The sequence below is a fragment of the Ceratosolen solmsi genome, unplaced genomic scaffold, assembly GCF_000503995.2.
Source record: "Ceratosolen solmsi marchali unplaced genomic scaffold, CerSol_1.0 scaffold27, whole genome shotgun sequence".
Taxonomy (NCBI): Eukaryota; Metazoa; Arthropoda; class Insecta; order Hymenoptera; family Agaonidae; genus Ceratosolen; species Ceratosolen solmsi.
In genome coordinates this window covers 1,062,218-1,205,820 of record NW_011948426.1, presented here as the reverse complement: position 1 = coordinate 1,205,820, position 143,603 = coordinate 1,062,218, and the positions used below count along the sequence as shown (strand labels likewise).

At 26.7% G+C, this 143,603-nt stretch overlaps 7 protein-coding genes across 16 annotated transcripts; 3 read left to right on the top strand and 4 right to left on the bottom strand.

Annotated features, from left to right (window-relative positions):
- Window positions 1-28,048: 28,048 nt before the first annotated feature.
- Window positions 28,049-31,945, bottom strand: Pisd (phosphatidylserine decarboxylase). Its single transcript, XM_011500674.1, has 5 exons — window positions 31,704-31,945; window positions 31,037-31,310; window positions 30,463-30,696; window positions 30,084-30,378; window positions 28,049-28,801 (listed from the first exon to the last, which is right to left on the bottom strand). Exons 1-5 carry the CDS (start codon window positions 31,745-31,747, stop codon window positions 28,404-28,406), a joined length of 1,245 nt encoding a protein of 414 aa, XP_011498976.1. The 5' UTR covers window positions 31,748-31,945; the 3' UTR covers window positions 28,049-28,403.
- A 541-nt stretch (window positions 31,946-32,486) lies between these two features.
- On the top strand, window positions 32,487-34,482 carry scu (hydroxysteroid 17-beta dehydrogenase 10; the record flags this gene model as incomplete). The annotated part of the gene is made up of 3 exons (XM_011500966.1): window positions 32,487-32,687; window positions 33,456-33,831; window positions 33,932-34,482. Coding segments are annotated over 3 exons (795 nt in total), but the record flags the coding sequence as incomplete, so codon positions are not given.
- Window positions 34,483-35,164: 682 nt separating this feature from the next.
- On the bottom strand, window positions 35,165-36,074 carry LOC105363297 (uncharacterized; the record flags this gene model as incomplete). The annotated part of the gene is made up of 1 exon (XM_011500964.1): window positions 35,165-36,074. A coding segment is annotated over one exon (531 nt), but the record flags the coding sequence as incomplete, so codon positions are not given.
- Window positions 36,075-37,625: 1,551 nt separating this feature from the next.
- Window positions 37,626-66,665, bottom strand: LOC105363081 (FCH and double SH3 domains protein 2). Its single transcript, XM_011500673.1, has 22 exons — window positions 66,504-66,665; window positions 53,505-53,602; window positions 52,540-52,585; window positions 52,366-52,451; window positions 52,080-52,224; window positions 51,642-51,778; window positions 50,805-50,868; window positions 50,455-50,583; window positions 49,633-49,755; window positions 48,291-48,394; window positions 47,636-47,780; window positions 47,018-47,095; window positions 46,891-46,942; window positions 46,035-46,138; window positions 45,200-45,374; window positions 44,491-44,675; window positions 43,343-43,588; window positions 42,181-42,459; window positions 39,640-39,739; window positions 38,143-38,271; window positions 38,025-38,059; window positions 37,626-37,640 (listed from the first exon to the last, which is right to left on the bottom strand). The coding sequence occupies exons 1-22, from the start codon at window positions 66,522-66,524 to the stop codon at window positions 37,635-37,637; spliced, it is 2,487 nt and encodes an 828-aa protein (XP_011498975.1). The 5' UTR covers window positions 66,525-66,665; the 3' UTR covers window positions 37,626-37,634.
- Window positions 66,666-70,111: 3,446 nt separating this feature from the next.
- LOC105363080 (BTB/POZ domain-containing protein 10) lies at window positions 70,112-76,427 on the bottom strand. Of its 9 annotated transcripts, none has more exons than XM_011500670.1 (9): window positions 76,360-76,427; window positions 75,673-75,757; window positions 74,917-75,042; window positions 73,973-74,089; window positions 73,611-73,754; window positions 72,577-72,848; window positions 72,007-72,204; window positions 70,906-71,304; window positions 70,112-70,409 (listed from the first exon to the last, which is right to left on the bottom strand). In XM_011500670.1, exons 3-9 carry the CDS (start codon window positions 75,030-75,032, stop codon window positions 70,327-70,329), a joined length of 1,329 nt encoding a protein of 442 aa, XP_011498972.1. In that variant the 5' UTR covers window positions 75,033-75,042; window positions 75,673-75,757; window positions 76,360-76,427; the 3' UTR covers window positions 70,112-70,326. The 9 variants fall into 9 exon arrangements, with proteins under 9 accessions (XP_011498972.1, XP_011498967.1, XP_011498966.1 ...); XM_011500665.1 differs by having other exon boundaries at window positions 75,875-76,421; XM_011500664.1 differs by having other exon boundaries at window positions 75,887-76,421.
- A 1,098-nt stretch (window positions 76,428-77,525) lies between these two features.
- On the top strand, window positions 77,526-80,033 carry LOC105363079 (ataxin-3). 2 transcript variants are annotated; one of them, XM_011500661.1, is made up of 5 exons: window positions 77,526-77,830; window positions 78,029-78,193; window positions 78,591-78,727; window positions 78,863-79,017; window positions 79,189-80,033. In XM_011500661.1, exons 1-5 carry the CDS (start codon window positions 77,807-77,809, stop codon window positions 79,809-79,811), a joined length of 1,104 nt encoding a protein of 367 aa, XP_011498963.1. In that variant the 5' UTR covers window positions 77,526-77,806; the 3' UTR covers window positions 79,812-80,033. The 2 variants fall into 2 exon arrangements, with proteins under 2 accessions (XP_011498963.1, XP_011498964.1); XM_011500662.1 differs by lacking the exon at window positions 77,526-77,830 and having other exon boundaries at window positions 78,117-78,193; window positions 78,576-78,727.
- Window positions 80,034-83,528: 3,495 nt separating this feature from the next.
- RpS7 (ribosomal protein S7) lies at window positions 83,529-85,645 on the top strand. The gene is made up of 5 exons (XM_011500660.1): window positions 83,529-83,608; window positions 84,197-84,367; window positions 84,903-85,084; window positions 85,241-85,391; window positions 85,532-85,645. Exons 2-5 carry the CDS (start codon window positions 84,197-84,199, stop codon window positions 85,607-85,609), a joined length of 582 nt encoding a protein of 193 aa, XP_011498962.1. The 5' UTR covers window positions 83,529-83,608; the 3' UTR covers window positions 85,610-85,645.
- The last annotated feature ends 57,958 nt before the right edge of the window (window positions 85,646-143,603 follow it).

Genomic DNA, 143,603 nt, shown 5'->3' with positions numbered 1-143,603 from the left:
TGAAAAGTGCCACTAGCGGTTTGTCAATTGGGATCTGGAGAGACTCGCGGAAAGAAAGTACATGTGACACAGTTTACCTGCATTAAGAAAGTATAAAGTGGCCAATGAAATATTGATCGACAGTCGATTTAAATATAGAAATTTGAAATTGAACAAAATTGGAACAAAGATGGATTTGCTCGTTGGTGACAAATGCAGATTAAACAATATATGTTGTTTTCCTGTTGAGGAATTTTTGTGATGCAGGTGCCACGCAAACTTTTAAATATTATTTTTACTTTCATTTTGGATGAATGATAGTTCGTATCGACAATCATATTAAACACATAAAATAATCCAGCTTTACGTTTTTCCTTATTATTAACGATATTGTTCGAGCATATATATATATATATATATATATAGCCATTGTTTAAATAATGTTTAGTTTGACAAAAGATTACTTTTACGATAGAAAATTTATCGATCGTATGCTTTATGCGCATTACTGGATTACAATTATTGAGCCGAGTTTTGAAAATTTTATCATTTTATAAGTATTTAGGTTTTGCGCGATAAAAAAATTCCATACATTTATCGATTTTTTCCCACGTTGAGTCGAAGTTCACTAACATTTTCAACATGCCAATTCTATAATTTACATCTTTAATTCTTTTTCACGATAGCGCGAACTTTAAAAATAACGAATCACATTTGAATTCTTGTGTAGGCTAAATTAATGATAATGATCACTATTTAAATAATATCTCTTCAATCTAAAAGAATAATATAAATAGAAAAATTAATATATATTTCTTATATATAGGAATAATTTTAATTTAATCTTTATGTTGAGTTTAGCTTTCGCGTATAAACTGTTAATCTTATATGTAACGGCAAAATATATAATCGTATCGTTGAGATTGTGATTTCTTGTTTGTATTATCTTTACATTATTGGATTTTCAAAATAATATAAATGATGTAAACATTTTGGTATTTTTCTTTTACGTAGGTTTATTTGTTTTCATTCAGAATTAGCTTCTTGTAGTTTTTACATATGATATTAAAAACATTTTTTTTTTAAACATTTCTTTCAAGTGTAGTACACAAAAGAAGGTAAAAACTATTTTAATTGATTAATTATTATTAGAATATCTTCTTTTTTTTTTTTTTACTAATAATTTTTTATTTTGTCAATTACATTCTTATTTTCTAAAACATTATTATTAGTTTTAGTGTTTTTTTTTTATTTTCATAGACTACGAAGAAAATTGATTTAAATAATGTAGCTATTTAAACAATTTTCTCTAAATATACAAAGAGAAAAATCAGAACTAATTAAAAGATCTCGTTATTTGAATTATTCATTCAATATGTTATTCAAATAATCTGATAAAATTATTTTTTATTCAATTAAAAGTAATAGTATTAAATTACCTAAAATACAGAAAATAATCGATATTTTATATGTCAAACCACACATTATTTATTTATATATTATCTATATTTATTTTTATATATTTATTTTCTAACCATGTTTATTGCGAAACTTTACCGTATTTATCAAATAAGTAATTTAAAGAATTGCTTATTAAGCCCCAATTGTTCATAATTTACAAATAAAAAGCATTTGATTCATCCATAAAAAATCGATTTTATTTAATATAAAGCGCACTCAGCGCGTGTAAGGCAGATTCGAGGAAATTATTGATTTATATTCTTCAACATCTTGCCTTTCACATAATATTATTCAGCTGAATAATGATATTAAATTGATGTTTTAGTCATATCGTGAGCGCATTCAATATTCAATTTTAGCCAATTTTGCTCATCTGCCGAATAGATAAGACGTATTGAGAAAGTCTTAAATCAGAGATGATGTACAAAATGTTTCATCCCGCGGCTGAATTATATTATAATAGACATAGGCGATTGAAATGTAAAGGGAAAAGACAAAAAAGCCAAATTCATGGGTGTCTGTAGTTGCACCCGAGTCATATAATGTTTTTGCAACCTTAAAATAACAATGTGCGTTGATGAATTGACGAATTGACGAATTGACTGAAGCGATTTAATAATGCGTATCGTTATCATGACAACAGTTCGCCTGTATGTTATTTGGGCAAAAAGTTGCTGACTAGCAGAGTTTACTTCCTCGAATGAATATTTTTGCAATTTATCTATGCTATGACGAAAATTGATGTTTCCTCTAAGGAAAATCGATGTTTTTTTTTATTATCTGCTTTTGGCGATGAATGAAATATTCTATTATTCAACGAAATTGTTACATTTTTATACTATACAATTATATGAACACCAATGTCGTGACTTTATTACTTCACGATAACGTTATTTTATATAATTAACAGTACTCTATTCAGCAGCTCTTGAATGCGCTAGAAAGATACAATAATTATGTTTTTTTTTTTTTTTTTTTTAAGAGTATATTTAAATTACAATCCGCTACTTGAATTATATATTTAGATAATTTATATTTAGAGATGACTATAATTTAGTTATTAAATGCAAAAATTTACGTTTGCTAATAAAATAAGTAAATACAACATTCACCAATAATTATCTTGGAAATACGAGTATAAACGGCACGGTTAATTTAAATTTTGATACTCTCCTGTAGCCGTTACACCGCGTTTCAAATAATTTGCTTTCATATACTTAATATTCTAATGTTTAAACGCTTATTATAAAAATATAATTTTCCATTAATTAGCCATTTGGTTAAACAAATCTGTAAAAATTAGATAAATTATGAGTTTATCGATGTAATATTGATTACATTTAAGATTTATATGTTAAAAATTTTGAACGAGTTATATGAAAATGAAAATTATAAAAGTACATTGTTAATGTACATACACAATGATAATTAAGCATTCATTATTGCGACTCCTTACGACGATAATAATTATATATTATCACTATTATAGATGTGACAAAATTCACTCTCAATGTCATCACTACTATTGCGCGAGTGCAAAAGAAAAAATATTTTCTAATAGTGATTTATGGTATTTGATCTATAAGATGTGTCAAGTTGACGGACATCAATTGTGCTTCTACTCTTGTACAATTGCTTTCACTTGTCCACGCGGACAATGATTTGTTTAATCTAATCTTCGATTTTGATTTTCTCTATGCGATAGTTTTACTTCTGGAGTGGCTTACGAAGCTTCCTTAATTTTCACAAAGTAATTTCTTATTTACGAGAGTTAAAAATCAAGTAGCTTATTCTTGTTTATTTTATATACATAATATTTAGAAATGTAGATGGAATCAATGTAGATGGAAAAGAATTGCATTGACAATCAGAATCACGATTTATCTTCATACGTACTTTTTTTGAATTTATGAAAAAATATAATTTATTTTCAAGATATAATCAACGATGCGTTTATAATTGTATAAATAATGATAATCAGTCAACGATTCCTCCTTCGATGTTCCTCTTTTCTAGCAAAACTTTCTAAATTGACGTTATTTGCATTTATCGTAATCTTTTTGATTACTTACGATCGAAATTTGTATTGTTTATACAAATACTTTTAAGTTTTGAAATAACTAAATATTGTATAATACAAATTAGCATGCGCAATTGATTGCGTATAATATTATTTTCATTGTTGCATTTCCATACAAATTTTTTTTTTTTTTTTTTTTTTTTTGTATCATAACAATGTTCAACATTATTTACGGATTTTTTAAAAATATTTTTTTCGAAACCAAAGTGTCGTTTATTCAGAAAACATAAATATGTAAATACGTTTGTGGACTGACACATGAGGACTAGAATAATGTTGTTTACTGTGAAAATGATCGATATTTATTTTATAGATATTCTATTATTATTCTTATATCTATAAATTACTTACTTATATTACAGAAACTGAAATTTATGTATTTTTTATGATAGTGTTCTAACTAAAATCACGCGAACATGTACTTTGATCTTGAATACTACAACATTATACAAAAAAAAAAAAAAAAAAAAAAAACCAGGAGTCGGTATCACTTTTGTATGGATGTTTAGAATTAATTACATAGTTTTTGGGTCGTGAAAAGTAAAAATGAGTGAAAGGATAAGCGACGTCTTGATTCATATTAAAGTTCTATTATGAAAGATGTAATTGAATTTTAATATCTTTATGCATAATTTTAATTAAGTCTTTGTTAGAAAACTTTATGAAGCCACAAATAATTTCATGCTCTTAGATTATATACACAATTGTAAATAAAAAATATTTTTATATATTTAAAAAGTACGGTATTTTATGTATCACCTAAAATCCGTAAAATATAGTATTATTACTTTAACGAGTAAATTCAAACAAATTTTACGATTTGATTATGTATAAATATTTATGCCCAAGAATAATAAAATTAACACATATTCAAAAATGTAACTACATATTACTTTATTATTACGATTGTCGATAGTCTAAATAAAATTTAGATGATTTATTATCTACAAAAATGTGTATATATTATAATTAAATATTTTTTTTTTTTTTTTTTTTTTTTTTTTTTTTTTTTTTTTTAGGACTACTATATAGATTTAAGATAATTTTATTATTAAATAATTAGCAGTTTTTCATTAGCATTAAGCAGTTTATCACGACAAATGCTGATATTGCATTACGAATGGATCAATAATTTTTTTTTGTCATATTATTTGTAATTCAATAGATTATATTATGGCTGTAATCATATAGTAAAAGATTTATTGAAGCATTAAACGTAGTAATAATCGTAAATCCTAATGTAAATTTAATGCAAATTTGAGCGAACTTAATTATAATTTATAAATCCAGAGCTTTACTATAAATATTAATCGTTATTAAATTGGTGATATAAAATATTGAAATAAATTATCATTGGTGCAAGCAATCCGAAGTTATCGATCCCAATTATATTATTGAGTAAGTGAATTAACGATTAACAGAGGCTTCGGCTCAGGTACGATTGGTATCATTCTTTCATACTTTTCTTCGAACTCTTGGCTACTCTAAGATCTACTTAAATATTAAAAATTCATGCTCGTTTGGAAATAAATTTTATGCTCACGAGATTAATTCAAAGCTTATGCCTTATTTATTTATTTTAATTTCATTTAATTATTTTTAATGATATTTTCATTGCTGCAAGGCTATATATATATATATATATATATATATATATATATATATCAATCTGATTAAAGAAAAACTCTTTTCATTGGAATATTTAAACTTAGTTGATTGTAAAAATACTGCTTATACAAAAAAATAAAAAAAAAAAATAAACATAAGTTTGGCATTTGCAATTTATATTTTGATCTAAATATATAAAGTAAAGAGATTTTATATTTGTTTCGTCAGTGATATATTTATTTATTAAAAGTTTTGGCATACTCAATTAATTTGCTATGATTACTAATCTATTTGGTTATTTATTCACATGAGCAAAAGAAAATTCTTTAAAATTAATTATAGAAATGATTGATATTAGTTTTAATAAGAGCACTAGGATTTTTTTGGCATAGTAACAGCACCCTTCCGTAGAGTTCATATAAACTGAATTCATAGAATACTTTATGAGTTTCTTAATAGAGAGAAAGAAGCTTTTACGTTGTAAGCATTTTTCAATGAATAAATTTTAAAGTAATTCATTCTATTATTACAAATATGAAATATCATATTATTCATAATTTATCACGTTTGATTTTTATAAATTAAGAATTTTCAATTTAACTCTTCATTTCAATGCTTTATAAGGTTTTATTTTCAGTTTATAATATGACAAATTAATTTCTAATGTAATGTTTCGGTATTTTTATGCATTAGGAATATAATTTCAGGTTTAGAATTTGTTTTTTTAGTAAATTGGAAATAAATTGAATACGTAATGTCGAACTATTGAAAGTGACAATTACAAGTTATTTTATAATTTCTTTTTGGTCAATGGGTCTTAATAATTTATAAATTTAACTATGAAGTAGTATTCCAAAATTCTCTAATATAATTGATAATATTAGATAACTCTAATCAAGTTTCTTAAAGTACATATCTATAATATAATTTAAGATCTATTCTAGTATTAGACCATTTTTTATATTTTCTATAAAAGAAAATATAAAAGAATTCATGTTAAAATATCGTATGAATTACTTTGGATTTGCTTCGGATTGTAGTGTTAAAATATTAATATCTTTTAAGAAAAGTATTTTTTTCATTAATAATGAGTATATCATTTATATATGGTCAATAACCAACAATTTATTTAATGCTGTTTAGGTGTTTTTATTTATACCTGTTAGTTTTAAATACGAAGATTAAGAACTGTTCAAGATTACAAGAACTTCTCCCAAGTCATTAGACATCTGGTGGAAAGGTCCAACCATTGTCGGACCTTTATTTAAAAATACCCAAAATTTAAAAGCGTGTGACTACAGGGTGCGTCACGACCTCTAATTGAAGAAGCTGAAGAGAGAAGTGCTTTTGCCAATGTGCTTACTCGGTCGTGCCGTCGGAATCGGCGCTTTCTGATTGGGGAAGCACAAGACATCGGCGTGCCCTGATTGGAGAAGCCTGAGGCAACGGAGTGCTCTGATAGCCTGAGGCAACGGAGATTTGAGTAGCCTGAGGCAACGGAGTGCTCTGATTTGAGTAGCCTGAGGCAACGGAGTGCTCTGATTGGAGAAGCCAGAGACAACGGCTTGCTTTAATTGGAAAAGCCTGAGACATCGGCGAACTCTAATTGGAGAAGCCCGAGGCAAAGGCATGCTCTGATTGGAGTAGCCTGAGGCAACGGCGTGCTTTGATTGGGGAAGCCTAAGACGTTGGCGAGTTCTGATGGTGAAACCTAATACAGAGGCATTCTCTAACCGGGGACATGCGGTCAGATGCTTTATTATTATTGTGAGAAGGACACAGCATAGGCGCAGTCTGAGTGGTGACGCCAAGGAGATGGAGAATCTTATTCAATGATGAATGCATAGTGATAAAAGCATATTGACGCCAAGATAGAACAAGACGCGTCAACCACCTGTGCTGCAAAAAGGGTTCAATGCTATTTCTTTTTTATAAAACGAGCCGTCCACACGGAGCATTCGGGATAATGAAATAATTCTACATCCATACGGTGATTCGGGATAGCAAAACATTAATCACAAACCATGTCAAGACTACTGTATCTCTGTGAGTAAACCAAGTTTAAGAAATAAATCATTACCAATCCTTATAAGATTGACATAAACAAGAATGACATTCCGCCCGCCATACCAATTTTATTGATGACTATTCCTCTTTGTCGGGGATCGGTAATATTGCCAGTTGGTGGTACCACTTGGAAATTGATCGCTGCCGTTGTAAGTAGTGAGCTTGATGAATATGAGTCAGAGTGCTGTCGTTCGCAACAATTTTTTGAGTGTTGAGTGGATCTGTGGATCATGTCCCATTGATATTGCGTTTTGGATACTGTGGCTAGTAGTGCGGCGCTGGAACGTGCTTCCAGTTCACATTGTTTGCTCAAATCGATCAATGTTGGCTGGATTGGCCAAGACTCAGGTGACTTCATTCGCGGTGGTACGGTCCACCATAGTGGGTTTTGATTTATGTTGGGATGTATTTGTGCCTTGTGAGGCGCAATCCGCAGGGTTCGATGTGCCACGAACATATCTCAATCGGTCCTGAATGTTTGAAACCCTGTTTCTCACAAATTCCTTCCATCTTGATGGATGGGATTTTATCCATGTGTGTGTCACCCTTGAGCCTGTCCACAAATATGGTTGCCTTTACGTCCATCTTCAATTTGGTTAAGACTTAATGCATTAGGTATTGTGTTACTCTAAATTACACCTTTAATGTTGTACGTTTAGAAAAAAAAAAATCACTTGAACTTAACGTTTAGAAAATAATTTACAGGAAGAATTAAGTGCGCTCATTCAATTGTATTAGAATAAAGTATAAATATGTTTCTCGATGTGACATGCCCATTGTTATTACATAGCTTGAATATAATTACATCTATTGATTATTAATTTAAGTTTCCAGCTTATTAATTCCACAAATTTGATTCTAATTATATATATTATGAATATTTTAAATTAAAGAGAGATAGACAGATATTTATACGCACATGCGCATCCATTAATATTTTCCTCCCTATAACCTGAATTATCTAATGAATTACTTTATGAAAATTTTAAAATAATTGCAATATAATAATTATTGTCATTAAATATTAATTTTCATGGTTATATTTTAAGTCTCGATAAAAAAAAAAAAAAAAGGTATCGTCTACATTTATTTGTCAAAAAAGGTTTATATTATATAATTAAAAAAATGGTGTAAGGTTTGTAAATAAGATGTATAAATGTAATTAAAAGGCGATGATAAACGTAGAAAAGATTTCATTCGTTTATAATTTAATTACATACACATAATTGATTAGCTCATTCTAATGAATTGATAATGTTATTTTTACTATTAAAATTGTTTTTACATATTATTTGCCTACATATTTACATGTTTAGATAATTATAATAAAAATATCTTTTTTAAGTATATTACATCTGATTGATTGAAAATTAGTCTTTATTAAATGATTTTAATGTTTTTAATCATTATATTGGATTAGGTGTAATAAAGTTCTGACTTTACCGCGACAAAATTATTTTGTCTAACTAAACAGAGAAATGCATGATTGAATATATGTATTATAATTGTAAATATGAGGACAATGAAGAGTTTGTTGTAGATGTTTAATTTAATTTAATTTAATTTAATGATTAAGAAAGTGAGCATTTTAAAATAGAATAAAAATTTGAACGGAAACACAATTTATATAATTTGTAAAGTGTTGATTATTCTAGAGAGTTTGTATTGAGAAAAATAGGCTTAATGTTATTAAGCTTTTACTTCAATCATCTTCAATTGATTTTATAAAAGCTCGATTTAGTTTGTCGTAATCATGATAATTTAAGATGTAAGATTAAATTAACGTTATATAAAAGAAAATTGTATGCATTTATCAGTTTATTGAACGTATACCATATTCAACATATTCAATGTATATGAATCGATAAGAATTACTCGTTTTTTCTTCTTCTTTTTTACTCAGGACTTTAGTGGGCTTATCTTTATTTTGTATTTTCTATAATTTATAAGAATTAGAATAAATCAAAATACAGAATTCATTTCAAGACACGTTAGACTAGTTTGATATTTCAATTTAAGTTAATCTCACGGTATAATTTATTATTCATAAATTCTTTAATTTTCCAATCGAGAAACGAATGTACTTTTTCAAATTTACAATCTATTCGCAGTCATGTTTGATTAGAATAATAATATATTATTCGGTTTTTTTTTATGCCGAATAATAGTGGTCAAGTGTGATATATAATTAATCATCAAATTTCTTATGATTTTGAAGATAAGTTCGATAATAATATAATAGACTCTACGGTTTATTTTATAATTAAATTATTGGATTAAATAATTTACCCTTCATGAATAGTGCACGTTACTTAATAGCAGAATAATTGAGGTTGATATGAGTTACTTGTAGTATTTTAATAATTATCGTGACAAGTATCCTACGTAAATTCATCATTAAATTAATTGGAGAGTTTAATTATGCAAGTCAACGATTGTTCTAATATCTTGCCGTTTACAAAGATTAGACGAGCAAATATAATTGAAAGAAACTGAAAGATTATTCGAAATAATAACAAATCATAAAATATTAGTAATATTAATCTATATTATTTAATCCTATTTAAATTGTTTTTTAAATTAAATCCTATTTTAATCTTTTATATTATACAAGAGGATTTTTATCGAGCGATTATGAATGAATAGGAATCTCCGTGGTTTTAATCAAATTTGAACTGCAAAAGAAGAATAATTTTCAATAGTTGTCTAGTTTTAATTTATTAATTACATGTCTAGGATATAAAGAGTTTCTGCTGATTAAATTTAAGGTCGCCTTACTGTACCCGAAGCACATAGTTCATCTATTCTTCAATAATTATGAATTTTAAATTATTGAAATTAAATTATGAAATTAATAAAATTTATCGGCTTGTTTTATTTGCAGAATATATAACAGAAGAAATGTGCAATTGAATGTCTGCTCGAGGAGAAAAGCCACGACATTTTGCGAATGATCAGCTGTTGATTTATTTATAATTAACAACAAATGTATTTTAATGATGCAAAAGCTTTTTTATGGATGTTATTTGATTGCACTGAGTTATTGACTGAAGTATCGTCGCCGAATGAAATATAACCGTAAAAGCTTTTCAGTTCGTAATACTTTTTTCAAACAAAGATATCGATAAAATTTTTTGGATAAAAAAGTTTTTGTCCAGGTAAAATATAAGATAATGATGTGATTTATAAGTAATATTAATATAACACAGAAAAAAAATTTAATTATATATAAAATCTTGTCATTTTGCTTGAAAAAATGTATTTAATTAATTTTTTATTTTATTACAAATTATTTATAAAGAAACTATAACCACTGCGAGGGAATCAATAATTTCCATTCTATTATTCCTACCAATTTTAATTATAAACTTATATATGAACGAAGTTAGCACTGAACTCCCTCTAGTGTAATCCATAGTCTTTCTAGTGTATTATCTTACGCAAATAAGAAGTAATGAATAGGTCTTTCTTCTTCTTTTTGTATTAATAATTATATCTTTCTATATTATGGAATCTTTGAGAATCATAAATAGAATCGAAAATTTGTATTTATAAAAGTGTAACCAAAATTATAAATTTTTAGAGCACTGCAAATGTCGATATGTGCATTAATTTTTTAATGATATTTTGTAATAGAATTATCTTTTTCCATTATAGGTTTAACATTATTTTTCTTCTTTTCCACCTATCTTTTTTTTTTTTTTTAAATACATTAATAACTTTATATACATAAGAATCAATACTTTTATATTTATTTTATTTGTATCGTGTCATTATTATGTTCATTGTGATAATTATTGGCTTGATTAATCAATCATAGGACTTCTTAATGGATAAGCATATAGAACATTTCCGATTTGTTGTGAAAAATAACAAAATCAAATGAAATAAGACATATGATAAGTGTATTTAATCAGTTGGGATTTCAATACTCGATTGTTCTTTTATTAATTCACTCAGCCTATCTTCAAAAAATATTACATTAAACCATATTAATAATAAATAATCGAATCAGTTATTATATCCGATATTTTCAAATACTGATAATTAATTTTAAAAATAATTTTTCTTCTTTTTCTTTTTATATTGTTATATGTTTGGTATTTTTTATTTTTTTTAATATTATTATTTTTGTAATAGCTACTAATGTTTAAAAGAAAACAATAATATTTTGCATTTTTAAGTTAAATATATAAAAGTGACACATACTCCTAATAAATAGCTTTTCGAATAGCGAAAAATCATGTAAAAATAATATTTCATTGATTCTAATCATAGTGGAATTATGAAAATATAAATAAAATAAAAGCTTAAATGTGTCCGACAATTGGCATATAACAAATGTTAACGATAATACAGTAATTTCTCAACTTAGTAAATGTCAATGTTTTTATTATGAATATAAGATCAAACAAAAATATTTATTTTATTTTATTTGTTTTTTGAACTTTAATGCATATACATTATACGCTATAACATGTATAAATGTTTTTAAAAGTAATAGTTTTTTTTTTTGTTTATTGTAACCCTTATAAGTATATTAGATCTTTCTAAAATGATTTTTTTTTTAATGATTACGAAATGATAACGAAAACAAATGTAATGAATATTAATGAAAGACTTAATAGTTATTTATACATTCATAGAGAAATTTCAAACTAATGAAACTATCAACGTAATATATGATTGGATTTATATATTTTCAATCAGTTACACATAATTATGTGTAAGTATGCAACGTTTCTTATTCATACTATTAAGCTTTTATATTAGTATCGTAAGCGATTGATAAGAGATCGCGCGATATATTTGTGTCGCGTGCCTTCTATTTGGATTAAATACACACAAAACAGCACCAGATCGTGAACATTCAGCTTTAGATGGAATTGAAAAGTGTACGTAATAAAGCTCTGACAGATGGGAAGAAACAATTGCAGATACAATGTGAGTAAATAATATACGATCCGGCTTTGAACGAGACAGCTCCGTAAAAAAGAAATCGAGAACATGGCGCCTTCTTTGTTATTATTGGCTCATTTATAATGAAGTTCATTTAGATTGTTTTATACTTTTGCGATACGATATTGCTCGGTTTTCTTATGTATTTATTAGGAGTGGTCAATACGATTTTCTCTGGTTATAGCGATTTATTGAATTCGCAACATCAGCGATACGTATTAAATATTCAATTTCTAATAATGTTTATAACGAATATTTGTATCTCGTTTAATATAAAAATTTAATTTATAAAAATGCATGCTAATCACATTTTATCATCTTATTAATTTTAGTCAATTCAAAAACTATTGCAGTAACATATGGATTTTTAAGGTATTTAATGTTTTAGTTAGAGGAAAACCTTTTTAACTTTATATATTCTTTTAGAATCCAATATTAAATAAAAGTTGCATAGCATTCTTTTTCGTCTTCTTTTTAAATTCAGTTGCAAGATATTTTAGAATATTTTAGATTTCCTATGAAATTTTGCTCATCAATAATATAAAAATAGTCGCGATTTATTAAATTATTTCCTTTTAATTTACATTACATTGTTACAAAATTTTAATTACTATCATGTCATAATTGATAAAGCAAATAATGATAGAATTTTTCAAATAAAAATTATCAAATCATTTTTTGTTTTTAGCCCGTAGTTATAATAAAATCGTACAAGATAAAAACTTATATTAGATTTAAAAAATCCATAAAATATTTTCTTTTCAGTTATTTATATATAAATAAAAAAAAAAAAAAAAAAAAAAATAAGCAAATAAATAAGAAATTATAAATTAAAAAAAATCAAGAGTAATGATTTCGTAAAAGTATTTAATAAAATTAAATAACCATATCTTGTTTATCTAATTTTTACATTCAATAATTTTTAGTACCAATGATTTTTAGATAGAATTAGGGGTTCCATATCAGAGTTTCGGTAAAAATTTCATTAATTTGTAAATGTAAATACATAATATTTGCATACAAATATATCAATTCTACTACATTCTATAAGTAAGTTATATTAACGAGACTAAGCAATGGTTTATAAATATATAAGTAAAATTTTTTGCTTAATTATATGTATTATATCCTTTTTTAATTTACACGGGATTAAATCAATGTTTTTTTATAAAATTTTTACAGTTGTGAAAAATAATAAACGAATTTAGATTGTTAGTTGAAAATATTTTTTTTTTCACATATAAAGAGATAATTCTTTTATAGATTTTAATCTAAATTTGTATTATTTGAATCATTTTGGAGGAAATATGCCTGGTCTATATATTTACTGATTTTCGTAGATGTGCTTGGTCGAATGAATGGATTGATGAATTTTTATGAAATTTGATGAAACGGAAATGTTTCACTATAAAAACTGTAACAATTCCATTGGTATTTGGAATTCAGTTAAATATTATGTGGTTCAAAAAAATAATGCTTATAATTGTATTTATATTTGTAATTTAATTGAAGCATTAATTACAACTTAAGCACCTTACGCAATGAAGATTATTTTATAAGTGATATGCTGTATTAATGTCTATGTAAAAACGTGCGAAATTATTTCATCATTTCCAATTTACTGTAAATTAAGCCAAATGTCGAGGTGCAGTGCGCAATGGCAGTAACAGTATAATACGAATATTTGAATAAACTATAGATTTTTTTAAAACTATTGAGCATCTTAAAGTATTATTACGTAATAAAGATTAAAAAAATATAGGAAACTGTAGGTATTTAATTATTTGATTACAATCCTTCTTACGCACGTTATAAGCCAGTTTGTTTTAACAAGTCAAGTATATTGTACTCTTGGCTCAGATTCGAAAGATTTTTCTTTATTTATGTAAGGAATGAACGCGAACTTGATTAAAATATCAAAAAATAAAAATGAAGTGATAGTGAGAACGACAATATTCAATACCTTTCTTACAGCCTCTGTCAGCAGCAAAAGTTTTTCTACTAGTTTTCTTTTTTTTACTCCCCAATTCCTCATAAATATTCAATTATATATATATATATATATATATCGCAACTCCAACTTTTCCATAGAGAGAATAAATACAGTTATCGAGAGTGCAATACCTGAATGAATTTACACTCAAATGAAGCTCGTAAAATCACAGCCCCCCCCCCCGCTTTCTTACAAATCTAGGCGATTGACAAAGGAAGCAGGATCCGTTTAAACCTCTCCCCTGCAGAACATACATTTACACAGTGCAGTACTTGGGGCGGCTTGAAGTTAATGTCGAGCCTGTAGATGACCTCGGCGCTCAACTTGACCGTCTTCAACTGGCGGAATCTCGTCGAGGTTTTCATGTTGCAGAAGACCGGGGCAGCGTTCGGCCCACCATTGCTGTCCATCGGTCTACATATCTCAGGAACACTTACAGCTCGTTCGACTTTGCGCGTTGGCGTCGCGACGTCGACTGATGCGGCCAAACTCTCGGCTATCCGAGCTCTTCATTCCTTTCCAATCGAGCCCGGGCGCCTGCGCTACGTGACGAAGTTGCGCCGTTGGTGAAGTCTGCCCTTCTCGCCTCTTCGTAATCAGGACTCCCTCCGCACTTCCTTCGGCTGATGGACTCCCCATATCACTCAATTCTCGCCTATTCTGGCGCTTATATCGTCGTATCCTTGGGCCAGAGGATTTTGCGTGATTTGCGTTACCGTATCGAACGAGTGACAAGGACACGAGCTAACCGTCATCTTATAGCGTGCATTCGGGCTAATCTTTTTCTCAATGTATTTTATAACGGATTTTTTATTCGATACTTTGATCGTTGGCTTTTATATCTGAGCGATTTATCGTTATATTGTACGTGTAAGCCCGTGTAAGCCTATATGTTACTTAAAAATGACTCAAAGTCTGTGTCGCTGACACGTTGGAAAGTGAAATTGGTCCGTCGGGTATATTTGGTTATTATTCGAACAACATCGCTCGATTTCTAGCCAAATAAATGCTTAGAGTATTTATGCAAGTAAGTAAGAATTTTCTCGGTTAAGGATTTAAAATTTCATGTAGCTCAGCCATAGAACTTAATAACATGAAAACAATTGAATATTTTCAAAAGCTCTATGACATTACCTTATTTTCTCATTGTTTCGTTGTAGATTGGAGCGGGTTTCGGATTTTGCAATTTCTAACTGCTGTGGCGATAGAAGCCCGATGGATAATGCAAAGCGAGTGGGTTCATTTTTAAAATTTAAGATCGCATGTTAATTTTTTACTTGTTTTTTCATTGGATTTTTGTAGTTCATGGCAATACAATCAAGCGTTGTTACGTTTAGTTGACCATTTAGTAAACTTAAAAATCATATTAAATGACTTTTGTTTTTATGCTTTGGTTGACAATATTGTCATATGAAAATAATGATACTCTAATAATGATAACTAATTTTTATTATATGTTACTTCTTACGTGGATATATAATTTTAGATTTTAACTAAATCTTTAAAAGAAAGATGAATAGTTAATTTATCTGTAGTTATGAATAATTTATTTTACATGCTTACCTAATGTAGGCAACGAATGGTTATTTATAAGTTTCCAGATCAGTCTCGGTTTATAAAAAACATTAATGATAATATTGCTATAATAACTTTGAAACATTTTTCAGAATATTAGTTTTTATGAATTCGCAAGGGAGGTGAAGGGTATCGCAGGATAAATAAGAAATTCGAAGGAGAGAAGGAATAAATTTAAAATTTTTGCTTTAAAGCAAAATATTGAAATATAAATTAAATCTCCATCGAAATATATTATTTATGTTATATCTTGAGAAATAGTGGAAAAGAGATAACTTATACACATGAATTAGTACTTTTGCGCAAGTTTATTGGACGTAGATGGACTTAAAATATTTAAATATGGATTTTGCATCTGCGATCGTGTTGAGGTTTTAAAAATTAATATATTATAATAGCATAAGACATTTAGACTTTATATGTAATTCGATAAATTGTTAAATCTCACGCTAAGCTATTTATAATATACATCTATTAAGTATAAATTTACATAAGTTAATTAATGTAATAATAACGATTAAAGTAATATTAAATTGAGGTGAAAAATAATTGATATTCAGAAATTTTATCAAACGGTTAAGAGTAAATGATATCTTTTATAATAGTCAATAACTCATAATAATAATTTTCCTGTCACACAACTTGAAATAAATTTGGACAAAACATAATATTAAACATAATATTACAAGTGGATTAAAATTTTCAGCAATTTAAAAGTTACATTGAAATTTAAAAGTCTAGATGATTTAGCTTACATTGTAATATTCTATTTATTAATAATCTCCTATTTCTTATACATTTATAACGAGAAAATTAGTTAACTTCTGCCAGAAAATAATATTAAACATATGATTTATACCTATACTACGCCACCTACTTCCATTAAGTTTCTTGCCTTAATATTTCAAATATTATTTAAACTTAATATTTAAAATAATTAAGAAAAATACAGTTAATTCTTTTTCGACAATTTTATTATTTTTCATTATTATTGTTTTATTATATTTGCACCTTTTGAATTTTATATAATTTCTTCATTTTATTTTCATGGGTAAGTTTAGGATAATCCATGATTCAATTCATGGATTCTTAATCGGTAAGAAAATTTCTTAAATGTGATTTTCTAAATGTGATTTTCTAAATGTGATTTTTTCTAAATATCTTGATACGAACAAGTTAAACACGCGATCTTCATGCAAGTTACTTTTTCATTTATATTTGAACATTTTTTTATCAAACTGATCGATGATAATTTATACAGATATATATTTTTTATATACATTCAAAATTTTTATTCAGTAACATATACAATTTATGCACTTCGTATCTAGGTTTTCTGCAATTAAATTTTTTTAATAAAAAATATTGATTCAATTAATTTATAGCTTATAAAAAAAAAAAAAAAATGCTAGAAAACAGTGTTTAAAAAAGTGTCATAAATGACTGTGGATCATGTATGACATTTATAAATTATTTAAATAACTTAATTTTTATAATGCTCTACTATAAAATACTAATGTACCAGATTCTTAAGTAAGTTCGTGAAAAAATGTTTATCCTAATAAAGAAGGAAGTCTAAAATAAAGTATAAAGTTTATTATTTAACAAATTAATATCGATATTTTTTCTGTTATCTTATGAGGCTTCATATTACTCTCTCTCTCTCTCTCTCTCTCTCTCTCTCTATATATATATATATATATATATTTGGACATATAATATTAATGATAAATACAGAGAGAGAAAGAGAGCAATATAACTAGTAAAGAAGAAATACATTATACTTAAAACAATATTTTTAATACAATTGATTTTTGTAATATTAATGTTAAAGAAATTTATTTTAATGACCGTAAGGATTGTTTGATTAAACCCAATTTTTTATTGATAGTGAGAATTAACAGGCAAATTAAATAATAAAGTAGATATACAAACATTTTATTAATTTATAAATCATTTCTAATTGATACATGGTTTCTGAAAAAATTATTATATTTTAAGGAATTTGAAATGAATCAAATGGAAAGCATTTAATTATTTGAATATAAAATTGAACACACGATGACGCTGATCCTCTTGTATATTAAATGACTGTTCCTATTGACAGTTCCAAATATTTTCTTATATCTATTGTCATTGTATTGTTCTTGCTAGGAAGGTAAAGACATCGATTTTATCGGCAAGTGTCAATATTAGAAAGAAGCAAGCCGTTGTATTATTTGGGAGTAGATAAATTGCGTTTAATTAAAGATGGTGAACTGAATAATTGAATGTATCTGCATTTCATTAAGGCTTTACGGTTGATATGATGGGTGTTGGACGGGGGGAGGGGTGGTGGTGATGGTGGTATAATTAAAAAGAGAAAAGTGCCCAGTGGTACAATGCACTATAGAGATATTTTAATAATCTATGTATCCATCCATAATGCTTCCATTATATCCTTAATCCATGCAGAGAAATCTGCAGGCGTTTTTAGCTAATATGACCGTTATTCGGAAGCTGTTATGTTTATTGCTTTTTAGTATGTCGTTTTTGAGAAGTTTGGTCTTTTTCATTTATCAAAAATATCAAACCTACTATTGATTATGTGCAATAGGAAATCAAGAGGTTGCGATTATTTTTAAAGGACTAGAACATATATGCATATTTACAAATTTAGTTATTTTTTTTATGATTTATTAGTAATTTCAATTACAAATGTAAAACATTATTTAAACATAGTTCTTTAATTAAAGTATGACTTTATGAATAAAATGAAATATTTTATCCGAGAATATAAATTTTAAAAATAAAATATTTTATTACATAATTTATTATATTAATTAAATCATCTATATTATTGTATTCGTTACTTTTGATTTATTATTTATTAAAATAATCAGTCATTTTATATAAATAAAGATCTCAGAAAATAAAGATGTGCATAATTTTTATTCACACAAGGCAAACATATAAAGGAGGAATATAAAAATATTAAAAATATATAAAAAACGAGGTGTAATTGAATGAAAAATGTATAGAAAAGTATTATTAAATAATAGAAAGAAAATATGTCAATTCTAATGAAAATTACGTGTCGTATGTCCAGTGCATTAAAAAGTAAAAAAAAGTTCTACATTAAAAAGTAGTGCACATTCATCTGTATATTTATTATTTCATGTATGCTACTCTCTTAATATTTTTCTTAACAATATTTTGTTACTATTTTGTTAATTACATAATAACAATATTTTGTTAACCAAATATCACAATTTATTAGAATTATATTTTTACAATTTCTTTTAATTTCATGGTTTTATATTGATGGATTTGTAAATGAATATTAATTATTATTCACGATTTATTAAAATTATTAATTTATAAATATATATATATATATATATATATATATACACATACATAAACTTACAGTTTATTTAGAAAAATTTTATTAAAAACAATCATATAATTAGTATTAAAATTTTGTTATATATGTGCCTCGAATGTGAAAAATTATGTCTTTATAAAGGAGAAGCCCTAGATAACGTTAGAATATATTTTTTATTTAAGTAAGTGAATTATTTTAAAATAATTGTACCATTTATATAAAAGATAAACTTTTATGGCTTTAAGCTTTTATGGCTGGAAGCCGAAATTCGTGTCATAAAAAGAATTTGGCAAGAAATATTGAGAACACTAATGTGCCTTACCTTTTAGTTAAAAATTTCATAAATAGACATTTTTTTGTAATAGTCAATATTGATAAAAAAAATTATTTAAAAGTACAAAAATATCGTATAAAATGTTATAAAAATACATTCACAAAAAATTCGTATTGTAAATAGACATAACAGAAATACCAATACTTTTAATATAATAATGTTAAAATATTTATGAAATAAAACAATACTCTCCTCATTAATCCTATATTTAATGCGTATCCGTTCTCGAAAGTTTCTTCTATATTTCAAAATTTTTGTTTTATCATTAGATCATACTGCGACAATTCAACACGCATTCTCATATTTACTTTACAAGATATATATTTACAATATATATATATATATATATATATATATATACATTATTTATGAAGAGGCTTTTAATTTTGTATATATTTTTATTTGCATTTTGTACTGCATAGTAATTGAATCACGTAATAGTAATGTTAGTATAATAAACTTTAACGTCACTAACATTATTGCAATTTTGTTCTATGCGAAATAATATTATATCGAAATTTTTAGTACTTTTAAAAAACGTTCGTTAAATATTATTTCTTGAATAAATGTTTTTTTTTTATTAAGAAAAGAGTCTCGAGGTAAAGTAATGATACAACTTATTTAATTATATAATAATAATATTGTTTTGTAAAGAATCACGATACTTTAGTATTATATATATATTAAATATATATATATTAAAATATTAAAAATATATATATTAAAATCAATTTCAAGTGGAATAAATATAATTAATGATAATTCGTTTATTACCTATAAAAAAGCATATTGTCATTAATGTATTATTTCGTTTCTATCGATTGATTAAATATATTTTCATTATTACGAAATAAGGAATCTGCACCAAGTAAAAATAGTAGTATTCATTTAATTTTTAATACAATTTGCATTCATATTATCTTTCTTGGGGTTTTTCTCTATTTAACCAAATTACAATAATTAATGTTTATATTAATTTATAAAATATTATTTTATAGAACAAACATATTTATTATACGATTATAACTTTTAATTTTATTAAAAACTTAGAACTATAGTCGACACTCGTAAATTTTATTGTTTTTAATTTAAGTGCAGGTTTATGTTTTGTATTATTCTTGAAAATTCTTGACTGTTGTGTAGGATTGCTATTACTTTAATAAATATTAACCGAAACTTTTAATACTTTTCTTTCTCAACGAATGCAATATTATTTAAATTACAAAACCGTGATTAAAATTATGTATTCTAGCCATAACTTATTTTAAATTTCCTATTAATCACAAATATAATTGAAATTATAAGAAAGTATATCATCCAAATTAGTATAATTATATATCGGTAAAATGATAATAAATAGTATGTTTCCCCTATATTTATAGTTAATAAAATAATACGTTTATTAGTAATTAACGAATTTAAATATTATGATTAAAATTATATGAATAACAGCAAAAGCTAATAATATTTACTATTTTATATTTTAACTATACTCTTATATTTGGTACGTGTTGACTTTTCAAAAATAAATTAAAAAAAATTTTAGTTTCACACAAATGATTATATTTCACGATTATTTACTCAATCTGAATAATTTAAAAATATCTTTCAAATATAGAAGTCAAATAGCGACAGATTCATTGCATTAATTAAGAGATACTTTTACTATACTATATGTATAGTTTTATATTAATTTTTTTTTTAATAAATTTAACGTCGAATTACAAAACCATCTAAATAAGATTCGCATCTTTCAATGTTAATAAATATAGAAATGGTAAAGCGATGTTATAAAAACTATTTTAGATAGCAAATTGAATGATTGACGTCATCCATTATCAAGCACAGCGGAACGAATGATACTTGTCTTATACGCATATCGCGAGGGGCGCGGGAGGAAAAGGAGGAAATTGTCTAACTCTTTAAAGTAAGTTCGGTATGTGCAATTTTTTTAATCTCACGCCTCATCCCCGCTCACCACAAAAATGAATGCAACAAACATTTATCTATTGTTCGTATGTGGCTGAGTTCGATTGACACAAGATTTTCTCTCAAATCGTCATGACTCAGCAAGTGATGTGTGACTTGTAACATTGAACACTCGACACTTGCGATCCAGGGTTGAAAGCCAAGGATTTTGCGAATGAAAAGCTATGGTGGGATTTGTCTGGATTTTGTTGGAGTTATGAAGGAAATCTCAAAGTCGTTCGTTCTTATATTCTTTCATGGATCTTGATATTTAAACATTTAACGGATTCAACGTTCAACGGATCAAATTGTCTTTTTTCGTTTGAAATTATTTTAGTTTTTTATATTGCTAAATGCATTAAGAATTTAATATTTTTATTTCATGTAATTCATTTCAAATCATCTATTAACGTTCATGTATTTCGTCAAAATTATCGCAGACTTTGTAAGTAATAAAATCAATCAATTCGTATTAACATAATTATAAATTTATATATATATATATATATATATATATATATTATAAAAAATATATAATACAGTATACAATAAACATAAATTACATACTCATAAATATACGGGTATTGAAAGTCTGTGTAATATTTTGTCTTTCACTTATAATTTACACGAATAATTCAAAATGTAGACGTAGTTTTAGCAAAAAAAGCTATTTGTATATAAAAAATGATTTTGAATATTGTATTATCAATATAATATGAAGAATACTTATCGGAAGAAATGTCCGTTTGGCAGTCGAACGATCAACTTTTATATCTTGTACAAATAATAAGAAATTATATATTGTGTATTATCACAACTGTAGTGATAAGTCAGATTAGAAAAATATAAAGCACGCCTAAAAGTCCTTTTGCTCAATTAAGTTCGGCGCGAGTAAGTTTTAAGTAATATTATAAAACCATAATGCGTGGATCCGTTTATTTACAAATATTACAAATAATACAGATGACATGTACTTAGCTTTAGTCATAATGTTTTGGGAAAAGGGTAAATTCGTAAAATTTATTATAATTCGAATAATGGTCTGTACATTTCTAGTCAATAATATAAATATTTAATGCTAATAAAGTTATTTTTTTTATAAAAAACTTATTCGTATGATTTTTTAAAAATTGCAAGGAATTTTTTTACCCTTTCACCTACAGTTGCCTTCGTTTGTTATTTTTTTTTTTACTTATTATAATGAATTATATTCTAATAGTTTTTCGATTTAAACATTTGAATTTTTCATTTAGAAATTAACTTCTTGCTATTGTTAATTAAATAACTGACATTAAATATTTACATTAAATTACAGTAAATAATTATGTAATGTAAAGTAACAATAATTACTAACGGGTTGTCAATAATTTAGAGTCGGATTGAATTTTCGATTTTCAAATATTTTATTAAATTATTAAAATATTTATTAAAAGGGTTTTTAAACCGTTAATATTCTTTGAACTCTAAATATATGAAAATATTTTTGTACGCTTAGAATAAATAAACGTGAGAAGAAAAACAAATGTGTATAACAATATAGCATTTATCTGTATTATGTAGTATTAGTTCATACGACTTTAATGACTATTCATAAACATTTTGATTTAATTATAAAAGATAGTAGGATTTTGTAAAATTGATCTTTTAACACTTATTGAAGATATCAAATGATAATTATCAATGATTAATTTTTACATCTTGAATTGAAAACGTTCTCATTCACTTCCCTTGTGTAGGTTTATTATATAAAAATATTCGAAAACAGTGCTATAAATAATGCAAATAAATATTTATTATTCTCTACACTCTTATGTTTCATCGCAACAACAAGAACATTCACATTTGATAGAATTTTTATTTTTATTAACCACAGAGTATAAAATAGTAGTCAAAATTTATGAAACCAGATCTCATGAGAAACAGTATTTTTATTAAAAATAAATAAAAGTAGTGGTTTCATAGTGTTGTGCCATGTTAAAATTGAATAATCTTTAATTTACTGCTATTTATTTTTTGTTATTTATTATGCTATATATATATATATATATATATACAAATTTTCTATTTAAACTTCATTATAATAATTTATATTAATAATTGATCATTATAAAAGTTTCGTGTAACAAAATCTTAAACGACATATGCAGCGTACAACCTTTATACAAATCTTTTTTTAATTAAAGTTGAATAATTTGATTATTTTTATGATATAACTTCAATATAACTGATTGTCATTCTCAAATGTTAATTTATTCTGTTTCTTTAACAAAACGTTATATTTGTGTAATGCTTTCTTCTTCTCACTCTGCGAAATATCAAGATTAATCATCAATTAATTTTTTTATTTCTCATAATGTTGATGGTAATTATATTAGAAAGAGATTTTAAAAACTAGCAAATAAAATATCCGAAGTACTTATTATTTAAAAATAATCCCTTGTAAACAACAATTTTGCAATATTTAATAGAATATAAATTTTGATTATAATACGAAAAAACTATTATCACACATCTTTATTACAAATCATTACATTATTTGAAGTATGTGTAACTTATAAGTAATACTGAAAAATACATAATATGGTTAAAAAGTCAAAACGTAATAGGCAGGAAAAGTCAGTTTTATCATGACTTTTCTTAAAATTAGCAGGCATAACGAAGAAAATCTAAAATCTCATTAAAGTTACCCCGATTTAATGCTATCGATTAGCCGTAATGAGAAACAAAGCCTGTAAGAGATTCATAGTAATTAGACGAATCTCAAGAATTTTCAAAATGAGTGGCCCATTCAAGCTAAGTTTATTCAAATTCGAAAAATTGAATGGAAACAGTTGCTAACGGTCAAAGTCGAACTTGCAAAAGGCAAGTATAGATTGACTCACTCCTGGAAAAATGAATCAATACAAAATATATTAATAACAATTATGTTAATATAAATTATATTTTTAATCGATATTTAATCGAAAACTTATCTATTTCATAAAGCTTGACCGAACTTATTTAATAAAATTAGTACAAGTAAATATTTGTATATACAATATTTTTAAATTTAATTACAGGTATATCATATTATTTGAAATTAAATTATTTTATGAAAAATTATGTTTACATTTTTATTTAAAGGAAAATATAACAAATTTTATTCATAAAATCAGAATGTATGAGATATAATTCCAAGATAAATTATTGTTATCAATAGTCTTTGTATAACTAACAACGTCAATATCAACTTTTACTATAAGTATTTATATGTTTGCTTCCTCGTGTAATTTTAAAATATCACAGCATTTATCATATTAATAAACATTCTTAAACTACAAATAAATGAATAAAGCAAATAAAAATGATAATTATTTTGATAGTAATGAAAATGGATATATGGCGGAGAATAGAGGGAAGTTGTATTTTAATTATTTTTTAAATTATCATAAGACACACATACGTACATACACGTACACACAATATTTTATACATAAAATTTTTCAGATTTAATTTGTTTCATTAGACGATATCATTCTTTAATCTTTGGTATTCGCAAAAATAAATGAATAAAAGTCTTAATAATAATTTAGTTGAGAGTTACAATGAAAATCGGATTGTTAAGATTAAAAATAGACCGAACTTGTTCTATTTTTTAATTGGTAATAATCGAATTACGATACTTTAGATCTTAAAATGTATTACATTTTATGATGAATAATGAAAACATGATTATTCTCATAATAAAATAATTGTAAATGTAGATATTACTGTTGGTTTGTCCACTTTTGTATTAAAACGTCACTGTTATTAAATATGACATATCTTTATTTATATTTTAATTGAACGATTGAATTAATTTAAAGTAACTATTTATATTCCAAAACATTAGAATATAAAATGTGATGTAATTCAGTATTTCATTTTTCGTAATGTGAAAAGCTTAATTTCAGAATAAAAAATCATTATCTATATAATAATATTATAAAGAAATTGGCAATAATAATTTTTTTCTTTAATCCGAATATAGACTAAACAATAAATGTAATAATTTTTATAATTGATAGAAAGGTCAAATTTCTGCAATATAAACAAAATGATTTTAAATCTTAGATTAATAAAACTGTTTTCTTCATAAAATTGGTTGTTTTTAAATATTGAATATTGTACTGAAACAATTTGAAATCATTACATAATTCACAAAAATTTCAAACTTTTTGAATGATAATAAATTTATAATCTAGACAAAATACAATTATAATAATCAGTGAATTCAATATGAGCTTGAGACTATTTTTACTAATTATAATGTAGGAGAAATTTTTTAAATAATTATTCATTTTTCCAATTTTACCAAGAAACTATGATATTCTCTTACATTTAAATAAAATATATTTTTAATAGATGATTATTAAACATTTTAAAAATACAAAATGTATAATGTATATATATATATATATATATATATTGAATAATGTATGATTTCGATAATATTAATCGATCGAAGCAGTTATTAAAAATGTGATATTTGAGAATATAATATTCATACATTATTGGTGTATGTTTATTTTTCGTAAAATTAGAAAGTACAAATAAATCTTAAGTGCTTTAACTTAAAAAATAATATAAATTACTAAATAATGGAGATATTGATAATAGAAGAAATTTACTTTGTGGTAAGTTCTAGTGTAATATTCTAATGTGTAATAGTTGTATTTAAAATTTTTGTTATTAAATTAAGTTAACCAATTTTACTTTTGAATAATAAATATTGAATTATAAAATTGTGTGTCTTTCAACAAAAATAATATCTATTAGATTCCATTCTTCCTTACACTTAAAAGTATTATGTCGATAATTGTATGTTCGTCACTGTTAAATTCACCTTTCACTCGTTATTACATTGACTCTTTCGTTTTGATCAAGAACCTTGTGCGACAAATCGATTGGATATTATTTGACATACTTTTTTTCTCTTCGTATTTTAGTGTTAAGTTTGGGTACTTGGGGAAAGAGGATTGGGTTTTTATTTTTTTGTTTGTAGTGAAAAAAATTTTAGGACTTTAATTCACCATAAAATTTCTCGTATAAAAGCATATAACATTCGATATTTAACAAATAATTATTTGTGAAACATCGGTATTTTTATGGGTTTTTCATATTATGCCCCATTACAATTATATTGTACTATGAAATTCAGTACGAAAATTTTTATTCAGTTCGATTATTTATTATTTTGTTCAGTACGAAAGAATTACATGGTAACAATAATTAAAATCTTGGTTATATATTTATTTACAAAATTTAAATGTATATAATAAAATATAAATTCAGTTTAGCGAAATTAAAAATACAGAAAATATATTATATCTTATAGATTCTACTTAAAAATATTTCAAAAAAAAAAAAAAAAAAAAAAAAAAAAAAAAAAAAAAAAGGGAACAAGTAATAAGTGGGAAATGATATAATTGATTGCATTGTTAGTTTAGCTACAAGTATCATAAATTTCATATTAATAACAAGTGATATTAACTATTGCTACGACTAAAAAAAAAACTAAGCACAAAATATTTAAATATTAAATGAAATTGAAAATGACGTATGATTATGCATTATAAAAAATTTCATAAAATAACGGAAAGATAAACGTTTATTTTATAATATTTCATCTCAAAGGATACGTTAGAATAATAAATTTGTCGTATAATGAGTTAGGAATAACTTTAGTAACATTTTCTAATGTGGTATATATTATTAAACTCGGTGGAACATTAATTCTACCTAAATTTACGCGTTGTTTACATATAAAAATATCGAAAACGTTTTAATACAGAATTATTAAGACTAGCTGATTGCATAAGACAGATGCCAACATTAGAAATGATCAAGAATCTTAGCAATATGTGAAGATATAAGGAAAAATATCAAATAAAATAAATTTAAATGGCAATAATGGTTTTAGTATTTAACGTCAACTTACGTAACAGCTAGAAAATGATCTTTTGTAAACAGATTCAATGAACTTTTCGTAATGAGGCAAAAGCTAGCGTAATAATTAAAAGTTCAATAGTTAAATACTTATTTTGTATTTGAATTGTGCAGATAATGGTAATAGTAAAAGCGAAACAATATATTATGAAATAATAGAGTACTTTGCTTTTCAATATTAATAGTCATAATAATAATAATAATAATAATAATAATAATAATAATAATAACAACAATAATAATAACAATAATAAATACAATAATAAATACAATAATAATGACAGAAACGACAACAACAACAACAACAATAACAACGACGACGACGACGACGACGACGACGACGACGACGATAATAATAGTAACGATAATGATGATAATGATAATAATAATGATGATGTAAATAATAATATAATAATAATAATTGTGGAAGATCATATTTTTCGATATTCAATCATAAAATAACTCGCTTCGATACAAATCTAGAATCATAATTATAACGAATAACTATGTAAATAAACTATGTAAGTAAGTAAATATTGAATAAGAAAGTCATAGAAAAGGTGAAATTTAAAAAGAAAAAAAAAATGTCCATACTAATATAATCGGATCTCGAGCGAGAGCCACTTCTGCAAATAAGAAAACGCAAGCGACATAAAGTGTTGGAAAGCATCATCATTTATTTATATTTATTTAAAAAATATTATATAATAAGTTCTTCTTACAGTAATAACAGTTTTCATAAAACTATCTATCGTCCAAGTCTTCATCGCGTATAAAATGTCAATCGAATAAATCTCCATATACACATAATATTTAAAGCAAAGTTTAAAGCCACTCATCCGATCGAGAAATTTTGATTTTCAAAATGATCATGTAAAGACGATTTTGAATTCCTTGAGCGAGTGATTCGTCACACAATTACTCACAATTACATGGGAGTGTAGTAGACGCGACGCGGCGACATAGAAGTCCGCGTCGCTTCATCTCGAGCTCGGTCGCGTTGCTCCGGGCGACAAACGCGGCCCGGTCGCGTCCTCGAGCCACGTCAGTTCCTAAAGCTGCGCTTCTTGAGCTTGGAGTCGGTCAGGCTTTGGCCAACCTTGATCTTCTGCCCGAGCTCCGCGGAGAAGTTGAATTCTCGTGGGGCCTCGAACAGCAGCACGATCGTCGAGCCCATTCTGAATTCACCGAAGAGCTCGCCCTTCTTTACCTCGAGATTGCGGAAGCGCGCGTCCTTGGAGCTCTTGCCGTCGGGCCACTTGTACGTGTTCGTCACGAGCTCCTTGTCCTTGTAGACGCGGATGGAGCCGACGTTGGTTGCCCCGACGGCCGTGTACGCCATGAAGCCGCCCGCCCACTCGCCAATGTAGACGACCCGCTCGTTCAAGGAGAAGAGGTCCGGTAGCCAGCTTGCCACCCTCGGGTTCACGCTCAGTAGCTTGCCTAAGAACAATGGGAGGGGGTTTCTTTTACAAGCGCCATGGGAGTCGCCGATGTTCGAGTGCGAATGTCTGTTTTAACGGTCCATGCCAATTCTGCCGGGAGGAACGTTATTTGCACTCGTGACGTAGCCCGGCAGAGTTAGCAAGCGCTTTAAGGAAGCGCTACTTTAATAAGCGATAAGCCACAAGCATTCTGTCGCGGTCACGGCCATGTACCGAGTAGTGCGATGTAAATGTCAAGGGACTTGACATTTAGTTGCACATAACATTATTCGCTTTCGTCTATATAAATGCGTGTTTAATGAATTCGTCACACAGAATGCTTTAAGCATTGAGTCAATAAAAATTCTTCCCCTCACGATAAAGTGAATTTTCAACGATAAAACGATGGGGCTCCGTTGATTAATGCAATTTGCCGTCAAATTATATGTAAATAATTCGAGCGAATCATTATTCGTGATGTTGCTGCAAATCGGAGTTGAAAATTAAAAAAATAATTTAAATACTGAACTAAGTCGCGCAGGTCACAATTCTGCGTACACAACACATTTAACTCGTATATGTTTTTTTTATTATTTATGAGTATTGCTTGTTTGGCTGAAAGTTGTTCACATTTTATCCGTATCGATTATTCCATTATAAAAATCATTAAATTTTATATTGCTGCCTAAGTATTTATCATTGAATATATGTTGCAAAATATGAAGCATTTTTTCAATTATTTTTAAATCGTACATAGCTATATGTTTTTTGTTATCAGTAAGCTTAAATAAAAATATTTAGCGTATGCCGAACGTTACTTCCTTAAAATATTTTATGTTTAATTTACAAGTAATGATATTTATATAAGTCTTTTTATTTCTTTTTTTTTCAGATGAAATGATCAACCGTCGTTCGTACAAATAAATAAAAATTGCTTTTTAAATAATAGCGAATTTTACGAAGAGACTTAAAGCTTTAACGGCTAAAATCTATTCATTTACAAATGTTTAATAATATCGCTATTAATGTTAGATGAAATTCGCTCATGCATTGCTCATATAAGGAAATAGGAAATTTGTTCAAATCTAACGAATAATTAAAAAGGGACAAAAAATTAGCTGCAGTTTGTGTTTACGATACTCTTACGTTTGCAAAAGGCTTCTTATAGTCATAGATAAAACCTTGATTCGTATAATTCACTGAATCTTAATAATGATAATTATAATGAGAAAGTATAAAATCTTGATTCGTATAATTCACTGAATCTTAATAATGATAATTATAATGAGAAAGTATAAAACCTTGAAAGTGTCTTCGTAGTTTTATCGTCCAATCTACCGCACTGTGGAATCTATGGTAATCCCCTGGCGCCAAATAAATTGTCAGCTGATACAATATATTTTCGGGATTCTTTAATAAGCTGCTAACGTAATCATCGTCTACACTTGTCTTCAGCTCCATACTGTTATTGTCTACTTGTGGCCAATTTGGTTCACCTAAGAAATGCTGTAAATTATATGTCATTCCTTTGACTTGTTCCACTTTGCACGATGTAACTGGCCCAAAATGCAAGATCTTGCCATCCGAAGGCGATACCTGGGATTTAAATATTTCGCCTTTATAATTTCATTGTATAAGGATTATCTGCAAATGTTTATCGATCGGAGATGCTCTTCTTACCATACTTGTGTTTTGAGCAATAATCCGAGCATTTGGCTTAAGTGGTCTGACAAAAAAATCTGAAAGGCTGGGAAATTCCGTTAAAGATACATCGACTTCGTCTAAATTTGCTTTGAAAAGTTTTGCATAAAAGCTATAAATTGTTGATCGTAGAGAAACTGGCAGCTCCAAACTTGCAAAGCCACCCCAGACTCTGCTTGTGATTCGTAGAGGTAATAAACAATAACATTCAACCTACAATATCACGATAACATTGTAATGTAACACTGAAATGTCAATATTGTAATAATAATATTGTAATAATAAAATTTACTTTGTAAATTGATAGCTGTTATAAGTCAATCGCTAATATATTTCACAATGCTTAAAAATTTCAGTGGAAAAATTGGAGTTTAAAATTATTGAAGATACCTTATTATTAACAAAATATTCAAAATTGAATGGAATTCGATTTAAATGAACTAATTTTATATAAAAACGACAGTGCAATAATCGAGCATATAATGTACAGGTTTTTTTTTTTTTTTTTTTTTTTTTTTTTTTTTTTCTTTCTTAAGGATCGTGACTAGATTACCATTAATCCCTCTATGGGTCCTTTATTGACTTCATTTCTTCTTCTAAAATATCTCCATTGTAATACGGCTAATAAAGAAATGCTGAGCCCAAGTTGGACTTTCCACTGCCACCTGCGTACATATGCTATCCATGAACTTTCGCTCGTTTGAAATTTACTTGTATTCCCAGTGGTCGAGTGATTTCTTACTCCTTGTCTTGATATAGATGTAACAATATTTTTTGCAGAACGAATTACTGCATAGGAACATTTATATGTAATTCGAGCTTCATAGCTAAAACATATCAATGTTTTAAGAACATTTATCGCATGCGAATTTGTACGATTGAAGGTAACAAAAAATCTTCAACTTTATATTTATGATATTTTATTATCTAAGTCATGATTTATGTATACATATTCAGTTGAGATAGACAGTCTTTTTGAATTGCAAAGTGTAAACAAATGAATTTCAGAGACTACAGTCTTATCATTGATGAGTCATCTTACTCGAATAAGCCATTCAAACAATGTAAATATAATATAATTATTGTTCTGCGATTTAGTTATTTTCAATAATAAAAATGTAATATGTACGTAGGTTGAACCGTGTAGAAGAAAGCTTTAACTAATTACACTTTACAAATTACTTTAATCAACGAAAAGATAATAAATTTCACCAACTTACCTTGCTATTTCAATTGCAAACTTCAAAATTCTACTTATCGACATATTCTTTAATCTTATAAAAATACAAACGTTTCATTTACTAAAAACCTTTGTTGAAATCACTTGGCGTCATTCGGAGTCATATTAAATATTTTTTTAATAGTCAGCTGTCATGCAGGTTATGTTGCGTTGTTTTGGTACGCGCGTGATAAATATCTAGAGATTTTTTTGACCTTGATACGATAGAAATAACTATGAGATTACTAGGGAAATTCAGAAGTTAAGTTCAACTTCTAGAATCGATCACGTGACGACATTTTTCCTCCTCGCCGCAACCCTGCAATACATATATAAACGCCTTCTTACGCTTCAACAGAGAATACAATTTAACAGAGAAACAAGCAAGGCGTTTAGTTGTTTTAATAATTGTTATATTTTTTCATTATAAAATTATCTTAAAATGCTGAAGGTATTGGATATTTCTTTTAGGCATACCATTGACAGTGGTCTTTATTTGCAGAACTTTACATTTTCGGTTAAACACGTGTACAATACATGAAATATACTGTCAATTAATTGCAAATTGTATTTATAAGATTCATTTGATTAACGATTCTGGATTATGATCAAATTTACATTGTCGCACCTACAATTAATATTCTTTTTAGCAATTTTTGAATATTAATTATCTTTTTTAAAAATAATATTAATAAACAAATCGGCGCTTATAACTTCTGTCTGTAACTAAAGATTTAGGGTGACTCGATACAATTTTATCGAGCATTACTGTGTGTCGAAATGAATTTTAACATTAATTTTCATTAACATATTATTACAGGGACTCGTAACTTTAGTAACTGGTGGAGCTTCTGGACTTGGCAGAGCAACTGTGGAAAGATTTGTCAAACAAGGTGCAAAGGTTATTATCGGAGATCTCCCAACATCCAAGGGAAATGAACTTGCGACAGAACTTGGAAGCTCGGCTATTTTTGCACCTTTAAATGTATGTTTATTTAATATGTTTTTCTCTCTTAAACCATAATACAACAAATAATGATAAAAATAGATACATTTACTTAGAATACCCTTGAATTTATCAACTACGATATACAAGAATTTTTATTTTATCAACTTCCCATCGTCCTTTGAAATATTTTTAAAAATATTATATTTTTCTAAGCATAATTTATTAAAATAATTATCTAAAAGTGTTCGAATAATGTTATAAAATTATTTTGAATATAAGAAGATGGTTGCTTATTATGTTACCTAGAAATACAAAACGTTTAATTATGTTTTTCAACATTTGTTTATAGAAATAAAATGAGTACATTTCATTTAATGTTTTATAAATAAATTTACAATTATAAGTCAATTGTATTATTAATGTAACGTCGTATTTATTGCAATACTGATTATGATATCTTGATAGATAGAATGAAATGTAAATATTATAATTTATATTAAATTCATAGCCATAATTCACACAAAATTTACAATAAAAACATTTTAATTTCCTAAATTTATGTAAATCATCAGTTTTCCTACATAAACAATTCTTCGAATTTAATATTGCCGATCCAACCAAATCATCTAATTATTGCTTAGTCATTGGTGAGTCATGTTGAGTGAGCAATATATCCGTTGAAATCGAATACAAAGATAAATTATACTTTCAGAGTAAATTTAATACTTATAAATTATAATTAATTGATAAAATTCTTAAATTACAATATACAATTCTTTTAAAAAGAATAAAAATGTCGTTTAGGTGACGTCGGAGGCTGATATTCAAAATGCACTAGATCTTGGAATAAAAGAATTTGGAAAGCTCGATGTTCTTGTTAATGCTGCGGGTGTCGCAGTGGCTTATAAAACTTATAATTCACAAAAGAAAGCACCGCATTTGTTGGAAGACTTTGAAAGAATTATAAAAATAAATACAATTGGTACTTTTAATGTGATTAGACTGGCGGTCGGTCATATGGTGAATAATGAGGCAAACGTGGATGGACAGCGTGGAGTAATTATAAATACTGCCAGTGTAGCAGCTTACGATGGTCAGATTGGACAAGCAGCTTACGCAGCCAGTAAAGGTGCAGTTGTCTCAATGACGTTACCGATTGCCCGCGATTTAAGTCGCGATGGTAAGGAATTTCATTCAACGATATATAAGAAATATTGCATTAGAGTGACGAATATTAGTTTGGTCATCGAATATATTGCCTATATGTTTTAACATTGTAGGAATTCGAGTTGTAACGATTGCTCCTGGACTCTTTGACACGCCTCTTTTGGCTTTATTGCCGGAGAAAGTGCGCATCTTCCTTGCCAAAAGTATTCCGTTTCCTCAGAGATTGGGAAAACCAGAGGAGTTTGCACAATTAACACAAGCCATAGTAGAAAATCCATTATTGAATGGCGAGACAATAAGATTAGATGGAGCTCTTCGTATGCAACCTTAAACTTGTGCATTCATTCGTTCTACTTTGTAATGGCATACTTTCGACATCTCTTAATTTCGAAAATAATTATATATATATATATGTTACCACGAAATTATTACCGTTGAATTACTACCGTTTCAAGAAATTTTAATAATATTTATGTTATTTGTATGTGATAACTTTCACGTGATGTATTTAGAGTGATTATTTTAAATAATTTTTTAAGATGTTATTTTTTAAAAACTTATAATCTTTTGAATTTTAATACGGTTAAACAATAATGTTGCCTTTGAATAAAGAGGATATTATGTTTCGTGTAATGGTATTAAATAAATTAATAAACAAATAAATTTTTACACGCAACATAATTGTAATTCTTCTATATATAATTTACACGAGCAATTAGCTCGGGGGGTCTGCTATAACAGATAACGGTCGCTGATTTATACGCTTTTTTTTTTTTTAATTATTTTTCTTCCTTTGTTTTTTTTGTATTTTTTTTTTCCTCGTTAGTAGTTGCGATTCTTTGTACATTATTACTCGCTTATTTTTAATCAATTGCGTTTTTAATTTTTTGTAAATTACGTTGCAAAAGTCGCAACTCGTCGTTTCGAGCTTTTTATTATATTGAGTCACTAATAACCGTGAGAGAGCAGAGATATACAGGTTGATAGACATGTACACACACCTAACAAAATTGCATACGCATCGCTATTTACTATTCTCTTTCTCTGAGCTTTCTCTCTCTCTCTCTCTCTCTCTCTCTCTCTCTCTCTCTCTCCTCCCTTTCTCTTATTATATGCATATGCTATACTTTTAAAAATTAATATTAAGTTATTGTTTTCGTCGCGTTGTTACATGAAAATATGCATGAGTTGCCTACGCCATACCATACTCCTCTTTATGTATGCGCGCTTTTATTTATGCTTATTTGTAAAGAACATGATGTGTGTATACATGTGAGGTGTCTTTAACGAGAAGATGAGTGCACATAATGTCCTGGCTTTTCATCCATTATATTTATATATATATATATATATATATATGGATTTATATGGATAAGTGTGCCTGGAACGAGGGGAATCGGAGATATGGAGAAGGTGTCGGAAGGCTTTCGCGCGCGTGTGTCTGCGTATGTATATACATATGTACATATAATTATGCATGTACCATTAGATGTATGAGCATACACGCACGGGCGCGTGAAGCCTGCGTTGCTTTATATTTAGTCCTCGTGTTTACCCGATTACCTCGGGGATAATCGTAGATGTCAAGCTGCTAGTGTCGGGGTAACGTACGTCGATGACTTATAACGGAAGAGCCAATTTTATTAATTTTGCATTATTAAGGCAGGACAGCGTCGCGACGACGCCTCCGTCTTTGGGTTAGGTAGCGCCGAGACTCAGTCAATCCTAGGCGTTTGACTCCTTCAGGTTCTGGAGCTTTTGTAGTTGGTCCGGTTGGAGCTCATCGGGTATACTGGCTCGACCACCGAGAAGCATCTTCCCAGTGGGCACGACTTCGTCCGTGGACGTGGAGTCGGCGTCGCTCCCGGACGAGCTGCTGATAGGAAAGGGAGCCGAGTCCGTCGGCTGGTCGTCCATTATCGACTTATCCTCGGATTCGCCCATCTTGAGCTTTGCCCTTGCCGACGGCGGCGCCTCCACCTCGGGCTTATTCGCGTTCGGCCGATGCTGCTCCTGAGCTGGCTTCGACTCTTGCTTCTGTTGCTCTTGCGGATTTTCTTCATTCTGCAGCTCGTCCTCTTCTTGGACTTCCTCGATGCCAGGGAAGGGACGGTCGACTTCCTCCATAGGCGTCGCTGCCGTTATGACTATTTGTGCAACACCGAGACCGACGCTATCATTCTCGTTCGCGGGGTTTTTTTTCTTCACTTCTCGGGAAATTTTTACCACCTCTCGTTCCACGTTTTCATCCTGGAATAAGGTTTATTATTTTTTTTGTTTGTTAGTTTTTATCACATAAAGGGCCTTATTTGCTTGTTTTTTTTGTCTCTTTTTTTTTCTAAAGTTTTTCATGAAAAAAGCAGATGGAAAAGTCGCACAACTTTATGGACGATTTACTCTTTACAAGACATTCTAAGTAGATAATATCTGTATCAAATTAAATAATTCATCATTTTAATTTAACGTATTGCGTTACATGTTTTTTTACGTCGACTTATTATTCGTATAATAAAATTCATCATTAAATTTAGGAGCAAGTTGATTTTAGAATTTTTTCATTTTTTTTCTTTTTTCTTCTTTTTTGAATTTAGACATTTTTCCATTTGGATTTTCATGCTGCATTCTACTACAGGCGAGTATATACAAAATATCCGTAATTTGCTCTACATAGTACTTTTTTTTTTTTAATGAAAAATAAGTTAATTTATGATATACCATACAGTATTTTTCCATTTATATCAAATAGTTTTTAATATTTTTTGCACACATGTGAATTTATGTTTTTAAAATTATACATGCAAAATGTATAATAGTGAATATTTTACGATGAAAATTTACACTGAAAATGCTTTAATACTAGCTATTATGTAATGAAAATTATTCTCCTGTTAATGAGATTAATTATACATTTATATGTAGTATAGTGATACTATTTCATAAAAACCAAATAATGTGCAGAATAGAAATTATTAAAAATGACGTATTCCAATATTTCTTTCACCCTCTAGAAAATAAGTATTATTTTATTATATTTTATTTAATTTATTTATACTTAATATACTTTCAATATGGGTCAAAAGCTGTTTTGGTTATGTGAAAATTTTTGAATTATATAAATCGTAGCATAAATATCAGACATTCATAATTATTTTTACGAATATATATACATATTATTAAGTATTTATTTTATTAATAATAAGCATTGATATTACAAAAACTTCAGCGTTAATTGAAAAAACTCTTATAAATACGAATAAATTGTTATAACAAATGCATCTAATTTAAATTGAGAAAAACATTCATGCAACTTACTATTGCAAATCTTTATGTAGGATTAAAATTTGTTAATGTTAATTATAATTTAAAGAAAATATATGTATGAAAAAATACTGTGATATTGTCTGTATGCAAAATAATGTTTTAAATGTCTAGTAAATGGTGAATGTAGCAGTAAAATATAAATCTAAAAAATTTATTTAATAACTATAAAATTATATTAAAATTGTACTGTTAATAACAACAAAAATGTTTTTAAACAATAATTAAATTTATTATTAAATTATATATGTTTAAAAAAATACATCCAAGTTCTCTACTTTTGTTCTATACGAGCGAAATTTTAATGTTTGAAAATAATTAAAATAATAACAATATTTTTGCTATTATTTCCGTAAATGTACATATTTTTGTTTCTTTTTTTCTTTTTTTCTTTTTTTTTTTTAATCAATACATGATTTTAATTTGTGTCATTTGATTGTTTTGTAGTTAAATTCATGCAATAATTTTTAATACGTATGTCGTACATACCTACATTAATTATTCCTGAGAAGGATCAAAAGCAAGTAAAAACATTTTTATTGACCTATACTTTATAAATATGAAGTTATTTTTTGGTATTTGATAATGATTTGATATCTATTTAAATTACGGTTTCAAGTGAATACACAATCAGATCAATCGATTGTTGTTAATGTATCTTGTAATTAAATTAAACAAATCAATGCATAATAATTTAAGTCATTTATTGAAGTAAAAAGTTTTAATAAGTGAAGAATGTTTTAATCTATAGAAATAGAATACGAGATTTAAATCAAAATCAAAACCAGTTTTTCATTATGATTATTGAGGTAAATAACTAAAACATATTTATGATATTTGGAATTCATAAAATTTATCTGAACAATAAATAATAGAATAATGACATACCTCCTCATTATTGCTTTCATCGGGAGCTTCCACCACTACATTATAAGCACATGAAAATCGTATATGATAAGTAATTGAAAATATTTGTATATAAGCGATAATTTATAAAGGAACTTGCCTACTATTCCTGGTGCTTCTGTGTTCTCGTTATCAAACTGTAGGCCATATTGTTCCTTCTGATCCCTTGTTAAATTCATGTTAAAGTTATCCGTTTGATCGCCGTTGACAAATCCTCGCTCTCTCATTTCTGTATTAAAGAAGAAGTTAAATAATTTTTACTTGTATTCTGTGTAGATATTGATTTAAGGTACTTCGGTTAGAGAAAAAAAAGAGTCAATTTGTTATAATTTCTTCTCAAATTAGTTGCCTTTCAATAATAAGGATTTTTACACATTTTTGTCATGTTTCTTTAGCGCATAATACAACATTTATATAATAATAATATCATATAAGCTGTGAAGAAGAGGCCTTTATCTTTTAATTAAAAAATTTTACATAAACGCGAAAAATTTCGCGTTGCCTCGTTTAATAATAAATTATAATGAAAACGTTAAGTTAATTATAGCAACGTTGTTTCATTCTAAATACAGCTAATATTTATTTTAAATCAATATAGCTATAAGTGAAAATGCATAAGATCTCCAATATAAGACAATTTAGCACAGCGTGCCATTTAAAAATAATAAGAAAAACAATTTTTTATTAGGTTCTACTGGAAGTAGAATTTCGCCGTAAAATTATAATGTTGAATTATGTAATAATGAAATGAAAATGAAGATTCATGAATGTAAAGTTTATGCAAAATTAGAACTATAGAATGACATTGTGAAAAAATCATTACAATAACAGTGTTAATTTATTCGGATGATTTCGATTTAAATTTTATTATTTTTATCATTGCACAAGTATTAAATTAAATTAATGTATTCCTCTAACATTATACAAAAGTTTTATATTTTCTACGTTAATATTGCATTCACAATTATAACGATAAATGGATAATGTTAATTTGAGAAATGTATAAGTTATTTCATAATCATTCTTTCATAATACTTATGCAATTTTTATCTTTATATTAATTAGTTTTCTCTCTATCATCTTCACGCTTATCTAAAAAATTATTTTTCACTGCCTAAATATCTTCTTACGAACGATTACATTAATATCACATTTGTAACGTATGCAAACTAATTATTAATTTATAATAGTTATAAATTAGCCATCATTGCTAAATCAATGCAAATGAAAAGATTCTAAACGATTGACCTTATTTGAATAATTGTAACAGAAATGAGTAAAATACATATTACATTGCATTATTTAAGCACGATTTTAATTTGTTAATGCAATATTATAAACAATCCTGTGGCCATATACACGAGCATGGAATAAATTAGTAGGTAAACATTTAAAATTTAGAAGATGGAATATTCCATTAAAAGAATTTTTTTATTTGATCCGAAACGTCTTTTAACATTTGATTTTTTTTTTTCTTCAAATTTGACACGTAAAAATGACTGATCACTAAAAGTTCGATCGCAAAAGATATATGCAAAGACCAGGGGCAAAAACAAGAGAATTTTTATATAAATAATTGCTAATATGCTGTACTTACCGTTCATGAGCGACTGGGCGAGTTCCTCGTTCAGCACGAACTCCGGTATTTCCGGAGGGGTGAAAACAGGGGGTGCAGAGCTCGGCGGCGTTACATCCTCCTGCCAAATGCAATTACGCTTTATGTTATGCGTATAGATAGGCATCGTGTTTGCTGACGCTAAATAGATTTATTTGGCTTCGTATTATCGAAAGCGCTGACTTTCTAAGCCGTATACTTTAATTTTTCCAACCGATCTCTACTCGCATCAGACCTTTAGTTTTGTTATTGCTTTTATCTTTCGTATTTCAATGGTTATTATTATTAAGCTTTTTGTCATCCGTAATTGGAATAATGTATTTATAGAGGTAATTGATATTAGATTGTAAGACTTTGTTTATCGTACATTTATATTGTCAGCCGCGAGATTTTAGTATAAAGTATTTGAATTGAATTTACGGCCTTTAATTTTAGAAACAACGATTTGTTCAAATATACTTTCTTAAATTGTTCATTCAAGGTCAAAGTCCATTTATATTCGAACGTATAGTTATTGAAATATAAAAAAATATTTATTCCCTTCGTAGATGATGAATTCAAGGCAAAGTGTATATATATTTACAAAATACATTGCAATCTGTATTTAAAGTTAAATATAAAGAATTTTGTTTAAAATGTTTCTTATTTCGTGTGCATTATTCACGAGCTTCACTAACGTTCAAAATTAGATGGGAAATATTTCTTGTTTAAACAATGCGTTGCTGTCTTTGAATGTTGGGTCAATTAGTTTCCTAGTTGATAAAGTTAAAGATAGTTGAATTTCAATTGATCGTTGAGCACCGCTAAGTATACTTACACCGCTGTATTCTCTAGATAACAAGAGCTTGCTGACCTTGCAAATTACAGATTCTGATATTGTAGAGGACGTTAGTTGTCCCTTATGAAATAAATAATGCTATTATAGATCATTATAATAGTGAAAACGAGATTATCCGCAGATATATGATGATTTGTTCAACATTTCAAATTCAATACCTTATTCTAGTTTACATTTGGAGTTTTTAAATAAATTTTCCAAATTCTGAAATTCTGTACGCGACTAGGATCAAATACTGAATTTTGTTCGATTATGCCAATGGAAAAACTCCAATTACATAAAGGCAAATGCAACTTAATAACTAATATATTGTTCATTTGACCATGATTTTGGACTCGTTACGAAAATCCTATTTCATTTTCACGTAATTGCGCTCAATAAGTACAGAGGCAATTAATCGTTGTTCGGAACTTGAAATTATTATCAGTCGCAAAAAATAGCATTGAAAATTCATTTATTCCCTAAATTGACGTTACGCGGGGAATTAAGTACTCGTCTGCGCTTGCAATGTAATCATTATACGTTCGAATAAACGGTCAAAACCGTTTTGTGTATTTCGATGAAAAAAAAAAAAAAAAAAAAAAAAAAAAAAAACAACTCGTGATACCATTGCCCAAATGACCTCGAAGATATCGACGGAGATATTACATAATTATAGTGTATTAAGTTGGGAACGAATAGAAGAGTAGATCAATGTAAAAATCAAACTAAGAGTTTACTAATGTCAGTGTTATATTCTCTGCTATATACTTAGAATGTAGAGTATTGACTGAAAAAAGTAAATTTAAAGCATAAAAGTCTTTATATTTATATTTAGGCAAAAATATTGTCCTTCTTAAGACTGCACTTTATTCAATAGACTCCGTTAAAATCTTTTATGAACTGACTTTTAACGCTGTCTTTCATTAAAATTATCCACCCTTTTAAATTTAAAGATTTTTGCTTGAGAATTCATGTTTTTATATTTTTTCATGCTATAAACTATTTTCTTTTGAGTGACTTTTTATTTAAAACAAGCTTCCTATAATTTTTTTATCTCCATTAATTATACCTAGATTTAGGAAAAATTGTTTTATTCTATTTGGAGATTAAACGAAACAAATCACGAAGATATGCAGTTATAATTATTTTTGTCGAGAAAATTTCTTTTGCATTTTAATATGTACACTCAACACTGGCGATGTATTAATTTTAATAGTATAACTTGTTCACGCACGAGCAAATTCATCGAATACTTGCTTCATTTTTATACTTTCACTACCGTACAAGCAAACCTTCAAGAACAGTTTACAAATCCTTTAAATTGCCATTCTAATATCTCTAAATGGTTTAAAAGCTCGATTTTTACCGGCGTTTCTCTCTTACCGACCGAGCGCCTACTTATATTCTTTACCCAACACACGTCACACTACTTTATTAGGTTTGCTGCTTGTCCTTAATAATCAAGTGTCCGCGTGACGACGAGATGTCGCGATAGCTTAAATCATTGCCAGTCCTCTCGCGATCTCGCAATACTCCCTACGCACTCTCGACCATTCGTCAAGTATTTAAAAATGTTGAGCCCCGCGGTATATAGGCGCTCCCATGCAAATCCAACGCGAGTTGGTAGCAACGTATACTCAAAGTTTGGCAGCGACAACCCGATTCAAGTCAACCTGGACAGTATCTTATATTCAGGGACGCACCTCGGGTGTAAGGGGTGAGCCGTCGGGTGCGCAGGGCTCGACGACCAGCGAGGGGAAGAGTCCTTGCTGTCCATTGATTTCGCCCTCCCACCAGCCGTCGTCGATGTCGTGGGGCATCTTCTTCAACACTATTATAATGTCGCCCTCCATGAAGGTCAATTCCTCGTAGCTGGTCGCGTCGTAGTCGTACAGGGCGATGCAGTACTCCCGTCCGTCGTCCACGTGGTTCTGCGCAGGCGCGGTTATGGACGCCGGTACCACAGTTTCGTCCACCACCTGTCGTTCAGCAATTGCACGTGCTTTTTGAGCTAACGTTTGTCTCGGCGTTGCCTTCGATATTTAATTATAAATCGATTAACCGCTATGAATAGATATCGTTTGGTAATCCGCTCGTGGATCTTCCAGTATCGAGCCGAAAAAAATTATTGGATTATTTTACCGATCGTTCGTTGGAATGGCTTACGTATTCCAGTAATCTTTGATAATAGTGATAGAAAAAGTAATCTTTGAGATTGCATTGAGCGAACGCGCGCTTATGATGCTGAGCTACTTTTAAGAATTTTGAAAATACCAGCCTAAATAGATAGTATGGTTGTAAATATTATAATTATGTAATGGGCGCTATCGCATTAGTAATAAGGTGAAGAAATTTAGTGTCCATGGTCATATCAATGTCAAATTTATTGCGAATGGTGTTTATTAAAATATTTTTACTCTCCTTAATGACCATTAAACGAACAAGTTTAGTCAAATTGACTAATTATTGTTTTGTTCCCGAGATACCGTTAAACACTCGCTCAGCTACATTATTTTATAATCCAAGTCGAAAGACCGATTAAATAAATTTCTGTTTAATATAAATCACAAATTTCGATTAGTTGATGTAAAATCCAATTGGCTCAAAGGAAGTGAAATATCGTATAATCAAAGAGGCGAAGTAAGTTAATCAAGGGATGATTTATGTCAATTTAATTCGTTAAAGGTCTGGTGCAATTCCTTTGTCGACAATCGGATTTCTTACCATCTGTTGCTGCTGTTGCTGCTCTTCTTCCTCTTGTTGTTGCAGCAGCAGTTGTTGTTGTTGTTGTTGTTGTTGTTGTTGTTGTTGTTGTTGTTGCTGCTGCTGCTGCTGCTGCTGGAAATGGGCATCAGGGTCGATGGCGTCGTGGTCGTCGATGGTGTAGTCGACCGAGGAGAAGGATATCTGTTGCATGAGCCCGGGGGTCTGGGAGGTGAGGCCGCTTTGTTGACCGGCCTCGGGCTCGTGCTCCACGTCCAAGTAATTTTGCGGCACGTAGCCCTCCTCGCCCCGATAGTTGCGCGCCCTCAGCCATCCGTCGCCGTCTCCCTCGCCGACGACCTCCAACTGCTCGCTCTCCACGATCGATAGTTCGTCCGGATTTTGCGCCTACGTAAGTCATAGATGATCATTCGAAGCTACCCTTACGAGATTTTATTCCGTGACTTTGCTGGGACGATCGGGAAGCCGAAGAGGACGACTATTCATGATCTGTTTTGGCGAGCTTCGCAACCTAACGCGGATATCCCGTATTATCTTATGTCCGGGCGTCGAAGTTGGCATATGGGATTTCAATGGACGACATCTGGATGACAAACTTCGTACATATTTGTCCGCGAATTCGTTGCTCTTTATTCAAGACATTGACTTGATTATTCGTGGTTGAGCCGAACAATAAAATCGGCAGTTGGCCCCGTTTGGCAGTTGATTCGCGATTTTAAATGATTTATCCTTTGATCACTAGATGTTTTATTCAACATTCAAAAGAACTATTCAAATGCGCGATTATATTTATTATTTATTAAATGATGTTGTTTAATGGAATTCGATCGATGGAATGGAATCGGCGCAAGTGTCATTTGTAGATGATTAGTACAGCATTTATTCCCCATTAATTAATTATTCATCGACAACGTTAAGCTTTCGTAGGATGATATCTTTAACGACTGAGGTGTAATCGTTGGTGAAGTAATGAAAATTCCTCAGTGTATGCTTGAATTGGCCAAAAAATGTCGATATAAGAATTATTGAGAAATTTGAAAAAAACAAAATAAATGGATTGTGCGAGTGCGTATTATTATTTTTGACTTTAGTAGCGCATTTCACTACACGAATGTGTGTCATTAAATGACCCTTTGCATTTTCAATGATGACATGGATGAAAATTCATTGTATTCACGAGATTTCGTAAATCCATTGAAATTACAAAACCAGTCTCTTTCCTAATCTAATTATTTCATCGCCGTGACGATGAAAAAAGAGATTAAAAGAAATATACGAAAAATCCATACCGTGTAGGAGTAAAGTGCGGTGCATTTATAGATGTTCTGACCCAAAATGGTGTCGGACGTCGCGTGAACATCGGCGATATTTCCGCGATCGTTGCTGTTCTCTTCGTTGCCCCAGTCGGCCGAAGTCGGATCGTCCCAACCTGCCGTTATCTCATCTATTCTCTGTTTCTCTTGCTCCAATAGAGCTGCAATTCACATTATCTTATTCAAGGATTTCTATGGTTTACAAGGACTTTTTAAGAAAAACGCGACGTTTTTACATCTCAAGCGTCTAGACATACAGTTGCTCGCGTATGCCCAATTATTTTAGCGTAGAAGCACTTACTTGGCGAATACTCGATTAAATGTAATAATCGTTGTTCAAATTCTATCTATTACTTAATGTATTATTATCTAGCCTTTGTATTACTTTTAGAAAAAAAAAAAAAAAATATATATATATATATATATATATATATATATATATATATGTATATAACGTGATAACTACCTGAGTTATTAGTGGGGCTCAAACCTTAAATTGAAATGATAATTCGGTAAGATAATCATTGATTACATGTTGACGTATCATAATCACTCCCATCCCAATTCCCTTTAGTGCCATTTTAATTTTATTTATCAGCAAGTATCCGTTCACCCTTATGAACGCTTTTCAGCAATTTTCCCCGCAAAATACACATAGTCCAACGGCAATGAAGATGTGTCTTACCATCGACCTCGGCGCTATCGTGTCTTTGGCGCTCGTCGGCACCCGAGTCCTCGTCATCCTGCAGTTGCTGCTGGTGATGGCCCGCTGAGGAGCCGCGTCCTGGCCTTTCGACGGTCGTCAAATCGCTTCCGGCGTCGTTATCGCTGTCGTAAAACGAATCCGACGATGGCTGCTCCTGCGCACGTAATTCAATTTTATTGCCCCAACGTAAATCGAATAACCGTATCATCGTCGTAAGCTCGTGGCAAGCCTTATGCGTGTCCCGACAGGACTTTATGATGGGATCTCTCTTGCCCGTAGTTTATGAATGTACAGAAGTGCGGAACTATCGCGCGGAGTAAGGGATCTCTATGATTAGTTATAATGCCAATAACGGTCCACCTATTATTATTCAATACGTATACGAATTTTTATAACCTACTTAACTTGACTTTTGACCTACTACTTGCAAAAAATTTGTTATTAAAATAGTGAATAGGTTGGGAGCATCGATTACAAGGACGACGATATAAGCGACACATTAGATATTATCAACGCCAGAGATTTAGCCTTGGAGCTCTGTGCAAGACAGCCCCGACTTCTGCACCGTTAACGAACAATTAGCGCGATCCCTTGCATTTTTCATATTTATTGGTATCGGAGGGTAGTGAGGAGAAGGTAGTGAGGGGATGATTGGACGTTCACTAATTATGCACTAATTCTTCGAGCAAGCATCGAGAAAGAGTTACGTCGAGACGCGCACAAAGGCCGGGATATTCTGTAATGTTGGAGTCTGGGTAAAAGAGGTCCAGACTACAGCGCGGAAAGACAGAAGAAAGAGAGGAAATTTAATTACCGCATTGCCGGAAGCATCGGTTCTGATGGACAGCGAGCTAGCCGAGCGCGGTATGTCCTGCACACTCAGCGTTTCCACTTCTTGTAGCCACTCGTCCACGTTGACTATTTTTGTTATTTATTTCCGTAGTGGGTAGAGGAACGGCCATGCGTAAAAAAAAGAAGTAAAACAAACAATAGAAAGAAAGAAATGATGAGATTGCAATTAAACGACAATAAAACATTGAAACAGAGCTGTAATTTGGTTTCTGGGATTGGATGGATTTTTCTTTTGTAAATGGTTCGTCGTCATTGTCGTCGTCCTTATTATTATTATTATTATTATTATTATTATTATTATTATTATTATTATTATTATTATTATTGATGCAATTAAAACGTATGTTGCGACAATTGTATGAAAGTTTTGAATTTAATATTATCGAAATAATTTATCATTTCAATAGATTCCAAGATATTTATGGATTGATATATTAAATAAGTTGGTAGTTTATAGATTTTCTTAATATTTCGGAGTAACAAAAAATATAGGTAACTCACAACTATCGAGCTCATTATTCAATTTGTAAAATCAAATAATACATAGAATAAATGGGATAATTCAAATTTCTCTATGATTAAATTAAAGATTTAGCCGGAATTTGGACGGAATAGATTAATCGTACGAAATTATCCGTTTCATGTTATCATCGTTGTCAACCGTTGACAATCGTTATTTTCAAAAAAAAAAAAAAAAAAAAAAAAAAAAAATAATTTTATTATTGAAAATATTGCGCAGAGGCTCCAAAGTCACAAGATTAAAATTTTAAGTACAATTTTTTTCGTTAGTAAGATATTTATTTATATGCAATACGAACCTCCGCCTTTTCGCAGACATTCTATACGTGCTTCCGCCTTCATTTTTGCGGTCTGAAAAAGGACGTCAATCGTTAAAATTTATTGCCTCGCGAGCGTACGAGAATTTACATGTGCATGACTCTCTACCTCTGCTTTCCGCATCGTTGATCGCAATTCGTCAATTTTCGTTTCCAGGTCCGGCCCATTTGGATCATTAGGATCAGTCTGAAGTGAAACAATTCATTCCAAATTTTATGCAGATATTGCATGCGCTTTAATTACATTAAAACAAAAAGTCGATATTGAATATTTCGTTTCATGACATGTGTAATAACGCGATTTTGTTGTTGTTGTTGTTGTTGTTGTAATTCCGTTGTATTACGACACGGAGTCGGATTTTTACTGGATATTGTATTAATTGATTTGTGAATTATTGTTCAATTACAAGAGGTACAATGGAAAGAAAACATCGATTTTGATTACGATATTATTATGTGCATGTTCGTGAAAAGAATTGCAGTTAGAGATTATCCGTAATGCCATGAAAGCTGATATAATCGATGATCAATTATTTAATAAGCGATAGGGCATTTATGGGATTGTAATAATGAAATTGTTAGAGCTCCTTGAATACTTATTACGCTTTTAAATATACAATTATTGGGGCCCGTTAATGTGAATTAAATAATTGTACACATTAGTATGGATCTTATGGATCATTATAAATCCATGTTTAAATAGATATAACAAACTGTCAATACAAACCTTTTGACCAGACTCGCGCAGTTGCTGATGTGCTATTAGTTTTCTATTGCTTTCTCTATAAGTGTTTATTTCCCGAGCAATTTTCGTAGCCCAACGACGCGCTTCTTTGCTGAGAGTTTGCGCCGCCGCATTATCAGCTGTTATCCTGAATAATTATTAATTGAAACATTGATAATGTATTACATGATCGACGAATCATTATTTTTCTTTTTTACTTCATGTCTCAGGAGCTTAGAGCAAGTAATGATTTGGTACTTTGAATTATTTGTAACTTTGTATTGATTAATTGTTAAAAACAAAAACAAAAAAATGATTTACTTTTATATTCAATTCCATAATGGTAACTTAATCAATGACAATTTGAAGCAATCCTACAATACGGAATCTACTATTAACCGGATTTAATCGTATTCTCTGAAAATTCTTTTGACGAGAGAAGCCAAAGTTTGAACCAATTATTCATTAAAATGCCTAACGAACGGGCAAAATACAACGAAATACCGAACTCTTTAACCATTATACTTGAAATACAATAGCAAAGGAAAGTGCAAGCTTATCTATAGTCATAAGCGAGAAAAGCAAATGAAAATTTATACGATAAACCATATTTCGGAATAGAAATTAATTATATAGTCCGTTTTCGTTATTCGCCTACCTATCAACTTGATCGTTATCGCATGGCTCGTATTCATACTGTATATGCTGCTTTAAAACAGGATAATACAGGCAACAGCACTGTATATTATATTCCCTAGTAAGCTGTAACAGACAGAAAGAAATTCATCTAAGGTTAAAAATGTAAGGTGTAGAAAATTTTAGCTTTTCTGCTCATAATATGAGATATATGCATGTGATTTAGATTATAATCTTGGCAATGGAAATTAAATCAATTCTGCAGTTTACGATAATATAATGCATTTATATTTCGTAAATAAATCGTTCGTCAAATTTTCGTTAAAAATCTGTAGTTATTTATTTGATTTTTATCCATGAATTTTACGAAAAAGCACTAAACGCATTATTTAAATAACTAGTGTTTCCATTTTTATATTGTAAATTGGCTCGTTCATTTATAAGTCGTATTTTTCATTTCAATTTTGTTGATATATTTGAAAATATATTGGGAATTTGAAAGCTTATCATAATAATCAGTGAAACTAATTGATTTTATTTTTTACTTACTTTATGTAAAAATTGAAACAATGAAAATTATTACTCGACTGATTTAAAAGCGTAAATTTTTTTCATTTAGTTTAAGAGTAGTAGTTTTTTTTATCGCTATTATGATTGTTATTTTGTTGTTGTTGTTGTTATTGAAAATAATCACGTAGGATTGACATTAAGCAAAAAAAACAAAAAAAAAAAAAAAAGACTGCCAGTTGTTTTCAATATCTTATTTTCAAATCTTATTTTATTTATATATTATACATATATATTTATTTACACTTATATATATTTAAAATTTCTATCTAAATTTTCTTAAAAAATAGCTCTTTAATGGCAAAATTCAAACCATTAAAATGTTTATAATATCAAGTATCTTAGATACGCTTAGTTCGATACGTTAGTTTTTCGATTCAATTATTCTATATGAAATTACTAAATTAAATAAATTGATTCGATTTTTATAAGAAAATAAGAAGATTGGATAAGATAAGATAATAATTACACTATCGATTTACTCGATTTCAATTAATATACCTTTGATTCCTTTTATTTATTATAATTTAAAGTAAATATAATTACAACACGTGTGTAATATCAAAATAGTATTTCCAATTTGTCGTATAGAACTATGAATATTGATATTATGAATTTTTCAAGTACCGCAATCATTTTGTCTCCAAAATATAATTCAATAAAATGCAATTACAAGTACTTTCAAATAACATCAAAGAAGTTTTACAAAGATCTCATAGGATAAATATTGAGAAGAAGGCGTTGAGTATTTACTTGAACTTGATGCGGGTAGTTAAAAATTAAAAGCCAATACTCACCTGCTGCGCTTGATCGCGAATTTTACCAAAACTGTTTTGCATTGCCATGCAGGTTAGTAATTCCGTGCGACCCATGAGCGATAAATATTCAGCCACTTTGTCGTAAACCCCTTGCTCGAGATACTGAAAATGAAAAAGAAAAAAATAAATTGAAGAAGAAAATCATCATAGATTCGCTCGTTAAAAACCTTTACAACGTTCTTCTATGGTCTATAAACTAAATTAGCGCGCCTATGAGAGAAGTGACGAAGATTCGTACGCGAGGAGAGAGGCCCAAATGATGTAATTGCTTCAAAAGGAAATTCAAAATTGGTTTCTATTACAATCAGTCAATAAGGACGTGTTTCAATTAAAAAATTATGTTCAACGAATTTCAATAAATACGCGTGCGCCCTTTATTAAGTTTCCTTATACAAACTTATGTATTCCATTAAAATTTCATGGAATGAAAATAAAATTGAATTAAACTGAAATGGTATATTTGTCATACAAATAAAATGATATTTTATGTAAATACAGTGCAAGTTTTTTCATAATTTCTATAAGGACCATTTTTTTTTTTAAATATAATTTCTCTTTACTCTCCTTTCGTTAAAAAAAATTCTATTTCCTCCATGTTAATTATTACAAATTATTATTTTAAAGTAAGTTGATTATCCTAGTGTAAGACGACTGAATTTGTCCAGAGTATAAAGTAAGATTATAAAAAATTTGTTTTTGGCCACTTTCTCACCCTTTTCCCTTCCTTATTCATAAAGTTGAAGTGAAAAGAATATATGCATCATTCGCATAAATATGAAAGGTAATTAAAATTGCACTCACTTGCATTGTACTCTGTAAGTCGATTACAAAGTATCGGTTTTGATGAGCATTGGCTGCGGCAAGTGCAAGTAAGTAGTCGTTACGCGCTCCCGTTGACTTTTCCTCCAATGCGTCTCTCTTCGAACTCACCTTTTGACAATTAAAATATTTTTCATGTTTTATGGAAATTTTTCTACATAACAAAGTGTTTTTTTATCATAGGCACAGACTATGCTGTTGGAATTAATTGCTTTGTATTAAGACATTTGTTAATATCTTTATAATGTCAAGATTGTTATACGCAAGTGTTGGAAAGTAGGATTGAAAGATCCTTAAATTAAAATGCAAATTTAAGTTCAAATGGAGCATACCTTTGCGCTGTTCTTCTGTAAAGATGTTATCGATTGAAAGAAGGAACCTTTTTTTTTCTTAAGCCTGTAATTGAAAAGGAGAAAAATATTGCAACGCACAATATAATTGCGATATATCATTCATTATCATTTACATTTAATTTATTAGGTCATTGATTGGTAAAAGTTAGTGGCAGTGGCAAAACAAGTTCTATTATAATTTTTCTCAGCATATTATTACTTTTGCAATGGAATATTGTTGGCACAGTATTGTGCGTCATATTATTATTAATTTATAAGTATATTCGCAGACTATATAATACATTTGTTTAAAATTTTCACGTTGATAGTGACCACTGATTGAACAGTATAGATTATTATTTCGATATAATAATTTTTTCAAGTAATTATAAAAGAAATTTTTTTTTTTTTTTTTTTTAATTAGTACAAAGTTACAAATTTAAAAGAATTTTTAAATTAGCTGTTTTATATATTTATCAATACTGTTACATATATAAAAATTATTTTGTTTGTGTCGATATTAAGTACCGTTTATTTTATTTTATTTTTTTGTTTCTTCTGAAACTTTCGTACTATACTTCGTGCAAATTATTAGGAAGAATAAATATTTACTATCGATTAAACAAATAAAATAATTTAATTTTTAAACGAAATAATATAAGATAATATACTCTATCTTCATCAAATTTTCATTAATCAAATACTAAAATATCTGTATTAAAAATATATGTCCTGTAGTTTGAAGGATCACTATGATATTCGGGCTGACGTGAACTAAGAAGTGGAAAAGTCTACGGGAAAGGACACGACAATATTTAACATAATAAGGGCACCTACTTTTCTTCAATATCCTTTGCCTTGTCGCGCACATCATGGGCGCTGTGCTCCTCATCGAAGTACAATTTCTTCGTTTTATCGACGTCCTGTACACAGGTCTGGAGTTCTTTTTGTACTATCATCAATTGGTCGATCGCCTGCAATGTTTTTCGAGCTATTTTTTATTCTTCCCATTCGCACATATCGTTCTTTTTATTCTCATATATATATATATATATATATATATTGAAAGAAGAAAACAAAATAAAAACAAAAACAAAAACAAAAACAAAAAAAAACATAAAAATCCGTTGCCCTGCGATTAACTAGACTTTTCCCACTGATTATTTCCACTATATTATCCCAAATTAAATTCAATCGTATCGAGTAACAAACATTTCGATAAGCGCGAAAAGTATGAACAATACAATCGCCCCTAATTTTATGAAACATACGGACCTTCTTAGTGATTTGGACTTTGTGCATCTTCAAGCCCTTCGCTTCGTCGGCTATTTGTGATTGAAAAACTTCTACGGCCGCCAGTCGCGCTCGGGCCAGTTTCTCGTTCTCCTCCAGAACCGTTCTCCAGACATTCCACATGTTCCTACATATTAATAATAATTTTTTTCTTTTTTCATCAATACGTAACAGGCCTTTAGCTAACTCCCGATTTCGGATAATAAGTCTCACGACGTTACCAATACTTTTATAAATAACCGTCTAATGTGCAAAATAGCGAGCTCACCATCGTTCGTCGGCGTTGTCAACCTTCAAGTCGGGAATGTTTGGGATCTTTTTGTTCAAATACGCCGATGATATCTTTAGCAGTGCCTATAAATATAATAATCATTCGAAATACCACGTTTCCATCTGGCACTGATTATATATTATCTATGAATAAGAAATTGATTGTACATACGTCTGCATAGGATTTTTCGATGGCCGACTTTTTGATAACAAAGTTACTGAAAAAAAGTTAAAAAAAAACGATATTCATATAAATTGAATTATCGTTATTTTTTTTTTATATTGCTAATGATTAGATGCTTTTGTAAATGAAGATCGATTCGAATTTTGAATTATTTTGCGTTATAGTGTATTAGAAGCGTTTATTCAAATCTTAATACTCTCTCGAGCTCTCATTCATTTTCATATATTAACCATAAGAAATATGTACGAGCTATAAACAAATGTCTTTTGTCATTTACCAATGCTCCAATGATAAGATAAATAATATAAATGTGGCTTTGAAATATTCTACGATTATAATAATGATACTCGTAACTTTACTTTATATATTTTTCAACTTTACTTATAGGCAGTGTTATACAGAATTTACCGTTCCATACACAATCAATCAATGATGATACCAGCGATATTCCTTTTTCAAACTTTTAATTTCTACTAAACATTATAGCTAACAATGTAGTTTCTATGAATCGGACGAGTTGAATTACATATTCAATAGATACGATAGAAAAGATTTTCGCAAATACTTTTGGCCACGGCCAGTCTAATGTCAATAAATACCCGAGTCAAAAGATAAAAAATACAATAGATATTTTCAACGGCTCTAAATACTTGTGGGTTCGATTCGTAAGGTCAACTTCAATAAAAACGTTGCCGTTTACCGCGTTGCTAAACGTTACGTTTTATTTTATAATTAGTGCATACATTGTTCAATTAAATTTATCGTCTTCGTGGCAAACGCGAGTAAGTGATAAAACGCTCGTACATCACTTCGCACACATTGTCCCTTACACAATGCTGCACAATCAATGGACACGGCGATTACACCAGTGTGCATCGAATATTCACGAAAGTAAAATAATCGATTGTATATGCGTGCGCTGATAATGTAGGCGAAAGGTGCCAGAGACTCACCGAATGTCTTCAAGAAGGTCGCATTCGTGCTGATTCTTCGCCTGTAATTTTGCGGCTTGCTCCGAGTGCACATGCTTGAGGAATTTCGCGTTGTTCCCCTATTTTGAAAAACAAATTATTATTGAAAAAGAATTATTGGATACGTTCTTTATAGTTAGGTTATTTAGATTTTCCGAGTAATTAAATGCCATTTGAAATACTAGGCAGACACATTAACAGCACACCGGAAAGGCTTTTCCAATTCAGCTGTTGCAAAGATTAGACAATTAAAAAGTAACGAAAGTCTGTTTATTATAATGTCGTTGTATATATTAAGATTGTATTATTAAGTATTTGTTTTAAAAAAAATTTATTAATATTAAGTATTATTATTAAATATATTAAATATATTAATGTATGTATTAAAGGAGAGCACGTTTATTTAAAACTTTCGAAATTCCGTAACAGTCATTTATTATTTTTCGCTCTCTTAAATTCGTCCTGAACTCAAATGCTTTTGTAAATGTTATATCTTTCGTACTTAATACGAATAAGTTTTTATTAAACTCATTTAGTTTAATTCATATTTAGTTTACCGTGCAATTCTTTTTGTTCTATTTTGTGTACTAATTAATTTTTACATTCATTTATATAAATTTAAAGTCAATTTAATTAAATTATGCCAACTCTAATTGTTTTTTGCGCGACAGGAGGATCTAAATATAATGGATTTATGTAGAATATAAATTTACTTGGTTTTTTTTTCTTTTTAAAAGTATAATATATTTGCAATTACATTTATTTTTATTAAATGCGGAATCTTCCAATCACAGATTTTAGAGTACACGTTAATAGAACAAAATTCTTATAATTATTGAATAAATGATGAAAGAAGTTGAAAAAGTTTTGTGAAACGAAAAGTTTTAAGTAATAGAGTTTAAAGTAATAGACTCATGAATATATCTTGTGTCTGTAATTATGAGAAATCAATAATTTATATAATTAACGTTAATTAACATAAATAAATTAATTACATTAATATGATTATTAAAATAATTTTTCATTTTATAATTTCCCAATATTGATTATACCTTTATCTAGAATATATTGAGTATACATTCTAGCATAATATATATTTTTATAAAATAATAATTTTTATAAAAATGTTAATATTTAAATAGTTTTTATTTGTGATTTTATTAAGTGATATAAATACGACATTCATTGACCTTAGAGTAAACATTCGTTATGCATTATTCTGGTAAAAAAATAATTAAGATTTAATTTATCATTACATTTATTGTATTAATTTTTCATGATAATTTATCTCATTGATTACTGCAATTACTCGAATATATAATTTTTGCTTGGAATATCTTTTCAATATTTCCGTGTATATATATCATTTTTCTGATCAAAATTATCATGTCTATTTTAAAATTAAAGAAATCAGTACAATACGTACACGAACTTATCCTTATCCTTAATTTTTTTCATTCTTTGAATGATATTTTGTTAATAAAATTATAATACACTATTACAAATAAATTCTATAAAATTAATTCGGCTGGATGAAACTTTAGTGAAGTATCGATTTTAACATATGCATAGAATATAAGTAGCAGATTATTCTAAAAATAAGCTCTACGGATTAGTCTGCAGTCAATTTTATTAATGCAATCACCAACGAAACTATTATATAAATGAAAAATTCTCATAATCTGTTATAATTAAGTTTATAACTATTTTGAGTCACTCTTAAATTATATACCCAATGAAGGTAATAGAACGATTTTTATTACTAAAAATTTAATTATGCAAAAAAATTTTCTATTTATTCTTCAAGTTATAGAATATTAAAATTGATTTGACATTGTCACGCTCTATTTAAAAATATATATTTTCTGAAATAAATACAAATTCAATTGCTGTAACCGTAACTGTCGGTCATCGGAACTTTTTTAATTGCGAGTGAGCTTTTGCGTTACGCTCAATCGAAGCGAAGTCAAATAATTAATTAGCGATTCTCGATTATATGCATATTTCAAACCGAGTATCGGCTAACAATAATCTACGGCTAAGTAAATATCGAACAGTTGGTAAGATGGTCGAGACGATGCTTGCATTTATAAATCGGTTATAATCCAGATTGACTAAATTTCATTCTCATGCAATATGGAATTAATATGGAATTTTTTACTTTAATCAGCGATCCATCGACTCAACGACGAGGACCGACAACTATTGACGGACCAGACTGGCGGAGCTTTGAGAAGCCCAACGAGAGGTACGATGGCTGAGTATAGATAAGAGATGCTTCTTGATATCTCCACAATGTTTCTTACTAATATTAAATAAATAAGTATTTTATTCTAAGTTTGCTAAATTAATTATTCGTGCTATCTTTTTTTTTATGGCAATAGAATTTTCTGTACTACATTAGCACGTTATTAATGTACTAATTTCTCATAATAGTATTCTATTCGATTGAAAATAATGGACTTATTTTCATTAAATGTATGTCCGTTTGGCGATTATCGAGCTTAATTTGTAATCTATTTGTGCGATATATTGGCGATTGCTTTTCGATGGAAATAATTTGGAACTTTACTACCAGAGTACGCCGAATTTTATTTTAGATTTCCATTTTATAGAATAAGTATCGTTATTCTTGCAATATTTTACGAATTTATTAGAGTAGATTTATTCGGAAATCAATATAACGAAGTAGAATGAAGTAAAATATTCCCCGTGAAGTAACAAAATTTCATTGTTTTTGGCATTTCATGGTGAATAATATCTTTAAATCGTAAATATTAAATAGACTTAGTTTTGGTTACATTTCACGCGAAATAATTTTACATGAATAGCTACAAATTTTCAAACAATAACTATTTGCTATTTTCATTGTCCAATAATGGATTTGCATTCTTTATTATTACAAGCCATTGTATAGGTTAAAATAGATTGAATGATTGAACGTCATTTTTCTAAAAATAGTGTGTAAATGAGAGTTACTTTCAATATTCGCTCGATGTGCTTGTCTTGATCTCAATCTAATTTCAAGGCTCAGAGCAACTTTTAACTTGTCAGCAGATACGCATGTATCTACCAAGAAGCTCGAACTTTCGAACAAGATGTATATATATATATATATATATGTGTGTGTGTGTGGTGTCGTAATATTATCACGGTGTTACGCATCGTAATATAGCACGTGTCTCAAGCGACAATTTCACGTTACTAATACCAGCGCAGTGGGAGTCTGTACTGGCCTGATTATGAGCAAATATAGATCACGCGGAGTAATGTGCGTGTGTGCCTGCGTGCGTGAGAGTGAGAGAGAGAGAGAGAGAGAGAGAGAGAGAGAGAGAGAGAGAGAGAGAGAGAGAGGATGGTAGGGAAGGAACGAGCCTAGAAATCGATCGTTACTGACCGTTGTTGCCATCGCCTTGCAGATAATGCAATACATTCACTACCTGCACGAATATTAGCCAACTACGTTGAATGTATAATTTTTCGTATTTTTAGAGTCATATTATACTTACCACTTATTCTACTATGTATGGTTAATGTGGAATTTTACATAAACAATTTTACAAAATATTTTAATACTTAGTTTGTAAGTGATGCATTTATTTTAATTATTCAATTTTTTTTTAAGTGCATTTATATTTGAGTCAATTCACTTAATTCTATGAAATTTTCGTGTCCTTATTAAATTGGTTTATTATAAAGATATATTTTTACATTTGAAATGTATTGCACGTAATATATAGAATTGAATAGATAAGAAAGATTCAGATAAAATTTCAGACAGTTTTTTAATGAAAAAAAATTATAAATTATTTTTAACGAACTCGATTCATTTGATTCTAAATTTCAACAATTAATATTTTAGTTTCTCTATATATTTATAAATGAATGAGTGTATCAATTTAAATAAATAATATTATCGGACTAAGTTTTTTTTTTATTATTGATGCTATAATTGTAAGTGTCAATGACGACGAGCGTACGGAATTAGTGATACAATGCATTTGATTGTATATTGATTTACGATAATTATAAAAATTAAATAGATATATTTTTAAGATTTTCAAATTTTTCCAATCAAGAACAATATTTTTTTTTTGAAAAATTCATAATTATATATATAAAAAAATTTATCAAATAAAAAAAGAGGCGCTAATGTTGGAGTTAGTAGTTTATACTTAATTATAGTCAGCCGTACCATATTTATGAATGTCAATTTTTAATAAATAATACGAGTTTTGAATACTTAAATCGAAGCAAATATATAAGAGAATTATTTGACATATCAATTTATATATTTATTGTATTATTCATTCAGTCTATAATTGCATTTATTGAATATCATTGCTTTGTGTCAGTTGAGTTTAAAATCGTATTCAAGAAATTTTAATTTAACTTTATCTGTAAATAATGAATCTATAATTTTATGAAATAAATATCTACAAAAATATTTTAAAGATCTTTATACTTTATTTACAATCGTAACAATCATCAAAAGTAATAATAAAGTTCTAAGCAAACCTCTCTATTAATGCGCATTTTAATTTTTTTCTTCATTGATATTATTCATCTTTCATTTTAAGGTTTAAAAGAAATTCGTAAAAAATTTAATTTCTAATAATATCACTTTATTAAGTTGAGTTATCACATATTTTCATCTACTTAATTCTATTTGATTCCTATTTTTTCATCTTTATAGAAAGCAATAGCTAAGATAAAATCTAGGATACTTGTTGTTAGGATGTTTTTTATAGTAAAACTTTGGCCGTACGATTTGTAATTTAAACTTTTTAAAAATATATTATTTTTTATATATAGTATAAGGTAAGATGAGAAAAGATATAAATACCGAAAAATTTTCGAGTAAAGTTCTTCTTGTCAATCGTATTAATATGCTTCTTACAATAATAGATGTAATAGTTGTAAATATAAGCATTTTTTTATCTATTCACTAGAGCAACAGATTAATAAATTTATCGAAATTTCATTATTTTAATTTAACAGCTTAATACAATATTTGTTTGTTCAAATACCTAAATTTAATTTTTATTTTTGATATATCTTCACTTTGTTAAAATAAGTATAATCGGCTTTAATATTTTCAGACTATTCAGTAATTATTAATCTGTTAATAATGTAAAGTGTCTATAAAATTATAAAAAATTAGAGACAATAACGCAACAAGTACATATAAATTGCGAAAGGTTATTTTCTAATTTGAAATATATATGTATATATAAAAAAATGTAGAAACAAATATTCTTTGAAATGTAAAATAAGGGCATGTGATGACCTTCATCCTTTGAACTGCTACATTAATCGAAGGCTTAATGTTAATTATTATTTCGATTCACGTAAGAGTTGAGCTTTGATTTATTTAATTTGGTCATTATCATGATATTTCTACGAATAGTTAAGTGGTTTGAAGTGTTTTAATCGTCATTTTATAAAAATTACAATTGTAAATATAATTATTATATATTTTGTACACATATATTTGATAGTTCAATTCATGATATAGCCAACTTATGGGATAATTATTATTTATCTTTATCCTCAAATACACAATTATGTATTTCACGAAATAAGTGCATTTGCTTTGTCTATAAATAACATGAAATGCTAATGAAAAATCATTAATCAATATTGAATTTGTATGTTAATTGAGAAAATGAAAAAAAATAAGCATAATTTTCCATATGATGCATTATAGGATAATTTCATCTGATTGAAGCAATTAAATATCCTGATAATATAGATGGTAATTATATTTATCTGGTTTATACAAACGCGGACACACACATACGTAGGTGTAAAGAACAATGATATAACGAAAAAGACAATGATATCTTTATTTGAATTTAAAAATGTAATTATAATAATTCATTTATGCAATTAATAATAGCTTTTATTCGAAAATACTATTCCTCGTAACCGCATATCCTTTTAGAGTCCTTTTGGTTTATTATGGGTGAAATCTCCACTTGCATTCTTAACGAAGAGAAAATGAGCAGATGATCTAAGCAAAAGAATACTATTGTTCATAGTTTTGGTACTAATTCCTGGATAAAAGTAATTTCCTCATCGTCCATTTTAATTATCTTAGCAGGATTTTTAGAGCAATTATTTAAATTTTCATGGCAAATGTATTTGATATTTGATTTGGTATGAAGCTGAAAAATCTAAACAAATCGTACGATTGCGTATTTGTATTTTTAATATCCAATTCAATATAATCAAAAACAAAAACATTGTTGAATTTTTCGATAATATTACATTGAAAGTTTTTTTACCCCTATGTCTATTCAATTTGAAAATTAGCAAAATTTTAATTAATGCCAACTTATTCACAGTAAACAAAGAATTATTTAAATTTTGAGAAAAGGATAATTATTAGTTTAGTGAATTGTGAATTTTCGGGCATAAAAACGTCGAGTGTAAGCTGTTTGAGAACAATTGAAGGATTCTTGAAAAATATGTATATTTTGTGTTTCGCTAAGGGTGAATTCGCTAGGAGTTCCTACTGATTTGAATACTACTGACCTTCTAATAAAACATCCAGACTAAATCAGTTCGCAATAAGGCTATCGACAAGTGGCAAGACACTTGAGAATGGGACACCGAATGCTTCAACTACTAACTACTCAAGGTTACAATGTAGCATTTGCGTTACTATATTTAATGTGAATTGGTATTCACTAATGATTTATTACGTAATACTTAGTCATATGAAAATGTTGCTAACAAATATTGTCAGTTCGTTTATAATATATTAATGCTATTGAATTTATTAATTAAATGCTAATGTATTCAAGATGACATAAAGAATTATTGGACGGGCGTTCGCCGGGTGGGTATTACCTATCTTTAGGAATGTTACAAGCATTTTCATTTGTAACGTAAAATTAAAAAAAAAAAAATAATAAAAAATAATTGTCCGTATAATCGATACAAATTAGCCGCTGCGTGAGAAGTTCTTTTGAAATGTGACTGTCATTCTGTCCGAAAGCAAGTATTTACTATAATTTGTTTCGAATAAGAATACATAAATCGACTTTTGCGATAAACGACGGGGGTTGAAGATTTACAGATTGATTATATATGATAAAATGTAAAATAAAATGTTCTAATTTGGTACACAATAAACGTATTATACGATTGCAATTTTACCGTATTGTTGCATAAACGTATCTTATATTTTTTAATTAGAATTATTACATCAGTATTTATCTCAAAGTATTGCATAAAAATTCGTATGGAAATACTATATTTGTTCCATTTTATTTATTACATTGCCATTAACTGTATAACAATTAATTAATACAGTAAATTTATCACGTTCATTTTTCATTAATTTTATCTAGTTTAGAAATATTAATCATCTGTGTCGATAAAAATTTCTCATACTGGCCTTGTATAATTTCATATGAAATAATTACAAGTTTTATATGCAAATCTTATCGTTACAAATTTTGATACATCGTTAAACAACTATTCGTAATTTTTGAAATATTATATAATTATATAAATAAAATATTCTGAAATATTATATAATAAATATTTTGCAATGTAATGATTAAACAATTTAACTATATTTTGATGATCCTGTATAACTAGCGGCGTCACGTGTATGCACAGTTATGTCGCCTCGGTAACGACTCTGCAATAATATACAGAGAAATGAAAAATGATTTTTTTTTTTCATGAAATAAACGAACATCTCAATAATATAATTCAATTTATTTTCACTCACTTTGATTTTCCTTTTATAAAAAGTTTTGACCCAGTTTTCACATTATGCGATAGGAAGCTCATTAATATTACTAAGGAATTATTGTTTTATATTATAATGGATTAATACTTAAGAATATAATATCCAACTCTATTACATATAATCCATATAATATAATCCCGTAATTAGTGCAGATTAAGATCTTATGTTAAAATCTTATAAAATTTATATAAAAAAGAAAATGACACATGTTATTATTTCTTTGGAACTCTCAATAAAATGTAATAATTATGAATATTCATCATGTTTGTATTGACAACTCATAATATACATAGATTTTATAAATTTATATGTTCAATTCCTTCAATTCCTGAAATAGATTTATATTGAAATATATTATCTATGTTATCTTTGCTAGTTATAGGTTATCCATATTAAACAATCTTATCATTCATGTAACAAGTTATGAAATATTTTTTATAAAATTAGATTATTTATTGTTTATTTATTTGGAGTAAATAGTGAAATATTATTCATATGATTAAGAAAAAATATTGCTCTTGCCTACATAGTTATTTATAACTATATGTTTTTTTACTATAATTATGTTATCCGAAAATTACAAAATATATTAATACATGTAAGTCGAAATTTTATTTTCTCTTGAAAAGCGATGATAATTTATCAAATGCAATAAAAACTGTTCTCATATATTTTTTAAATACAAATAATAATGCTTATTATTAATAAGTAAAATTTAACTTTAGTGAAATGGAAAAATGTTTTTGAAATTGAGCAACACTGTCTGTACAATTTATTAAAGTGACTAAATACCAGTCTTATGTCTTCAGTAAAATTAATTTGAATAATTAACACATTTAATATGGTGATATGTTTTTATTAATATTTAATCATGGAAATTGTATGAACGTTTATCAAGTGGCAATTTAGTGATTGTTAATAATAATAGCAACATTCAGCAACAAGTCTATTTTAATATTGAATTTATAAACTTCAATTATTTAATTGATTTTATTTATTGAATTAATATATATAATATTAAAAAATGCATTTATAATTAATTAGATATTAAATTGAAATTATTTACTTTCGTAAATAATACGTCAATCTATCATGTGTAGATTGTTAAATATCATGTGTTTATTTCAAAACGTTAATTTTGCCATTATAATTATTTTTATTTCATTAATCAAAATATATTTAATATTGTTTTTTAATTCTGACATTATCCTTATTTTGGGAAATGTAATATTAATGAAAAAGTTTTTAACGAAAAATTACTATCATAGCTACACAAGTTAATTCAAATCAATATATTAACATTATAAAATAAGTAATGTAATTAAAAAAAAATTTTAATTTAATTTATAAAGAAAAGAGAAGTAGAATATATAAATTAATAAGAAAAATTACTAAATTATTTGATTATAAGAAAAGATTTTCCATTTTTTGTTATTATTTTACGGAATTCTGCAGTAAAAATGCAGATTGTAATAAATATGATATTATATTACATTTAATTTTCTACAATTGCTAAAATAATAAAACTATGTATTATCTATAGCTTTTCTGATAAAATATTGATAAATATCTTGGGATTCAAAACTTCATTTAAGTTTCTTCTTCCCTTTTCTTTACGTCGAATTTTAATTTTAATACTCGGGGATTCTATTGTCTCATGAGAATTCTCCGCGTATCATCTATACGGCTTATTTAAATAAATCATAATTCTTTAGTATATAATTGTATTTACCCATTTTTTATGATAAACGATTGTTCTATGAACTCATTTACTCAATGTTCTTTTTATGCCATCATATATGCCATCCAATTCCCCTTCGAATTTTAGATTTTATCATCACTTATCGGCATTGATTTACATATTTTTTGTTTAAAAAATGTAGTATTTAAATCACAGTATTTACTCACAGTATTAATGATTCTTGATTAATTATTATTTAATAATTTTATGATAAAGAAACTATGATAAAGAATCTAATTATTAAAAGTTATTTAAATATTCAGTAATAATAGTAATTATTATGTTTACTGATACTTGAGAAGCTGTTCAACGTATTAATACATAATTTTATTAAAATTTATAATTAACAATATGGATAAAATAGTGAACAAATTTTACTAGATTTGATCAAGTTATAAAAATAATATACTTCACTATTTATTTCGAAGCCAATATTAATGTTATATAATGTTATAATACGAATAAATGAGTAATTTTTATGTAATAACTAATCTCGAACTTTTATTTTATGCCGTATGAATTATATTTACATTTCAAGCATGATTTCAAAATTTAAAATAAAAATTTATTATATTATGTTTTATTCTTTTAATATTAAATATAAATTTATAATTAATCTCCTTAAAGTTGAAATAAAAAAAATTAATTATTTAACGATATTTTTACACATCAAAATTATATATTAAATAAAATAATTAGAATTGAAAATTATTTGATAACAAATGACAATATTTTTCATAAATAAATGCTGGCTGCATTAAGAGTTTCAAGATTATAGGATATAACTAAAACTCTTACTTTTTAATATAAAACTAACCGGTTTCAAGACAAAATTTGATAACAATACAATACAAAGCATCTGTAAAAAATTTTATTTAAAAATTATCTTTAAAGAGATTTGTAAAATTTTCTAGTACATTAATGAAAATTAAAATCTGATAATTTTATTGCTATATATATATATATATATATATTTTCAGTATTTTCTACATGTTTTTTTCATTTTATTATTATTAAAAAACAACCTCTAGTGTACAAAGTAAGTTTTTGTATAGATTGTAAATTTAATAATTTTCTTATCTCAAGTTAAAATTTCTATTTGACACTTATTAATAGCTAAGAATTGAAAAAAATAAAAATTATTTTAATATAATATAATATTAGATTTATCATTTGGATTATTTATACGATTAAATAAGAGTTTTTATTATTGTTTCCTCTAATTTCTGCAAAATATGCTCATATTCAATTATTTTTATTGCTTGTTTTAAAGCATAATTTGCGCATTAATTTTTTTATATGTTTTTTATTTATCCATGTTGACATATAGGATACTGATATTTTAAATTAAATTTTTAAGCCTGAATACGTGCTAAGGAAATATTATTTCAGTCATTGAATTTATGATTTAATGTGTAAATAAAGAGCATATGTTATTCATATATTATTGAATGATTAAATTATTCTATAATGATTATTTTGTCAGTAATTAAAATTTTATTCTACTTACATTAGATAATTACGAAATAAACGCGATTAACATTCAAATATTTATTGCAAAAGTTTTGAAATATAGGCTAATTATATTTTAATTTTAATTATAATTATAATATAGGCTTTTGAAAAATAGGCTACATACGAATATAATATCTTTCTGGTAATAATTAAATATCTGTTTTAAATAATTATTTGCAATGAGATTTTATTATACACGATGTTACAAACGATGTTAAGAAAAATTTTACTTGTTTTTGTTTAATAATATTAAATCAATCCGAATAATTTGGTTTATTTTAAATTATTAATTTCTAATTATAATTATAATGCTGAATATTATATCTATTAAATTATAATAAATATATATATTCTTCTCAATATCTGTTTGGTTTTGTTAAAAATATTTACCTAAGTAAAAATGAAATGAAAATCTTTTATAAGTCAATACTCAAATCATTTTATTAATATATAATATTTTTTCAATATAATACTTAAATTACGTTATTAAGAAAAATAGAAAAAAAAAATAAGATATTTTTCTGTTCAATTATAATTTTAACTTAAAATTGAAATACTTGGATACGTTTAAAAATGAATATTTTCATTGTTTTTATGACAATTCATAAGAGAATATTACATGGAATATTATAATAATTTTAATTATTATTTTGAAGCTGTCAAATAATGCTATGCATTAATTTTGTTGCAATGTTAAAGTAATCATCCATTAGCTTTTATTTTTATTATTTGAATTTCAGTAAGTTTATAATTACAATAAATATAATTGTACTAATAAGTTGCTTTTATTTATAAATAATATTTCTTTATATGTATTTATTGATTTAATTAAATTTATTTATACAATCAGTATAATAATGATATAATATATTATACGTATATTAATATTAATATTAAAAAGCATTACAGGTATTAAAATAAAATTTATAGAATATGATTAATTTATCGACTCTAATTTAACTGATTTTATAATTAATGGCTTCTATATAACATGTTTTGTTAAAACACCTGCATGAAAGAAAATAACTAATTTTAATTTAACGAATGTAATGTAAGTATTTATCACTGAAAATAATGTAAAATACAATGTTGTATAATTTGTTGATTTACAATATCGAATCAAACAAAATCACCCTGGTTTTCTCCATTAAAAAATTAATAAATTTATGAAATGAAAATAAGCTTTGAAAATACATGGCTTATGGTTTGGTTTTAAAAGTATTCAGTTATTTGAAATAATAATTTTCAAAGGAAGATGCATTAAATAAGAATAATAAAAATTTAACGATAAGCTTAAGAGAGTTGAAGATTGTTTACAATGGAAGAGCATTAAAAATATGTACGAAAATACATATTGAACACCATTATAGTATTCTATAATAAGTAATATAATAATGGTCAGTAAATTAGGGAAGCTTAACGATCAATTTTGAAATCTTAAGATTATTTAAATTATTTAGTTTGCTCGAATCGGTTAACGACCCGGAAAGCGAGCGTAACCATTCGTCAGTGTAAAACGAGGTTCACTAAAGATTAAACTTCCCTTTCATTTGTAATAATAGCTCGAGTAGTTAAGTATAAAAATGCCGACAAGCAGAACAGCGAGACAGAGAAGACGGAGATGGGAAAATAAGCGACGGGAAAGTTTTTTCGTTCAGCGACAATGGTTACGGGATAGATGCAATCATTGCTCAATCGTCCAAGGAAGCTACACAGTTGGCTAATAGCGAGGAAGCAAGAGCAGAAGCACAGAGGAGCTGGATACAAAGGTGTGCCTTATAAGAAAGAGAGAGAGAGAGAGAGAGAGAGAGAGAGAGAGAGAGAGAGCGTGGATTCCACGAGCACAAGGCGTCTGAATCGATAAAAAGTGTGGCGAGCCTCTTGCCCAGTAGAGCAAGCCCAAGTCTGGTCGGGCGCGTCGGTGGTGGCTGCTATTGCCGCCTCAAAGACTTACTTTTCTCGGGGGCGGTTGCATGGCTGTGGGCGCGGGATGGGCGTCCGGGGGCGGCCGGCGTTCCTCGTGAAGGGTCTGAAACCTGCGCCAGCACTCGTGACACTCGCCCCGGAAAGGCCACCCGCGACACTGCCGCGCGCCCTCGACAGCAGCGAACCCGACACCCCGACATCCACTTTATTGATCGGGCTGGTGCGCCGTCGCGGCTCAGGCGATACCGGCGCGCGTCTCCTTTGCGAGGGAGCCTCGATCGCGATTTACTCCAGTGCTGCGTGATCGCGGCTTAACTGGGAAGCGGTGCGCGGGCCTTCGCTATTTTCCACATTTACTTTGGTATTATTATAATGCCAGCCTCTGGGTAACCGAATTCAACATACCATGTGTATGGATGCGATGTACTTGACAAAATTTTCGATGAGATATTTAATTTATATGGCACCTCCTTTACCAGAGATCATTGTTATTAAAAAAGAGTAAGATAAAATATATTGAAATGAAAGGATTGGTACAAACTTGCATTACATTTTTCATTCAAACTCATTTAGCGATAATTGAAGTATTTTTATATCAGTTATAATACGTTTAATGAATTTTTAATATATTTTATTGAAAATTCGTGCGAAATACACATCTGATTATGAATATAAAATATTGTTGGAACTTACTTAAATGTTATACAAATATGTAGAGCAGTAATTTTTAATATATACAATCATTGTGGAAACATTAATGACGTTATAAATTTAAATTAATAATAGTTGTAATAAATAGCACAGATTTCATATAAATACAATGTATTGTAATGTGAAATGTAATATAAGTTACAGATAAATTTTGTTGTCAGTAGAATATAAGGTGAATGTAATATCAAAGAATAATAAGAAAGAAACAATACAAACTGTACAGAATTACACTTATTTAAACTTTTTATTCAGTATATTCGTAGAGATTGCATTGATTTCTTTTATTAAAAATTCAATTTTCAATTACTTTTATTACAGATACTTTGATTCGTTGAATTTTCGTCGTAAAACTTACAGTGTAATTTCATTAAAAAATTGTCGATATTATTTTTAGAAACATTCATACGTATATGCAATAAGGATACAAATAGTGTGCAATAGGTGATTTTGGGTATAAATTAGCCACTATATCATTATGAAAATTGAAATTAATTATATACAAGCACTTAAGTAGACGAAATTCATTCAATACTTTCGATCAAGCACCTTTTGCTTAATGCACCTTAAAGTATTCCTTTTTTTTTGTATAAATTCCATTGTTTATGTTTAGATCGTAAGCTTTTAATTTTCAAAATTAAATAGCGTAGCATCAACGTCTACACTTTCCATTACTATGTTAATTTACTGCTAAGTCCTATCGATTGGTATAACTCGTTTTATTTACGACCATAACCCAATGGACTGAAATTTAAATGTTGGTTGCGATTAGTTTGATTATTATTATTTGAAAAGTAGGAAAAAATCGAAGAATATGATTTTGAATGAATAATTAAATTATTATTGAGAAATAGGCAATCTCGTCTTTTTGAAGTACTGTAAAATAATTATTTAATCGGTTTATTAAAACGCTTCGGGTGAATTTTTTCCTTCGAGGATTGTAATGGTAATTTTTTCTATCCAAACAATTTTGTACTCTCAATTTTTCGTTAAATAAACATATACAAAATTCAGAATATCAACACGAAATGAAATTAATATTCTAACCTATTCATAAATTGCTCATTATTGTTCTCTATTAATCATATGATTACCAATATAATTCATAATTCTTAATAATCGTTAAAATTAATTAAATCTCTAAGTATTAAAATAATTTTTATCTTATGTACAAATATTCTTTACGTATTTTATTTACTAATTACAGTTGAAAAATGCAGTATGTCACACATTTCTATTAAAAAAAAAAAAAAAAAAAAAAAAAAAAAAAAAAAAAAAAAAAAAAAAAAAAAAAATTAATAATTCTTGTCTGATAGATTAAAAAGCAACAAGATAATAAATCAGTCTGTACTAGCGTCATTTAGAATATTTCACATTATAATTATATTTTGTTCTTGTCTCTGCTTACACTTTATATTCGAAAATCATGTTGCTTACAACTTAGCGAAGTTTATTATATTTTACAACATTATTGAACACTTTAAGTTACAATTAACGATTATTTTTTGGAATTATATTTTAATTAAATTAACTTATACATATAAAATATTTTCACTTTAAGACGATTGCAGGATTGACCGATTGACTTCTACAATATTTTTTTATTTAGTAGAATAAACTATATAATTAATTATCCTTTTTTAATCACAAAGTCTACGTTTTACAATACATGAATTACAATACGAAATTTCAGCTTTTCTCGAAGATTAAAATTCGATGGCTTTTATGTAATGAAAAAACGTTATGTACATCTTCTAGAAGGGAAAATATGATTTTAATTAATTATATCACGAATTACTGTACACCTTTTAAATGCTAATGAGCAATAATTACTTTTTTTAAATTTTAGTTAAAAATTGATTATTTAGAATTGCACAATGCACAGAAAGAAAAGTATTATTTCGAAAAAAAAATATTCTATTTAACTATTCAGTTCTTTATTGTTAGAATTGTATTCTATTTATTTCTTTTTTACTTTTGTGTCTTAATTTATAACCTTTTCGTATTAAAATTTCCAAAACTGTTTATCGTCTAAAAGCACTTAAGAACATTATACATATATTGTCTTATATGCATATTGTACATACATTGTACGAAATTTAATTTCAATTTAAAATAAAAATTGAGTACGTATCTGAAAAGGTAATTGCGTATTGATTTAAACAGTCTATTCTTATAATAATAATAATAATACAAATGTGTTAACTGTATTAAGAGTATCACTATATTCTTGTAGAACACTAATATTTACTATACTGTAAACATTCATTTATGTTCATCTATCTCAAAAATTTTTCTCCGTAAATCGAGTGACTTAAAACAATAAGTATATTTTATAATAATCATTAGCAAATTTAGTAATAGATATGTTTAAACGATAGTTTTCTTTAATTTTAAATATAAAATAAACGTAATTTAAAACTTTATCTTCAAGATTAATGGTTTTAAATTTAGGCAGTAAGTTATTTCTTATGATAATTTTTAATCGTTATTATAGAATACAAAGAAAATTTTTACTGTTTTTTTAGGCACTGATCTCGAACTTCAATGTTTAATTAAAAGTGCTATCGTTCGATGGTTTTTTGTGTTTAAATGTTTTGAACAATCCTTAAGTGGAGCATGAAATTTAATTTAAGTTTGGTCGTTACATTTTAATTGAACTGATGACGGAAGCTTTGTTTAACCTTTGTCTAAAATTTTCCACATATTTACATTACAATTTTATTGACTTCGCCGTGTTTTTTTTTTTTTAAATTTTAAATAGAGAGATAAATAATATGATTTTCAATAATTCTTCTTTAATATTAACTTATAGCTTCTCTTTCTTATTTTTAATTCAATTCAATAATAAAAATATTTCGATCATCTTTACCATACGATTAAAATTATTTATCCAATAAATATAGTAATAAAAAAAAATTAGAGATAACATATACGGGGGCACAAAGCGAGCGATTTATGTTTGTAGTCATGAAAAATTTTCGTATAATATTCGCGGCCGTTTAACGCAGGGTTTTAGTCTTTTTCTTGCAGGGAGGTTTCTTCTTGACGAGGGTTCCATTGTTGAAGACGCCACGGCGCTGTTCAGTCCTACCGTTCGACTGCTGTCGCTTCGATTGCTTCGCCAACAACTCAGGCGCTACTCAAAGCTGTTGCTGCGGTTCGTCGGTACCTGCGAATTCTTGTTCCGCTGCCGCCAAACTCAAGGCTGCCGCACCTTCCATGTCTGCAATCCAGCCATTGCTTGCATAAAAATGATGATAATGCCATCGTTCTTGGCAAATAATAAAAGCGAACCTTTAAAGTTTATTTAATCGGGCCGTAATTAGTATCGGGATAAGAGATTCAGTTATGAAACCGATGAGAGTATCGTTTTTAATCCTAATTTACCTCATATAAATATCTATAGTCATTGATTTTCACGTTAAACGCTCTACTGTATTATCAATACAACTTAATTATAGAATCGATTTAGCTCCATTTTACTTAAAGATCATTTTGTTTTATAATAATTTTTTATTTATAATTACTCCATATATACATATTTAATCAAGTTTTTAATGTAATATATTTGCAATCCTTTCATTGCGTTCGATAATTTCAATGTTATAAATGAGATAGTAAGAATTTCGTCATGCATAGTGAACGAGACACAGTCATTTTGTTAACGTCGCTGCCATTGCAATGTACTCAATCAGACTGTGGGGCTCATGCGATTTTACCTTGGTCGACTCCCACAGCTAGGGTCACGTCCGGCTGTATAGGCTCGGAAGATTGCAGTAATGCTATGGCGTTGATGGGATTGCCTGCGGAGTCGAGTACGGGATCGGCGGTCGCCTCGGCGAGATTCGTTACCGACTTTGATTTAACGCACTGAAAGTCGACGTGGCGGCTCTTGGCTTCTTCCTTCTCCCAGGACATGTGGATGAATGGCCGTTGAACGTAATTGTAAATAACCTCGGCGCGTCCACCCGCCCGTTTTTTCACTTTCTCTTTGTATGTAGGATATCCTTCCACGCCTAGTCGGATCTTCTTGAGGCCGCGTTCTTTCATCACTTGTTTTGCTACGTCGCGATTCTCAATGTATTTGAAGAAACGGTACATTACGGTGCTATTAACGGCTGCATAAAAAAAAATAAAAACATGGAATATACGTTATTCAATAGCCACTGCTTCAATAGCTTATCGTTAATATTATTAATTAGCGAAAGATGATCACTTTGTGTAAGAATTTTTACGATTACTCGGAATAAGTGGATCAATAAAAAATAATTACTTATTAATTGGTGAAATTTTAATTTTCCTTTTAAATATATTCCCAATTCAATATGTGTGCAATATGCACATTGAACAATACATGCAATGATTGCAGCGAAGGCAATAATTGAATTTTATTCACTAAATAATATTCTATTAATATCTAAATTTATTTATGGAATTATTTTAAAAATGTACTTCATACTTTCTTTAATTATCCGAATAAAGTTTCACTAAACAAATTTAGCGATCGAATATCAGCCATGAAATAAAAATTACTTTTTTATATCTTACTTGCAGGACAAATAAATCCGTTTACATAAAAATCAATTATTTTTCATTATATTCGATTAATTCAGAAATCTGAAAATCTATTTTTTTTTAATTTTAAATCATTGCTTCTATTTTATTCTAAACGACATTTTACGAATACTTTGTAAATTATCTCTCATATAATTATCTATATTTACATAAAAAAAACAACAACAAAAAAACAAAAACAAAAACAAAAACAATACAAAATAACAACAATAACAACGACGAATCGCAAAATTATTCAAACTTACTTTGGGAATATTCCTCACCCATTTGAGGAGGATACTCTTCGTCCCAATCGACTACATCGTCATCTAAAAGCACGACAATATGACACTCGCGGTCACCTCGTTGTGCGCTGTTCACCATTAAAGGTAGTATAAGATCTTCCAAAAATACTTCAAATTGACATCGAGCTCCTTCGTTGGATAATTCGTGTAGCAGACCTCCTAAATAATATATAAAAAATTGTATTAGTGAGAAATATTGAAAAAAAATATACTTGGAATATTTCACAATAAGATAATTATTGGGATGTTAAATATTTAACGGTATAACGAGCTTAATACGACATTAAAGTGCAGCAAACACGGCCATGTCAACGACAAGAATACAGTCTTTTGCGTAGACTAAGAGAAAGATGCTAATACATTATGATATAATTGAACTCGCATCGAATAATCTGGATTATCCAAAGCAAAAAGAATTTTGTGGCTAACACACTATCGCCGGTGAATTTATCGGTAGAGTAATGAACAAAAATTGGCTGTCAATCGTGCAAAAGGCGTGTACAAGGTCGTAGTGGCCAAGCCTCAACTCACTGAGATTCTGGCATTTGACGGTGCTCGCGTCGAAGGGCACAAGGAGGTAGTCGCAGGCTTCGCGCAGCTCCTCCACCGTAACCGTAAGTGGACAGCGTATGACGCCGCCCTTGTAGTACTCGAGGATGGCCCGAAAGACCATGGCGGAGATACCCTCGGCGACCTCGTACTCGCCCCGCTCGTTCGCCTGGGCGAACTCGATGCCCGAGCTGAACATCCGGCCGAGCATCGTGTTCGGGTGAGCGGTGAACAGTGCCGGGTCAACCACGAATCTGTAACGGCGGCTCTGCTCATTAATACGGTCCAAATTAATCGGCAAGTGGCTTGACGATGGTTGTTAATCGTATCTTTTCATTATCATATGAATTTCAGTTGAAATTCTGATGGTGAGCTATTGCAAGTACTTGGGCAATTCCAAGGATGCAATTCAATTTATAATTAGTACAGAGTACGTGTGTTAAATACGACATTGGACAATGTTTATCATGTCAATTATTAATTTTAATAAGAATAAATTAAAATTATTATTAAAAATGCATCTCGATGGAAAATCATCTTTTACTTAGTATTTATTGTACGTGATAATACATCATGCGACAATTGTTACAATCAAACATTAATAGCGGAAACTTCTTAAAGTAATAAATAAGAAATTTATTATATTTATGAAAAAAAAAAAATTATCGTTTATTCTTTATATCATCGAGGAAGTTGTAAAAGTATAAAAGGGAGCTTTTGCTTTTGCTTTTGCTTTTGCTTCATTTTGCGACGGTCGTGCGTCGTATCTCTCTCACCGTTACTTGTCATCCCGATATTATAATAAAGACGCATTTGATTAATCAAATTATATTATTATCAATGTATCTTTATTAATATTCAGTATTTCTCTATTGACTTCGGTATCACGCGATTGGGTGCCAAGTTGAACCATACATAATATTAATTTTCGACATTTCACATGACTATCCGTACGTTAGAATATAAAAATATCTTAAATCGATTAATACGACTAATTATTTTTATTATTTTCTTACCGAATATTATCAACAATTAAGGTAATTCGTTCATCACTACTTTGTTGATGTAGGGTAGTTCCAGATGAGGAGTTCATCCCTGATGCTACATTTTCACGATTTTGAGTTTGCTGATTCTTTGTCAGTCCCATTCCTGAACGAATTCTAAAAAATAAAAATTATTTTGATTCTTACCAGCCTTCTGCAGGTTTTAGATAATTATTAAGTAAGTAAGGTATTTATTTAGTTTATATATCACTTTAACTCTAATAAGTCAGAATTCTATTTACAAGTTCAACTTATGCAAATGAATGATGATGAGTTTATTGAATGAAATTTAATGAAAAATAATCTGAGAAACAAAAATTCGAAATGAAATTTACCTGTTATTTTCTGCTAAATTTGTATCTTGCCTGCTTGTTTCGTATGAACGACTATGATGTTTGTTGTTTCCATTCCGATGTGTCAAACATGACTTTGGTTTGGTTGAGCCACCACAACTACATGCAAAACAATCACATTTCCTTACTAACTTCCTATATTATTATTGTTGAAGCTGGTTTTATTTGGGATCTCGAACATTTCCAGGGCTTGTTGAAAATCGAAGTCAGAAATGAAAATGTATTGCTAATGATGTATGAAATTCAACTGTGTAAATAAATTTCTAGATTTTGGCTCAAAAATCTCAATAGAATACAGTTTTTCGTGTTACTACTATTTACTTTTAATTATCATATGATCATAGTATCAGAGTTCAAGATAAATATATTAGTTTAACTATTTAGTAATTAAGAATTTCAATTAAAGAATTATAATTTAATAAATGTGACCTTATTTCATTTGCGAAGATATTTTTATGAAAAAGTTAGCATAATAAATTAGTATATAATAAATTAGAAAAATCAATAATTGAAATGTTTATTAATAGAAGTAATTTCAACGCTTAATTTTATTATGATGTAATATGAATTTTATATATTGCACAGATACATTTATTTCATAAGATGTATGTCTACATATAATGAAATATTATTTTTTCTTTCTTTGTATCATTTAGCCATGCTAAATATGGCTCTCCTTTAGGTAAATAACTTGTTTTCTTTTTTCTTATTTATTGTATGTACCGCTATTGTATTTTAAGTATTCTTAGTTTATTTATAGTTTTGTGCAGTTCAAATTATCTTTCGTGCCAAAATCAATGATAATTACCAATGATCAGCCGAGCCTGGAAGTAGGACGTCAAAATCCTCCTTGTTCAGAACCGATGCCTCTACTTACCAAAAATAGCATCGCCAAATAAAAATTTTAACAAAGAAGAATTTCTTACCTTAATTGATTTTTGTATGCTTGTCGTCTTTCACGTTCATCCGTCTCCTTATAATCTGTTTCTGTATCACTACTACTGTCCTGAAGGTAATTCAAACGTTCTGCAGGATTTGACATTTCGCGTCTCCTTAATATAATATAGAAGAATAAGCAATTAGTTATAACAATTTAGAAATTAGAGGCGTATGATATTTTAGAAAAGTTTTCTCTTTAGTAGTTTTATACTTCATAGGAAAATGGATGAGCAAAAAATGATAACTTAAAAATATGATAGTAATGGACTGTTTGATAAAATAAAAAACAAGCTGAAACATAAGATCTTTCGCTACTTTAAACGAGTAATATTTTTTGTAGTTTATAATATTTTATCGAAAATATTTATAGGAATGAGTAATGTTACATAAGATGTATAGACGACAAAAGTAAAAATATTCTTTATTCACAATAATAGTTTGGATAAATGAATTAAGCTTAATTTATTTATTATAGATCGATTAGTGTAATTTAATTGATTTACTATTAGATATAATAGATTTAATAATGATACTTAACATTTTTTTAAAAACACTTTAATTGAAATTTATATTATAAAGTTAACTGTACTCTATATATACAAAGGGAAGTACTTGATTTTATCCATTCTATTCGTAGCCAAAAGTTACTCATACCACTAACTCGTGTCTTCCCATGAAGTATTGCAACAATATTATAATACATGGATAAAACTTTATTAAAGTCTGCGCATAATTTCTCTTACAGACGCAGGTTCTTGTCCTTGTGCACTTCATGGATGTTCTATTTTGTTTGATGTTGTAGTTTGACAATACAATTTCTAATCGAGTCTAGCCAAGCAAGTAGCAAAATGGAAGAATTTTAAAAGTATAAAAACAGAAAAATGATTAAAAGAAGTCGAAAAGGGGATAAAAATATGAAAAACAAAACAAAAAAATGATATGTACAAAATGATTTACAATGTAAGATTTATAAAATTGAATTATTAATTGATTTCTACTTTCACTGATATTGCAATTTGCTTTATTACATTCACTGTAATAAATAATTGATAGTCTAATTTATTATTCACACCGAACTCTCTGCACTTGCGCACGTTTACAAAAATGTCTATACATTAGCAACGTTCAATTGGCATAACACTTATAGAATGTTAAATTTAAATTTCCAATGGGGAGTCCTACTTAAGCAATCAATAATAATACTCCGACAAGGCTAGTTCACGGAATTCCCAAATTAATTTCAAAATTTTCGACATCACATCGTTCAACGAACGCGGTACAATATTCATGAAAGACAAAAGCCAATTGAAGATGAAACGAATGTGATAAGATACGACGAATGGTGACGCAAAATTGCGCTGTTGCTGTGTGCGAGCAGGTATTCACTCATATGGGGAGTACGCCGACAAAGAGGTACTCGAGCAATGTACCAATTCTGCCATCCAGACTGTGGAAAATAAATCCTAATCTCCTCGTATTCGGAAGTGTTGGTAAATGAGTAAAATAAAAGAAAGAAAGAAAGAGAGAAAGAGAGAAAGAAAGAAAGAAAGAAAAAAAACAACAAAAACAACGTTTCTAATAGAACAGGGTACGAAACGCGATTTTATATCTTCCCTCGGGCTTCAATTTATCGTATCGTGAATCAGCTGCTGCTTCCAAGAACAATTGCGATCGTCGTTCCCCTTCCTATTTATCAAAATTTAATCCTATAGTTTAAATTTCGATATGCGCATGTTGGCGCTCCGTTCGAATGTTTACGGTTAAATTCATACAATTTATTGGCCGATCGCCTAGTATTTATAAATAATCGCATTCTGATAAAATTTTGCGAATCAAGTTTCATTTTTCATTGCAATATTGAATTCTAGTCGGAGGATTTATTTATAGGCAGTCGACTATTTCTATCGCCTATTAACGCCAAATCAACGTGTTCTGTCATTAAAGTGGTATACCACATTTAGCTATAACATCATTAATTCAACAATAAAACAAATGTACACAAATTATGATAAGAAAGAGCAATATATTTTTAGCCTATTCTTTTATCATACGTAGTTTTTCCATTCAAAATAATATAACATCTATCGTAAAAGCATTTATAAACTATAAGCTTATGAGTTTGAATTTCATTATTTGTCGAGCAATTGTTTCTTCTTACGCAAATGAATTATAATGTTTCGTATTTCGATTAAATATTTTTTCTTACCGTTTATATACAAAATCAATGCGCGCGCATCTGTGTCACATTTGTCTAAAACCTCGTTAAAGTTTTATACAATTGTTTTGCGTAATATTAATAATTGTAGAAATGCCATTATTTTATCATTATGTTACCTTAGCCATATACAATCATGCGATTTTTATTTTATTTTTCCCGGAAATTTCCTTGCACGATGTGCACTGCCCTCTTTAGGCTGAATTATAAACAGAAAATGAGATAATAGCGATATCATGTAAAGTTGATTATTCTTAGTCTACGTTTTCTTGGTTTCTGTTAGTTTAGAATTTCGGTTATCGTAAAAAAAAAAAAAAAAAAAAAAAAAAATAAAATAAATAAAAAGAACACAACAAAAACAAACAAAAGTAAAAAAAAAAAAAAATACGATTTGGTGGTGTTGAAGGGTTCCGTGTGTTATGTTCAATTCAGAATTTTTAAATTGTCAATATTTTTGATTGGCTAGTGAATAGTGCAAGTACCAAAGTCTCCGTAACGGAGCACGACAAAAATAATTAGAACGTCATCGACGTAAAAGGATATTTTTGTCGTCTTGTGAAGTGGTGACTTTTTTTTTTTTTTACATAGAGCGTAAACGCATTGAAACAATTAACGTTTCTGCTGGCTTTTTAAATAAAAAAACTTGTAATTGTCAGTAGACCATGGAATCCATATTTCACGAAAAGGTAAATATAATTCTTTTTGTTTTTATTCTGCCTTGAATAAGTCTTGAAAAAGATAAAAAGAAAAAAAAGTCTGTATGTATACCTATTTGTATTTTAGATAGATTTAGTATATTTTTCACATAATTTCGCATTTACTATCATCGATCTTTCTTTCTATGGTCAAATTCTATGTTATTTCTATCTTGTATTCTGTTATAGCAAGAGGGTTACCTTTGCGCACAACATTGTCTTAATGCTTTACTGCAAGGACAATACTTTACAGCAGTCGAATTAGCAGATCTTGCTGATCAGTTAGATGCTGAAGAGCGACTTGCAATGGCAGAGAGTGGAGAGGATACAGACGATTACAAAAGATTTATAGAGGTAGTTGAAATGGTATTATATCGATTGTAATGTAGAGAATTTATTCTAAAATCTTTATAATTAGAGAATAAAAGATTTATATGTTTGTATCAAAGCTTTCTTTCTGTTACATACGTCGGTAGATAAATTAAAGTGTTAAAAAATATCATAAACTTTTTGTTTTGATAGAAATAATATGTTAAAATTAATTTTTACACAAATGAAACAAATCGAACAAAATTTTTACTACTTCTAATTAAACAATTTATGTTATGATATGTAGACTTGTATTCGTTGTAATAAAATATTAGCAATAGCCAGCGAATTAAAATTAAATAATTAAATTATTTTAATTAAAAGGTAATAAATAATTACTACTGACTTTCATGAGTGAAATTTGAAGACATTTTCGTTTTAGCAACCATCGGGCAACATGGACGATAGTGGTTATTTTTCTGTACAAGTAATTAGCAGTGCTTTGAAAGTTTTATTCCTTGAATTAGTTCCTTATACTAGTACAGAACCAACAGCTTTAATGGCGCAGAACAATCCATCGTAAGTTCTAAAATCGTCTCTTTTTTATTGCTAGCAATTTAAAAAATGTATTATTTAAAAATGTGTACAGTTGTTTCAAGTATTTTTTTTGTTATTAGTATTAATTATCTTGTAAGTATTTCCTTATTTTTCTAGACAAATGAAGGCATATATATGTAATTATAAAGGCCATTGGTTTACGATACGAAAACTTGGAAATCAGTGGTTTAACTTAAATTCAATGCTTAGTGGGCCGCAACTTATATCTGACACGTACCTCGCTATGTACTTAGCGCAACTTATTCAAGAAGGTATATATGACTACGTATTAATTATAAACACAAAGTTAAACGAAAATATCTTAATTTAACTCTTAATTAATCATAAGATTAATAATATTGCTTTAACTTAATTCATATTCATGTCGTTAATTAAAATTAAGGTGTTCGTTTTATTAATATATTAATAATTACATATATTAGGTTATTCAATATTCATTGTAATTGGAACATTTCCTACGTGTAAAGCAGAAGAGGTTCTTTTAGAGAATCCTATTGTAACTAATGCCAAATCAACAAATGAACATTCATCAAAATTTCCTTCGACGGGATATAGATTAAGTCGAAAATCAGAAGATGATGCAAATATTTTACAATCCCTCCAATACGTTATGGTTTCTCCTTACCTTGACAATCAGTTAGACGTAGAAATCATATCGGAATCACAGAGGCAATCAAGGCAAAGAATTATTCCAATCAGAGTGGAAGGTCGTGATCAAGTTCATACCATTGTCGATGATGAAGAAAACGATGACTTTCAAAAAGCTCTTAGTTTGAGTTTAGAGGATTATGAGAAAGAAGAACAAGAGAAGGTATTGAAGTTGAAATTAGATAATCACTCAACTTCGACAAACAGCTCTGAACCAATGAATAGTGTAGACAATGAAGAAGACGATGATTTGAGAAGAGCTCTTCAACTTAGTTTAGAATGCGTTTCATCGCCACAGACTCCAGATTCAGAGGATGTGCGTTGGCATCGTTTAGCTTATCTTAGAATGCATTCTAGAGGTCCACAAACTGAAAATTCAACAAAACTAAATACCTAACAAATTGTCTTTGTGATTTTTATTATTAAATAAATATCTTGTTACTCATTTTTTAAGCATATTCTCTATTGCACCATAACTGTGACTAACCATCAAGTTAACAGTTATCAAAGAATAAAAATTTGTTTAGTAACGGTAACATGTCCAATTACTATAAATGTAAAATTTTACGTAATAAGTAGAAGTTTATTTCGTAATTAGTTTACTAATGAAATATAATTCACATGCATTGTTTTGTTTTATATAATTCATTCAAATAACTTTATATTATATTTTATTATAAATTATATTTTATGTATATCTATATGTTTAAATAAATTGAGATTTTCAAATTATATAAGCAATTTATAAATTATGAAAATATATATTTATATGAAATTATTATTATTATTAAATAAGTATATTGTATTTTTTTAATTCTATATAGTACATAATTTATTGCATGTTCGAAAATAAGAGTGTACAAATATAATATATTCTATAAGAGCAGTATAAAGATTTTTATAAAATAGGAATGTTAAGGTTGTTGCATTATAAATAAATATGCGTTTTATAAACATTGATTATTTGAAAATATAAGACGTAATTTATCTTCCAAGAGGAGCATTTGTTTTTTTTTTTTTTACACTTACTCGCATTACGATCTTTTACAAATAATGATTGATTAAAATCCACTTTGTATTATTTTGCTGAAATAGCTATAATTGTACGTACTCGTTTCTTTGTAGATACAAACATTTTAATTCCAATGTAAAATTGAGTATAAAACATATTATAAAGCTTGCAATTGTATAAACAAATATTTCGATTTGTCACTTGCTGAACCACTTAATGTTCAACCGAATTGTATATGATGATTTACATGATATAATCTTCCATGATCCACGTAATAAAATGCTAAATGGAACTATAAAATAAATATATCAATCAGTCATATCTATAATTGGGTCTAATTTTTTTAAATTAATTTTTGAAAAAAAAATGAATGAATTATTTAATTATAATATTTTCTTACATGATTTTTTTTTAAATATAAATAAGTCTATGCTTATTTTAAAGAATTATTTATTATAGATTTCTGCTAATTATCATAATTACTTAAAACAAATTAGTTATATCTCTAAATATATATACCTTTAAAATTTGTTTTAAGATCGATTGTTAAATATAAACTAATAATATATCTAATAAAAAGAAATATTCTTTTAAAATGCTGAAACTATTAATCGGTCATTGCAGCATTTCGTTGGCAATAATTTATTGGAATTTTTAATTTAGATTTTATTCTTATTCTTATTCTCCATTAACAATTAGAGAATTGAAGTATAATATTTTTATAAGAATTTTCGGGATTAATACAAAAAATTACCATTTTTCGATTAAGGCATTATATTTTTGAACATTTATTATTCATTATTAATGCATTTTAGTTATTTTTCAGTTTGATATTAATACATTTATTAATATTAAAGAATAACATTTGGATTGGATGTAGGTAAATTAGCTTCTCGTTAACATTGTCGCTAATTTAAAGACATTATAGTCGCGTTGGATCATAAAGCAATGTTGATGTTTTATCATTTTTAAAATAACAATGGTAATAATAATAATAGCAATTATTTTTATCAATAGATCGTAATAAATAGTTAATTCTCGTATGAAGCTGTCAATTAGATGGTCTTTATCACTAAGATAGATTTTCCTAGTTGCGCGTTCATTCGATTTTCTATATTTTTTATAAACACTTTTTAAATTGATAACAATTATTGCAGATGATTACTTTTTAAAATATTAAAAGGTCCATTTGGATAGTTTGAATTGTTTTGAAAATATCTACTGATTTTAAACATCTTTCAATGATTGAATTTATTTTCAAATTCTTATTTGATTCTGTGATAACTTTTGAAAAGCTTTTTGGAAAGTTATCAAATCATCTGACTTTGAGATTTTTCTCTTATATGCTTCAAATTGATATTGACGCAGAGTAAGAAGAGTTGTGCACGCATTACTTTCTTTTTTAAAAAGTTTTTTTAAATTTTTGTATATGCACTTGTTTTGAAAAGTGCAGGAAAATCTTAGAATATCGACGATACTTTGTTGTTAAAATTATGCATATTATTATTAATTATATTAAATTTTTTATCACCAAGAATTAATTAATGGGCATAAATCGTACGTGTTTTTAAGAATGTGAACATTTTGATTTTTATTCTAATGTCGATCAATAAAAGTTTATTCAATTAAGTTTAATAGTTATTTTTTCGGTCAATTTTGCTTATCAATAAACGAAATACTTTAGAAGTTGACACATGAATACTTAAAGTGGACGTGGGATAATTTTGACATCTTCATTTTGAAAAATAGCCATTGTTATTAATTAGTTATATGATTGAACAATTGTTTATAACACTAAATCTAGTTGTTATCGTCATTTAAATCAGAAAGAAAAAAAATAATAAATGATTAATTATTAACTCCGAGAACGGTTTTGTGTTTTAATTTAATTATGGCAAATGCAAACGTATTATACATTGAAAAAACTTCATACCTTCGTATGACAAACCTTATATAATAAACATTTTTTTATATCTGTAAAATTCATTGAGAATAGTAAATATATTATACTATTGAAGTTCTTCAAGATAGTTGTAACGTTGTGTTAAATTTTTTTTTTGTCGAATTTTTTTGTAAATAAAGAAATTACGAATTAATAAATACAGAAGATGCAAGGAAATTTATAAGAAAGTTTTAATAAATAAATCTTTTATTCTTAATAAATTACACTGCATTTATATGATAGCAACATTATACTGTCTCATAAAGTGTATGTGTGAAGGCGTGGTGTGAAGGCAAGTGAAGAACAACGGAAAGGAAGGTTTATTTGTTAAATCTTTTATTGTCAGTATTATTTATCAATATTATATCATTTATTTATTTAGGTTTCTCTAGCTTATTGTTGCTGCTATTACGAATGCGCTTTTATTTTAGTAATTTATTCTTCTCAGTTGCACAGCTAAACACGCTCCTTTATTCTTTTTTTTTTTTTTATGTTTGTTGCATAATTGTTTTTGTCTGCTAGATGCGCTTAAGCACCCAAACTGTCAAAAGCTATAAAGTTTTGGATCCCGATGTCCAATGGTGAAATGCAGCGTTTACCTGTTGCTCGGCTTTGATCGAACAGGCTTTTCGCCGAATGAAAATATTATCTAGACAACTATTGTTTCATTCTAAATCCCTACTCATTTAGTATAATTTTGAATAATTTTCTCTCTAGTCCAGCGTATCCAAGAACGTGGATCCTTTGCCCTGAGAGTCTTGGACATGGAAGAGTCCGTACATTAAATATCGTAGTTTATAATTTGTTATTTACATTAATTGAATCGACTTGTTGAGAGATCGGGGTGATGTTTATAAATTGTAATTTTTTTCGATAGTGCTATTTTGACAAAAGCAAGCTGATCTCCCAAATTTTACGATCGCGCGTAATCTTTTTAATGTCGTTCGTACGCTTTGCTGCACAATATATAACGTAAATATCATCAATAATTAGGTTTAACAATTGCGCTCATTGCCTGACGACCACTAAGGAGTAATGAAGTCTGTGGTGGATTATCCAGGAGTTGAAAATAGTGGACTACTGGACAAAAATAAAAGAGAAAATAAGAAGTTGAGCACGCCGACGAAAGGGGTCGCGAGTGCGTTTAGCATAGAAATAAAGTGATTTTGAGTTGAAAGGCTGAACTTATTAGTCATAGTTCGTGACCGTCTTTTACGTGGCTGGCAGTGAACGAGGCAAGGTGCGTACTTGGGAATAAATTGTAAAAATTTGTAATGTTTGCTGTCAAGCGATATGCAGAATCTCGAAACGCTTCTCGACAAATAATATCATGTGCAAAAATCAAGTTGATATTAGCGGTCTTTCGCACAGATGCTGAAACACCGATGAGATCAGAGCGGATTTCATAAGACGTTCGCCGACAGTCGCATGTGCATTATTCCTTTCGATATTTCACGATCGATTGATTATTGATTATTTGACGGTGGCTTTGCTTGTTGAATTCCTTCGTCGTAATAGATATTTGTTTTTTGTAATTTTATGTACCTCGGTAGTTCGTAATTCGTTTGTTTATAATGTACCAATGACATAAACAAGAAGTCTCTAACCTCATTTCAGCATTTTACAATAATTTTGCATTGATAATAATAAGAGTTTTGTGAATAATGACAGTAGTATCGATAATACTTTTTACTTTCAAAAGATGTAAAATATTTTATATTCTATTTTCTTATCTGATTTTTTTCTCCTAATATTAAATCCTAAGTAAATCTCATTAATTTAGTAATTCTTATTAATCAATAAATTCTTATTTGATTTTACTTTCTAGATGTTCACAACAAATGCCAAAATTATAAAAAGCAGTGGTGCCGATCCAGATGAATTTGAGGCTAGCATATCTCAAGCTTTACTAGAACTAGAAACAAATAGTGATTTAAAATCACAATTGAGAGAATTGTATATAACCAAGGCAAGAGAAATTCAAACCAATAATAAGAAGGTAATGGATTATTTTATACATTAGTTAAATCATTGAATAGAACTTTTTATTAATCCATGTATATCGTTTGGTACCTTAATAAAATTGGGTAAGATAATTGAAACAAGAAAGTATTCAAAATATATTTATATTGATGTGACAGTACGTAAGTGACAGTGTCAGTTACGTACTTGATTATACAATTTTTTAAAAAAATTAAGAGTTTGTATAGTATTATGCATAGTCGTTAAAAATTTTGTAACTTTATCGTTTAAAAAGATTTCTCTATATTATTATTATGTATTATAGAAAATTTTATTATGCATTCGTACTTTGAATATGTAATAAATACAAAAATGTTTTGATTAATTTGTAATACAAAAGTTTTTTATGTTCATATATTGACTTTCTTAATGCAGTTAAGATTACAATAAATAAATATAACTTATAAATTGTATTCAAATTCATAAGCAATTTTAAAGTTCGATATTTTTTATAAAATACGTCTTAATTATGCACAAATTTTATTTATTATGTTATAAATATTTTATTCTAGTCTATCATTATCTATGTGCCCATGCCAAAGTTGAAGGCATTCCAAAAGATTCAGACTAGGTTAGTACGTGAATTAGAGAAAAAATTCTCTGGAAAACATGTAATGTTTGTTGGTGAGAGAAAAATTTTACCTAAACCTACGAGGAAGACTAGAATCAAGAACAAGCAAAAGAGACCAAGAAGGTACGATTAACTTTATGCAATCTTCTATATTACAAACAAACATTTAAAAAAATCACATTCTTTTTTTATATTTCACATATTTTCTTATGAAATTAATAATTATTTTATTATATACCATTAATGACATTTTTCTGATGTGATTTAATTAAATTCCAGTCGCACTCTCACAGCTGTGTACGATGCCATTTTGGAAGATCTTGTTTATCCCGTCGAAATTGTGGGTAAAAGGATTAGAGTTAAGTTGGATGGTTCACAGCTCATCAAAGTACATTTAGATAAAAATGAGCAAACCAACATTGAGCATAAAGTAATTTTTTCTTTATAATTATATAAATTTTTAAAACAAATCCTTAAATTCATAGTTTAAATGTCTTATATTTTTTAACAAAGTACACTTAATTACAATTTTCCCTGACCGATTAATAAGTAGGATTATTTTCTATTTAGGTTGATACTTTTGCTGCTGTCTATAAAGAGTTGACCGGTCGGGATGTTACGTTCGAATTCCCAGAGTCCTATGTATAAGTTTACGTTTCAATAAAAACAACTATTGAAATCTTATTTTGCTAAAAAATTATACCACCTTGTGAGTAACCCGTACAAATCCTTTCATATTGTATTATACATAAAAAAATGTTTATTTTAATTAATAAAACAGAAGTGTATAACGTAAGGGAAAAAATTTGTCTCCAATAAATACAAAATCAATTATTTGAAGAGATAATAATATTTTGGAGTACCTTAAAGTAGCCAGATTTTGTAACTAATTAAATTAAAAAAGGAAAATTAAAGATCAATAACGGTATTTTGATATTTACATATTTGTGTTGAATAATTTGCTTATAACAATTTTTTATTTACGATATAAATAGAAAAATATATATACACTACTAGACATGTATAGTTTTCAATGTTTTCAAACGTTCAATGACTTTCAATATAGCATTTTTAATGTTAACTAATATAGTTTAAATTTATAAAAATTATAAATATTTATTTTGATACTGTATACTGACTAATTATGTATTAATACTTATTGGTAATGATATGAATTAATTAAAAAGTTTAAAAATTAACAATGATATTAAGTAAAAATAATTTGACAGATTTATAGTTAAGTTTTGTACATATTTAAAACAAATATTGACCTACGACTTACATTAAAAATGAAAAGTTTGAACGTACATTTAAAAATGTAATTTACGACTTTGAAAAATGACTAATTAATGATTTTAATACATGAAATTTAGAAACATGTGTTATTAAATTTGAATAATTCTTTAGTTCACGAAAATTCAATATTTTCTTATATTAAAATAAATATTTTAAAAATACTATTGATTCTAAATTTTAATAATTCAATATAATATATTAATACAAAATTAAAGTATTCATGTGTAATGTTCGTAGTTAATATTACATAATTGTTGTATAATTAAGATCTCAAATGTTGTGTATATTGTTTTGAAATTTATTGTTTTCTCACACTTGCAAATTAATAAAAAAAATAATTTATTTAAATAGTACAAATTTATCTTTAATTAATTAAGATTGTGGAGTAGTGTTATAGTTAGTTTTTCGTTATATATAAGATGTAAGTAAATTAAAATTAAATTTAATAAGAATGAATTTTCGAGTTGCAATTTTAATATACATTTATCTTGCAATTTTACCTTGTAATGCTTAAGTTTTCTAATGACGAGAAAATTCAAACATTAAACTATGTGTGTGACATGGAAGATATTATTCGACATTAAAAGATCTTTGTTTAATTTGAATAATTATGAGTTTATATCGACAAGCAATGTTAATTGAACGAACATATCTCTTAAATATTTAAATATTTTTTTTATATTCAGAATTATTTAAAATTAAAGTATATTCAATTATACACTGCCACTCGCTTGCTTATACCACCGGTATTGTAATTTTGTAAGCTTGAGTAATATATGAAAATATCAGTAAATTTATTATTGAAACGTATTTCTTTTGTAAATTTCTCTTATTAAAAATTGACGGCGTGTTCACAAGAAATTATATTTTTTATAAAAGTTAATTATTGAAAAAATCTATAAAATTCTTTTTAATCGTACGATTTGCGTAAAATAATGCTTATAATTTTTATCAAAAAATTATATACAAAAATTACATAAGCGTTATTACTATTGTTTTCATTAACCTTTCCATGTTGTGTCAATAAATATAGGCTACGAGATAGAAGTTGTTTCAAGAATGAAATAGATTGAAGAAAATAGTTAATACTATTTTTAATTTATGGTCGATTTCAGAAATTGTTTCATAAAATTTATTTAAAATTTTTTATATACAACTGTATAATATTTGTTATAATAAAGGGAACAATTGGTGTTTTTATAGATTTTTTAATACGTAATATTATTATAGTACATTTTATGTGGTGGTTACAGATAAATTTGGTATTATTATTTCACTTTGGTTAGCAATAAATTAAAGTATTTCAATAATAAAATGTATTCATTTATTAATATGATAATGCGATTTAACACGTTTTTTAGATATAAATGTTAAACAAATGTAAAGCAAAGATTTATTAATTATATATAATTTGTTAATAGAAAAAAAGTTTATTCGAATTATATTTAAAATTAAAAACATTTAATGCCAAAAGAATTAATTTTTACCAATTATAATCTATTTGATATGTTTTCATTATAATAATTTTATATAAAAATATTAATTTTGGTTAATGATATAAATTCAATTACTAGAAAATTCATCAACTAGAAAATATAAAATGCAGCGGACACAAGTAGTTCGTGTGATTTCTGGATTTAACATTTGTTCAAAAAGAGAACATGAAACGATTAAATAATTACAGAGATGTTAGCGGTAAAATTAGTCGATTAGGCTAATGAAAAAATCATTTTTAGCCCATTGAATCTTCAAATTTAAAGTATACTCGTAATGTTGATTTTATATTATATTGTTCAGTTTCTCTTAAATTCATTTGTGTCAGATTTTGGACAAGTTTTATTATCTATAATATTGTATCGAAATAATTTATCAGTAAATATAAAAATGTTCAAATTAAAATCGATGAAGGTGAAGTAGTATAAAAATAAAAAATAAAAGTAATATTTTCCATTATTTTTAATACAATTTTGTAAAAGAACGTAGTTTTGAATAGTACAGTTAATTAATACTATTACCTTTATTCAATTATATACGAGTAACTAAATTGTACTGAATAAAAGGATGTTGAATAACAATGTATAAAATAAATTCTAACGAGTAAATTTAATACATTTATTTTGAAGAGTTTATTTCGTTAATTTGGAATCACATATTTAACGTTCTAAAGTATGAAATTAAATTAAATTAAATTTTTTAAAAATATATTTAACGATGTATGTTTTATTAAAGTTTTATTTCGGTAATTGATAATTTAACTTTTTTTTAAAATTTATTATACATATAATACTACTATTGGCTATATTTGAGCATCGCAGTTAAAAAATTTGTTTAACTTAAATGAATACTTGGACTCTACCTAGATTTTAATAGAAATTTAGGTATATAAAATGGTCATTCTAGTCATTTTTTAGTGTAAATTTATAGTATGGAATTTTTGTATTAATAATTTGAAATGCGTATTTATCTAAAAATATTTTAATTCTATTGTATAAACATGTTTTGTTAATACATACGTTAAATAATTAAAAATTTACATACGGTATAATAGGATATCTAAATACTGGCTGTTAATTTGTAAATAATATGTTTTTACAATAATGTCAAGAGCAAAATTCTAGCAGGATTGGATAATGTGAAAAAATTTTATACGTTTGCAGTTATAAATTAATTTCTGTAAACAACAATTTCCTCGTTCCCTTTCCTATGACAACTCTATAGCCAATGAGTGATTTTCTAAGAATTACACTATAATTTATACATTTAAATTATTACTTTTGCTTTGCAAGTAAAATAAATAGAACAATTTATTAGCTACTTTGAACTCTGATAAATATGTATTTAACTACTAGGACAGATTTAACGGAATATTTATATTGTGAATTTTTTATGCTTGTAATTATTAGTAAATGTTGAATAAAGTATATTTACTTTTAATTAAATTTAAGAAAATTTTGAAAATTAATTTATTAGAATTTTAGCAGCAAATAAAGTCAGATGCGAATTAACAATAATATTACTTTTATCTGGATGTTTATAAGCAATTTTAGAGTCTTTGCATAAACTAACTTGACAGAACATTAATAAAATTTGATTTACTCAGTTTTCAACATTAATTTGATTAATTTTTTTTTTTTTTAATTGAATGTAAATTGTTATAATTAAATTTCGAATCTCATTAAAATTAAATGATTAAGGTTTATAATAATCTGTGCAGCATTCATGATACATTAATGGTGAAATAAGTATAATTACCATTTAGAACAATAAATGATATTTATTTATGATAGCAGTGAGTTGCAGATAATTACTAAGAATTAGAATATTTTAATGTACTCGATGGTTTCATCTTAACTGCTGACTATTAATCAAATTAATATATTAATATATAAATTTAAAGTTTGTTATAATTATTGAATAACTTGATTAATTTTTTTCTTTTTCTTTTGTTTTTTTTTTTTAAACAAATCAATATTATCGTTCACTTAATTAGAAATGATAACTCTTCTGATAGGAAGTTTCATTAATGCAGCGAAGTTTACTTATGTAAGGAAATGTTTCTGCATTAATCGAATATTAATAATCTCATGAAACTTATCGGACGTTGAGAAATGTCGAACGAGTGCGTATGTAATTCAAATAACGTAGACACTTCGAAGTCGAACCATGGAATTTGGTCAATGGTTTGGTGTGAATGGATCGGGCATGCATGCACATGAATTTATGCGCATGCATAGTAAATTACTTAAGGTGTACATTATCTTAAGTACAGTCTACACGATGAGATGCGAAAAACCCGAACTTCGATTATGTCCGTTTTTGCTTTCTGTGCAAACATAAGTGGGTCAAACTTGCTCCTCCCCCCTTGACATTAAATTCGTAATACTTCATGCGAAGTTTGAGGAGTGGTGGGATTGGGTACGGATCTCTACAAGGATGCGCTCACGAGGAGATGGAAGCTCTTTTTTGCCCCAATGTCGGATCCGAAAATTCTTATCTCGTCGACCTTGAGCGTCAATCGAACAGCGCAATTCGAGAGCTCGGTGCCAGCACCTTCCCTATAAATCCACCAAGTGTATGGGCTCAGTTGGCACCAGTATGCATTGTTATTATCAGGGTGCTTTTCATAAAGATTGGAAATCGTGCGCGATTTTCGGATCGGCGCCTCGTCGTGGAAAGCTGCGGCCGCGCAAAACTCGCCGCCAGTAGTTTGAGGCGCGGTGCCGTAAGGCGCCGGAGCGAGTCCGAGATAGAGCGAAACAGTCGGGCAGGGGGGTGGTGCGGGGCCGAGGGGGCAGAGGGCGGGCTTTCCGAGGAGCTTGTGTACGGCACGGCACGGCAGTGCGACGCGACGCTGTCTACCACGCGGTTGCGCCCGTTCGACGCCACGATAATTCGTCGCTCGTAGTGTTTATCTTTTTATCTCTCTCTCTCTCTCTCTCTCTCTCTCTCTCTCTCTCTTCCCTCCTCAGTCGACCCACCCACCTACCCACCAACACCCACATACATCATATAATTACCTATAAATACACGCATATACGTACACACGTGCGCAAGCACATACATATATTGTTTATTATATACACACACATACATACGTGCAGGCACGAGCGCAGCCCTTTTTCAATCTCAGCCTCTGCACTTTAACCCTTTGTCGTTCTACCGTTCTTGCCCCTTGCTCTGGCGGCTAATACCTTGCTTCTTCCGAAGTGGACCATACTTTTTCCCCCCTTCCCCCTGACTTCGCATGCATGCGTGCATTGTAATAATTCGGACCTAATGCTCCCGAGCTTTATCGAGTGGATATTTTTGGTGTATTATTTATTGCTACACGGTTAGTGTAAAACTAAGCGATTCGTTCATGATCGGCTACTCGGCCAGCTTCCAAGATGTTTAATGCTCCGATAATATTTGAGTTTGTGCCTTGAAATCATTTTCACCGCGTGGTTTTATTGAGAATTTTATGTTCAAAGTATTTTTCAAAGTATTCGACAATTCAGCGTATGGAATAATTAATTCATCACATTTTCTATCAACGAAATAAATCGTCCTTTCACTGAAATTTCCTTGTAATATTAATTTTCTCAGTATTATTCAATTACGAATATATTTTTCAAACAATGAATGCAGTTATTTACTAATTGTTTGCCACTATTTTTTAATTTATCTTTCGCTTAAACAATGCTAAATGTTTCTGCATTTCGAAATGTCATTCTGCTTCTCTTTATATTAATACCTAATTGTTTCTATTTTTTTATTTTTAATGTATCGATATCGATGTAATATATAAGTATATTCATACATATTGAACTTTTCAAGACTATTATCAATCGTCCATCCTTCCCTACATCGTCTATAATTCCAAGCATCTTCTCTTTATTCATGCGTGAATATTTTTTTATCTAATTTATTATGAAATTATATAAAACATTATATAGGAATAGAGTTTTTGTAACAATACATATCTTAATCAATAAACTTTTTTTTTTTGTCGACCATATTGCAATTAAAAAAATGCAAACATTTTATACAACTCATAATTAAACTCTTTTAGTTACGTTTAAACGAGACAAAGCTTGCATAATGAATGTTATAAATTAAGAAATTAATTTTCAACAGACGACTAAATATTGAAATAAAATATTGACTTCCGTATCTTTCATATTAAAATATGGGTTAATTAACTTTAATTGTCCCTCCGATAACGCATTCTTGTTATATATTCAATTATAGATTAAATGTGCAATCGAAGCAACGTAGTTGAAATTAAAGAAATATATGCCCACGTAATAAATGGATTTTTCGGCAAAAATAAGAAAAGGACAATTTAAAACGTGTAATATAAACAATGTATCGACGACAGTGTCGACGTATTGCCCTAAAGCTTTCAAAATCTCAGCGTAACTTAATCGAACTTAGGTGTGTCATGTCCAATTTGCCAAAGCTTCAGCATCAGTATCACTCTAGGCGTAACAATAAATTGGAAGTCGTGAGCGAGTTTTGAGAGGGCAATATCATTTGAAATAGCGGCGAAGCTAATACGCACTGCCTAACCACTCATTTTCCATCCAGGAGTTCAGGATAAAAGTGGCGAATGCATGGGATAAGCGTAGAGGATGATGCCCGCGAAGATGCGCGATAATAAGACATTGGCGCGTGACTAAGAGGAGGCTGCCCAGCCGAAGTGCGCGACGATAAAGGCGCGGGCTTGCGGAGTAACGGTCGGGATATGGTCGCGTTGACGTTTTGAGAAACGAAGCCGCGAGCAAACTGGAGGTAAAGGCAGCGCGGAGTCGTCGGATTCATCGTCGTCGGCACTGCATTCAGCATTCAGCTCACCGTCGACACACTTACGCAGAGCTGCTCTAAGCCCGTTGGAGCGTGCAAGTGAGTTCGACTGATGTGTATAAACATACCATGTACGTATTTGTGCATTCGTGTTGTTGTGTGCATGTTGTGTGTGGGGCACTGGGATGAATTGGTTGAAACGAGGACCGTCTGTGGTATTCGGAGGCAGGCGGAGTCTTCTCTTAGGTCTTGTCGTAGCCGATAAGATGATCTAGTCGTTGGAGAGGAAGTGAATTGGTTTCACTAGGCATTTTTGATTATGCCATTTTTTGTATTTTTTTTTTGTTTTTTTGAAAAATATTTCTTAGTCCGTCGGAACGATGGCTGCTCTGATTTATTTCCGTTTATTGCATTGCATCGAGCATTTACGTGATTTTCGATGTGCTAATCGATGTGAGCATGGTAGTTGTTATCTTTCTTTCACAAATGCTGTCCAAGTGACTATATTTGTAGTAGTTTTGCATACGTGCGCGCGCGTATATATATATATATATATATATAATTACAACCGTAAAATACATTCAATTGCCGTATAGTTAAATTTCATGTATAAAATAGTTAAAGGTTCATTGCTTGTTATATCGTATAGTTTGCCTCATTAATGCAATGGAAATGTTTTTCAATACTTTCGTTGACATTATTTATGTGGGAATACGTATATATGTAATTATTAAAATTATACAATAAAATTATTCAAAAATAGTTTACAGCTGTCCTAAGTTGCATTTTTTTTATCGCTTTTCCGATAATTTTTAGCAATAAAATCGCTATTAATCAATATAAAATAACATAAAATTTAGATTTAGTGTATTTTTAATATTTATATTTAAACACTATATTATAATCATAACATTAGAAATTTATAAATTTAAATGTAACAAGATATTTAAAGTCCACGTATGAAAATATTATTTATGTTAAAATACTTTTGAAAAACTTTTATTTGTGTAAAACACTCTTAATAAATTTATAAAATATTATTAGTCGAATCATAGAGTTATTACATAAATATCAATTATCCATCTTTTATAAAGTTTTTTTTTTTACTTTAATTTAATTTTAATCATTGTTTCAGTTTTATGATTAAGAATTAAATGAAAATAATCGATATTTAAATGATATATTTCCTCTATTTTTCTATGGTCGTAAATTGTTTAGGTAAGCAATTTATTTCTATTAGCAAAACGGAAATTTGCCTTTTGATAAAAAGGAATAGATAATGATAATTATTATTTACTATGCATTTACTCAGTCGAAACTATAGGTATTTCTTTCCATCAATTACCAGAATAAAATTAGAATATTTTAAAAATATTTTTATATAGCAATTATGAAAGTTTGTATAGACTTCAAGATGACTTATTTATTCAAAACTAAGGAATTGGAAGTTGGCAAATTTTATATTTTCTTTATTTTCTTATAATATCCGAAGGTACTAAAATATTAAACTATTTAAAATTTAATATCAATGTAATTATGAAGATTATTAAATTTTGATATTCTTTATAAAGACAAATTTTTTAAATATATAATTTACATAATTTTTTGTTAACAAATAATCATCTATAATACATGTTTATTTCAATCGTATTTGCACAGATACATAACAAGCATCAGACACATTTACAATAATATGTGTTGTCTTTATATCGGGCTTATTTTATGAGTCCCCATAAATCTAATTTGAATTTATATATATAATACGTATATATGCCTGTGTGTGTGTGTGTGTGTGTGCACTACGTAAATGTGTATAAAATGTTTCGTTGATATGTATAAAAGCGTCGTAAATCCATTATATCTATTTAATTTCTAATTTTATTTTCATTCTTAATCTATTAGCGCATTGTTATTATTCTAGAAATTGAAAACATATATATGCTTATATAATAAAACAGTATATATTTATTATTTATTTTTTGCTACAACACGTATCCGCATGAAGATTTAAATTGTTATTCGCATACTTATTTGTACCTATCTACATATGTACATATGTACATACATACTTAACAAATAGTACATACGTAATTCTACATAAAAAATATATAAATATTTATTTTATAATGAAAAAGTTATATGTACCGTACTGTTTGTGGGTTGGCTAAAATTTTCGTCAATATCTCCAATTCTATATTTCATATTATATTGTATTTGATTGTATTCCATATTTCGCTTTGTTTAATTTTATAAGCAATAAAAAAATACGTGTTTAGATGAATATTTTTTCATTTCTATTATTTATGTTATACATTCAAGCTTTAATAAAAAATAAAATTATAATCGTTTATACGTAATACCGTATAACATTATGATAATTTAATTTTCTATCCATTGAGTATTAAATTTAAATAATAATAATTATGTAAATTATTTATCTTTTAAGTATGTATTTCAAATGTAACTTTAAGAACATATATTGTGAATAGAAAATAACTTAAGAGGATGTAATTTGTTTACATTCACGCATAAATTAATGAAAAAGTTTTTAGTGATTATAAGGTAAATAATTTTTATAGAAATGAATTTCATGAGTAAAGTATATATGTAATTTGAAAAGGTGCCTAAAAACTTCAGTATTTAAATATGTAAATGTTAACAATTAAAATTTCAGACATAAAAATGTACAGTTAGTAAAGTGATCTATATGAATATGTGTGTGCGCGCGCGTGTGTGTATGGCTGTAATATGTAAAAATATTATATTGCATAATTTATTTTTAAGCTGAACGGTATTTTTTATATAAATTATTTGAATTCTTTTTCACGTAATAATTTTCCGTTGGAATATCGACATAAGCTTTAGAATGCGTTTTGATGAGATAATCTCATAATACTTTATCTTCCTTGGTGTATTTTGTTCTAACTCTAATGAAATTGGAGTTGTGAAGACTTTATGTACTTTTGTCAGAATATTTGAAATTTAATGAAAATTATAAATAATGTTCAAAATATTTGGTAAATATATTGTATTCATAATATACACACACGCATTTGACGATAAAGACTAATGCTCTCTAATGTTTAAAAAGCATATATTTTAGCATATATTACTAATATGAATTTTATTTTATTATTTGCTTGTATTATCTATAACTTTCATTATCAAATAGTATACCGATCTATCGTTTTTTAACAATAAGTTATGCGTAAAATTACATAATTATTGTTTCTATTTTATACGGAAATTATGAATTATGTGTTTTATCTAAAATTAAGGAAAATATTTTTGAACGGCAAATATATTACAAATTAATAATACAAGATGTATTCCATTTATTTCACGAGTTTCATAGTTTCAAGTCTTTATAATTAATGTGTAAGATATTTTATTCGAGAAATAAAATTTTTATTATAAAAGAGCTGAATTTTTGTATAACTGTTTAACTACGAATGATTGTTTATATGACAAAATTTGATATGAAATAAAGAATCTTTTAACTAAAAGGAAAAATAAGTTTCTAAAAGAGTCAATAAATCGATTAAAATCGAGAAAATACAAATTTAATTGGGCATGTATATTATAGGAATAACGATTCCTATAAGTTTTTCTATACACTTATTAGAATTAAATATTTGTATGAATATATTTTAGTTTTAGGAAATTGGCAATATCACTTTAGAATTAGTATTCAATTTCATTTGTTTTCCGAAATAATATATTATATTTGAACAAATTTTTTAATTAAACGATTTCATATTATTACAATTTTTGCTTAATAATAATGATCGTGATAGTCCTATAATAATAATTATTATTCTAACAATTACAATCTAATTGATCTTATTTGCTTTTAAATTTTGGGAAAAATTAATCTTTAAATTTAGTTAACGTTATGTTTTATTGATTGAAGCTATTTTAAGAAACGAGTGCGTTATTCGTATTATCTATACACTAATAAAATAATATACTTCGTTCTGTTAAACAGCGAAATCCATTTTGATAGTTTTATGAAAGTCTTGGTACAAATATACTTTTTACTATATCTTATATGCCTGGGAAAATTTCTACTAAATTTTTTATCATTCATCTTCATCATTTCGTTCATACAATAATACATTATTCATCAACTCTTATGATTCCAGTAAATTTTATGTTCCTTTATTCTATATTTTTTCTACTTCATATTTCATTTAGTTGATTCTTACTTTATTATTTCATCATTTCATAATCCTCATTTTTTAATGCTCGATTTTTACAACTCTATTATTATTATTATTATTATTATTATTAAAATAATTCATAAAATCAGTTATTGATAATAAACTCTATATTTTTATTTGCAATTTAAGTAAATTTTTAATATTCGATTTTTATCTATTTCTCTTAGTATAAGTATTAAGCTATTAAAATGAATATCGTTACATAAATAGAATGTAGTTTTCAATATTAATGAAATCATCATTTATTTAATTGCCGATAAAGTATTATATTGTGAGTAGTTCGAGTTCATCGCTTGTTGACGTGTAACCTTTTAGCAATAGAGCTACATCGAGTAAAAGCAAGGATCAATTGATTAAAATTCGACTAAAAAAGAAAAATGTTTCTTTTATTGTGCTTTGTAAGAAAGAAAATCCCGAATGAATCACGCGGACTATATAGCAATAATTTTACAATGAAAACTCTTTTCAATTTTTTAGCGCTTCTTTTATCATTTTCTCTATTCTTTTATATTTACCCAATTTAATGTGTTTCTATACTCGTATTAAGCGAGATTAAAAGATTGACAAAGAGAAGAGGGGATGGGGGGGGGGGGGGAGAGAGAAAGAGAGACAAACTTAACAATTTCATTGAGGAACGTATGTAGAAGGACATTAAGTGTTACGAGGGAAAGAATTTGGTGAGATTCGTTAAACGTTTCAATATGCTATAGAAATAAAATGGTGCTTATGTCATGTCGCTTGGGTCATCGAAACTAAAGAATAATAGGCTTATCTGATAGGCTTAATTATATTTATATATGCAATAATAGTACTAAATTTGATTACCTATTATTAAATATTTATTTTGTGTAGGTTATTGAAATATATTTTAATACATATATAACCTAGATTATCGTTGTAAACCATATTATAAAATTATAACACTTAGTGATAATACATTGGATTAAATTTAAATATAGAATAATAGTTCTATATTAATCCATTAAGTAATTTAATACTTAATACATTATCGCTTCATTTTAAACGGTAAAGTAGATAATTTTTCTTCCCATCAAGTATTATTTTTTCATATCCTTTATTTTTCATTAAATATTATTTAATTGCGATTCTTTTCTATATATTCACAGTTTATTACCAATTTATGGAGTTAAAATATTGATACTTTAAATCAACAATTAAGTTTATTATGGATGTTATTTATCAATTATTAAATATATACTTTCTACTTTAACTTCATATACATTTACAGGAAAAATTATAAGATCCGAAAGTAAAGTAAATAATAATAATAAAAGAGGTCGAGTCGATTTTTCTTATAAAGTCGATTTCATCGAAAAATACTGTTTCATACAATAATACAATTCGGTCACACTTCTGTGACTCGTTTGAGTATTAGTGAGCATTTGTTGCGTCATGTGAGCATCGAGAGAAAAGTTTCCCGCAGCACTCGTTTACTTCCCGTTGTATTAGTTGTGCTATTTGTCGGGCACAAGTTTTTTCTGCAAACTAATTCGAAAGCCACAGATGTTATTGTCGCCGCGTCTGATCACATCGACTTGCCGACTACTTACAACCGGATTCCCTCTCAATAAGAAGAGTTGGAAACTAAGCTATTGAGAGTCACTTTCTGAGCAATGGAAAGAAAACTCATTGACGTAGATTGAAGGCGATGCGTCGATTTTATCGGCTTACATTCAGCTCGATTTTATCTATAAAGCTACGTTGCCTGTAATTAAGGCTCTTTCGATCATTTAATTATTTTATTAACTATATTTTAGGATGTGGAAAATCGGTATTTTTTTTATTGATTTGCCTAATTTTTTATAATTTATCAAAACAACCAATTATTTAATAGATTACAGATATGGATATATATAAGATTTTAAAGGTTATTCAATGTTTTTCGGTGTAAATAAAATTTATTTTTTAATGGTATTATAATTTTCAAATGATATCTTTAACGTACATTTTAAATTTCAACGTATATAGAAATATTTTTGAAAATTTTTTCTAATATAATAAATTCTTAATTTGTAATATGTACTGTAATATGCAATTCTCTCTCTCTCTCTCTCTCTATCTCTCTCTCTCTCTCTCTCTCTCTATATATATATATATATATATATATATATATGTGTGTGTATATTTAATTGATCGTTAACATAAAAAAAGTTTTATTGGTCCTATGATATAGTATTATTGAAATATTAACCTTGTAAAAAGAAAACTACTAATAAAGTGTGCCAATCGAAATATGAACTTTTACGCATATTAAATGTAATTGAAAAAGAAAATTTATTATACCAAACATAATTTATTTACTTTACTAATAAGCTTTAGTAATCTATAATTTTTAAATATAATTGAAACATATGAACTTTACTTACATCGTTTATTAATTAATAGATAATATTTTGTCAAATAGTTTTTCAAAAAATATACTATATTTTTATCTTTCTTATAATTTTATTAAAGACATATGAAACAGATTAGAAAATATGTTAATTAACATATATTACGACTCAGATAGAACCTTTATAAATTATAAAGCATTAAAATGAGAATTATCTTTATGTTCGATTTATATTTATATTTGAGAACATACGAACTGAAGCCAACGAAGTAATCTTGAATATATAGGAATATCGACAAATATAATAGATTGATTAAACATCTTTTTATCATAATATTGTTCGACTATTGCTATTTGATAACTATCGCTATGTATTTCATCTTTGTGATTCTTATATTTTTTGTATATACAACGACTCTGATTTGTAATGTATTAATAATTCGATTACAATAGAATATTTATAGAAAAATAAAAATGATGTTTTATTTGTTTCCTAATATTATTAAATCGATAAGAGATATCAAAACAACACAATTGCACTATTACAGTTACATATTTTTTTTATTATTATTAATTACGCTTAATATAATTTATGCAATAAAGTAAAGCAAAATTGTAACATTAAAATCACCCCAATTAAATGTATGCAAGTATTTGTCGCTATACTTTACAAAGTTAGAATAAAAATTCTAGTACAGTGGATTTTATGCTTTTGTAATTATGTAAAAAAAAAAAAAAAAAAAAAAAAAAAAAAAAATTTATTTCCTTTGCCTATGAATCTGAAGTAATTTGTTAATTGATTTTGTCTCAATCCATTGTAATTACGATTTGGTCTGATTAAACTGTACGTTATAAGTTCATAATCAAGTTCGCCATAGTCAGTGTGAAGTATGCGATCAAACAAACGAATAAATATATTATTCATACGACCCAGCCAGAAATCGATCGGCTTATAGGTCTTGGAATTATTCTAATTATTACGCTCAATCATTTCCTCATGATATCCTCGAAATGCCAATGTTCTGAAATTTTTTGCCTTTGCTCCTATAGGAAAATTCATGCAGTTTTAATCAAATTAAATTTCCCTCTCACTTCTGCTATTCATACGACTTTGGGCATCAACCATAATACCGCATACATTATAAATTCTCTTCGATAATGAAAGAATGAACTTGTAGATCGACTGATGCCAATGAGACGACGAACCATAAATATATACCATCGCGTGTATTTGTCTTTCACGAGCGCATAAATACGACATTGTAATCCGAGGATTTTCCATGAATAATAGGTAAAACGCAAGCTCGTCCGAAGAAAATTGACCGACAGCAAGAGAGTGCGAGCAGCGGGGAAGGGGAAGCTCGCAGTCGGATAAGAGAATATATAAGACGCATAGCGCGCGCTGGCCGTTTCTACATAAAAAGCGGCCATGTATATAAGTGGCCAAGTACATCGTCACGAAGGTGCCATTCGATACGTGTACTTGCGCAGATGAGGACTCGGCGACCGGACGAGCGGAGGAGTTAACAGCGGTCGAAGAACGATTGCGCGCGCCTCTTATCGCAATCGCTCTCATTGAATTTTAAGTGCAGCTACTATGCTCGGCGTAACGTGACGAGATATTAATATATACAACTGCCATTCGAATAACCGCTGGGCTCTCAAAACTTCCTTCTAATGCCGTGTCATTCGCTCGAATGTTTCGTTTTAATTGGCATACCGGTCTGAAAGCTCGGAGTATGAAGAGCTTCGAGGACTTATGTAGCTTTTTACGGATGAAAAGGCATGGGTTTGTTTAAGGGAATTCGAGGAGGTTGGCCGACGGTTGAAAAGTTGAATCGAGAAGTTTGTCCGCTTTATCATGATAATGTGAGAGTTAATGAATACATTCTTAGCTAAGTGAGTTATTATTTTAATGCACTCGAGATGCATAGAGTTAGGAATACTTTATAACAATTTGTAAGACGAAGAAAGTTACGCTATCTCATAAACTTAAATTAAATTTTTTTTTGTTGGTTGAAAAGTTGAGACGCTGGCTTTCTTAGAAATTGTAAAAGAATGTTACTCTAAAGCAGGGGTTTTATTGGAAATGCACATTTATTTATACTCGTCTTTTTTCTTTTAACCTCTCTGAATATCATTTGCAATATATTTTAATCAGCGAATCAAATTTTTTAGATTACGATTTTGCTATATATATAGTTTATAAACATTCATCGTTTGTATAATTTTTCTTGAATTTATTTCGTAAGATTCTAACTAGAAATGTCGCCAACTTAAGGCAGACGATTTTACTATCTCAAAATCTTTTTGCAATTTCTCTAATCCTTCATTAACAAATTTCAAGATATATGAATTAGTATTATTCGTATTACTACTACTATTGAATATATGTATTATTAATTAATTGATATTATTAATTGGAAATAACAAATTTCCTTAGGAAATATTTATTCTGTGTTATTTTTAAATTTTAAAGTAGACGGTGATCATAATAATAATATATAAACCTAATTAGCATTTTTACAGTATCGCAGAAATTTCCTTCCTAACTATCTATTTACGACGAGCCATCAATATTATTTCAAGAGTATCGAATAAATCTATTTGATATTTATTAATTTAATTTAATTATATTTAAAATTACTTTTAATTTATTAATCGAATATTCAAAATTATGATAAATTAATCATCATTGAAAATTGTTATGTATTTTATTAATTAAAAAAAGTAAAAATAACAAAAGAAAATAAGTAACAAAATTTTTTCACATCAATTCCTTGTTTAGTAAATATATATTAATTTCTGACAAGAGGCACTCAAAATGTATAATATGAAAAATAAAAATTCTTCGATACGATGATTAAATTTGATTGCTTTTACAATAGTGTAGATTATGTATAATAACTTTTATTCAAGAATATTGAAGTTTAAATTATTATATATATTAATTCTATATATATGTATATATAAAATATTAATTATCTACTGTTATATTTACAACCTCTTATTAAAATGTATATAGAGGGAAAATAAAGGTAAAAAAAAAAAAGAAAAAAGAAAGTTGGTACTTTATTGCATTTATAGAGAAAAATATATTTAAACTGATTTTCTAGTTAAATTAATCGTGCTTCAAATCATAATTCAAATTATACGGTATTATAAAAATTAAAGTTTCCCAGAGTAGTATAAGAGAGCCAGACCTAAAATATATTCGAAAACAATTATCACATTTTAATTAGCATTGTAGTTTTAATTGCTTTTAAATGAGAGATAGTAACTTTTATGATTTTTTTCTTATTTATTGATTTTCGGTCAAAATAAACTTATTGCCAGTTTTTGATATTTTACATAATAACTATTTGTAAATTTTTTTTTATAAAGATTATAATTATAATATAGGTTAATAATATAATATATAATTAAAATAAGGATGTGAGTCCTTGTAGCAATATTATGAAAATATGAAGTCTTTATAGTTAATTAATTACCTTGCAAACAAAAATAAAGAAAGAAAATAATAAAAAATTCTAACGATTATAAGATCAATATGCCAATTTAAAAAATGACTTTTATTAAATAATAAAAGTATTTTGTAAAAACTAAAAAAACATTGTGTAAAATTAGTTTGGAAAATCGACGACAAAACAGAGTGAAGGAGCAGATAAAGCGATGAAGACTGGAAGGTCACGAAATGTTTTATAATATTAACTGAATTACTATAATATAATATAATATATTATATAATAAAATATAGTAAAATATATAATAAATACTATATTACAATTTACTTTATAATACATATAATAATTCACATTAAATATGACTACTTATTTTCAATTTTATAATTTTAAATTAGTTTCTAATTCTAAGATTATTATATAATTGAAAATTTTAGAGGAATTAAGGACTAAGGTAATTTAAGTAAATTACAAAAATTTTATGTCAATTATTATTTATTTTTTAATCATCCTTATTATTGTATAATGTAATTAAAATTATATAAAGTGATAGAAAATTATATTTCATAGAAATATATCATTAGTGAGCTGTTTTCATGCATTCAAGAATTTTTTTTATTTTTCATTTATTAGAAACCAAATTTATTTGTAATTTTAAAGAAAGGAAACGCTTGAAAAAATGACTGTTGTTTGAGTAGAAATGTTCAAAATATTTATTTAAAGTTTTAAAACATATATATATATATACATAATGAATGACAATATGAACATTTAACATTAATATATTTTAAATAAATATTTTGCAACACTATTTGTCTATGAATTGTTGAAAAACTAAAATTATAAATCGTTTCGTTACTATTTATATAATATCTATATAAATACTATATTAATCTATATAAATCTATATATAATATAATATCTAGAATTGTCTGTTCCATAAATAGAAATTACAAATAAATATAAAAAGTGAAAAGCTCCATTTGATATTATTAAAATGACGATTTTGAAATGTAAATTGAATAATGATCAAATTTCCATCTTTCGAATAATTTTATAACATTTCATAAAGATTGATTCAACAATTTTTATATGATAATAAATTTACATATTTGAAACATAGTTATATGTGAATAAGAATATTATTTTTAAACGTGCATTTTCTGCTCAATATACTAGAATTTTCGAATAAATATTGAAAGATACTATGATAAATTGACCTAAAATGTAATTTTTTCAATTTTTGAAGTACATTTAACCTATTCCTTTGAATTTTAAAGTTGAATAAACGTTCTATTACCTGAAATAATGTTTTTATTCTTATGTATTCGTAAGTTTTATAATGAAATTACTAATTAATTTTCTGATTATGTATTTTATCACTTTCGTATATATTTCGAAATTATGACATTTATATTTTAGATGTATTTAAAAAATATAATGTAATATACAAATATAATTTATCTATTACAACCATTAAACTTGGATCAAATTAAAATTTTCACTTAGGATAAGATTTAAAAAAGTGATTGTGGATATTTTAAAATATATATCAATGAATTTGATCCTTATAAATTAAATAATTTTTATAATTATATTTAATTTTCATTTATAAAAAGAGAGAGAGAGAGAGAGAGAGAGAGAGAGAGAGAGAGAGAGAGATCGATGAGTTTTAAAATTGTATGCCTAACAAAGTGTAAAAAGTTGTTGGGCAATAACATTTTATATAATATAATAACGCAAATATGAATAGTAGTTACAGAATAATAATTGTATTCATTATTTAATCAATTGCATATACTGAGAATAAATTGATGATAGAAGTGATGAATTTTTATGGGATTTTAAAAGGAATAAACAATTGATTCATGAATATTGATGGTAAATTAAATATGAGGTTATAGAAGATATTTAAATAAGATAGATTTACACAATATTTTCCATATAAATGACTGCAGTTGCTTAAAGTTAATTCTCAATTTAAGTAATTTTAGCTGAATGGTAGTATTGCATTTTAAATATGTCTATTATCTACTTTTGTTCTCTTGTAAATATCTGGGTAATTCGGTTTTATTCTACACTAAATATTTTAAAAGTAAACTAAAATATGTTAATTAAAGTAAGATAATATGCTTTAATGATATTGTTTTTTTTATAAAACTGAAGACTCAGTACGCAGATTGAAACTGTCAATCTTAAAGTATGAAAATTAAATTTCAAAGGAAAATTTAAAATTTAAATTCAATAAATTGCAAGACATGTTTTGCCATAAATTTTGTCCGTATAAATTTTTTAACATTTTGATTTTTAAACATGATTCTCATAGCTTACAATAACAAAACAATAACAACCATAACAAATCTTGTAGAATTGTAAATATTAATGTTGCATATCGCAAGACGTATACAAGCATTGTTACATTAATCTTCAAAAGTAATCATACACCGAATTAAAGTCATGAAAGCAAATCATGAAGCAAATAGAAAGAATTGCAGTAAGAGAAAATAAGCGATAAGCATTCACGGAAGTGGCGAAGGGGGGGGGGGTGCCGGTGGTGGTAGAAGGAGGGACTTTACAACGATTGAAGCAGTAGCGTTAAAGTTAAAATAGTAGCGCCTGTGCCTCGTTGAGAAACTCGGTACGCTACGTGAGAGACAAAAGAGTGCTTGGAAGAAAAACCACTAAGCTTAATAAGAAAAATGAAAGGAGCAATAGAGATAATAAGCACCAGCCGATCTCGCAAATTTCCGTCACTTGTTCAGCCAGTTGGTATTGAGGAGAAAAAGAAAAACGGCATCGCGATAATCCGAATGAGATTCGAGATGATGTCGAGGAGAGATAGTGTTTGTGCGTCCCTCTTATTTTTCATTTCTCTTTCTTCCGTTGGCTCATCTGCAGCAACATCAGCTACCGCACTTAATGGACTGTCGATTGAACCGCGCGTATCTTTCCATTTGGCCACAATAATTAGCCACAAGTACCGTTCTTAGCTTTTCATATTTTTCTCTTATTATTCCGAGCCTTTTTTTTTTATTGGGTTGGCCGTCGCCGGGGAAACAAAATTGCGTAGCATAATTGCGATTATTGTGGGCTTGACAATTACTCGCTTTCTATATTGGTTGTATAATTTTTTTTTTTTTTTTTTTTTTTTTTTTTTTTTTTTTTTTTTAGAAGAATATAATAGCTATTTGGAGTACGTTAGTGAATTATATATTAAGAAATCGATTTTTATAAATATGGATATTTTACTCTATGAGGAATGAATAAATAATTATTATGATAAATATTTTATAACTTTTCTCTCTCATATTTTATAGTTATCTGCAATTTTAAGCGCAAGCTTAATGAATATATTTTCAATGTAACCTTCAACGACTAATTTATACTGTTAATAAAATTCTTTTGACAAATATAAGGATTTTAAAAAAACGTATATTTATTTTTATAATTAACTATTTATTATTCACGTGTATATCTATTCAAATATTCAAGCGCATGTTTTTAAATGGAAACAAGTGATTTTTAACGTACATACCTTTTGATTAAAAATTTTCTACGAATTCCATTTTAAACTCCATTTTAAACAGCAATAGTAGTTCACGATATAGTTCGACTATAAACATATGTTTGTTTTTTTTGAAAAAAATATATTAATAGTCAAGATTTATCTAAATATATTAATGCTGGTGGGGAATAAGTTTTATTAACGTGTAAAGCATGTATGCTAAAGTTTGTTCTTCGTTATTATTGAACTTCTTACGTTTGTGGATAGTTAATAGTTATCATGCTTTGCGTAAAAGAAGCACTTTTCTTTTTTAATTTAAGTAACATTTTTATTCTAGTTAGACATTTTAATGTATTGATTATGTGAAAAATTATATTTATAAACGTATTTATAACGAAACATATTAGTTATTTCTACTATATGATTGATATAATAATATTAATTAGATTATACATACTTTAATTTTTATATGTTATATTTTTACAAAAGTTATTAATTTCTGCATGTGCATCCTAATACATTTAGAGTTACGGATGAATTATGAAAAATCCATTTTAAATGAATTCTTTATATCCATCATTACTACCTTTTAACACGACAAGCACAAAAATATGCCAAAATGAATAATAGTTATATCAGTTGCATCAATCAGTTACGAATATTTTACTGCAATTTTGAAATTATTATAAAAACGAATAAATTTTCATATCTATAGTTTTATGAGAATCGTTCTATTATAAATCTTATTAGATTTTTTATCATCGTCATTATTGCCTATATATATATATATATATATGTGTGTGTGTTCATGAATTACCTTTCTTGTGCATTTTTTATTTCTAAGTAGTTTAAACGATCAATTTTTCAAATTATGTATCAACATTATATATCAATATTAATAATTTAGTTGTAGTGATTAGTAATACTTTCAGATACAATTAATATATTATTCTATTATTAGTATTATTCTTATTATCATCGTTATTATTATATTAATGTTATCATTAAATTTGTACTTAATTTAATTTTTTTTCTTCGATTTATTAATATCTAAATTATTGTATCGATTTGACTATTTTCTTGTATTTATTAATCAATCGATGCTATGGTGATATTTTCTTTCGTTCATTTTGTGATCAATTTATCCATTTATCCGCAATTTATGTTTATGTATATAGAATATAAAAAGAATATAAAAGAAAGATATTTATAGTTATATTAAGGAAATAAGTACGTCGACAAAATACTGTAAATTTTAAAAAGTTAATTATTGTAAATAATTTAATTTTCAATCCAATGGCATTCAAATGTAGTTTTCTTGTATTAGTCTCATTAAATAGGAATCATATTATTTTTTTATTCCTTTTTGTCATCATTTTTTTCATATATCGCTAATTCAACTGATTATATATATTCAAAGACTTATAATTTATTATCTTTAATAATACAATATATAATTTGTTTGTAAAATAAATTGATTATCATACTATTATTATATTTATTATTATTATATATAATCAATGTTTTATTATTCTAGTTCAATATTCATATTTTTATTACATTTCATTATTCACTTATAATTTATTAATAAATATTGAAATTAAGCAAAATGAATATTTTAAAAATATATTTAATACTGAAAAGGCATTAAATGATAATTTTTCATGTTTAATCAAATAAATTACGTAAAATCGTATGTCAATTAACTTATAGTTTCATATTGAAATTTCTCTTAAATTTGTGTATATTTATATATATTTACGTATGTGTACATAATCTATTATAATATAGAGTAACATGTGTTTTTATAATTGCTTAAATCTATAAATTTGAAGCATTAAAGATATTTTATAACGATTAACTTGTATTTTTTATACAAGCAATACCACAAAATTTAAATTTCAAACAGTTTTTAAGCATATTAAGCATTCGAAGATGTAAAGTGAATCTGATTAAATATATTTATTTAATTATTTTTATCATAATAATTGCAGTTCTCTAAACTATATCTTTTAGCGTATTAATATATATAGTATAATCTCTACTATAATATATATTAGTATATATATATATATATATATATATATATATATATATATATATATATATATATATAGTATAATATATATAGTATGATCTCTTATATATATATTTAAGAGAATGAATAGAGATTGTTACATATGAGTTTAAATTATAAACTAATAACAAATTTCTAAACAATTCAGAAGCGCTTATTATTAATATTAAATATTGTAAATAAAATAAAATGAAAAAGGTATTAATATATTATTTAGTCGTGCCATCTTTAGCGACGGTACGAAATAAAATTATTATTTTATTGCAACGATTGTGATAGTTGAGTGGAATCAAAATTATATTGTCAGATATTTCGAAATTTATAGGTTTTTTTGACACTAAGAAATATAACCAATAAAAGCAGTTAAATTAGAAGTTTACCATACTATTTAACATAATATATTATAATTTAGTTATTTTGTAAAGAATTTAATCTTAGTAAATTAATAATTATTACTAATGTAAATTTTTGAATTAATTGCATTTTATAAATCTATACTATTTTATAAATTCCTTTTATTACTATACTTTTTAACAGTTTTTGGTATTACTATTTTTTAGGATTAAACTATACAGTTAGTATCGATATTTTTTTGAATTTTTTAAAATTTCTTTTCCATTTGGGATTGTTACAGAAACGTTTCTACTAAAGTTTAGTTATATTAAAAAAACTAATATTTAATTAAGAACAGAATAGTAATCTTCAATTTAATTGATATATAAATTCTTTGATATATCTTTTATTGTAAATTTCGTTTGTAAAGTAATAGAATATTCTAAAGTAATATAATATTACACACATTCATATACACTGAGAAATAGATTGATAGATGAATAGTTAGAGAGAGAGAGAGAGAGAGATAGAGGGAGAGTACTAATAGGATAATAAGAAAAAGTAAAATAGTGTATAAAATTAAAATTCATTGGCTTATAAATATTATGTACTTTTTTTATTAGTTTTTGGATATAAATTGAATTTTTAACTTTTATTATCTATATTTGTATATATATATATATATATTACTTATAGTTAAAATATATTTTATGTTTGATAATTCACATACTATCAGGGCGTACGGGAATAATGACAAATACGTGACTCCGATTGATTCATGAATTATAACTAATTCATGAAATATAACTCCAAGTGGCTTATGATCTCTAATTCTATATTTACATGTTTCTTTTCGATAGATCTTAAAATTCGTCAAAATTGCTTTAATTTAATATTTAAAATTATTCCTATTTTTAATATATAATTCTTTTCAAAAGAAAGATTCCTATTATATAGTTTGTATTTAATTAATTAATTAATTATTATAAAAATGTTCATTATATGTTATACATAATTTTATTAAGCATGACTTTTTATCTTGTAATATTTCGTTTTAGATAATTCAATTTGTTGCGATATTCTCTTTTAGAATTCTCTTTTATACAGATAATTGACTTAAAGTTTTGATGTTATAAAAGATTAAATTTAAAAATTAATTTTTACTTTAAAAATATTCGAAGATGAAGAGGTAGAAATCCTTATTTTAAACGAAGATATTGTTTTTTATTCTTATTCTATACATTTGTGACATAATGGCGTATAGTTGATTGAGTATCAATGAAAGAAAAGGATGTGTTTTATGTATACAGGTATAAACAGTTGCACCTATAGCTCAGAAAAAGGAATTTTTTTCAAGGTTATGAATCCTTTCTCTTATTAATACTATCATCGAGTATGAAATTAATTGTAAGGGAATATTTTAATTGATGAAATTTGTTCCTTTACAATTAATTAATAATGTTGAATTATTAATCAATCAATTATTGAAATGAGAATCGGAAAGAAAATAATGTTAACAATATAATATTAGTATTTAAATTGTTATAAATTAATAATAAATTTTTTAATATACTTATGTATGTAATCTATTGTATATAAGTTTATAGATGCTCGCATAAATGTATTATTTCAAACATTAGATGTAAGAAATCATGCATAACGTAAGTAAGAATAATCATATGATTAATGAAAAAGGGAAATAAAAATTATATTTGGAACAATATAATAGTAAAATTAAGAACAATAAGTATTGAAGAATATGCGTTTAGTACATGAATCTTTAATTATTGTTAAGTTATTTAATTATTATTATTTATTCATTCTTATATCGTGCTAAGAATATAATATTGCCGATATTTAAATAATAATGATAGTTGAAAAACATCTATTGCAAAATTGAATAAATTGTCCATTATGATAAAGTTATGCGCAGTCTGTTACATACGATAGTGCAGTAAGTAGGGCAATTTACTTATATCTTTGTGGCTGGAAAACAGGTAACTATCGAATTTTGTTTCTGGTAATTTAGTTGTTAGAATGTATTATATTGTTTGAAAATTGTTTGTCAGACTGGAATCTGCGTCCCCTACAGGTTACTGAATGGGAAGTCAATGATGCCTATTTGTACAAACTGTGTGATAAAAGCCTGCACGCACTCGTTGTTGTTGCTCTTATCAGCCAACATTATTTCTTTTTCAAGTTTAATTGTATTAGAAATCGATTTTTCCTTTTTGGAATTGAGTGTTCTTGTTGCCTTTTATATTTTGTTATCATTTAAATTACTTTGGTACGATTAATGGAGTTGGATCAAATTAATCTGTACAAAGCGAAAAAGATAATTTCGTATTCACATAAAATACTATCTTGTTGTACGTTTATGGAATTACAAGGATTTTGTATAAAAGAACAATTAAGGAACGGCAGAAACTCTTTACAGTTGAACTATCGAAATATTACTTGAAGAAGATATTTTTGCTTTTAATAAAAAAAAAATTATATTTCTTATTTTTTAAAGTTCTCAGTGTATCTGTTATATATTGATATTATAATTGACATTAATATTAAAACTAAAAGATATATAAAAAAATGTTTAAATTTATAATGATTAGAATTATTGCAATCACGTAATATTTAATAAAAATATGTATGAGTTTAAGTTAAACGTATTATAAATTAGTGATACTAATGTAATTTATTTATCAGAATAGTCAAAAATGCGAAATTTACTAAAATAATAAGTATATAAAAAGTATTTGATTCTTGAATGGCATATTTAGGAATTAACAAGACGAAAATATATTTTTTATTAATTATATAATATATATATATATATGTATATATATATATATATAATATATGTAATATATTTATTAATTAAAAATACAATGCGATAATAAAGAATATTCTTGATTCATGTCCTGAACTAAAGATATTTCAATTATTTATATATTTTGTTGGATATTATATTGTTGTATCATGGGTAATTTTCAGATGAAAAATTAATTAATATTGGGAAAGTTAATAGAATTAAAATTGAATTAGGAACTTATTATGATTCACTACATTTTTAATCATCCAATTCCTTAATGGGTTCATTGAAAATAATACAGAATATAAATACAGAATTTCTGAAGGTTTAATATAAAAGTATATTAACAATTCAAAGAATAAAACATAGTATATTTATTTTTTCCATTAATATTTCCAATGAAAATCAATATACTAATGAAAAATGTGATTAATTTTTCAAGCAAAGGGTGTTCATTTATGTGGAACATTTAGTTATATTTTTATATTGTTTTTAAAATAATCATTTTATCTCTCTACCATTATTATCATATAATATTATTGGACATAAAGCGTGATTAATACAAATAGATCGATCCATAGTATCCCTATTAATAGCTAAATTGCGTTGGTAATTATAAATAAAAAATTTTGTATTTCATAGTACACTTTATATTATTTATGAATTGATGATAAATATTATTAGTTATGTAGATATATTTACTTAATGTAAGATTAAATAAAATTATCATATAATGCATAAGGGATACGTTATTAACATTTTGTTTTTGTTTTTTTTGTAAACTTATCTTGCATATTGCAATTCCACTGCACGAGAGAATAAAATAATAATGGAAAAAAATTAATTTAATAATCAAGCTCACGTGTTATCATTATAAATTACCTCCTAAGTAGAGATTTTATTTCTAGATATTATGGAAACGTTATTTTCATATGAATCCAATAAATTTGAATACAGTGAATAGCAGATTACTTGAGCATAAATTTAACGTTTTTGTATGAGTAAATTTCTTACATTATTTTATATAATTTCTGTGACTGTATATTAAGTAATAAATTAATATATTTTACATTTTAATATAATTGGCGTTAGAAATTTTTTACGTTTAATTTGACCTAATAGATATAATTAAAATAGAGGTTTAATGCTAGTAATCAAGTAATTTAAGATAGATAATAATTATTTAAACAAATAATATAATATAAAAGTTTTGGTGAAAATTGTATGTATATTAGGTTTAATTTCAGAGAAAATTATGGAATGATTTATTATGAAAAAATTTGTTTACGATTTTGTTCTTCTTTATAAACTACATGTTATTTTTAATGAAAGTATTAAGATTAACTAGATTAATTAGATTAAGATAGATTAATAAGTCAGCTGAATTAAGAATTTGTTACTTTTTATTGTAATTAGTAAAGTTTTGTTCCACATCTATAAATTTCTTTATATAACACATATTACAATACAAGATACGTAAGGTGAAACTTTCTAAATATTCTTCAAAAAACAAAAATATGTTTTTATAATTAAAAATATGCCTTTAGGTATTTTATCATTATTTATTAAACTTCTAATTGTTATATACTATTGTTTGACATTTTTGTCGATATTGCAATATATTCATTTGATAAAAAATTTATTTATAGAGTGTTTGATAAAATAATAATTTTACGAATTGTAAATTAGTGACAGATTACGTACTCATTTATAATATGTACATTATTATTATATGGATGATTTAAAATTTATGTCTCATTATTGTCAAATATATTTAAACTCATAATAAAGAAATAGATGGCTATAAAAATCATAATTTACATCAACATAAAATAAATACTAAAAGCAAACAGCATAAATTCTTCAAAAAATTTTTTATAGCCATTTAATCGATTATATATTTAATATTTTTTTATTATCAGTTTAAAAATATTTGTTAAAATTAATCAATATTCATTTTTCTACGGATCTTAGATTTATCGAATGTTATTTGATATAAAACATCTTGACGAATAGTAAGGATATTTTAAAATAAAAGGCTCACACAACATTGACATCTATTAGTGGATACAAATTTTAATCAATATATACGTACATACATACACACACACACACATAACACACACGCACTAAATCATCTAGTTTTAGAAAATTTTAAAATTGAAACTAGCCCTCTTTTCCATCTCTATACCACATGAATATTTGAATCAACCTGCATGCAGGACTAATTTATAAGCATACGGATAAATTTTTATTTATTCATACTTGAATAAATATATAATTATTTTATGATTTAATAACGCTTAATAGTTCCACTGGCCTAGTTTTTACGATCTAATTTTAAAAAAGTATAATTTGAGGATAAACGTGATTTGCTTTAAAGGTAATTCATTTGAATGTTTATCGAATATTTATGTTAAATGATAAGTTAATTTGATATTCTATAAATAGCGAAATAACATTATAGAATAAACATTATCCAATCAATTTTAATGTACATACAATATGAATGAAAAGCTGCTATCGTATAAAGGTGTCTCGTGTCGGGGACATGGATAAGGTGAGGGTGGTCATATCGGTAACTTCACCACACGAATGGACATAGTAGTTTGTAAAGGATACAGGAACTATTGTCGTTGTGTGGGTTTTGTTGTGGTACGGGGGGGGGGGGGGGGGTGGGGGGGGGGTAAGCACTCGTTCCGCACACACGCGATAATTTTACCGATTGAATCTTGATTGTAAGTGCGCATGTGTCTACAATGCGTGAGCTTAGTAAAAGGGCCCTTTATCTGCGCGATTAGATAGAGAAATTTTGGTGGATGCGTTACGCGTCCGTAATTTTTTGTCGGTTACAGAGCGCGAGGATTGGAAAATCTTTGGCTTTACGCTAGTTGGACTTTTCTTATTACCTCGACTAATATCGATAAGCCCGAGATTATGAATTCCCTAGTTCCTTAGTAATCGGGAATATGATTTTACTTATGAAAATTTAAAAAATATGGCCCTACTTTTGCTTCGTTCAAGTTTAAAAAGAACGTATTGTCTTCTTGCTCCGATTTCCTTCCATTTTTAAAGTTTCTTTTTAAACGTATTTATAAGTGATTTTGTAATTGTAAGATTTAAAAATGTTATATTTATCATAAAAGACTTTTTTTAAAATATCCTTTGTAGAATAATAATATAAATATTATAATTTTGAAAATTGAAAAATTTGTTTTTCTTTATTTCCATAAAAAAGCTCAGAAATTGACTAATATCATCAAAGATTTGATTATATAAAGTAAAAGAACAACTATAGTCAAAGTTAAATATGAATTTGTGATCAATTACAACTTTTATAAGAATGAAATAGTTGCTCACTATTTATTAAATTTTTCCAATATTATAAATAATATCATATATCATATTTTAAAACAGCAGCCAACTTATTAAAAATTAGTACTTCACTCAAAGGCAAAGTGTTATATATACAGTTATAATTTATTGATTATATATGAGAATTAAAATATTTAAGATAAATGATTTTATTATTAATAGGGATACTAGGCATCTCTATTTTTTATTATTATTATGAGTATTAAATTTTGTTGGTAAAAGGCGATGTTTAATATTATCGTAAATGTTTTTTTGGTTATAATAAAATATTTTTTTGTCTACTATTTTAATAAAAATACAAATATTTATGAACAATACGTTTAATGAAAAAGAAAAATACATATAACATTCAATAGAGCTTTTAAATATTTATATATATAATAGAAAATTTTTATTTAAAAATAATTTTTATAATATTCAATTAAATTGTTGTTCTTCCATTTTCAATCAATAACAAGTCGAAAATACATTAAAAATTGTAAGAATTATATGAAAATTGTATCGATTATTCTATTTATAATTAAATTACTGTTTTAAAAATACATATTTTTGTATATATCACAGATTTTTACATACATTTGAATTAGGTATTCACATATGTATTTTTTACAATAAAATGTTAATAGTTAAGTACATAGTATGGACTTTTGATCATTTGATCATTTGACCTATCTATATTTAAAGCATTAAATTAAACAAATTTAATTACCAATTAATTTCTGTATGTTCAATTATGGTAGAATGGAAACGTCTCTAATTAATATAATGACATGCATACTTACGTACGGCCTGTAAATTGCCACCAATCACAAGCGTTTTTTCTAATAACAGTAATGCTTATAATGCTAGTCATAATATAAACAATAAAAAAAATTATCATAAAATGATAACAACAACAACAGCAACAACAACAATAATAATACTAATAATAATAATAGAAATCGTAGCAACAACAGCAGAAACAATAATATTATAATTAGTCTTATCAACTTTATAGTATATCAACTGCATTGATTAATTTTATTATTTAATCTGTATTTATAGAGACTTTTAAACTTTTATTTTCGATTTTAATTTAAAAGTCGAGTTTTATAGAGTTTTCTTAAACATTTTTTGTAGAAATTGGTACTGCAATCGGTATGGTAATATTAATATGGATTAAGCTCTAGAAACAAAGGATTCGCAAAGGAACTCAATCAGATGAAATCTTTGCTGGTGGACTCGACAAAATTTTGTCGTGGATTGATTTAACTTAACAAAATAATTGATGAAAGAATATATGTGACGTTATTAAAGGAAGTCGTAATGATGATAAATGCGTTAATGTTTAATTTTTGTTAACAGAGAGTTAGCGTAAACTATTTTATTTTTAAATATATGATATTTTTTGACGGTTTATTTTTTGTTACTCTTAAAATGTACAAAAATAAAATTTACACTTTTCTAATAAAAACACAGTTACTTACTTTATATATGTATACGTGTGAGTATGTATGTATGTATGTATACCTGTGTACTGTCGATGACCTCTATTTTTTAATGACTTTTATTTTTTATTTTTTAGTAATTATTTTTAGTAAAATAAATGTTATATTCTTTGAAATATTTGGTTAACATGTTCAAAAAGAATAATTTTGAGATTTGAAAAATAATAGATTCAATAAATAAATAAACAATAAAACCGGAAATTTATTTATAAAGTTTAAACACTTATTTATAAAGTTTAAAGATCTCAATATTTTTATATTGAGAATAATAATATTTACATATAAACTTATTGTTATTTGAATGTTAAAAATTTAATACTATAAAATTTTTTTTTATTTATTTAATCAGTTTACAAAATCTTGATACTTTTTGTATTTATCCGTGTATTAATAATCAGTCAACAATTTTATTTTAATTTAAAAAATAACAAATATAAAAAAAATATCAGACAATCGAAAGCAGTTAGAGAAATAAAATTGACCTAAACGTTTCTATAAAATCAGTATAAAAATGTAATTTATATTAAATGAAAATTTTCAATAATTGAGTGAAAAAGGATAAATTTTATTAAGAATGAAATTATAAATTTGGATGCAGTAGATGTACAGAAATTAATGAAAATATGAATAATATTACATAATTTCAAAGAAATTATCAATGGTAAAATAATAACTTGCATTAGAAATTATAATTATTCAACAACTAAATTGAATATTTTAACATTGAAACGTTATATAAAAATGAAAGAAATATTGAGAAATAATGAGGGAAATATAAAAAGAAGTTAATTACTTATTGTGTCAGTTGAACTCATAAATTAATTATGGACTTTTTATTAATTTTGTTACGTTTGGATATATATATATATATATATATATATATATATATATATATATGTACGATATTTTTTTTCTATGTTATTTTTCTTTTTAATATGTGAAGTTTTAATATTACAATAGGAAATAATTTGATTAATACAAATATTCGAATAGAAATAGCAGTTGTCTTACAAAATAATTCTTTCAAGATTTTTTTAACCTCTAATTTTCTAATTTAATTATTTATAATTGAATATCATTATACTGCAATAAAAAAAAAACTAAATTAAACTTTATTAATTACTAGAATAAAGAAATAAAAATTTTACTGAAGAATTTTCATTGTTTTCTCAAAGTATTATTTATAATAGTAATATTTTTTAGAAAGCTAGTTAGTGCTAAGCACTGAACCATTAAAAAAAAAAAACAATGCACAAAAATGTAAATATTATATATTGTATACATTACGTAAAATATAAATATGTATTATTATTTGATTACAATTGTTTTTACGAGAGATCGATCACTTATGCGTAATGAAAATAGCATCTTGAAATAAATTAATTATTTTTATATACTTTCGATTAAATAAATAGAATTATTAAAAAATATATTTTTATCAATGTCTATATAAAATCATACTTATGGAAAGGGTGAGTCTTTTTTTATGTATAATATACAACATTTTTAAGAATTAAATAACGAAGATCACTTCAACATGATAATGTTCTTAATATTATATGTAATTAAAAGTAAACTACTATTATTATTAGCAGATATTGAAATGAATAAACAAATTTATATAATAATATAAATAATACTAATATAAGCATTTGCATTATAATATTACTTAAACAAAAATACAATATAAAATAAATAAAGCATAACAACTACGTGATAAATGAACAATGGAAAGAAACTGATTATTTTGAAATTGTAACTACATCTTTCGAGAAATAATTAATGTTATGAGTGAGAACACAATATTTTTTAATTACGTATATATCGTAAATATAGTATAGCTTAACCCAATTTTAGTGTAAAATTCATGCAGTGAATCGAACTATTGCACTAATAGACTAATATAAAAAATAAAAATGAAGTGAATGAGAAGTCCTACGGGTATGGTGATAAATTAATAGAAGTTAGAAAATATTTATTTGTATTGATTAGATTAAATAAAAGTGTATTTAATGTGTTTTCTAAAAAAAGAAAGTTGATTAATATACCATTTTCATATTTATAACTTTAATAATAATTGTGTAAATATAGTCTTTAAAATAAGATAAATAAATGGAAAATATAAATTATACAGACATACATGTGTATAATTTTTAAATTTCGTCTTAACAATATTTATATTTATTAACTTTTATATTAACTTTTGTCAGTCAATGTATGATTCATAATTTATTTCTTCAGTAATATATTTTTAATGTTTTCAACTAAAATTTTAAGTACATGCTGTTTGGCGAGTAAATTTACGTGACTATAAATAACATTAAGGTATATGAAAAATATTGTTTTTATCAAATAAAAAATTTTCTTCTCTATAATGAAGATTTAGAAATCGTTTATTATTAGGCAACCAATTTACATAAATGTAACTAATTATCTTAATTTTTGTTTTACATATATTTTGAAAAATACAATATCTATTTTTATCGATGTGTCGTTGAATATAATTACAATTAAAATTTTGTCATTTAATTAAACTTGACGAAAAGGAAAAAAAAGAAGGACAGCAATAATTGCAGGAAGACAGTAAATATAATTTCCTTCCTTCAAGTTTGAAAATTGAAGTAATTCTGATGTAACATTATACTAATTTCTGTTAATCCTTTTAAACTGATGAATAGGTGAATAGAATTTATATTGAACTTACATCTTCCCATATAACGTCATGTGTAGAAAAGGAAGATTTAGAGTGAGAGGGCCGTTCTCTCTTTATCATAAGACTTGATTATCAATTCAGTGCAAGTTGGTTTAGAGTCGTAAGCATATAGCGGGTGTGCGTGCGTCACCATCTCGTTAGTTTTATAAAGCCGACTTTGACGGAAAATTTTACTTGCTGCCCTTTTATCTAACGCAGCAGGTAGTGTTGCAAAAGGATCGTAATTACTGCTCGACGACATCAATTTTGAATCGAACTTGAGTCGTTATTCGATTTCCATGTATGTGCGCGTTCCATAGACTTCCACTCTGTAATTTCGTTCGGAATTTTCTGAATTTTCTAAATTTCTATTACAAATAGTAAATTTGATTCACTATAAAATTCACCATTTTATTTTATATTTAAATTGAAGTAAAGGCTTCTTTTTTTTTTTTAATTTAACAATACTAAGGTGTATATTACTGTAATTAAATAATAATTGCTGTTAATATGGAAAAAGCATGTATATCGATATGTATACATACCTGAATTACATTAAACTGAATTTAATATTTATTTAAATCCTTGCATAAAATTAAAATTTAAACTTTAATGTTTGATATGCAAACATGTTTGTATATTCAGAGAATTATAATATTAGTACGTTAATGTATGCTTATGCATTTAAAAATTCTGCAGAAGAAATAATAAAAATAGCAATATATCACAGGAAAAAAATTTAATATATGATTTTCTTGTCCTATTTTAGTTGATATATAGTAAAAAATTATTATTATATGGTTATTGAAAAATAACATTATAATTTTTTATTTTCAATATATTTTTTGAAATTTTGAATATTTGAATATTTAAAAATCAAATATTTAGTTTCTTATTTCATATATTACAAAAAAAAATTATATTTTATAATAAGTAGTTCAGACTTTTGTATTGTTATTGCTTTTTTTTTTTTTTTTAAAGAATGCTAGAATTATATTTTTAAATCCCATTTGAATGTTAAATTTTCATTGTTCATAAGCAATTAAATTTTTATATTTATTCATTTAATGAAACGATAACTTTTCTCTATCTTACTTCGTACGATATATTATATACACACTGTAACAAATATCTTTTCATTATCAACTTTATAATTTTAATAACTATTAATAAACTTTATTAAATCTCTACTGCATTTATTAATTAAAAGTTCAATATACGACAACCACCCTTGCGTCTTAATATTAATTTTGCTGTACTCGCGTGATCAAGTATATTATACATTACAAGTGAAACGCACATTGTCTTTTCATGAAAACGTAATTAGGATCGCATGAGTGCAAGTCAGTTATTTCTTCAATCAGCTCAACTTTCGTATTCGTAGAACAAGCTTGGAGCAATGACTTGGATCTTCTTCGCCTCGTTGCTCCACAGATAAATAAGTCTTGTAAATCTATTTGTTTTATGATCTAATGCCAAGTGGTCGTGATATGAATTTAAAAACTTGTCGAGATGACAGAATCGCCTGTTGACAGTTTTTTATGTGCATAAATTTCGAAGATTAAAAAAAAAATCTGTTTATCATTCGATCTTGTTTATATTTATAAAATAACTTCGAGATGAGAAAGTTAAGCTTTAAATAGAGAAGGTATTATCGTTAAAGTTGATTTAAAATCGAAAGAAACCTTCAATTGTATCAATATGCGTAAATTTTAAAAACCGTTGAAATAAATTTATGGTCCTTTATTGCTTAAACTTATAATTCATAAAATTGATAAACAATTTAAATATTAATTATTAATATTAAAAAAAAAAAAAATGTTTACTGCACTTGATTAAAATAGCGCTTCAATTTTTTTTTTACGATTACGTGTTTTATTACTGTTTAAACAAATTAAATAAAATTCGTTTTGCAAATGGGTGTAATTAAGATAAGCCAACTATTTTACATTTTAGGTAGCCGAAATAATAAGAATTTACATGTAGTTGGAGATAAAAATAAAAATATTCTTAAGTTTGAAAAGTCTGCGAATGCATTTTTTCACTGATTTGCTGATAATACGTGATTGATTTAGTATCGTGATGCTTCGACTAACATAACGTCATTCTTAAAAATACCATTGCGTTAGAAAAGATAGGATTCGGAAAAGCTTTCGGAACTCTTATGAGAATTATAGGCAAAAGTTTAAGATTAGCAGTTACGTTCGCGAGCAAAGATTATTAAGTATATTTTGTGGAACATTATTCGAATAGTACCCGAAAGAGTATAATTGCCCTCAGGATAAATTATAATTCATTCATTTGATTATCGATAGCCAATCGCAGTTGACGTCATTTTTGTCTTCGACGGCCTAACATCCGAGATCCAATATTAACATGACATCTAGGCAAAAAACTTTTCACACAATAATTTATTAACCATACTACTACTACTCTCTCTCTCTCTCTCTCTCTCTCTCTATTTGAAAAAATAAGCTGACCTCGTTTTTGTCCCTGCCACGTGTGTTCTCTTCACGTTCACGAATGATTTCTCTCGGTGGGAGAAGCCGCCACGTCTAAGGCAACGCGTCTCTATCGGTCGTCGGTGTTCGCAAACTTCTCCGATAGTCAGGGCTAAACGGCTTCACGGAATTTCATTAGCTCTTGCCTTCATCCTGTTTTGCAATATTCTTGTTTTAATTGAAGGGTGCGGCATTGAGAGGAATACGTATTAAAATTGTTTGCATGATAGCTGTCTGTCATTTCCGAGGATTCATTTTACCCAGGCTTGCTCCCATCTATTCTATAAAAGGAAAAACGAAAGAAAAATAAAAAGAGAAAGAAAATTCGGAGGTGACAATAGAATTTCATTTTTCATATTTTTAGCGCGAACGTTCTCAATATAAAATGTTACCTTATAGGCATTATTTTTCAATAACCAGTCGCAAACATTATTGAGATAGATTATTGCGAGACTTTAACCTTTTACTTTCCACTTGTCAGATACAGTAATGTAGACTTCAAATAAATCATACTCATATCATTGTAGTTTAAAATCTATTAACACATGCATAGAATTACATATTTAATATCATAAATGCAAGATAAGTTATATATGTGATAAAGTAAAATGAATTATCTTAAATTTAAAAATTTTGTCTTTATTTATTTCCTTTAAGCATTTGATGTGTTTCGAATATTTTTTTTCTTCTGCATTAAATTCGATTTTTTTTAATTGTACTTTTATAAAGATGAAATTGAGATGCAATTTTTAAATCTATAGACGAGAGAAATATGCAAATAATTGGAAAATATTTGGATGAAAGGGCTGGCCAGATTAAGTAATTTATTAAATTGATATATAAAATTTATTGCTTTCAAGAGAAAACTATAAATTAGTTAGCAAAAGGAATATATTCAATCCACTTATTTTAAAGAATATTATATCTTAACTATTTTTTTCACTATCACTATCATAATTGATAATTTCTCAATTAATGTTTTACATTTAGTTGAAATTTAAATATTACCCGTCGATTAAATTGCACTTTCAATCTTTATTATGGATTCAATGGTTGTGGACATTAGTTTTACTTGTTATTTATTTTCTTGAGACTATGTCGAACAATTTTATTCTATCTGATAAATTATATTTTACCTAGCTTTATCATTAAAAAAAAGTCCTACATTGTATTGCTGTTAAGTAGTGAAACGGGAGTTTATGAAAGTGAGCAAATTCAACCATCGTTCTCTTTGTGTCATATTTTTGTAATTATCGTTTTTATTATCATTTATTTATAGATCGATGAATATCTGCACTAAAAAAATTGTGTTAAACACAAAGTAATTCGTAAAATATAGTTAAATAATATACGTAAAGAGATACAACGAGATGTTATAATATAGATAAAGGTGTTTACGTATTATTAACAAAAAATAAATATTTAGTAGTTAAATTTCATATTATATTCAAATTATTTTTTATAATACTTATTATTTATTGCTTTAAGAGTGTAAATTGACGATAAATTCGAAAAATTTACATAAATTTGAATAGTTAAGAGAAACATTATAACCTTAACAAAATGATTTTTCTTCTTTTGTATAACCTATCTAATATTACATGAATTATTAATTATAAATTGAATAATATGATTATTTCAATTATTCTAAATAATAACATGATTAAATTAATTTACATATTCTATATTTAAATTATTCTCAAAATTATATTTTATATTTAAACATTCTAAAATAATATGGACGAAAATGAATTATTAATATAACTATATAGTCTATATAATATATATTTGTAATCAATTGTACTAATATCAAACTACATGACTTTAATTGATGATGATAGTCAATATTATTTGTATTCAGGTTTGAGGAATAATTTCGTATAACTCTCAGTTACGGTTTTTAAATATGCATAATTTGTTTTTAAAAGTTTATGGAAAAGTAAAAATTCATATATTGTCAGTTATAGCTTTTATTTCTACTGATTATATAAAATTATCAATACATAAATTATATTGTTAGACGAATGTGAAATAGTTTTATTTTGTATCACTTTCCACAAAAAAACGACAATAAATGTATTTAAAAAATATCTTCGTTACAATTGATTATGTCTAATTTAATAGGTTATTGTAATTTGATATTCGCTATGAGATTTTGTCCAATCGACTTCGAAATTTTTATGCAATATTTTCAGGTTGTTATTTTTCTGAATTAATAATAAAAATTACATTTTATAGACTTTTGAACTTTTTACATTTGAATGTTTCTCTCTCTTTTTTTTCATGATGCACTTTCATATTGGTTTTTATATATTTTACAATTTTATTGTAGACTCTATAAGTTTTCTGCTACTTTTATACAATATTTTTTATTTTATACCTTCAATATATTTTGGTATTAGTACCTTGTATCATTTATCTTAATTATTTACCTTAATAAAAGCTATATTTTTCTCTTAACCTTTGACAACTCTCTCATTTAATGAACTTTCTTCTTTTTTTGTATTTTTTGTTTTTATCTTTTTCCCCTTTTATTTTTACGCTAAAATATTTCTTAAATAATAATTTTATATTTATATGAAATTAATCATTTTTGTTTATAATTAGGTTCATTATCATTTATTATAATATATTTTCTATTTATTTTTATGTTAACAACTTAGTTTTATTATTCTATCTACAGTTACTTTTTCGTTGAATATTTTCATTGATTTATATCGTTTAATAATTCTTTGTGTGTTAAATTTAGTTATTATAACTTTAATAAAAAGCTTTTAGGTTTTCATATTATTATGTTAATTTTTTTTGTTTCTAGTTTATATCTTAAAACTGATCTTCTTTTAATTTAATTATGTACCATTATCAAAACTTTATATATTTTTATTTAATTGCATCTGTTTGTGCTTAGTCCATTTTTCTTCACATGCATCCACGAATATTCTTTATACGTATTATCCGGTCTTTTCAGATTATTTTTTTTTTTTGAGTTTTTATTTCTCAACTTAGTCGAGCCTGTTACTTAAAGTTTATATTTATTTATATTTAAAAGTATGTATGCAGAATTAATGCCGTTATTTCAATATATATATATATATATATATATATATATATATATATATATATATATATATATTCAAATATGCAGTTAAATAGTTCGTAAAATAAATCGAGAATAAAATAAATGCACGTGGAGTAATAAGATAGCAATTTGAGATCATTATTGAAAAAAAAAAAAAATTATGAACTGTTGTGGAGACGAAGCCTTCATAATATTACACAAAAATTAATAACAGCTAAGTATAATGAACATTATTTTATGTCATAGGGATGGTGTTATTGATAATACAGAAAAATCTGTCGATGGAAATACGAAAAGATCGAGTTATAAAGATTGAAAAAGTGTTTTTTTTTTTTTTTTGTTCAATATTATAAATTTCAAATAATATTTTTGTAAAATATTTTTTAAAAATTAAATATGAAAATTTACTAAAATATACTAATAATATAATTGCAGTTATATCAGAATAAAAATTATAGTATATTAAGCATTTTGTTTTATAAAAGTTATGTTGCGTAAAAGAAACAGTTGGAGTCAAATAAATAAATTATAAGGTTTTGTCATTATCGGCGTTGAATTTACTTGTCATCAAGTGCTAGAAATAGTATCAGAAAGTAAATAAGGGATGCAACGAGAGGCAACCGGCCGAGGGATTTCATGTTACTTTCTCTCTTGAGAATAACTACCGAGATTTTTCTTACGTGTATGTCATCACCGTGGTAACGAGGCCAGATAAATCAACCATGTGCGTAATTTCAGTAAGAGGAATTGATTTCAGTCTGTAAAATAATTCATTCTCTGGAAAAAATATATAAAAGTAAATCTTGAAGGATTTAAAAAATGGAGAGGATATAATTAATGGAATGTAAGATAGTAAACTGTTATAACGGTTATTTTTCTTTAATATTTATAGGGATGAAAAACAAAATATTATTTGACAAATCAATTATTTTCGAAACTATTTTGTCACTTTATATATGCTTTAAATAACTTTTTTTTATAAATTTTAAACTTTATTTAGCCTAAAATGATAAAGTTTTTTTTATGTACTATTCTACAGTACACTTAGCTTTTTAAATATATGGGGTAATATCCACTCACTTCATTGATTATAAAAGAAAAATTAACTTTTTAAAAAATTACAAGAATTTGTGTAAATTTAAATAGCAAAAGGAATCAATAATGAATAGCTCTTAAATAAAGCTTATAATAATATTTAAATATATTTATTAAGTTCCTTGGATATGCATATGCTATATTATATACATCCTCTTTTTTCGAAGTTTTATTTATATTTCGATGAATTCAAAACTTATAATAAATTTTTCTAATAATAATTTCATCAAATTTGTTTACGATACACACGAAATACATAAACAAAATTAAAGTCAAATAAATGAATTTGAATATTAGTTAGAATTTTTTTTTATTAAGTCTTTCAGTTAATAGTACGAAGGCTCAAACAATTGAAATACGTGTTTTTTTCGATCTATTAATGAAAAAATTAAATTAATAAAATTAAATACTTCATATGAAATTAAAAATTTACTTGTCAATAATTGTGTCATAGATTAAAAAAAATTAAATATATAAATAAATATTTTATGTAATGCAGATGTTTTTACAAGGACCTATGCAGATACATAATTTAAACAGTACATTTTATGCTTATATACATATATATGTATAATGCATTGCTTACAATTTATTATCGTAAATTTTGAATAAACGCTATAAAAATAAACTTTTGTAAAAAATATTGTGAATTCTTATTACTACTTCAAAAAATCGTCCTCGAAATGGACATAGATGGTCTAACCTTGACATGCGAGTGATAGAAAGAGATATATAAGTAGTTACGGACAACCAATGAAAGATGAGCGCACAGTAATAAGTATATAACGATAAACATAAATTCTTTTAAAATTAAATGAGAATTATATTGTAGATTTATTTATTGTACTTATTCTAACGGAGTTAGCCTAAATATTTATTAAAGAATATTCTCCTTAAAAAAAAAAAAAAAAAAAAAAAAAAAAAAAAAAAAAAAAAATGAATGTGAATCTCCTAGTTATAAATAATGTTAATCTTTACAGCATAAAAAGAATATATTTTATAAATTAATGCAATATAGTGGATATAGATATTAAAGTAAGAGTTATGAAAGATAATTTTTATTTTTATTATACTAATATGATTAGTACTTAGTATTACTAATGTAATACTAATTTTGATAAAAATTACATTATTAGTAGCTAACTGCCTTTTATAATTACACTTAATAATATCTATAAGTATGACTAGTAACTATATTGTAAATATATGTTTTGTAATAAATTTATTTAATGATAAATTTGAAATTTAGAACACGAGAATTTAATTTTCGTGTTAATCTTCATAAATTTAAATTTCGGAAAAAAAGTATTATTGTAGATTTATAGTAACTGTCAGTCTGACTGATAGATACATTTATATCCAATGTATAACAAAGTATTCATTAAATTCATTGTTTTCATTAAAGCTATCAGAATACAAAATATCTATAGGAAATATTTTATCTGAATCGTTTATGATGCACGAGACAAAATGACTAAAAAAAGAACAATATAGGTCATTATTATTATATTATATGTAAATTTTAGCTTTATCTAGTTCATTTAAAATAATTTAAAGAAATGGTAAACACAGTTTTATTAGTGGTAGTATATATAAATAAATAGAACTGCTATATGATGAATCGATTGCAATGAAAACAGACTTTTATCGGGCGTGTAGAGTAGTTGGTGTAAAAAATAGAAGAGGTTAAACAGAAATATATAATTACCGTTTCGGTGCAAATAGTTTGTAATAATTAATTTAAATATTTCTAATAATAATTAACAATATAAATGTTTTTTATGTTTATTATTTGATAATAAGGCCAGTAGAATGTGTGCGTGTCATGATGTTATCAGTGGGACTTCAGTTTAGAACTAATTACGAAAGCTTATATGCGTTTCCAGTCGATCTGAATACAATTGTTTGTATCCCAAATATCTGACATATATATTTATTCACTTTATATACTCTCATTTTATACTTTAATTCATTAATTATCTTTAATATTTCACGCGGATGAAAAATTAAATTACTTTAATATATTATAAAAGTTTCATCATTTACAATATATATTAATATTAATATTACATTAATATTATATATTTTTTTAGAGTTCTAAAGTATTTAGTCATAAATTGTAATGTACAGATGAACGTAACAAATCTGATAAATCCACCTTTTAACATTATTTCGGTGAGACGACTATTTACCTCAATATCATATTTATATAATGAACATTGTCTATAATCCAGTAATATATCATTCGTATTTTTTATATAAAATATATGCCACAATTATCTCTTTTGCAATTTTCCGAGCTTTTGATTTTCTGAACTTTGAAACATACTTCTATTAATAGAACATCTGTTGCTTGGGAGCTAAAAGCCTAATGGAAATTACTCAACAGCCTGGTATAACTGGGATAAAAAATCTATATAGAATCCTTTTCATTAGATTGTAATCATGCAGCTGGAATATTTATATAATCATGAATTTTCTATAATCGAATAGTTTAATATTTATTTCTTAATTTTTCCTCACCTGTCTCGATAAGTACCTTTTATTTTTTTTCTTTTCCCTTCACTTTTTTGTACATAGACAGTGAAATTTAGTTGGTATTCTCTTTACTGCTGGTCTTGTGTGCCATCTCTATTTTACGGTACAAGATTTCTTTCCTATTTATAAACTTCTCATTTCTTTTGCTCCCATGGTAGAAATAAAATAAAATGTAAAAGAAAAGTGGAAACATGGAAGTAAAGCGCTGTGGAGAAGGACGAGTTAGCTCGAAGGTGATTTACCAAGCTCTGACAGTTTAGAATTTTTTCATTTAGCTTCTCTTACGTAATTTCATAAGAAAGGTATTATAGTAATGTTAAGAAAATATAAAAATTTGATTAACGACATAAAGGAAAAAACATACTATGGAGAATTTCGAGTAAAATTTAAAACACTTATGTATACGTTGAAAAGATCGATTTTTAATACAAATTTTAAGCTTACATATGAGTAAAATATGACTGTTTATGTTTACATGATTTCATACGCTATTTTTGTTATTTTGACGTTGAGAAAACTAAAGCAGGGCATAAAATTGTGACGTAATATAATGTTGTGATATTGTCAAACAAGAGATGATGGTGGTACTTTCGGCTATGGTAAATACGATTCGATTTAAGTACGAAGTATAATTTGAAAGGATAATTGTTTATGTAAAAAATTAAAATACTGAACTCTGAGGTATCAGCTTTAAAGCATTCGTTGTTAAGCTTTTAGTACCGAAAAGTTTAAATATGAAGAATGTAATTTTTAATTTAAAGTTAAAAATATTTACTATAACCTTCTATCTATTATAGCAAATTCAATAATTAAGAATCTTATTGATCTAACAAACTTTAATGTGCCTACAAACACTTTATTGTTAAATATTATTTTTGCATATCAATTTTTTGCAAATGTATGTCAGCAAATAAATTAATTATAATGAGTAAGGATATTTCACATAATTTTAATATTTACTTTTAAATCTTATTTTGATTTTTTGTTGCATAAGAGATATCTGGTAGTTTACGTATGAGTACACCTAAAAAAAAAAAAATATATATATATATATATATAGATATATGTATAACTTAATGAAACCATCTTTTCATTTAAAATTTCAAACAAATCTGATTCAGAATTAACGGAAATATAACTCAAAAAAATATATAAATTTGAATCCAATGTTCTAGAGCAATGAAGTTTGAAAATTACATTATTAAAAAATATAAAAACAATATTAGATAATGGCTTTTTATAGACGGAAAATTGTAATAAATTAATCATAGATCATTTAAAATTAATTGTACTTAAATTTTAGATGAAGTTAGCTATGATGACCCACTTTGCTTTACTCATAATCCAAAGTAACATCTGGGAAATTGTACAATATTGTTTTATTATTATTATTCTAATACGAGTTTGGCTCAAAGTTACTGCTCAATAAAAATTAACATATTAAAATTTATATAGTTTACGACAATAAGATTAAATATAAATTTTATTAATTTCTTTAAGATATTAAATCTATAATCAGTAAACAATAAACAGATATTTACAAAGTACCAAATTTGATATCCCTTAAGTAATACATTTGATAAAAATTTATGTAAATATTGTATTTATTTTAAGCTTTGGAGAATTATGATTATATAATTTTTCGTCATTATTTATATATAGGATAGAGAAATGTTGGCATAGAGTGAGATTAATATATAAATAGAGAAAGAAGAGAGTTAAATAGTGTTAGTGAATTTAATAGATAGATAGATAAAGGTAAGGATGGTGAGAAAGAGAGATGGAGGGGGGGGGGTGAGAGATTGGGCAAGAGGGAAAGGCCGAGGTAAGGATAAAAATGAGGGATACATGAAAGATTTTATAAGGTACTGAATCCGAATGAACAATTATCGATAATCATATGGGAGATGTGATATTCAAGGCTTTAACCGCGAGTTTTTTTTACATTATACATATGCTATAAATAGTATAGGGGGCTTCTAAAGGAATATGACAATGGCGCCACTATGTCGAAGGTTTTAACGTGTATTATTCATTTGGTCAGGTGAACGATAGAAAATAAATGCTGTATATAAGGATCGGTGTATGGAGAATTTTCTATAATTTTTCCGAATCTTATCCGATCATTATGAGAATTAGAGTATTGGAGTCCCCAGTCTATGCAGTTTTTATTAGAAAGTTAAAAAAAGCCAGTCGTACACACTGTTTAAATCACTGGAAGAACATTTTAAGTAGATTTTATTATTCACTGATGAGTGTTGTTATGCGACTAAGTTGGGGTCGACACCTGCTTATTTCAATCCTTAATGGTGATTAGAGATGTTCCCTGATAGCACCGAGCTTACATACGTAGTAGGTCAGTACAGGTATGTGCAGTGAAAATATCGATTTTTCTTCGAATGCGAGTAGTGGAACGCCGTTAGTGGAGGATAAATTTGTAAATTAGCTTTTTCATAATAATCATCGAGAAGTTAATGCTGTATGATAATTTTAGAAACATTTAAAGGCAATTTAATTAATTATGTTATGGAACGATAGCGAGAAGAGTTGCCGATGAAGCTTTGATATTTTTGATTTTCAAGCATTTTGTTTTGAATTATTGTCTATGTTATGTTATGTAGTCGTTTTTTAAGCTTTTCTTTTCTTTTGATGAAATAAATCTTAATTTTTCAAGTGGCGGAAATATTTACACTAATAAAAGCAATACAATTGGAATTCGGTATAATTATATTCTCAAGTATTTAAGATACATTAATATATAAAAATTTAATATATATTATTATATAATATATTAATGTTGAGTATTATACGATAAGATTCATTTATGAGAGAAGCAATTAATAATGAATTTTTGTGAAATAAGGTTTATAATGTTTATTATAATTTATGCTTAAAATAACTTCATATTGCTAATAAAATAATGGAAATTTCATACATTGTCATATTAAAACATAAGTGAAATTTTTACATAAGGAAAGAAATATCAATAATAGAGTAACAATTGTATGTAATATTTTGAATGTTAAAATTTTCTTTGGTTTATGAAAAATAATATATGATATATAGTGAAGTTTGTTGCAACATAAATTCCATAGTCATCAACAATAATTCAAAAATATGGATTTTACTTAAATTTTTTTTTTTTCAACTATAATTTTTGGCAATATTCTATAAAATTGCACGTTATATTGCATTGCAACGGACATTATATTTATAAATGAGAAATGTTATACAATTATTGTTATATATTTATTTGGTGATTCAATTGAAGGTTTATTGGGGTTATTATTCAAACGAAATGCTTAAATAATGTATTATAAATTTTATAATTAAAGTTTATTTGTACGAGGAATGAATTTTATTAAATAAAATTTTATCGAACATTATTATATATTCTAAGAAATCATTTTTAGCTTTATTTTTTCTATATTGTATTTCAACTCTATTAATAGAATTTAAGTAAGGTAATACCTAAAAATTTTTCTTGTCAATTAAAAACTTGTTCTAAATTTAACGTAACTGCGTTGCTTATAAACTTTTAATTTATTCAATATATTATTTGCTTTATCGTTAAAAAGTCATTAAATAACGTATAAAATAATTCTGCTGTTTTAGTAAATTTATCGACACTTTGAATTCTAAATGTCTATAGTAAAATTTAAATTTATGATTTCAAAATTCAAAAATAGGTGTATAAATGTAATCGTTATGAAATTTTCAGTTATGTCGGAAAATCATAATGTAGAATAATGTTTGTTGAATAGACTTGTAAGATAAACTTGAAACTCAAATTGAATAGTGAATTTGCGTGTTTGTGAAAATGTTCGATTATTCGGATTGTGAGGCCACGGCGGTCTTAACATTTGTTGACGATCAAAGTTTACTTATTATTCTAAGCTCTCGGCGAACATTTCCTAAATATTCACTCATTAAATGGTTCAAATGCTCATTTCAATCTTGGCGAAGGTGAGTGGGTCAGTTTCGATATTGAACCAATGATTTGATAAAAACTTAAATTCCTTTAGTAAATAACTAGAAAAAAATTGGTGTAACTCAAATAAGTGGAGAACATAGCTCTCTTTCACAGTCAAATTAGTTTTAATTGCTTTACTTTTATTAAATTAAAAAGGATTTCTTTAGAAAATTTGTCGACATTCAAAATGCCACAAACACCATTCTAAGAAATGTTAGCATATTTCTTTCAATTTATTTTTAAGAATGAAAGTTTTGCTATATTTATAATAATACTTATCTTATAATCTATATATTTAAAATCATTTAATATATATTTAATTAACGTTTTGAAATTTTGAATACAAACTAGAAATTTAGAATATTCATTTAAAATTTTATTATTCAATTTATCACATTTATTACAATCTACATATTATAATTAAACACATATTTTAAAAGACAATGGAAAAATTATATTAGATTAAAAAATCATAGTTAAAATGCTGAATTTGCTACGCATTATTATTTAATTACATTAATTGCTTTGGTAAAATAACGGTAAAATAACATTTTTGTATTTAAAAATGGACTGAATATGAGAATTGATAAAGTCAATTTTATTTAAAAGCATTGTCTATTATATTATATTGTTAAATCTAAAATAATGAAGTTTTATATAAATTACGAACTATTTTTATACGTCAGTTCCGAGTAAATCCTAATTAATTGTTGGGATTTAAAACTTGCCAAAGAAATCTTATCTATCATCAATTCATTTATTACTGAAATTCTTTATCTCAAATTGTTTAGATAAATTGTATAACTTATGTCATAAAGACGAAAGTGTTACCATGCCAGTCATGTTTTACTTCCTTTGTTTCCAAATAAAATCGAGTGTGATTGTATTGGCGAATTTGCCCGGAACATTGTATATAATGCAAACGTAGGCGTTATTTTTATGATAAAAATGTTTATTATAGTATATTTAGTAATGTATGTTGCTTGTATATTACATATTAAATTTGTTGTTAAACATAGCAATCGTACAAATGTAATTCCGTAATAATGTAAGATCTGTTTAATAATTAAGATTTAGTTTATTTTTGGTCAAATTTTACTTGCAGATTAAAATATTTATTTTATGAAGTATTTTATTTCTGCAGAAAATTTTTAAAAATATTTCGAGACAAAAATATTTTCTATAATTTGAATATTTTTTGACGTATTCTGTGAGTGAAATATATGTGAGTTAATGGAATAAAATTTTAGAAGACAGTTTTTTTTTTATTATTAAATTTATTATTTGAATAATGAAATCATTCATTCATATATATATATATATATATATATATATATATATAAATGAATTTATGATTTAACGTTTGATTTAATATTATTTTGCAATAATATTTTTGATTAATATTTGAGCTTTAAGATTAAGTATAAACAAATTATATTTCGCGCACTACCAAAGTTGTAGGATATTTTAACAGTATTTTTATATTTATTTCAGCTATAATATTACTTTAAATGCGAATGAAACCTTGACCGAACTTTAAGATTCCGAGGTGTGGAATACGATCGAACAGCGTTACACGATTTCTGTTGTTTCATTCGTTTGATCGATACCCATCGGTATGGTTAACGACTGTCGACATTTTTTTGAGCCACTCAACCCAGTAAAGCTTTTACCGATGTCCTGTTTAATTGTTTGAGCGTCATAGATATGCAGTGATACTCTTGAGATAAGCGGTAGATAAGGAAGTTTATTGAATATAGTATTAATGGCTATTAAGTTATTATAATTATGATTGTAAATAATGGATGTAATGTTAATTAATATACGTATTTTTTATTTTATATCTTCGCTCAATATCTTTTGGAGTTCTTTAACATTGTTTCAGAAACATGAATCCGAGAAAACAATATTTATTATACTTTTTTTATACAGACATATTAATAAATTCATACTTTACTCAGAAATATTATATATAAACAGTCAATTTGTATTTAAATATAATTTATATTATTTTCCAACAATATTGAAAATTTGAATATCGTATGATTGCTATAAGATTGAATATAATGCAATTTTTATAAAATACTTCAAAAGTTATAAATTCAATTATAAAGCACTTGCATTATAATTTGAAATGAATTTAATTAATAATTTTATTGCTTAAATGTAAAACTTAAATGAAAATGTAGAACTTAAATGGCTATATATGATAAAGCAGATTATTTATCTATATGGAAGTCTAATGTGGTTAACCGAGTCAAGTTTAAAGCATTTATTATTTTCTTTAGACATGTAAGGTTAATTCTTACATGTAAATATTAAGAAATTATTAACAATAATAAAGAGAAATGTTTGAATTTTTTTCTAATGTATGGTATAAACATATTATTATCAATAATGATAATAGTACAATTAATAATAAAACTATTATCATTAATAAAAAAAATGTTTTCTTTTAAATTTTGATTACATACTTATAAAAATTTAGAAATAAAAATTCAATATATAACTTTATAGCCATTTTAAATAGTATATCCAAATATTTTAAAATTAAAAGTAGTTGTATAGTTAGTGCAGTTAGTATAAAAAATATCAATAAAATATCATTAGCGAAAGCCTTTTAAGATATTATTACAAATGACAGGAATTTTACTTTTTTATTTTTATTCTTATTTTACTAAAACAGTATAATACATGCGGTATTATGAATTCATAAAACTATTTCATAAACGTAATGATATTATTAAAGAGTCTTATATAATCTTGCTTTGCACGTGTATTTTTCATATTTTTTACGCTTTTCGTTTTATGTGATTAGATTAGAAACTTAGAAACATATTTCGATATCCTTATGTTTGATATTATTTTCAATTAAGTATACGATACTAAAAGTTTAATCAATTCTTTTATAATATATTTTATTAATTAAGTAAATACAATGAAATAACAGGTACATCTTGTTTTTAAAAAAATTAAAATAAAAAAAATGTCAAACAAATATTATTTTATAAAAAATAATTTTAGTAGATAATGTTATACTTATAATATTCTAATTATTATTATTATTATAATTGCAACAATGTAGTATGTGACACTCAGTATTAATTTATTGTTAATTCTCTTAAGAGATTTTTGCTACTACGTTAAAAATTTATTAATGTAATTAATATTATTATTCGATTCATGTTGATTAAAATATTTAGAATTTTAAATAATTATCGATTAAGACATATTTACTATAAATACAATTAGATGACGTAAAAAACATAAAATTATTATTAATATTATTTATGTTGGATTTATATTATTAAATCAGAAAGATATTAATAATTACAAGAGATAAAATGAAGTTAACAATTATAAACATGAGAATATTATGGTAGCGAAAATGATTGAGATAGTTTTTCAATTCAAAGGCTTTAGAAAACATAAATTAGAAATTTCTATTGAATAATACAATTTATTATTGATTATAAAACGATAATATCCAATTTTTGAGAATGTTGAGTAAAACTAAATTGCCTAGATAAATTGCAAACTTCACGCATCACCAAACAATATCTACTATTCTACTCATACTTTAGAGAATTTCTTGAGATTTTTTTCATCTGACATTGTTTAATTATAGGGAGGGTAAAGTTACGTATGTGGATGGTACGCAGCTGTCGGTACGTAAGATCAATGATTTGCAACAACAGTTAAGATATTCACTTACGATTTCATCATATAAGTATTTATATTACCTCGTGCATTGCATTAGTATATAGTGAGCGATACCGGAAGTGGTAGCAATTCGCCGTCGACGTTGAATCAGCACGATATCATTTACTAAAGTATCCGATCACCCAACAACATACAGGAGTTCACGTTAACGTGAATAGATGGTCGAAATGATAGAAGAGGAAGTGCCGAGATCTAAGGGTTAAGTCGATTTTTCGCTTCGCTGTTATTCTTCGCAGTATTTTGTTTGGGGCCGTGGCCTTTCTCATTTAAGCGCCTGCGCAGAGGTATTTCGGATAACTGTTGCGGAAATAGGGTAAACAGAATAGAATGTCATGTTTCTGATTCTCTTGTATTCGCAGGTAACGTAAAAGAAAAAATTTATTTAAATTATGACTGGTGACGAGTAATTGGAATGAAACGTTCATTTTTCTTCCTCGGGTAGATTGAAAATTATTAAAATCAATGAAGAACAATACATAAATGAATTTCGAAAATATAGCCGTGCAGTAATTAGTAAAATTACTAATTGCTTAATAATAAATATAGAAAGAACATTAAAAATAATATTACAAAATTCGAGTTTCATAATATTTCTATTAATTTATATAAAGTAATGTAATATTTTAATAATTTCATTTTTTGATATTTGAAAAATATACTTTTTATATTATTAGACTTTATAAATCTCTTTTATAAATCTATTTTATTTCAAGTATTTTCACAAGATAATTCGCAAAAGTAGAAAATCGATTATTAACAATTTATTCTTATCGAATATATTGTGTTTCAGCAATTTCAAAGTTCTATTCCTCATTACTAGTATTTTTTTATTATATATATTAATAATAAAAAATTTCTAAATAGAATGCGATTTTAAAACTTTCATATGAACTATTTCATAATTATTTTTTCATAATATTATTATTAGGATTCTTAATTTCATAAAATAGAAAAATTTTATCCAATCCTTTTTTAAATATTGTATAATAATTCGAAAATATGACATTGAGCAAATAGAAATGATACGTAAAATTTAAATTACATTTTATTTTCTTACTTTTATGCAAAATAAAATATCTTATAATAAAATGTTTGTAATAAAACCTCTAAAATTATTCTTTAATAATTTTTTTGTACTATAAAATTTGTGGAAATTATTTGCATGCAAATATATATTTTAAAATTGACTAATACTATTAGAAATTATATATATATTTATTCCATATAAAAAATAATATTATTTGAACATATTATTTAAAATAATATTTCGACTGAATATTTTTAAAGTTTATCAATTTATGTTATATTTTCAACTTTATATTTATGTGATTTTTTCTAACATTAACGTTTTTTTTTTTATTAACGATTACTGGATAAAAAATTTAAAAAAACATAGGATAGTTTTATTTTTCTTCTCATTGTTATAAATAATGCAAATTTATATCAACAATATTTTTTTAAATAATTGTATTATACATAATATTCTTACTAATATTATATAGAGTGTTTTGAATTTATGAATCTTTTAGATCTCATAGCAAACTTGGCATAAATTCAGAAAATTGATTATTTTTATGAGTATGCTACTAAAATAGAAATTACTAGTTTTGCGTTATAAAATAAATCTAATCTTTGACTTTTTCGGAATTTTGCTATATTGTTGTGCGGTATTAGGCTTTACTTGGACTGCCAACAATATGAATAGTACGGATTTTCAAAAAGATTATATTTTTTTCCTTACAAATATTTCCGAATTCTAAACTGTCACAAATTATACTCTTAAAAAGGATTTTTTCTGTCAAAACTATTTCATGTATTTTATAAATACGAGATTTGATTCTAAAGAGAGAGAGAGAGAGAGAAAGAGTGGGAGAGAGAGAGAGAGAGAGAGAGAGAGCTTATTATTTTTGTTTTACTAAATAGCTTCAGAGTATAAAGATGTCCAATGAAATAATATTCTTTTTATTTCATTCTTTCTCAATAATTAGATTGTATACGTCAAATGCGAGTGTCTTTGAATCTTCTGAATAGTTTTCCTTATGTGAAATAATATTGCACATCACTTATATTTAATATATAATAAAAACGTAATTATCATTAGTTTAATGTTTCAAAATATAATAGTTTAGGAAAGTATTATTTAAAATTTTAAAGGGACAAAATTATGAAATAATAGGAAATATTATGAAATTTTTGCAAATATGTTATCCGACTTTCTTTAACAAATACAAGTGTATTTATATTTTACATTTATTTGTGGATTTTTGAAAATGAAATTATAGTGTAGAAGTGATTGCATATATATATATATATATATAAATATATTTTTCGATTTGTATATTATTTATAGATGTCCATTTACGTAGCATATAAAATATATATTTATTCTATTAAATCTTATTATCTTTATGCTCTTAAGAATCTTTTAGAGAATTTTTTTTCTAAAAGTATAGAATTCATTATATTCTTTATATTTTATAATATGAATTATAAAATGTAAAGCTCCTGTTTTTTTTTTTTATAATTTGTTGTATCTACTTTTTGTCTTATAGATCCTGAGATTGTTTTCTCAAAACGTAGAAGAAAATTATATATATAGATATGTGTGATTAAATTTATGATATAATATATATGGAATTTCGTATTTTAATGAAATTAATAATTGACATATAATATTATCTAATAATCATATTACACAGGTAGTAAGACAGTTCGTCTATATTTTGATGAAATTTCTGACCTGATTTTCGCTAAGCTTCTGTTAACGATAAATTCATTTCCAATGTAACGTAATATTAATCACGCAGTTGAACTTTTAATATCTATTGCATATTTGCATATCTTATTCGAATTTTAAAGGAAGCTAAAATATGGTAGAATAATTATAATATGATTAATAAATTAATGAAGTGTTTATTCTTACATTTGTTTTATTTAATCGAAATTGTTTTAAACGATTATCCGCTTATTATTTTAATTTTAGCTTTTTATTTACTCAAACATTCATTCACTCACTCATATTCTTTTGCTCTTTCTCCCTATATTTTTTTTATTAAGTTTTTTTCTATAAGTAAATTAAGTATAATATATTGATTACTCATCATGATGTTTATGTAAGCTTAAAATTTTATTTTTTTGAGGTTTTGAACGAGTATTCGTTTCATATATATATATTTGGTTTTAAAAGTGTTTGTTATTGAAATTTGGTAAAATAAAAAATGTTATTGAATTAAATTTAAGATAAATAAGATGGATAAGCTAAATAAAATAAGTAAGTATTGCAAGTAGGGCAAGTAAATTAATTTAAATATGTCATATATCAAGGAAAATACGATAACAAATATGAAGAGTACGATCATACATACGATATTTATTCTAAGAATTAAATTCACGTTCTAATATTAAAATACATAAAGTTATTATGTATTTGATGATTATACTACATTAGTATCTATATATGCCTAAGTTTATAAAAACTTTGTAATCCACGGAACCGTCGAGGAACAATTCGGATAAGTTACACAATAGTAATAACAGTTATTTTCTTGTGAGTTATGCTTTCATTCGTATATATATATATATATATATATATATATACATGTACACATGCACTTGCAATTTAGTATACTATGTTTTAAAATATAAAAAGTTTCAAATGTATATTACCACTATAGAAAATGTAATAAACATAATGTAAATTAATAATATTTTGTTTTCACTGTTTTTTCACATAAGTAAATAGTATAAATAGCTTATTATATTATTTACTTTGTTACGAGTGGTTGACAAGACAATATAAATTTAGTGCTAAAATACAAAAAATTAAACATTAAGATCGCTGAAAAATATTTATAATAGCTTCTAGTATATCTATTATTTTTATGATATTTCCAATTACTTTTAATTACACGTTGTTTTTTTTTTTATAGTATCAAATTACTCGTTTTAGTTCATCTCTTAGCATATAACGGAAAATAAATGACTAATCTAATTTTATCAACTGTCTTCATTTTGAAAGTTTATTATATTTTCATAAAGATATAATTCTTCAAATCAATGTTGTCCAATGGATATTAGTCTTTTCATGTAATACATTTTAAGTATATTTTGTGATTTCGACGTAATATAGTATGTGGAGGGAACAAGATCGATAAATTTTTACTAGTTGACAGCGTGTCAGCTAGTGACTTAGTTATTTTTCAAAATTCATTTCGTTTCTGTTCGAAACTGGTATGACTTATTGTCTTGAACTGCCAATGTTTCGATAGCTTTAAAAATTTGCCTCCCGCGCTAGCAGATGCTTGCATGTAGCACCGTTGACTGCTTGTAAGTTGAGGCACGCCTAATGATTCAAACGTGTATTCCTTAGGGCGGCTTCATTGTGTGAGTATAACTGAACGTCTGGTGCAAGGCACAAAGTACTGTCAGAATAGCATAATGACTGATAACTGTGTGCTTCGTTTAAATATCCGTGCGGCGGCTTACTTAGCTGGCAACAAAGCATCGTTGCTGTTATACTGGAATCTTGAATGAGGCGCAAAACTAAAACTCTAGAATTATCGAGAACTCGAAGAAAAACAAGGCTTAAGAAATTTGGAGAACTTCAATCGACGTTACTATACGAACATCGAATAAAAATTGTAGGGCATTTGAAACCAAAGCGTAATAAATATTCAAAAATTCTCGTACCCAAATGTTTATAGAAACTTGAGAGTTAGAGGGACTAGCAATTTCGAGAGCCAATGGTCATGGAAATTGCTTCAATCACGAACAATTTCTTTTCGAAAAGTAAACCTATACCGAAGAAAAAAAAAAGAAGAATATATTATCAAAGATATATCAGGATAAACACTTTATATATTTACTACTATTTTAGATATTATGTGCAATATGAATTTGGAATATAAATTCAGAAAAAAGGAGAGTTTATTATAACGATAATGTCAACCAATGTTGATGACGATGACCAATGATGTCAAACGATGTCGTCAACCAATCCTCTTATGCCTATGACCTCTTCCATGGATGTGTCTAGGTGAGCTGAAGGGAGTTCTTAGGCTAGCTTCTTTATTACTATGATACGACTACACATTGAGCTCAATTGGAAATCGTCCTCTAGCACTGTTACAGCTTATGCGATTTCCATTAATACGTGAAGTTGGAACCTCGTAACGTGTTTCCTTTGATTGTCTCTTCTCATGGCGTGACATCATCTCAACATTGGTGCAGTATTAGAGAAGAACAATAATAAAATATTCACTTATTGGATATTCGTTAATATGCTTTGTGATCTGAGTACCGTGGGTTTTCTAATAGAAACTGGAAGGTTGTGATGGTATGTGATCAGAATGTAGCAGCACGTCCTTCCTCTTGTATTAATAATGCACTAACTTCCACATCCAATAACTTCCAATCAGAGCGCTTTTTACTTTTGCCGCCCCACTGAGGGGGAAACTTGTTGAAGCGTTATTGCTATCCAAGCTACCTTGTAACTAGATTTGACAACAACGTATGCGTTGTGTAGCGTTAGACTGCGAATTTTGGGTGTAACGGATGTCAAACGACGTGGGTTTTACAGACGTGTTAATGACTTGTTTTATACAAGTCTGAATGGCATGTTGTTGCCTGATGTTTTACGACTGGGCTTCTTACAATTTCCAACAACATGACTTTATCTCTAGATATTTGAAATAATTGAGAATACCTTGAGGACAATACAGATTTTTAAGAACATTTATATATCTAACTGTTGTCATGCTATTATCATAATTTAAAAGATTAAAAATTAGAAATATGAAGATAAATTGTTGGTAGAAATTACATAAGTGAGTTTCTTATATTCTAACTTTATATATTTTTCTATGCTATACGAATGCGAGAATATTTAATTTCTGTGATTTTAGAATCCATCTTTAAAACTACGTATATTAAAAAGTTCATTTATAAGCTGTAATGTATGTTACTTACTTTGAATTTGTAAAGAAATTAAATTAGCCTATTACATTATAAATATTCGTTGTATAAATGTTAATGACATTGTTTCTATATTTTATGAAAGAAAAAAAAAAACAACTAGAAAACTAAAATTAATGTATTTAAATATGTTTTTCATCATTGTTTTATTTAACTCCTCATATTTATAATAATCAGATCAAGAATTTGAGTTTAATTGCCACTAGGAGTACTATTAATTAATAAATGAAAAATTTTTAATATGCTTAATTTAAGTTTAAAATTGAATGTTTCCAAAAATATTGAATATATATTTTTTACAAATTAATTTTCATTGTTTTTTTTTTTTTTTTTTTTGTTACATTTAATAATAATTCCTTATTATTATAATTAAATATTTTTTATTGATCATATGTAATGGTAAATACATTTTAAATAAAAGTTAATTTTGATTATATTAATCATGAAAATATTTTAAGTATGTATGGGATGACAAATTACATTAATAAATACTAAATATCGGGATACTTAGTTATGGTAATTAAAATAAATGCTATTTACTTAATTTAGAAAATTGAGACACGAAGTAAATGGTGATAAAGAGCAATAAAATCTATATTTATATTAAAATTTCTTATTTGATTAAAGAATTTACATACGTTTTGAATCTATTATAGAAGTAAGTGTCGAGTGGATCTTTATTGCTATTTTTATATTGATTAACGCAAAAATTTTATGTTTGTCCTCGGAAAAATGAGGTTACTTCATACATTTAGTTGCTGTTGTTCATCCGTTTTTTTTTTTTACAAACTCGCTCGATAAAACTTCGTTTAGAGTAATAATATATCTTCTACTTTCTCCGCGATTTATCGTAATGAAATTTGCATAATAATTAGTCTGAATATTTTATGAATATTTTGACTATATACGATTAAATAAAATTTTTAATAAGCAATTTAATATTAATTGCCATTTCTAAAAAAATTTTTTTTTTTTAATAATATTAAATATAGCATTTGATATTGTGCAAAAATCGGACTACGCTTTTTGAACTATTATATTAATATTTTACAGGCAATACATTTTTCAATAAATTAAAGTTATCCACGATTTATAAAGTAAGTTCGTGCGAAGTTTAAGCAAATGTTTTTATCAGCTTTATTAAAAATTGTACTCCATGACTTAAGTTTGAAGGAGAAGTCGATTAGCTATCTTAAGGAAGGCAGGTTGCAGCGACAAAAGTGTTCATTTTATTCCGTTGAAAAATAGGATTGCAAACACTGTCTGTTTTTTTTTTTGCGATCTTAGAAGAGAAAACTTGGTAAAGAATATATGTTCCTTGGTCGTTCTGATAATAGTTATTACTGATGACGACGTAACGTGGTTTCACAAAAAGTAATTAACTAGAAACTAGTTTAGAAAAATATTTTTGTTGTTTGGATATTCAAAATTCTATTACTTAGACTTTATTAAATTTTATATTGGAAATAAAATATGAAAATTATTATTTTATCGTTTGTCAAAGTCTACTTTTACTAGAATTCTTTTGCAAGCTTTAATTGATATTGAAGTTGCATATCCTGTTACTATGGTGTCACACAATCCACTAATTGTTTACATAGATTTACCAATAAAACGTGTACACCAAGATCCAGCAACAATAATGTAATTATTGCATTACTATTCTAATTTTATGAAGAATATCAAATCTTCATATTTTTTCTGATATGTAAACGATGGGAATTTGAAATCAAATACTGACGTAGTATCGGGAAACGTAATTTAAACTGAGATCATAGTCTGCGGCACATAGAAGCAAGTGAGTCCTAAACCGACAGAAAAGTATTCCCTTGGACGAATCAATAGGAACTGAGAAATAGAGACT

Bases quoted from the DNA above. Each gene is read 5' to 3' on its own strand.
- RpS7 (XM_011500660.1), top strand. From the start codon at position 84,197: ATGTTCACAACAAATGCCAAAATTATAAAAAGCAGTGGTGCCGATCCA. The intron at 84,368-84,902 runs GTAATGGATTAT...ATTTTATTCTAG, and splicing joins TTCAAACCAATAATAAGAAG to TCTATCATTATCTATGTGCC. The intron at 85,085-85,240 runs GTACGATTAACT...ATTAAATTCCAG, and splicing joins AAGCAAAAGAGACCAAGAAG to TCGCACTCTCACAGCTGTGT.
- Pisd (XM_011500674.1), bottom strand. From the start codon at position 31,747: ATGTCGATAAGTAGAATTTTGAAGTTTGCAATTGAAATAGCAAG. The intron at 30,379-30,462 runs GTAAGAAGAGCA...TTTAAATCCCAG, and splicing joins TTGCTCAAAACACAAGTATG to GTATCGCCTTCGGATGGCAA. The intron at 28,802-30,083 runs GTTTTATACTTT...CATTGTTCTTAG, and splicing joins ACTACGAAGACACTTTCAAG to GCAAGCTACTGAGCGTGAAC.
- LOC105363080 (XM_011500670.1), bottom strand. From the start codon at position 75,032: ATGTCAAATCCTGCAGAACGTTTGAATTACCTTCAGGACAGTAGTAGT. The intron at 72,205-72,576 runs GTGAGTTGAGGC...TATATTATTTAG, and splicing joins CGTCAAATGCCAGAATCTCA to GAGGTCTGCTACACGAATTA. The intron at 70,410-70,905 runs GTAAAATCGCAT...GCTGGATTGCAG, and splicing joins AGCTGTGGGAGTCGACCAAG to ACATGGAAGGTGCGGCAGCC.
- LOC105363081 (XM_011500673.1), bottom strand. From the start codon at position 66,524: ATGCAACCGCCCCCGAGAAAA. The intron at 51,779-52,079 runs GTCCGTATGTTT...AAAACATTGCAG, and splicing joins AAGTCCAAATCACTAAGAAG to GCGATCGACCAATTGATGAT. The intron at 46,943-47,017 runs GTAGAGAGTCAT...GTCCTTTTTCAG, and splicing joins CAACGATGCGGAAAGCAGAG to ACCGCAAAAATGAAGGCGGA.
- LOC105363079 (XM_011500661.1), top strand. From the start codon at position 77,807: ATGGAATCCATATTTCACGAAAAG. The intron at 77,831-78,028 runs GTAAATATAATT...ATTCTGTTATAG, and splicing joins AATCCATATTTCACGAAAAG to CAAGAGGGTTACCTTTGCGC. The intron at 79,018-79,188 runs GTATATATGACT...TACATATATTAG, and splicing joins AGCGCAACTTATTCAAGAAG to GTTATTCAATATTCATTGTA.